A 144,179-nucleotide genomic window follows, 5' to 3' on the forward strand; every position below is an offset into this window, starting at 1 on the left:
TTCTACATAGTATTCAAACAATTATATATTATTATGTGTGCGTATTACGTAATAAATGAGTTAAATAGCAGAACTATAAAACAAAGCGAACGGATTATCTTTATCATTATGTGGTTTATACGCCATCTATGTACGAAAACCATGTAATTTTTCAATATAAACATCGGCGTGTTTCTAAACGAAAAACTAGATAGCAGCACAAAATTATAGTCGTTCGTAAAAATATGTTGTGCTATAAAGTCGGCACCGTGGTACGTTACCGTCAAAACTCGTTGTAATGATTTAAAAATTCCTACTCACTTTGTGCTCGCTTACTCAATACGAAAAATTCCATTCCAACTCTTTAGCCCTAGTCTACTCAAATTTACCCGCTTTCTTAATTTTAAATATCTCACTCTTCCAGGTCACCCTCCAGGCCGCTTACTATCCACGCGATCTTAAATATACTATAATTGGGAAGAATAAAACATGATAAAAATCCTCTTTCAAGCTGAAGTAGCATTACTGGGCGTTTTCTTTATTCATGTCGTCAGACCCTGTAAATCGTATTATATTTATTACACATTGTATTTTTTCATACAGATTGTAATTAATATTCGTATCAAAAACGAATAAAATATTTATAGCTGTTTGCATAAAAAAAAGTAAGTGGATTACAAATTCTTCAGGTTTATAATTGTACACGTCATAATTTTTAACGTCTGTATTTTTCTGTAGGATACGATTGTATGTATAACAATGTGATCATACATTCTTAAATCTTAATTGTAAATTATATCTAATGTATCAATGGAAATTAGTAATAATTTCTGTAATATGTGTGACGAAAGATTTGTACTAGGTATATATAAAAAAAAAAAATGCATATTTTAAAATATTTAAGCACTATAGACAATATAGTATTATAGTAGCATGTTTGAAATATAAGATCAGTATTGCTAATATTATGTTAGAAATCTGTGAAAGATATAATAAGTCACAATTTAAAAATTACATGTTCTCGTGGAGTGGTCATTATAGAAGGTAATTTTATTGAAATTATATCTTAGTTTTTTCAGATACTTTAAAATAAGAAAAATATAAAATCTAATATTTTTATGATAAATTCTATGTCGAAAATTTTCTTTTACTAGGTATGTAGGTACCTAGTGTAATAATTGGAAACCGTTGACAAATCTATTCCCTTATAAACAATCCATCGTTAAGTTGTTACGCCAATAAACTGTTTAATAAAATTAGTAAATAACGGAATTTAAATTGCATCTATGTCTGACATGCCTGTTGGTAGGCAGGTAAGTGTACTTCTAAAGAAACTACTTGTCAATTATTTTAGCAGGGAAGTGTTTAAACGGAACGTGACTTATCAGACTTCTTCAGTTGCAATCTATACTATTTCATCAGGGCGACAGTTTTACGTAAACCCGTCAATTATAATAATTTTATTATATTTATTAGTCACCAGTTATTATTTAAGTAAACAATAGGCACATGATTTCAAATTCAAATTATAAGTTATCAGGTTTATAGTGGTACGTATTTAACAGAGTTTTGTCAATTTTCAATATCGTATTGAACATTTTTTTCTTCATAGAAAGAAGAAATTATGAGTACCTTGTTCGCCTTACTTTTGTTTGTTGCTTAGCAAAACTTCCTTATTTAATTAATGATATCAATATATTAAATTGTATCGTATTATATATAGGTATTTTATACCTGCAGGTCGTTTAAGAATATTCAACAGGTTTGTTACTAATTTAATTATTAAAACATTTATAATTATGAAACTTTAAAAGTTAACTGTCGGGTTCTTTGAGTGCATTTACCATAAAATTATATAATATATTATATATATATAGCGTGGAAAATAACCGACAAGCATTCATACACACGTTATTATCGAGTGCTAACATGTTTCGTGTAATTTATTGATTATAAAGTATATTGAGAATATTTATAATTTATTATGTATTGCAACATTTTAAAACTAGATACAACCTTCTAACAATCGCGATGTAGAACAATAATTAGTCGGTTGGTAAACTGAGAGTTGTGAGTTGTGACCTCGGTGTTTTAACATAATTTAATTAGCTCAAGTAAGCTTCACAGTGTGAAGTATTATACTTGTATACCCTACATATTACATATATGTTAAATTAAAAAAATAGTATACAGACAATTGTAAATAGTATACCGATACAATGTAGGTATTGATTATTAAATATTTGTTTTCAAGCTTTTCTTTACTTATTTATTATAGTTCAATAGTCAATATATTTTGTACATTTAAATTGTATAAAATAAATAATGTAATGAAAAACAAATTTATAGTTTAAATGTATATATTTTGTATAGTATTATATGTTACAAATGTAATTATAATAATATTAATTCGTAGGTACCTTATTAATTATAATACATGGCCACGATATCTTAATTCTTCAACTAAAATTGTTGTGTATGTAATGTACTTACAATAATGTACATATTCACAGGACATAGGTAGTAGCTAAAGTATATCAGACATTATAATATATCAATAATCTGAGTATTATAGTGTACCAATTTGTTACGAGTTGAAATATACTTTAATACACAACTGCAGTATATTATATTCACGGAGATACTATATAGATTTGATTATAATTTATTAAATTGATTTCTCATACAAAATATAAAGTGTACTCAAAAGAACTTTACTCGATATGAATTTATATTTTAACCATATATACCTACTGCCAATATCACGTTATAACCGGTACCGAGCCGGTTAATGTTGAATTTTAATCATAACGTTTTAGCAGTGGTTGTGGCGATTTCAACGTTCGAGAAAACAATTTGATTTAAGAGGGTGATTTTAATATCACGAGTATATATAATACAAGCGATAAGCACACATACACACACACACACGACGGTACACGAGCTCAGAAAATGCGTTGGAAGCGCATTTCCCGCGCGTCAACTGCATAATATGCAACAGCGCCGAGCACTGCAGCATGGTTTATGACAGTGCATAATACTACACGATCCGATGTTGTATTGATTATTTTCAATTTCAATACAACACCCAACAGGTCGTTAAAATAACACTCGCGCGGAGACTGTGTGTTCTCACGCAGTCAGACACCTGTACGAGTATACCTGGGTCTCCGTGTACACTATTATAATATGTATTCCTATACATATATATATGTATATTATATATTATATACATGACCAATTAACCAGCGGACTGGTTTCGTTTGGTTATTTTAAATTACAACTAATATCTACACTCCATAGCGATGATTTATCGGCTACGCGGTCGCCGTACGTTGTACATAATATGCACTCTAGTTGAGAAAAATAAACGATAGGTGCCTGAGAGGCCGAGAACCGCGCACGAGTAATTGGGGGAAAACGTCATTACGAACGATCGAGTGTGCGAAAATATAAAACTCGGACACCGTAAAACGGGGTCGTTATTGGAGCGATTTTAAAATTTTAATTAAAAATATCGTTATACGGAAATACAAAATTTGGGTTATATTATAAAACCCGTACAAGAATCATATTAGATCATACGATTAAATATTATGTGTATTGCCGTACTTTTTATTTTATTTTTATCACCCATATATACCCTGGACGTAGTCGTGGGCAATCGTCTAACTCGGGCGGTGGTCTCGAGATTACTATATTTATTATGAGATCATTTAAATCTGATCATCCACTATGACACTTTTTTTAATATTATTATACTTCACGAACGGAATGTACTCACTTGAAATGAAGAATCTACAAAATTATTTTATTCTGTTGACGACTTTATAGAGAAAATATTCGAATGCGAACGATAACGAAAGAATTAAATATTATGGTAATAAGATACGTCGCAGTTAAGTCACGTGATAAACAAAATCAGTTGTTGTTATTGCTCCGAGTAAAATTATAATAATAAATCGCAAATGATAACTTGTGAGGATTAGTATTGTCGTCTGCGATGTTTTATTACAAATAAATTGTATTCTATTATCGAGTATCTCTTATGCGCGTGGTTCGAAAAATCCATAACGGCGCGTGAACAGAACTATTCATATTATAATGTTTAGTGGTTATAGTGCTGTAAAAAATTAACTCATAAATATTTAGACATGTTAATAGATAACGTTAAAAATATTCATCTAAATAATAGATAATAAATAATTATAATCATAATTATTCGAGTTAAAGTGATACGTATATTTGTATCTAAATAATGTACAACACTGATGAAGCTCAAATTCAAATCGGCGGCGATTTTTCACAAAGCGAATTATTATGATGCCAGACGGAATATAATATATTATTGTGTTGCACACACTTGTATGTATTATATAATATGATTTCGCGTCGCTTTTTATTTTATTTATGCCGACTTATTGGCCGAGCACTCGCGTTACATATTTTATTGTTTATTGCGCGGAGATAATGAACATATTATTTCCGAACGCCTGTTTACGCGTGGACCATGCGGTGTCAGTGCAACTTTTCACACCGGAAATGATCTCTCATATTATGTACCTACATCGTTACCGGACAGGTATAACCGTGGCATTTTCTTGCAGCGTTGTTGTATTACATATGATATACGATTATAATTTATCAGACGCTGCGGTCCGAAGATATAGTTCGTGCCTATATTATATTTTAATATTCGCACACACAGGCGTGACGTGTGCAGTGCAGTGCTTGTCGTCCGGTCGCACTATATTATAATACGATATTATATACGATGATGTACCCACCTGTATAATATATTATTGTTATATGTACTTGGTTTGCGGTGGTTTGCTGCGGTGTGTCCGCTCGCATAAAAATGTATTTTAATGTTATAAACACCAATATAGGTATGCGGAAATATACCCGAGGCCAAAATATCGAAATTCAGCTAGTTGATTAATAATAATTGCAATATTATAATGTTGCGAAAATCAGACGTTGTCGAGAGTCGATATGAAATGTTTAAAAGTTGCATTATACACCTACAACTATATTATATTACCAGAACTCTGCTAGAAATGCATCTTGCACGCCAATACGACACAAGTAGTCTGTACTCTGTAAGTAGGTACACTATAATCAGATTCGTCAGATATAAATAAGTGTAAATAATAAAAAAATTAATTGTACCTATATAGTTTAAATCGACGAAAAGGCAATGTAGGGATATAAACGTCATAGAGGAAAATAAATGCTTGTGTAGGTCATATTATAATATTATTATGATTTATGAGTTGTTAAGTATAATTATATTTTTTATTATCCTAATTATAATTTTAAATTTAATTTTTAGTTGATAAAATAATACGTTGGTATACTAAATAATAAATTATTAATTAAAATTAGAAATATTCACATGGTTGGATAACTATTAACAAACTTTCTTGATCTTGATAACCAGGTTATTTTTTTATGAATATTTTTTATTGAGTAACATTAATCTGGTTGTTTAAGTTAATTTCAGAGCATTATAACTTATGAGTTACTTATTTCTGTAAAAATATAATTTTTCACTATAAGACTTTAACATTAGTAAAATGATTTGTGATCTATTCATTATATCATAGAAGATATTCAAAACAAATTTTAAATAAAATTCACTATCGGGGTTTGTTAAAATTTTCTTTTTATTACAAATGAATAATAAATAGGTACTAAATATTATAATAATAATTTAATTAATTTGTATATTATTTGAAATAACAATAAATCTATCTAAGATTAAAGTATGCATGTCTAGTATACTTACTTACGTAAATTAGTTTTTAGCAGTATGCAAAGGTCACATTTGAAATGTGTTTAGTTTTGTGATACAAATTTATCATAATTAATGAAATGTTAAGGTTATCTACCTAACAAATCTACTATATAAACACTATAATATATACTTTCTATTTCCTAAAATATAATTTATTAATACAAAATATACGGGATAAATTTGATACATATTTCAAGTAGATACGTAGGTATATTGTTCAATGATTATAAAATAAATAAGTAATACGAATTGAGTATTAATAGAAACTAATGAATACATTTTGAAATATATTTTTTATTTATTTTATTTTAAAATGTTGAACTAATTAAAGAAATGATATTTGTATTTGGATAAACAATTTGAATCTTTGGATAAATCTTTTCACTATGTATAGATTTGGAAACCACATTTAATAAAAAAAACACTGTCCTTAACTGCAGTTACTTAGTATGCTGCGCTAATCAACTGTAATACCATTGATTGTAAGTTATCAGTACATTGTATATTTTAGCGCACATACATTGTAGTGTTGGAGGTGTGAATTAATTACACATGTCGGGGGCGTTCGTTTTCTATTCTCGTTCATCAATTAACTACGGACCCATATGGTGTTTTAAATACAGTGTTAATTTTCAAACGTAGTTAGGTACATATTATTTTGTTATTATGATTTTTTTTTTTACAACTACAGATTTAACAATAAATTATTTTAATTGGCACATAAAAGTAAAGTTCATCAAATCCGAATTATAATGACCGCGGTTTAAGAAACAATGTGACCACTGATCATAATACATGATTTGTGTGATTGCTGTAATGATTATTATTCATAATAATATATAGTATATTTAACTAATATATTTGTTCAACAAATTTATGAGACGGTTTACATTATGTAATTAAATGAAGTGATTATTTTCTTTTTCCAACTCGATATCATGCATCATCTTTCTGTAGCTGTTTCGTTATGCAATTATAATAATATGTAGGTACAGAATTAAAATCGTTTCACTAATAAATATATTATGTTTAGTCATTATTAATTTTGTTTAATTAACTTAAATAATAATTAATTTTTCCCCGAGTTTCAAAAAATATTCCGACATTTAATTACATTATATGTATAGGTATCTAAATCTTACAGAATTAATAATAATAATATTATTATTATTGATATATAAATATAGTTTTAATAATAAGGTATTCATTTTTATACTTACACTGCTACAAAACATATTTCTTTACTTATTTTTCAAAAATTATTACCTAGTTTTTGAAAATATTTTGTCATATGAGATGAAGTTAATAAAAATCTGCAATATTTTTGAAAAACAAATTATTATTATTATTATTCATATTACATTATTTTAAACATTTTACCTTTTTGATTTTCCACACGTTGTAATATTCTTGATCTGAATATTTTTTCGACAATATCAACATATTCAACATATAATATAAAACTTACAGAAGTAGTTAGATTAAGTATATTAACTAATTATTTATGCAACAGAAGACTTAAGTATGTGGCTATAGCTCAAAAAAACAATTATGCATAAAAAAATTTCCTAATATGTATGCAGCAGAACGAAACAATTTTAATAAAATTATTGCTTCTTTTATTTTATAATTATTAATTACATTATTTTTATAATTTATTAAAGTATACTCTAAAAACACATGCTACTATTAAAATTCTCTAAACCTTATAGTTATAAGTATTGAAATTTAAAAGTTTAGATGAGTGGAGTGGATTGGTGTCCTGTAAAATGTTGATCCATTACTCCGTTTATTTGTATTTTAAATACTTATATACTCGTATTTAGCTATAACTGATTAACTAGCGGAGATGTTTATCTTTTAAAAGAATCACCTATAATTTTATTTTATAGCGTAAATGTTTTTAGGAAAAATAATTATGAGTACCTTGTATCTACCTATATGCTATTGTACTTGTATGAAAATATTATTTTTGGTTTTCAAAGACAGTCGATCTATGGATAGTAGTAACTGAAATAGTTAAAACACGTTACTTCAAATACGGTGGATGTGTGAAATGCACGCACCTACTGCACTTATCACAACAATGTCCAGAATCCAGGTATTAATACATGTCCAGCGCGTATGCGCGTAATTGAGTACATTTTTTTTCAATGTTTTCGTTGGGAATAATATCACGTTCACGTACCTAAATAAAAGCAGTACGCACATTATAAACTGCACCTCGTCCCCGGGCTATTGGCTGTAATAAATAATCACGTGGTAAATTGTAAAGGCCGAGCACGATGCTATATTATCCTCGTCCCGAATATTCACTGAGCAAAATATTTACACATTATACAGGTGGTGGCGCGAGAAATATTGGTCAATTAATTATTCCATCAAATTTTGTGTGTTTTTTTGCCGGTCTAATCTCACTGTGGTATAACACTATACCTATTACCTAAATTAAATGTATGTTATTTCACTGTTTTACACTGGAATACGATGGTATAAACAGTTTAAAAAATATATATTTCAAAGAGCTGATTAATCATTCAGCTTCAGAGTGGAATTCCTTTTTTTCGCAAAGTGGTATAAATCGTTTAGTCGTTTATTTATGAGGAATATAATATAATAATGTGCGTATTATGTTTGATTTAATCGTTTTTTTTTTTATAAATTATTCATATATTGCTAGGTAGTATGAGAATTTATTTTTGTACATATCAAAGTTATACGGTTTTGTTCAAAATGTGAAATGTATTTGTAATATTAAGTGTACAAAACAGTGATTAATAGTTTAGAGTTCCAAATTGATACTTTGTTTGGTTATTTATTTAATTAAGTGATATTAAGTTGCATACATTTTACAATATTAAAAGTTCTTAAAAATATACTTTGTTTTATAATATGGAAAAGTCATGCTTAAACAACAATACATAAAAATTGTATTATTCTTTTTATTTTTAGTTCGAAGGACATGGTTATTTTTAAAGGTATACAACTTTTTGTATTGCTGACCTGTGTGAACGATTGTGAGTCTATTTCTATTTTCTAGTGATATATTACCTATAGACAAAATGTGTTATGTAATGTTTGATGAATATCGACATTCGTTTGCAAATGGTCCTTAGTGTTAAGTGTCGTCAAAGATTTGATTTAATTTTTTATGTGTTGTAAATAATATCAGATTTAATATACGTGCATCCCTACACGCGTATTTCCGTATGTGGTGTGTGTGTATGTTTGAGTGTGTGGGCTAATGTTTATCAAAATCTCCGCTTTGCCGTGTGTCAATTCAAGTTTTGATTAATGTGCCGCCGCTGTCGTTGATGGGTATACAAACGAATTACAAACGAAAAAAGTCACTAATTCGATAGGTCAATCCGATCCGTCCCCTTAGGTCAATGTCTTTATATTGAATCGTACACGCGCGCGTTCTGGACGTATATGTTTACAATTGCGCATTTGTTTCATGAATTCATCGTCCCAAAAAGCACGTATGCACAATGTATCTACACGCATAACCTCGACGAGCTTCGTAGGCGCGGCCTTCTGCCGTCCGAATCCTGCAGTCGACATCAATAATAATAAGTAATAACCGATAATTATTTCACGAACAAATTTTATTACGCTCAATCTTCGTAATCATTAATATTGTTTACTGCACAGAGCATAGCTATACATTTTCAACTACAACGATTAATGATTCATAAACACGATACCTTATAAAATATTATAATAGTAACGATTTAATATTTTAGTTTTAGCAATCTGCATTTATATGCACATTATCATTACGTGAATCTTAAACAATGATGTGCTGCAATTCAGAAAATGTAATTTACAAATCCATCTATATAGTAGCAGATACCTCTATAATACCTAGGTATATGTATTTTTACTAAAAATAACACGTGACGGTACCAACTCAGAGGTCATCGCTGTAAACGTCATCAATTACAAGAGTTTATAAAAAAGGTTAAAATTAAAATAAACCAATAAATAATCGTGCACCGTGTCGGCAAGTATTAAGTGGACGTGGGTGGGCAGAGGATATTGCCACTTACAACCATATATATATACAATATACACATAATATACAGTCCATGACCAGCTTAAACCAACAATATGTTCCTGCTTGAGGTATCTATATAGTATATACGAACAAATACACACAGGGTGCTTATTATAATATTTTAATAATAAGTATTTTCGTTTTACGTTAGTGAAGAAATAAGAAAGTAATTTTTGAAAATTATTACAAAGACAACTTACTGTTTAGGTATGTACAATGAGCAAGTAAACGCAATGTATTTGGAATTATAATATAGACTTTTTATTTTAAACATTTTATACAATTTTTGAATAATAAAGTTTAAATGATATTAGAATCAACTATGATATTAACTAACTTTGATTTTTTTGCAGATCCCAAATTTGCATGCAATAAATCCAAATTGGTTTTATAATTTAAATATTTAGTTTCGAGATCGTTTGGTGTACTTAGTGATGAAGACATTTAAGAAATCCGGAAGTTTATTTATATGTAAGTAGTCCAGTAAGTTGGGTCGGAATGAGAGAGGTGGATTTGGTATAGTTTAAATTTAAAAGATATAAATATGGGATTAAATGTATATATAATTATACATAGAGTTTATAAGATCATGTGCTTTGACAGAAGTTTGGAGATTTTGAAAATTTACATCGGCATTGTTCACTATTTTTATTTTGTAGAATAGGTAATCGATCTTTTATATGATAAATTTTTGATTTTGTAAAAGTATACTAACAGTCAATATAGTATGCGCGTTGAATAATGGGTAATGTACCTGTTAACTGTTTGTATTTTAAACTTTAATTACTGAAAAATAAATTATTGTGAAACATAAATAATATGACGTAATGTAGGTAACTGCGATAGTCACTACAATTACAGGATTTGATTTACTATCGTATAAATTCTTATTTTAAAATAACATTGATTGTTTCTTGCAAACAAAAACTATTTTTTTTTTTTTTTTTTTATTACAATTATAGACAACAAAATACAAGGTTTCTAGATCATACAGTATTAAGTCTTCGTTTATAATACAACTATCTTATTTCAACTTAATTTATAACTAATCTTAATACATTACGACATTACGTCGAGAGTATATATTTTAACATCATAAATTCATAATACTATATCTACTTATAAATTTAGGTATCAATATCGTGGTTTCAAAAATATATTACCTACGTACAAAGAGGGTGCTGTTTATTCCCAGAGTACTTCTTCGTGCACTATATGTACAGGTTGTGTGCGACGCATCTCAATGGCGCGAAAGAAAATTTCGAACAGTGTAAAATACCGTGTTCGTCGCATTTAGACGCAGTTTGGTTTTATTTCGTGATTTGACAGATGGACGTGCATAATTAGATTGATGTATCCGATTCTTTATGTAGTGGCGTGAAAGACTGAACAGCGAGGAATGTCGGCGAAAGAATGCCATTTGTTTATACTGTTTTGGGTATACGTTTTGAATTTGTAGCTAGTTCTTCTCGTGTCACGGTTGGTCCGTGTCTCAAATGCTACAGAATTTTCATTTTCCATTTGTCGACAATTAAACGTACTCACGTCGTCAGACTCCACCCGCCACCAAGTTTCGGCGTTGGTCGGTGTTACCGATGCACAAGTCGAGAGGCGTCACGGACGTTTCGCTTTGTCGCAGCGATCGTAACTTGGCGGTCTTCCATGCAGTTGTCTCATTGTTGTTATCGTTGATCGTTGACTGACGAACGGTGAGATCTACTGGCCGGTCGTCTTCGTCTATGGATCCAAAAACGGCGATCTCTCGAAAGGCCGACCATTCGGACCGTGGTAACGGAGCCCGACCGTTCGGAGCGAAACCGAAAAATTGGAGTAACGGTGATGCCCATTGCTGCTGCGGTACCGGTAACGAGAGCAATGCGGTACGTGGGTGATGTGACCGTGGTAACAGTGGTAGCGGTAGAGGGTCGACTTTACCCTTACCACTGTGGTCATCGTTGTCGTCGCCGGGTAGAAGTGACCGTTCACGGAGTAGGCAGTGCACCTTAAACCAGTTAGATCGACGGCCGTACCTCGAACCGCTCTTCGACATGCCTACGGCTAAACACTTCTTCAGCCGGCATGCTTTGCACGACGTTCGGTTCTTCTTGTCGATCACGCATTGGCCCCCGCCCGACTTGCACTTAGCCGACACCACTGCTGCGGGGTTGGTTTGTGCCCGGCCGAAAAATGACTGGAAAAATTCGAATTTCGATCAAAAATTGATTTTGCAGTTATAAGCTATTCGTTTTATATGTAAGCATTGTAAATATTGACTATATGTACGTAAATATATAATGGTACACACAATTTTTAAGTAATTAAAAATATGGCCCTTAATATTAATATACTTGAACATTTCAAAAATCAAAATTTGAATAATCAATAAATCCATTATTTAAGGAAATATATGGTGGTATGTATTAATCATCTTATATACGTATAATATTGTAACAATAATGATTTTATGAAACACTTTGTTTTGTGTAATGCTACAGAAAAACAGGATAAGCATGGATATTTGCTCCGTGTTAGAACACTTATAAGTATATCAGTATATGTATAAGCAGATGTTCAAACGAGTAAATATGTTGATTAAAAAATTACAATTGGATAAATCCTGCTTATTGTATATAATAATAAATTATTAATCCAGATCACTTGTCTTTATTATATAACATCATAATCAAATCGCTATGATTTTATGTGCATATATAATATATGTGTGTAAGCACGAATTATTAAATATTAATGTGATGGACGTATTTCGGGTATATGTTAACGTATGCAAGTACCAAACACCAATATCGGTGTACCTAAGTGTAGGTACGTTACGAAATATCTATTTTAGTTACACAAATAAACTGCGGCACTTGTGCTGTCGTTAATTACGAGAAATTATTTATATTATATTAAATAAAACAATGATTAACGATATACAAGTGTGGTTAATGATACTTAATGCAACAAGATGTTATTAAATTTACCATCATTAAACTCAATTAATAATACCATATTATACCTACGTTTCATATGCGAGTGCAAACCAAACGAAAAAATATTATTAAGTTCTAAAATTTGGTTGTGGACGAAATATTTTGTAAACGGTTTTATTGTACTGGAAAAAAAAATATCTTCAATGAAACCGAAATTAAATGAATATTTATATTTACGCGGTAGTGGAAATGCAAAATGTTAACGATTTCTTTCAAAAAGTTGCTTGAATAATTACAAAGGTATAATGATTATTATAATATAGGTAAAATAAAAAAATAATAGCAACGGCGAAGTAACACAATGGAAGAAATAAATAATATTTGTAAATTCACTTTAGATGCAAATAGAAATCAAAACAATGGACTTTTCTGTAACTGCAGTGAAGATAATATGCAATTGCAGTAACTATATATAATATCTTAGAACTTAGAAGGTCACTCCATATTATATAGTTGAACAATTGAGTTATTTATCGTGTTTTATAAATGATTATATAGAATGTATAACATTTGAATGAGTTAAAACGAATGAATCTATCGTGATTTTATTTAAATGTTAATTTATTCGAAACAAATAAAATTTTTCGTAAATTAAAATATAAAATTTATTCATCACGCAGGCTTATAATAAATGTATAAATATTGTTCATAAAAATAAATTATTATACTATCTATAATTATACAGTAAATAAAAAATCAGTTAAAATACAAATAACCAAAACTTTTTTCGCAGAAATAAAAACAATTATAATATACCTATAGTTACTAAAAACTCGAGATTTTATATGTTTTGATACATTATTGATAAAAAAAAATTATTATAAGCTTGCTTACAGACGTTAAAACAATAACAAAAATCGTATAATATTTATCTTACCTTACACCCTTCGCATGTAAAAGCTCCAAAATGAAAGCCAGCTGCCGGTTCCTCACATACCTTACACCGTTGATGGTTCATCTAAATATAACGATAATACACTATTATTGACTATTTATGTACATGAATGTTTAAGTTATGTTTTTAGATGGTTATTATTTATCATTATATAATGTGTTAGTAAAGAAAACACAAAATATTTCACGAGTTTTTACTGCACTAATGAACAAAATATTACTATTGTTTTTGAAAAATTCAAATATTTAATTATATTGTTTTCCTTCACATCCACCGCAAAACAATTTTTTTTTGCGATTTGGAAATTGACTGGTTTGGAGTGAGTTGAAGTTTAAAAAAATTATATGAAATCACTTGGACTTTTGTAAAACTATTGCTATAGATTGTTAAATTATTGAACTGGCGATAAATAGATTTGAGCATATAGATTTCAAATTAAACCTACTCTCAATCAGCCAATTTTTAAGGTAGGAAAAAATATAAGTCCACTTACACAATATATTATACACTATAATAGTGAATTAATAATTTTTAAGCATTTACCCCTGGTTCCCGTTTTTTTACTTTAAACGTTAAACATTTGTAAATTTTTAACCATCGGTAGCGATGTTCGATGTTGATGTAAAAAATTATTAAAAAATGAACGAGTATACCAATATTATACCTTAAATAGAATCGCGTACTGTGTATTTATGTAGCTTTTATGTATATAAGCAAATTATAATGCCGATAACTGGATGTTTGGTAATATAAATGTATGCAAATTATTTTTCAGTATTTCTTTATACGCATGCACGACATGCGCTACTGTCGTCGTAGCAGTAGTAGCAGCGGCAGCACACATCTAACTGTACCAATACCAATCCTCGCAGTTGACGTGTCAAAGTGTAAAAATTTATATTTTATAGTTTATATACTATACAGGTATGATGTACAAAAAAGTAATGGTGGTCGTGTTCGAAAAAAAAAATTAGCGGTCGTGTTTTTATTATTTATTGCTATTATTATCGCATCGCCTATTGGTAATAGGGTAATTGGGTACCGGCGTACCCAATTTTCCGACGTGTCTCTTGTGCGTACTACGGTTATAGATATACGAATAATAATAATAATAATATGGAAGACGACGTACTTTTCGCCCGTCGTAGCCGCGCTCGGGCCGGTTACTGCGACCGAGACAGCGGTCGGACGACTGCTGCAACAACACCGTACGCACATCACGAGGTTAGCGTTAAAAATCGTAACGAGTTGTGCTCCGTCAGAGTCACGATCTCGATCTCGTTGCTGCAGCAGTATATAATGATTAGTTTTGTTTTTAGAGTTTTTTTTTTTTCCGGGCATTCCTATCCGCTCGCGCTCGTAGCACCGACACTTACCGACGCAGCTCTATAGGTGACGTTTTAAATAATAGTCCAAATTGATTTTGGCCTTTCGACCGCAAACTCGAGCGTTCGTGTCCGACCGTTCGACGTCCGTGGCGGCTCCTCCTCGTCGACGCCGCCACGCCGACGTGCACCACATCGTCCTATTTATATTATATATATACCTGTATAATAAATATGATCTAGATGATGATGATGGACAGGTTTCGTTTCGTTTTATCTCTCTCTCTCTCTCTCTCTCTCACACACACACACACACTCTGCTTAACTTGGTCTTTATTCTTATTTTTTTTTCGGGGAGAGAAGGCGTCCGCGACGGGTTTTATTAGTATGATTATCATCGCCGTGTCCATATAGATGTACAATATATAATATTATTCTTTTTCCTCCGCTTTTCGCTATGGCTAAATATGATTATTAACGCGCGTGCGGCCGAGGATATATATATATATATACTGCCAGAGACATGATCGATAGGATCGTGATCCGATCTAATTTTAGGGCGGCCGATTATATATATGTGTGTTTGTGTGTGTGTATGTATATAGTTTTCGTCATCGCCGCCGTCTTCGCGTCTCACGCGTAGGATATACGTATATATTATATATTATATTATACTAACTAGTATAGCTATTATATATTATGCGCGAAGAAGAGGAAGAAAAAAATACGCAGCTATACTTCAAACACCACCAGAGTTTTCTATACAAGTATATGTGTGTGTACGAAATACGAGAGCGGACGAATAAATCACCCGTCGTGACGACCTAATACGATTCCTCCTCCGCGGCCTATATATTATTATAATATGATGTATAATATTATAATATATACGTATACAATGTGCACGCGCGCGCCGAGAACGAAAAACGCGCTAATAGATTCCGTCGGCGTTCTGTATATTATATGCACAATATTTACGGCAATAATTGAATAATATTACATATATATATAGGTACGATATACGCGTATCACGCACAGCAGCGACCTTATCGTTGTAGATAACGTCAGTGCTGCTTGCTCGTCCGGGACCTCGACGTTTGGGGACGAATTCATGAATAGTCCCGACAAAAGCCCGTCCTGCTACGCTACGATTATTGTTTTGTTTTTTAAATACCCACTCGTAAGCGCATCGACGCCAACACGTTTCGATCGTTTTCTCGACTGGAGGTGTTAGATTTTCAACTATAAAAATATTGTACCTATAATTTATTAGGGCCATGATCTAAATTGGCTAAATTCGATACCATCGCGATATTATTTCAAAACAGATATTTGATCTGATATAGTAATAAAACAATAAAAATTCACCAGCATATCATAAAATACAAACAATTATTGATAACGCTTACAATATTTTATATTAACGGTATTATTGGTAATTAGTAATTACCCATAATTTATACTCGTATATACATATTGTAAAAAGTGGTATCAGTTCATCTTTGTCCAATATCATCGATTGAAATCTCCTACATAATATTAATTATATCATGTAATTTTGAAGTGAACAAATTATATTAATCAATTATTACTGTACTTGCATGTACAATTCTATGTACCTTCGATATTTGTATATCGAGTACAGTCGACTATAGCGAGAGGACGTTAACTTATTCCAACACGTCCAAGAAGGATAATATAGTGCGTGATAAAGCAGCAGGGAGTAGTCGATTCAATTTCTTGAAAACGTTTAGAATTATTGCTAAATCTAAAAAAAAAAAATTATTTAACTAAAACTGTACATAAACATTTTATATTTTTGTAACTGAAATTAAGTTTTCGATTGATTATACAATAAATATCCAATGCATAATTCTAAATAAATTATGTACTATACTATTTTTATAACAATATATTCGCTATAAAATAATTACAATAAATATTAAGCTTGTCAGGTAGAGGTGATAAAGTGTATTGATTGATGTAGGAATAAAAAAAAAATTGGTATTTTGTATGGAAATTATAATTTAGGTATAGTATAAAAAAATAGACAAAAAAACATTTTGTTAATAAAAATTTCGTTGTTTACAAACTATTTTTCCAATGGATGAAATAATATTACAGTAATATACTAAGTATTAAATTAAACAAGACAACTCGGACGCTTTAAACAAACATAATATATATAGTGCTAATCAATATGATGAGAAATAGTACATTTCCGTTGAAAATCGATAAAATATTTCAATCGCGGTCGTGCAGTACTCGACGAGTACATTATTATTATATGTTTGCAATAAATAAATTATATAACTTCGATGGTTATTGGGGGAGGGGTAGGGACATTTCAATAAAACCTTCTTGATTTATAGTTAAACGGTTTATTTTTTTCAATCATTTTTCATGTTATGCTATAAATATAATATTTCCAAAGCAAATTTGTACTCTGAAGAATATTAATTTCAGCACAACACCGTAATAATAGAGTAAACCACCTATAATCGAACACGAGTCATTATATTTTCGACACTAAACATAGGTAATATGTTCAGTTTTCTAGGTCATGTACTTCGTCTTCCGATAGTCTATGATGGCGTCTACTCCACAGTATTATTAATCTATTTTGCTAATAGTGCGATAGGATGATAAACAATATAATGAATACCGTTCAATTATTTTAAAGCGAAGAGAATGGGCATATAATATAAATCTGTAATAACAACAGTCCGGAGCACAATATCGTTTTGTTCTTTAATATTATTATCATACGAATACAGAAACCGATTATATTCTAATATTTTAAATCGTTTTTGTGATACAAGCTTCGTTTCGAATTCGATTTAAGTTTTGTACATCGACTTTCACGCATGTACAGTACCTACGTATGTTTGCACAGGTATTAAGTAGGTACCTATAACTTACAACAGAAATCACGCTTTGAACCGGCTTATAATTATGTTGGCATATTATCTTGACGATTATTATTGCTTTAGCTGCGCAAAGCGATTTTTCTCCGGTGCCCGCTTATTTACACGTAATATATAATAAAAGACATGCATCGGTGATTTAATAAACGCGTTTTTAATAATATAGGTACTTTGCAGTTTGCATAGGATGCACCGCACCTGGACGGCGATAGAAATAAGAAATATAATACCGTCAACTCGCGGTAACTCGGAAGTTCACGAACGAGGAAAAAAGATTGATTTACTTGCGAAAATGTCGATAAATAAAAAAATCATACAGAAAATTATGTATTTTATTGTATATTGAATATTTTAAAAGTTTACACTTTATTTTACTCGAAGAATTATCTAGTCTAAGGTCATTGTTTTTGTTTATTTAATACATTCGTAACAATTATATTCTCTGAACAATCGAGTGGTTTAAAGAAATCTACCATACGTACATACACCTTAATCGCTTTTAATAAATTTACGTAATGTTTCTATACAAAGCAAGTTTCGCTTCTCATTTACTGGGGTTGAATGTGTAGGTTTTCGACTTCTTCTTCGCGATATCGTACGAACTCTACTGAAACCGACAAGGTTGTACGAATCAGAAATCGAGTCGTAAGTGACAAATAATCGCGGTCCAATTAATATTCGAATTTCGAATTGACAAGATTGTTTGAACATTAAGACGTGTAGTATAGAAATTTGAATGGAATCTTACCTATTCGTCGGATGTATTGAACATTTCGAGTATCAAGGTTTGAGTTACGTGGAGTACTATGTACATCGATGATATGCTACTGAATAGTAGCGGATCCAGAAGTCACCCAAGGGGGGGGGGAGAGGGAATGGGCGAATTTTCAAAAGTTAAATTACCTAAAAGAAAAGCAACGAGTATCGGCAATAGCGTGTTATATTTGTCGTTAGTCGATATGAATAAGACGTATAATCAAATAAAAAACTAATAAAAATAGTATAATATATTAGTACTATAATCGGTATAATCGACACAATCAATTTAAGTTTGTGATAAACAGATGAAAACAACGACGGTGGCGATCTTAGATCATAATCGGTTAGGTTTCTATGTTATGAATTACCAGGAGAAATTATAGGTATCTAAATAATGCTCCATATGTAATTATTAGCATTGAGCAGTATCATAAAAATAAAAATATCAGCCTTAAGTCCAATATTATTATACCAAAATAACGTGATAAACACAATCCTAAGGAGGGGATGGTCGTATCTACTCCCCCCCCCCTTGTATCCGCCAATGCGAGTATTACACGCGTTCATCAACATTTAGATATAATACAAACGACCCTGTGAGGATCGTATTTTATACTATAATTATAATATCACTCGTCGTCCGTCGTCACTCGTATATACCTTGTCCGCGGGCGAATTTTTATTAGGCGTATACACACGTCTCTCGCGGCGCTAATAGGACTCGCGTACAATATTATACCGCGGTAATATTATAATATTATATAGATTAGGCATCGTATCCGCCTGGTACGCGCATTTATATAGTTCATACCGTTAATGAGATTTCGTGTGCTGGTTGAGCATACACTTCCAGCTAGATCATCTCGCTGACAAATCATTTTGGTTGCCAAGGTCGCGCGGGGCGATGCGCGTGTTCTCACTCTCTCTCGTCGTCGTCTCTGTAATCACTGTAATTTGACGCTCGTGTGCGCTTTTCGTACACATTAGCTATTACACACACATACACACACACAATCAGCGCCACTGCAGCGGCGCGCGCGCTGTATCGGCCGTGTTACAATTAACGCATTTGGTAAATAGGACTCGTGATGATTGCGGCCTTGTCGTTACAAGACGAACAATAACTCATGTCCGACTCCGGCGGACCCCCTCCCCACGCGTCAGAGAGTCCCCGAGGCTTCTTCCTCGTTTTAGATTGCGAAAAATAACAATAACACGCACACAAACATAATACAGGTATATTCATACGTACGGTGAAATAATATTATAACGTTTGGCTGACGACCAAAATAGAGTATCGTCGTTCAAGGTGTCTCGAGATGATTTTGACGAATACTAAAATCATTTATGCCGCACTCGCATAATGTAACAGTGTCATGTACGGGTTATGCAGGAGGGATGTATACATAGGTTCGCGTAATGTGTGCGTATACATAACGCCGATCCCGAAACGGACGATAAAAAGAGCGGCGGCGGTGGCCGACAAAAGGTTTGTTAAGTCCGATGGTCCGCGACCGTCGTCGGAAGAACGTCGTCGTTGAATGACAAGTACACGCGAGCGGCCCGCAGAGATTGTGTCACATGTTTTTATTTATTTTTTTCGCACGATTGGCCAACATCGTAACGTAGTTGATTTCCTTTTTTAATTTTTTAATTTTTTTTTTCGTTACGGACGTTTGCCGACAGCACTTACTGCGTTTGCAAAACATTATAAAAACAGTTTCCTAATTATTAATATTATTACCAGAGACCTTGAAATACTGCAAGAGCCCTATTGAACTATATAATATAACATTATGCATTCGCCGTACTTATTCAAGTATTAAGAGTACCAATAGCCGATAAATAGTATTCTATATACTAAATTATATATTTTCGAATTAAGAGTAAAATTATTGTTCTATTTCAATTTCATAATCGATTAGCGTATTTAATCATCAGCGTTATTACGAGCATTATAATTTATACCTTAACCTTTCCTAATAATATAATACAATACATACCGATCTGTATGAAAAAAAAATATCATGATCATTTTATATTGATTATTTTGTACGTGTTCTTAAAACAATAATGAAACGATGGCGCTTCCTCTTAGATTACAAGAAGTTTTCGTTTATTAATTTTTCTTATTAAATTGTTGGATATTTCGAATTTTCTGCTTAGATATATTTTTCAACAAATTATTTAAAAAGGAAAAGATGAAATAATCTTGTAAAATTATGTTCTGTTGAAATAGATTGTTAATAATTTATTATAAATCAGATAGGTTATATACTATATAGTATATAGGTACTGATGTATGGAACTGTGTATGTTTTTTTAAGGACGTGTTACCTCCTAACCATAAATATTTAATATAACTAATACTCGTAAATTATAAAAAATAAATAAGTAAAGATGAATTATTCATTGTAATTTGTATTTTGCATAGCGCTAATAGAATTGTATATTATTACAATTTATCACATAGTATTATTTATAATGTGTAACAGGGAAAAAAATGTAGTAATAAATAGTTAGTTTTTTTTAAAAGTTTCAAAATTATATTGGGAAAATTAAAAATATGAACTAAATATTATTTACTGTTATAAATTATATTTGAAACATATTATAAAAATATAACGCTGATCATAAGAATAAAAAGCCACATCACTAGCATGTAACAACAAAAAATATGATGATGTTAAATGTTGAGTTTTTGAATTAATTAATCATAATAAATTTTAAGTTAAGTTAAACAATTTTATTGTCTATCATTTATAAATTTATTGTATGAGTATTAGATAATAAGTTAAATTTATTCATGCAACTTTAAACAATTTTTTTTGGTTAAAATATTATAGGACTTGTAGAATTAGAATATTTTAAATTTAGTTTCAATTATAGGTACCTTATAAAAATAGCATTTTTCGTTTTTAATATTATTAATTATTATTGTGTTATCGTTATAAAATGTGATTTAAATTTTAAATTTTTCAATTGAATTGATATACCTATTTGAATGGATATGAATTATATAGTTTAAGAATCATAATAACATTGACGCACTGCACCCGGCTAGAAACACGTGTATCATAGTAATATTCGTATAATATATATTATATTCAAGAATCACAATATATTGTATTCAACTCATCAAGTACTCTAAAATCGAGAATGTTGGCAGTGTTTTAACCATTGTTTTTTTAGAACATTAATCAGCACGAAAATCGAATATTATCGAACAAGTTTTAATTTGGATTATGTATTGAATGTCAAAAAGTGTTTTATGTCGTACATATTAATCACTTTCGAGCGTTAACTAAATAATTCATTTTCTAAATAATGTGATGCTCGCCGAACGCATTAAGAATGCTGATGTATCGTTATATTTAGCGTGTATTGTCGAGTATGTTACCGTAGGTTGCAATGTTTTAATATCGGACGATTAAAATTATACGAAAATAATAATACTATCATTATCAGTTACCTACCTATCTGCACTATTAAACATGTTTGACAAATAAAATATTCCGATGACAGAAATTTCAATTCAAAAGTCATTTGAATTAATCGCAACTTCAAGCAAAATAACGATTGAAAAACGCACAATATTTTGAAAACGATATATTTCTAACGATCACTTACCTCGTTGACGGTATTTTCTGTTTTTCAATTTTAATTTTGGTGCCGTGCGTGTGATTTCTCTACGGACAGCGGTGTAGTCGTTTTACATACCAACCAGGGGCGGCGGCTGGGATGTGTTCTTCTGACAACAAAACCAATGACCAGTCCTGGTATAGTTGTTCGAAAACGTATTTATTTTAATATTACGACGTATTAGTAGGTGAATAGTGACGCGGAGAGGAAACGATACGGAAAAGCGCTACGGCGAGCCGATAGATATGCGGTGACGGCGGAGTGAGTTTAGCCAGACGTCTAAGTGGGAGCGAGTGATATTCGCGTCTGTCATTGCTGACTGTTCAAGTCACCGGCGACGACGTAATATTCTAATAAAAATAATATAGCGGTAGAGAGCCGTTGCGCCGGTAGCTACCGTCAAGGGCATCCGTATAAAAAATGTCCGATACTGATTTACCGAAGTGTATTCTAAACGTACCTATACATTATATTTGTACTACAGTAATATACACTCATACAAGTGTGTACATAGAAAACAGAGCAAGATAAATGAAATCTTCTGCATAACTAACGAAGTTGATGCCAAACCATATATTATATATTATTATTATTAACGAACCGAATACGAACGATTCGTAATAAAATCACGCGCACGGTATCGTGCTGCGGTGTTATAAGACAAATGAAAAATCGATACATTATGTTATCGTCCATTTATGGTGTTGGCAAATATAAGCAAATTTATATGGTTTGTCAAATTCTCGTGTTATTAACGAACAATATTTTGAAAGAATAGCTGATTGCCGCATTTACGTTATAGATATAGGCGCACTATATATAGTATATTTATCGTCAATTGTCGAACGATTATATATAGTTTGAACACGATAAGGTGCATTACTTTTTATATTATATTACTGTACATAGTCAGTGTATTAAATGACATGTCGTATAGCTTATGTAAATTTCGACTTCAAATTCACACCGAGTCAAGTCTTGCGTAAATGTTAAAGAGAATATCATATAATATTATGTAATATTACTATATTAGACCATCAATTATATACAATATAGCACGCGTTTAGATACATTTTGATTTTTAATATTATGATACAATAACTGCGATTTTTCATATTTATTTTATCATATGGAGTATTTTTTTTAGTATTTTGAGTAAACAAAAAAACATATTATTCAAAAAATAGTACGCCTTCGTTTAATTATCAGAAAGAGAAATTATTCGATATAAGTAACCTTGATAGTTTTCGTTGCATGCATAGGTGGAACGAAAAATGTAATTTGTTTAATTTAAGTAAATGAATTCTGCGGTAAAATTAATAACTGTGAACCGATTACACTATTTTCTAATCCATTTGAACTATTGTCTATTGCGATATTATTGTATTGCCTAATTGGAAATCGGTTAATCAAAATGTAAGAAACTTCTGTTTAACACACTTGCGTGTATTTGTATACACTATTCAGTATTCACCTATAATCTATATTTTATGCATTTTAAGTTTAAAACCAATTAAATGCAGCTGGCGTACTAAAACTTATACTGTCGTTAGCCGTTATTTAACCTTACCTAACGGCGCGTCTACTGTTATGATTGGTCAAAAGACTTCGAAATCGTGACAAAATTCTACAGAATATAAATTATATATAGATACACTACTTAAAAGCAAATTTTTCGCATATTAATTTAATTTTAGTTGCATTTCACTTTTTTTGTTGCCTACATTATGACATTTTAATGTACCTATTGTTGAAATGTATGTTTTAATTTTTCGATGAAATTCAATTTGATAATTTTTGTATGGTTGTACCTACCTATTAACCTAAATAACCTATGCGCGTATGATATTAGTTGACATCCCTGGAATAGGTTCGCTTAAAAGTGAATGTTTGCACCGAACAGATAACGGACTGCACGAGCGTTATATGCCTATAATAATATGTATGTTTTACTTATGCGTATAGGAGAAAAGCCGTGATGTAAAATGGTGTTTTACGCGATACGGAATGGACTATATGAGCATTGGATAAAATACCTAAGTACTTCTTTACGTTGGGATAATGTACGTTTGTAATAAACCTGTGTCGAGGGAAAAAAATGGTAATAAAATATGCGAACGATCGTATTGTATAATCGTCGTCGTCTATATTTGTACAACTACTACAGCTACCACTATACTACTGTCTACCACTACAAATACTACTATTACTACTACAACTACTATTACTACTACTTCTACTACTACACCTGCAACATATACACAATGTCTTCGGTGAAAAACGTCAGCCGGACGACCCTTTTAAATAAAACACGATACCTCCGGCGCGGTCGATCGCGGATATTCCGGTTCGGCCCACGCGGTCGCTATAGATTCTATATATTATGTGTGTGCGTATTCGTATTGTACTCGTGTTGGCGGCCAGATATAGTCGCGATGCGAAACAAACGAACAACAAAAAAAAAAAAAGTAATAAATAAATAATACGTATTGCGAGTATAAATAATAATAATATATGTATACGGGTATACATATATATATGGTGCAAGATCGCGACGTAGAGAGAGAGTGAGAGGAGAGAACAAACGGACGACCAAAGGATGATGGCGAGGAAGCGACTGCGGAGGAAGGAAGGAAGCTATATACATGTATATGCGACATATACCTTTACGGAAAAGGGTTTATGTGCGGCGGAGGTCCCGCGACGTGGCCAATAAACATGACACGGAGATATCATCTGTTAAACGGGAAGCGGCACGAGAGATATTTGGATTGCGTGCGCGAATAACACATACACACACTCACACACACTTGCGCGCGCGCGCCGGAGTTGTTACCCTGCATTGTGAAAACAGTACAAATTCAATACGTCACAACTGTGTATTTCACTCATCCGCCGCCGGAGCTCCGAGAGATCAGTTCATGCGTGCAGACGACATATACAGGGTGTTCGGTATTTACATCCAACACTACAGTCTCGAAAATCCTTAAGGAAATAGGTATACAGAAATCGTAAAAACCTTAATGAGATTAGGTTTAGACAATCACTCAACACCATATCTTCCACCTTGAAAAAAAAAGAAATGTGTGTTTTAGTAATGCCTATTATATATTGCTACACCAAATATTATATATACGTCCACGCGAACGCAGATTCGCAAACGACTTCGATAATATTCGCTTTTCACCAACCCTCTTGTTATGTATTATGTTTCGATTGTTATAGAATTTACTCCTAAACGGATAACTCGAAACGCCACTCTAGACGTTAGCTTGAAAAAACGAAAGACAAAATTTAAAAAAATGAAATGAGGCTTAAGTCGAAAAAATATAAACATCGTTTTATCGCGTTAGAATGTATAGGTTGTAAGTGTACGTCTACTAGTCGTTTACCCTGTACATGACACGGTAGTGTACACAATATTATTATCGTGCACGCGCGTAGGCAACAACAGCAATAATATAATATTATGTGTCATACGAACAAACGTCGCTGTCGTCGTCCGGACTCCAGATCATACCTCCTTTGCCGGGAAGCTGACGTTATCATACAAACCGATCGTCAATTGTCGACGAAGACCACAACGCTCGACTCGACGGCCGACTTGCATATTATTATGCGTGCGTATATTATTATATATGCGTATATGCATATAAGACAAACGGTCGACAACAACGATGACGTAAAAATCGTTGCGATGAACTCGCGGACTTTACCGGTGGAATGTCGTAGGACAATTTTCCACAATCGTGCCAACCATTTCCGTGCGAAACGCGATTAAAATGGAATCCATACGTTTTAAATTTATAACGCATGGCGCCCAGATTTCAATGGAAAGCGTGTTATTATTTTTTATTTTTTGATGATCTAGGATGATGTACTCCAAGTATATAATTAATTTTATATAACAGGCACATCGAGTATGAGTAGTATGACACATTTATTTTGCATTTTTTTTTCAAATCATTTACTTATAAATATTTAAGCAGTGCATAAATGATAAATGTATCAATACTTTGTTCGAGCTTTTAGTAGTAGTTAAATAAATTATATTAAGAATATTAATTGTTCTTGTAACATTTGTTTTAATAGTTTTTAGAAATTTTTTGTTCTTCGCATCAACAGAATAAAATATTAATTGTTCAGTTGAGAGATAGGTACCTCCATAGAAATTATATTTATTTTTGTAAGTTTATTCTGTTTATTTATTGTGCGTGCGTAGTTTAGTTAAGATGAAGTGTTAAAAATGTCAAAAGTTAAATCATAATTTTTCTATCATGGCTTGCTTAATAGCATGCCTAAAAAAATGTTACCATTTTATGGGTATTATTACGTTTAAAAGACATTTTTTAAGGCACTTTTCAATATTTTTAGAGCATTTTTTGGTAGTTTAAGAACATTTAAAGTCAGGTCCTAGTACTCCAGACTCCTAGTATAAATAACATAATAATAATATAGCCATATTACCCATAGTAGTTAACGTACCTTTAAGCGTATTCGGTATTTCGGTCTTCGGAAATCGTTGTTGAAACGAAAATCCTCCATATGTGCTATTACGATTTTGAGATTTTGATGACCCTGAATTAAAAAAAAAAAGCTATAATTTGATAATACCTTATAGTATAGTTAATAAATAATATTAATTAATTGTATAGTTAATGAAAAATTATAAAGAAAACTTTCTATATCGCAATAAAACATTTATGAAATATTTTTGATTAGGTAAGTGATTAATAATTTATAAAATGACATAAACTAGCATTCAAAAAGCCACCAATGTAATTTTGGAAAAAAACATAAATCATAATAAAATTTTCCACGGGGCAAAATACATTGACAATGTATATTGTATACAATATTTCCACAAATATTGAATTTGACTCGAGTTTTTATTAAAATAGGTTTTAATATAGGTAACTTAAAAGTTTTAAAATTTGTTTCTGTAGATTGTTAAAAAATATTTTTTCAAACATTTTTCGTGAGTTCTTGAAAAATCGACTTTTAAAACATCTAATGAATCGTGTCGATTAAACATCATTATTAAAGTGTGTGCGAAAATTGAAACTAATTAAAACTATGTGATACTATGAGGTACATCCTTAAGGATTAACGGTAAGACAAATGGTCTGCAATAATATCTTTGTATTTCAGTTATTTAAAATTCTTTAAGACACTCTCTTCATTAAGGGATTTTATACTCACGTAACTTTAAAAATACTATAACTATGGTAAATGAATAACAATAAAAAGTTATTGCAAAAGGTTATTGTTTATTTAAAACACTCCCACATGCATCGTGCGGAAATTCATGTCGAGGTTTAAGGGATCTTGAGAGGTATGAAGATTGAAGACTGTTTCTATACGATTAAAATTTTACCACTATATAGGTATGTACACAGTTTTTAGAAACATAAATGACAAAGTATAAAATGTCTAAATTTTAAACGAGTTAGCTTTAAATCTTACCACATTTTCATATATAATATAATATGTATGTATAACAACGTTGAGTTAAACATAAACCAGTTATAGAAGACTTCAAAGAATTTGGCGGTAATCGTTTAAACAGTTTGTTCAACTTGAGTTAACAGTGATGGATTATATCTGAGTTTATACTTTATATTATATTTCTAATTTCGTGTGATTTTATTATGACTATATACGATTTAAGACTATTTTATATTGTACGTGCGGTAATGAATCCTGTGACCGCGAGTAATAATATAAGAGCCTTTATTAAATTTCATTTATTTATATAAAATGTATACGCCTACATACCAATTAACACGATATATGGATGTGCCCCACTTCAGTTGGCTTCGGGTTGTTAGCTCTTAGGTTTTGATGTCAGATGCGGTGTTGTTATAATAAAACATATTATTCAAACGTGAAACGGTATAATTAAACTGCTAATTGTGAAATGTTATAGTACTGTATAGCGCAATACACCAGTGCACGTGTGTTTATAATTTATATTATCATTGAAGTATAATAATATATACTGAAATTCAAATTTAAAGTGATGATTATTATTTAAAAAATTACGTCGATAATATTGCAATAATATTATTGAAGTAACGAGGAGTGTTTAAAAATAAACGTTTTATTTTTTTACAGAAATGTCACCGTATAGGCATAAGTTAATACTATTAATTTAATATTATAACAGTTATCCGGTGCATATTGACAAATGACAATAAGCTTAAATTAATTTATACACTTTAATACATACCTATTATCTACTATAAGGCCAGAGTATACACTATTCAAATAAATATTAATCAGACATACGATGAGTATATAGTAAACTAAACCATACAAATATCAACTACAACTTAAAATTTTAATGCGTTTAAATTAAATGTTATATATTATATATAATAAAACTTGGCACAATATTATGATCATGCCATATTTCATCACATTATTTGTATATGAATATGTTAACTTATAATTTTTTCTCAATATAATAAAATAACGACATGAGATAATAATATTACAAAATAGCTATACGTTAACTCAACAACACACAGAAATATTCTTTTTTTCATAAACATTTGTAAACAGACTGCAACTAAGAATAATTATTTAAGCTAACGTAATATACATATATATCAGTATTTTAGTTTTTGGGAATCCAAAATGTTTTTTTTTATTAATACTTATATTTTTTGTTGACAAATTAATATTTCATTATCCGTACATGACGTAGGTATATCATAGTGAAGGTTATGGGAGCATAAACAAAAAAATATTACGACCTATATATTTATACTTCAAGATATGAAAAAGAAAAGTAACGAAATTATAATTTTAGAGTAGGTACACGAAATGTTCACATTATAATAGAAATGGTTTTTTTTGCTAGATCTCAGAGTGTTATACTATGATGGGTAAACACGCAATGCAGTAATATTTTAAATCTCACTTGTTTTATTTTTACTAGATACATATTATACTTTTGTCCTGAACTATTATAAGTAAGAATTATTGTAAATCCTTGAAATGTGACCAAAGCTGAATAGTAATAATCGTATAAATTTGTTATCATTTAATATATGGTTGACTGTGTACTAATTTTACTGAATAATAATGCTGTAACATACAAGTACAATTTATGGGGTAATCAAGAGTCAATTTGAAGAATATCGATTTTAGAAATTTTTTTGTTTGTAAACATTTGAACAACTAACTGAAACCTACTTTATTTTTCTCATCATTTTTTCTTCAGTAAAAGTTTCTTTTAATATAATTATCTTTTTTTTTTATCAGAACATCTCATTTGTTTTTATATAGGTAAACGCATACTTTAAAACGTTTTACGAATTTAAATAACTTAGAATTATTAGCGCTGTAAAATTTCGAACGAAACGGACATAAAAACGGTTCACAGACAAATTAATGAGGAGATAGTTAGGTACATGTGTATACATTTCTTATCTATTTTCAAATTACCCTACTATGAATTTTCGTGTTTCACAAATTTAAGCTTTAAATTATTATTATTAATATTAAACTTTAAACTATAAAACTATCAACTATTAGTCCGAAAATATTAAACATACACATGTCGATATAGTATATGCAGTAACATTCATTTTTTAATGAATATTATAAAAGTTACCATAACAAATAAGCAAAATTTAAATATTAAATACCGTATAGCAATTTATTTCTTCAGAGTAGATATGTGAAAAAAAACGTTCTGAGTAGTATATACAATAATATACATAATATTATGATTAAATAAAATATTCATAGGTAAATAATATTTGCATATGATATTTATATATTATATATTTGTATATTTATGTTGATTATTTTATCCAAGTAGATATATCGTTATAATTTACACGAACACATTAGTCTTTTGTAATTGTGAAATAAATTATCACTATTTTATCAATACATCAATTGTTTATAAATTATAACTTAATATTAATAAGGTTACTATTATTGCGTTATTTCAATTTTCGCGGTTAATAATATTGTGTGTATCTGTATGTATAATATGTGTGTGATTATGATTGTATAATTCATTCAGTTAACCGTGGGAATATTACACTAGCGATATTTTTCTATTAATATGCATAATTGGGTATATGATTTTTCTTAGTTAACAGTTTGTAAATTACTTTAAAACTATCTATACGTATAATTCATATTGAATGAGTTAGATTTTTAATAACTACAAGCAAGGTTTAACGTTTTATTTATTTTTTTGTAAATTTGATATACCTATATATTATAATATATATTAACATTAGTGCAATCTGATAAATAAGTACTTAATTTTATCGGAAAAAAACTAAACCAGTTTATCCTATATATTTTATTGAATTATATTACAGATATATAGTTGTACAGAAATTTAAGATTTGTTTAAGTATACATCGGTATACGTATACTTATCGATTCAATATCAGAAGGAGTTATTTGGCAATATATGTTATTTTATATATTTTTGGAACTTGTGAATATTATATGTATATACTAACAATATTTTCTTCATGTTTAATTTTGTTGTCCAGATTCAATCAATTCGTTTATTGCTAGTATTATTTTGTGTACAAACCTATATAGGAACGTGATAAATGATAATACACGAGTCTTAAATGTTTCAAAGAATAAATTACAAAATAACAAATTGTTGGCTAAAAATATATATTTTGTGAGATACCGTTCAAATAAATAAACGAATCGCCTTTAGGCTTCATGCAACAACACGTTAAATAATCTACATGGCGATTTCCATACATACGTTATGCATGTATATAATAATAATATTATCTCACAATAGTTTAATAGTTATATCACTGATCGTGTACTTATCTGCATCGCTGCGCACCGCGAAGAATAATAAAAAAATTGTTTCTAAAAATGCTCATAAATGTAGGTTGTTATAAATTTATAATTTATATTGTACCACACGACCCGACCCGCATCTATTATTTTATAAATTATAGGTAGGTATATAATATTATTATAGTATTATAATATGACATGTAACTCTATTTAAAATATCCACGACTTATTAATTTATACAATATTTTGTATATCTATTCGATGTACACGTATGTCGTATAGTCGAGTATTCGTGTTAATTATTTTTTTATTATTATTCAATTACACGCCGCACTGTACGATATATATATTCGATAGGTTTTAATTGGTAACATTGGACTGTAGAAGAACTTTTGATAATGTTGTTTAAATTAAACTCGATGACTGTTGTCCGTTTGTAATGAGTAGAAAAACGATAGTACCCACCTTTATTAATTTTCAGACAGGAACGCTGCGAGAAGATTTAACACGAAATCAGAAATGACCACCCAGTTTATTTCAAGCGCATATAATAATAATACGATTTTTTTTTTTTTTAATAAACGTCTATATAACGCTTTTAATAATGGTCGATGTAATTTGTCTATAAAATTTTCGGACACGATATTGGATATCCGGTCGAAAGATTATTGGTACATTATTAGTTATTAGTTATTATTATTATTATTATATATATACACGCCGCACGTCGTACACAATATAGCCCATGGCCCGGTGGGAGTTTCCGAAGGTGTACGAGACCGTTCAGCCAGTAATTAATATTAATAAATATATGTATATACGTTTATATTATATTTGTCATTATCTGATATGAATGGAAACATATACCCGGGGAAAACAAACAAAACTCGAATTGATATCATCTCGATTTGCGTTTTGTTTTACGACTCGGACACACCTCTTCCACGTTCTGCGTGCTCGAAATATATATTATATACATATGTATATCGAGTCCGCCCAAACACGTAGCATCAGAACGTTTATTATTATTGCTATTATTATAATTATTATTAAAACAGCGATGACGAAATGTGTACTTATTATTATCATTATTATTATTATTTTTTATTTCACATTGATAATAATAATATATTACCTGTACAATCTAATACATATAGCGAGACTTATTTGTTTGTATAATATTATTATAATTTGAGTGCGCAATCGTTTAATGTCTCGGGCCGCGGTCACGCGTTCGTACATAATAATATTATTAAATTAAATTGTACGTCGCGCAAGGCTCGTAGAAATCAATTTGATTGGAAAAATTATAAGCCTATATACGAGTGAGCGAGCAAAGTTGGTGTGGTGCAGTCAGTGTGTGTGTGTGTGTGGTGAGCGGAATGAACAGAAAACTACTACAACAGCACATTTCGAGTCTACGTTATTTATTAAATTTTACTCATAAATAAATAATGGAACATCCATCAATTAATCCGATAGGTAATTACTAATGTAAAAATTAGATTTTTTTATTGTGGTTGGGTCCGAGTTTAATTACAAACGATAACTATATACATACAGTAACATAATGATTAAGCGATTATATATATTATTACAGCTATTGATATTAGTAGTACGTGGCTACACTAAATTGTAGGACCCCTATGTTATAATTTTTTATGGCATTCGTAAATATTATTTTTTCATAACTAAAAAAGTAAAAAATACCCATCTCTAAATATCTTATTATTTTATTGTCAGACTTGTCTTGGAAGCATACCCGCTGTTAACAGGTTATAAAAGAAATATAATATATGCCATAACTTATGTGACAAAACGTTTTTTTTCTTAAAGAAGGCAATTTTTAGCATTCCAAAATCCTCTAACAAAAAAACCATTTGCATATTAATATAATAATGTATAGTCTTAATAAATGAAATAAATTTAATATACTTATATGTTTAATTTTTTTGGGATTCGTTATATACGTATACAATAACATACCTCATAAAAAATATTGCACATGTGACATTAATACTTTTTGGTTCGAAATATAATAATATTATGATATCTTAACATAATCATATTATATTATATTATGACCTTAAATAAGTAAGCAAAGTAGTTTCTTAATTAAAATGTTGTAAAATAAGAAATAACTGCCCATAATAAAAATCATTATAAAATATTTATACAATTATGAATTAAATGTATTAAACTAATAATGATTATAGTAGGGAGACCTAATGATAAATAGGTAGAATGTAATCGTTTTTCTGGAGAATACTCAATTAAAAAAAAAAAAGAACCAAAATAAATGTTTATTTTGATTATAATATAACTATAGTTAACTATTTAATAACGTAGCAAATTAATTATAATCAAGTATTTTAAAGTAAAAAATGGAAAATATTATAATTTAAAACTCAGTAAAATTCTATACTTGACATTTTTATAAATAATCTATATAAAAATAAAAATGGTTATGGATTTTAGTATAAAATAATTCAAACGAAAAATGCGTAAATATTAGTTTACAAAAATGCAGTAGTTTAAAATTCGGTGTGATGATGCATGTAATCATTACCGCATTTACCAATTATTGGCGATTGATAATTCACATTAAAAAACGTATAGTATTATCAATTATCATTGTTTTATAATATTATAAAATCAATGGTATTATATAGGTACCTGTCGATGAAAATAAATGCAACAAAAAATTAAAAATCAAGGTTGTGTTTGAGTTAACAAAAAATGGTGAATTAGGTTTGAGTAAAAATAAAATTGATCATTATTAACTTACCTACTCTAGATTCTATAGAAAAATTATGAGGTATTTTTGTAAAATAATGCCATTTGATTTCATAAATTATGATTATACCAGTCGAAATTTAATATGAGATAATTAAATTAAATTAATATTAGAAAATCGTGTAAATTGATTTTTATTGGTGCATATACGTAACGTACTTATACACGAATAATCAAGAAAAATATCTTTATTCATTTTTGATGTTCGAAAATAGCTAATAAGAAAACAAATTAGTAGTATAATGTATTAAACGTGACCCCTGCATGTAACCGAAGGGTCAAAGGTGTTTCAAAATTATTTGTTTTTTATGTTTAAAGTTATAACATAGGTACTTTTACTAACCAGTATTCGATGAGTTCGTTAAAAATGGAAACCACTGAAAAAAATAAGTGTTATCGAATGCTTGGCAAGTAAAAGTTGATCGAAAACAGTTAATTTATCGTTAAATTTAATTATACATTGGTTACTCTGGTTTAAATAATTTTGCTCATTATTGAAATAAAAACTCTCGTACAGAAATGAAATAACTAAATGTTTGCGAAAAATAAGTTGCCGTGTTTAGTTTACTTCGCCTTCAGCTAAAATTTTGTTACTAATAATAATTCCATTCGCTTTCATGTAGTGCATTATTATTATTTATTTTAGGGGATATACGAATAATTAATAAATCATTCTTAATGAAAATAAAAATCATTGAGTTTATATAATAATTCGTATAAAAGTAAATTGCATACATAAACATGTATATATTATATTTACTTATAATGTAGCATTACTTTTAAGTTTTAACGGATATCATTAAATGAGTGACCTATTAAATTGTAAATATACATATTTTTTCTTACTGAATGTTCAAATATCAAAAATAAATTAATAACGATCATGATCAACCACGAATTATTTTATATAGGATTACATATCAATAGTTGTTGTGTATATTGAAATAAACATTACAAATTAACTTAACAGTACTTATTTCTTTATGCCTATGATAGTTAATGATTATATTATGTATCGTAAAGTAGGTATATAGTTGAAGTTTTCTGATTCTAAAAAACTTGTTGAATCTATAATGTATTATGTACATAGGATATAGGTACTATATTACATTATGATTTGTGTTACCGTGTAGGTTAGGTTGCCATCACTACAAATGATTTACCAGCTAGTTCAAATTAAACCGGATTAAAAATAAAACGGAGGGCGTAAAATCAATAATTCCGTATCTTTTATAACGAATCTAATATTTCAGTAATTACACGTATATAGTTATTACATATAATGTCGTAATTTAATTATTATTTTTTTTTATATATACGCTTCAAGTGTTAAGGTTAAGCAGTTAAGCACATAAACTTTATTGTAACGTATTCTAATATACATATATTTTTTGATTAGTGCGTTAAATATATGAAGATTGTGAATAATTTTCAAGCAATTAACTATTCTTATATACATAAAACAAATTCCAATACTTACGAGTATATATTTTACAAACCTAGAAATATTGTAAAATACTCGTAGGTAAGTATATTACAACTAATATTTAATAATTTCAGAGAGAATTATATGTGGACACCTTTTTTTTTTTTATATATAGGTAGTAGGTACTAGGCATTATGTACAACGGGTAATTTAAACAATCAGACATGGAGCTTTTCGGCAAATTTGATTTTAAAATTTCTCGTGCTTTGAAAAAAATACAACGTTTGTGGCTTTGTAAGAGTATAAAAAATAAATATTGAATATTATAATAATATTTTAGTGTAATTGTGTATTAAAATCGTGGAAATCCTGGATGGTTATAGATATATGTGGTATGCAAAATTGGAAAAAACACCATTAGAGTTAAAAAAAAAATATCTTACCTCTACAGGGCGCGTACAGGCTAATTGAAAGCACCATGCTGGGAATTATTATTATTATCCGGTCAACGTTCATATAAAATATACCATTCCTACCTATATCGTCTCTGTATGTAGATGTTCGCGAGTGAACCACGAACGGTCATTCAGTGACATTCCGTTATCACATATTATATGCGTTCAATGGATCGAATTTTAATTGACTTCCCATTCATATAACCTTATGCGCGTAAAATATAATTACTGTCATGCATATCGAAACGGAACTTAACGCACGTACTGTAGCACCGTATATAGTCTCTTTATAAACATTTTAATAAACACGCAAGTCTCATGCCGTGGTTACGGGGAAAATGGATTTAGGTTTCGAGCCGTAAAAAAAACGATTTTAAAAACTTATATATTAAAGACATCTATATTATATACTTTTGTACACGGTGATCGATGGATATGTATCGATTTGAAAACATTATTTACAACAAAATTAAAATATACGTTTAAGTTATATATTACTTTTTTCGTTAAATTATACACACATAATGTTCAAACACGATAAGAAACACGCAGACCAGAGATCTTTAAAGTGATTTTAGCAGTGATTCTTTTTATTTTTTGACGATACATGTATCATCCCTTTTCCAATTCATAACCGACATTAAGCTTCTGCAGAATAATGATGTTTAAAATATGATCTAGTTTTCTGTCGGATGGCGCCGACCCACGACCCACCACCAGACCAATAATAATATCGTTGTTACCAACGTAGTCGGTCTGCACGCTTACGGGATTTTCGCGCACAACTTGGCCGTCGTCGAGTCCAATCGGCCCGCGGGCCACGATGTCCGTATGCCGGATGTATATTATTGCGCGATCGGTGGTATTTTTTATTTTTTTAACATTTCGTTTTCGTCGTATAGTACGCGTATTATTACACACCGGGAGGACTGGTTTCTCGCGTGGGTTTCACAGTGCGCCGCAATAATAATATAATATTATTCTAATTTGTAATAACGGGCGAAATATGAAAATGAGTCAAAAAGGAAAAAAAAATAATAATAATAATAAACATCACGTGGCTACCAGAACGCATATTAACATTGTGTATAATATAATATAATATGACTAATGACTGCTATTAAAAACACCGGAGCGCGGTCCGGCTACATTACACATATTATACGCGCACATACGTCATTAATGCTTAATTTAACGGCAACGAATAAATCACGGACGGATTTACATACACGACACACGGTATTATCCCGTACAAATTGCTCTAGTGCGCCGAGCCGCCTTACCTATATATACCGCGGTATAAGGCCGATACGATATTATTATATACCTGGAGCGCGCTGCCATGTATATATATTATAAACGCACAACTGTGTGATATACAGAGTGTGTTTTCTGTTCTGCAGGAACGGCCGATGCAAAGACACTATAATAACGTAATATATGACAATTTTTGATAAAAATCGATAAGGCTTTAAAAAAATAAATAATTCGATTCGATTAACTTTTAAAATACTCGGTGACTGTCGTGCAGATGATGACGATTGGAACACTAAGTTGTAAGTTGCAGTGTAGGTACTGCATAGAGTCGTTACGCTCCGATCGATGTTGGGGCAGTGTGTGTTAAAATACTTAATCTACTACCCAATGTTCGTGAGTTCTTACCCTGCAACACGCTGTATAATATATACATCCGTCGTCGTGCTGAGACTAAACTTTTCGGGCCGCGCGGATCGTCCGACCGTGCCGAATTACAATAATATGTTAAATTATTTTTGTCGGCTAAGGTTAGTATCATTATTATATATTATATTATATTCGACCGTGGTGTACATTATATTATATGTATATGCGTATAGGTGCACATCATGCGTAAGTCGTTTCGTGGTGGTTATGACGTGGATACGCTGGCGAAGGGGAAATTTGTCGGTAAGATTTTGAAACGAACACGAAACAAAAAACAAAAAAAAAAGACGTATAACCTAACCTAACTATGTATAATATTTATGCTTAATATAATATTTGAGTACACGAGCGCGTTTCATCATTATAATATTATTTACAGTTGCTGACCGTCACTGCTACAGTTGACGATCGATCATTGTCATTTCATATGTATTTGTAAAATATGTATATATATATACAATTATCATAATATGGAAACCAAAAAAATTACAATAACATTATATTCTAAAGAAGCTTCCTTGATCTTAGTTTATATTTATGTTGCATGGTTTTTACGTGTATTTTGAGTATTTTTTTTCCAGCCCACCATAGTTCGCATAGCGTAATATTCTTACACGTGTTAGGCATTATCATATTATCGTCATCACATGTTTTATACGCTCGGGATAAGACTGCGAAGGTTTTTAATTAGGGCAAAAGTGATTGGCTCGCAGCGTCCATTTGATACGGACGTCACATTTAAATACTATATAGGTACATTATATATATTACACGCGGGCGCGCTTATGTAAACGTCAAAACGTATTATTTTGGTCTCAAAACATTGACGATATATTATATTATACACTACGTTACGTTAAATTGGCCGAATAACCTTACCGGCTTTCGGTATTGCCCGTAATGTCGGCGTTGTCGTATTCGTGATCGGTGATTAATGGTTATACGCTTATAATCTATCCCTTCAAAAGTTAATCATAATTTATTGGAACGAATTTGTTGGCCGTGTATATTAACGAAGATTTTTTTGTACGGATAAACCGCACCGTTCTATAATTTATATACCTTCGTTCATTACTGGTTTCGATATTGTGAGGTTGATGAGAACGTCGCCTTAATATTTTTCTGAACGTAGAGAACTATTATAATATTATTATATTCTGTAATAGATTCGAATTTTAGTCTGCTAATATTCTATTAACTCGGTGGTTTATACTTCGGATTAGATTATGTTATATTATGTGGTTATTTTACTACAACTATATAAAATACGAACCCGCATAATACATTGGAAGCCCATACTATATCGTGCTACATTTAATTGCATTTTTTTTAAACATACTTATACATCACTTAAGTCAACGACATTAATCATAATAAGATAATTATTGTAAAAAATAAGTAACACCTACTTGGTACCTTTGTTAATCGTGGTCCCAATTTTACAATACTTTAGAAGTTTTACGTTTGAATTCTAATTTGACTTGGTAATATTGAATTATTTTAATATCATATATATTTACTAACATTTATTACAATATTCAATGCCATAATAATTTAATTTTAATCAATTTAAAATTTTAAACATATCAAGTGCGTCTATGATTAATTTGAATTTTAGTCACTGCTATATCGATAATATACTCTAATCCAAATGTTAAACGCATATTAATTATACTTTATATACTCCATAGTATTATGTATATCATTATATGTTAGTTGATATGATATTATTATATTATATTAATTATTATGAATTATACTTAACATGAATTAATAGTAAAAAGAGAAGGTTTAATTTTTAAAATACGTGATGATGATGATAATGTGGTTCCTATAATTATTATGATGTGATGTTTTACTTAATATATAAGTAATGTTTTAAATGGGTAATCGGTAATTTATAATGGTTTTGATTCGTATTACATAATAATATATACCAACTTCCAATGTTTATTAATAATTTATATTGAATTAAAAATTGAGTAATGTTTTGAAATGTCGATAAATTATGTCAACAACTGGTGTCATAGTCATACACTACACATGTCAATTAATATGCGATTAAAGTATTAAACACTTTAAAATTGTTATTAATAATATTTTCTCTCACCGTAATACATTGCAGTAAATGACCAATTGACCAAAGTATATACATACATATATAATATAGCGATCAAACATTCAAATCAGTAGTATTCATTTTTTATATCAAGAAAGTAATCGTCACAAGAAATCTAGACATAGATAATTTGAACATTGCATAAACATGTGTAACAATAAACCTAAATAGTAAATACTGCGCATGTAGGTATGTTCAGTTTTTTTTATAATAAACGTATTTAACGTATATACATTATACAACTATAACTATTTCAAAACAGTAACATTTGACTAATTATATTTTTTTGCTCTGACGACATCTTGGATTGTGTATCTGTAATAGGTTATATGTAGGTATTTTTAAAATTTGTTTTTCAAATTAAACAAATGGTTTTCTAAACTTTCTAATAATGTACAATAACACGATGAATGGTGATATTTTTTAATAGTAACCTAACCTATGGGTAAAAATGTCAATAAACGCGACCGATAACCGTTTATGATAATAATTGTTATATACTTGTCGAGATGCTAAAGTACGATACTTCACAAGTCCACACCTTTCGAGCACACAATACCACCTATTGGATCGCCAAACATGACGTACACATAATATTATGTGTCCATCGCGTCGTTGTTGTCGTCGTCACCGACCCGCATAATATAATATTATAATGAGTTATAACTTGTATAATGTATATGTATATACGGGAGACTTTAACGATGGGAGTATTTTTTAAACGCTAGCGGCCGTTGTTACGGTTTGTTTTGATTTTTTTTTTTGTTTATACGTACCATAATATACATTATACACTGAATTTTTTTTCATTTATTTTAACCAACGAATATAGAAAAGACCGCACACACACATGATATTATACTTAAAAAAATGTTATATATGTGTACCTGTAGTGTATAATGTGTATTACACACAATAGATCCAGTTTATTTTTAAGGCACTTCACACCGCGCTTACACACACAAGCATACACTGTCACACCGAAGTCTATTCATTACCACATGCGTGTTCCATAAATTTTAAGTGGCGCGCGCAACAATGTACTCGAGAGTTTATAATACAACATTATTATTATATGCATGCGCCGCGACATCTCAATAATATTATAATTGTTCCCTCTTCTGTAGGGGTTGAAAAATACGCGTACCGTGTGCGTATGTATACCTATGTAATATGTATTTTTAAGACATGAGAAAAAATTTAGACCCTATATAAATATGGGCAACGACCACTTACCATATCAATTCGACGACACCTTTCGCCCTTTACCACCAGCGATTTATTGCCATTTTATTGCCGGGCACAAAGGCATAGTCTTTTGTCGACCAATACATACGTTTATATTTTTTAATTTTAAGCTACCTAAACCTTTAACCTTACCCCGAACGGTAGCGGTGCAAAAATGCCGTCGCCGTCGCTCGGCGGGGGGTGGGCGTTGGGGGTAAGGGGAACGAGGTCAAACCTCAATGGAAACCGCCGAACAAACACGTCGCCAAGAGATTCGTTTTGTTCGATACGGTTTTTTTTTGCTCCTTATGATGTATACACGGTTTATATTATTCACATTTACGCGTGCAGTACTTATATATAGGTATATGCGTTGTTTATCTGCAACGTGAATTATTATATACATATTATATTATCGCACCCGTTGGTATTATTTTATCCAACCACGCCAAGACGACAGACTATTATATATAATATGACCGTTGCCACCGTTGCGATTTATCCGAGAGTACATATTATATATGATATTTTATAAATTTATAAATTCCCACTGCTCTGTAGAGGCATAATATAGGGTGCATATTACGAGTAATAGTAATAAGTGAATAAATGTGTTTTGCGATCAAATCTGTTGTTATATTGTGGTGTATTGCAGCGATGACGATAGGGTTTTCGTCCGAAAACAATCGGACGTCTAATAAGTGTGATGTGTAGTATATATATAATGTAATGCATAATAGAGAGCTGATCGCGTGCAGCGTTTACGCGGTTCTCACTCGACGCGACGGCGCACGTCGTTATAAATCATCATCTCGTCGGTCGTCATCGAACGGTCCACAACGCGCCGCTGACAGGGGCCCAATTTACAGTTTTCCCAACCCGATCCACAAAATATATTTTATAACAATCGTTGGTGTGACAAATCAATAGGCGTTTGTATGTCGTGCGTGCCGTTAAAAAAAAATCTCACAATATTTGTACACAGTCATCGTTGCAGCAGTTCGCGGGGTCGACCGCAGCGTTCTCGTTATACATCCTCCCGGGTCCTATATTATGTACATACATATATATGTTGTGTTATATTATTCAGTGTGTTGAATATTATACGTATATAATATCGTTTAGAAATTAGCTGGATACATATAATGTCGTTATATTGGAATTTCTTCGACGGACGATAGGGAGGAGCGGAGCGATGCCTGTATTATAATACTGTACAGGGGCCCGTCTGCTGCACTGCAGTTAATACGGATAATAATGTAAAAAGGCAAAAGGAACAACGTCGACGACGACAATAATAATTGTAAAAAAATAATCATATATACATCGGATCGTATAGTAAAGCATATATATATATATATACATACGTAAATAGATTGTAAGTACGAGTGTATTATATATATATATATAAACATATATAATATACATAAAAAACATAACTATATATGTGTGTGCCCACGCGCTCGCGCTCTACAATATACGCGCTGGGAGCGGACTATATAGCGAACACGGAGAGCATAATACACAATCTGCGGCGTGCTACACGAGAAACGGTCACGAAATTGGCTCCGTGTATTATTTGCCCCCGCCGTTACTCGTGAAGGACATATGTCGTGCAACTGCGCGTATCGTCTGCCTTTTGCACAAATCGTACGTATATAAATATATATATAGACGCACGCGGCTCCTCGTGAAAACAAGCCGCAACCGACGATCCTTGCTCCAGTTCCGTGTCTACACGAATTCTCTATACGCGGGTACAAATATATACAACGTGTGTATACAGTGTTCTGTTTAAGTATAAGTATATATTGCCACTGCTGTTGTCGTCGTCGTCGTCGTCGTTGTTTTTTGTAACTATCCCATAGACCGTAAAAGGCATCACACCGCACCAGTACAACTGCGATGTATTTATGCTGCGCGTGTGTATGTGTGTGTGTACGTTATATGTAACTGCGCGATTTTTTTTTTTTTATTTTGTCCATCTTCACATGTCGTTTATGTATACACACACACAATATAAAATAATATATATTGTAGAGAAACCGTTCGATGAAATCGTTTAGAAAATTGGTTCGTGACTTTTGGTCTTAATAAAATACATATACCTATATACACGCATTACAATATTATATGTAATATGTATGTATAGCATTTCGATTAGCTTTTTTCCTTTCTTCTTTGAACAGCGGCGGTGGCGGCGGCGCGGTAGGTAGGCATATGTACTTATAAACGCATATTTATAATATATAGTGCGTGGCGTTTCTTTTCGTCGTTTTCATACTGTGTACTACCTACATACGCATATCATTATTTTCATTTTATTATTACCTACTGCAACGTTATTATTATACGCCTGTATAGCGACGTTTTAAATATCTAATATAAGTATCGTAATACCTAGTGGACAGCTGTTTTATCAATACTTCAAAGGATTAGAGGGATATATGAGGGGATTTAGTATGAAGCACAAAAAAATTACGAACAAAATTTGTTTTCTTGCTGAAAATTGTACATTATACATGTGTTATATTTTTATCGTTTACATTGCCGCCCTCAAACTGCCAACATACAGGTTTATTTAACTGCACGACTCAGTTAGTATAACATTATATGCTGTAATCTCGAAAATAAGAAACAATTCTAAGAACGGATTAGGAACTTAGTACCTACCTTGATTTTTTTACAATAATTATTATAAAATCCTGCGGTTAAGAGTCAGGAAAACGTATTAAATAGGTTTACGTATACAAACGTGTATTGTCTGAGGTTGCAACAGAGGCCGCAAAGCCTCATCCCTATTCACGTCAGTGATTATTTGGCTGGCCGCGGTATTATTCATTAATTCGAAGATGCGTATCGTCTGGTGATTTCATTACAAAATTATCGATTTTTAAGTACATGTGCGTGTATATTATATTTTAAGAGTAATAGATTATGTAATAACTTAGCGCAATCATCGCACAGTGGTATTATACATAATTAATATAATATATTTTCCGTTCATTGAAGTTGTACCAATATCATGATATATATTTTCATTATTATATGAACGCAACACGCATACAATAGTTCCCATAAATTTTAATAATGTATTTTTTTGATTTTTGAATGTAGTTATTAATATATCTTATGATGTCAAACCTATGATGGGTGGATATTTTGCAGGTTTTCATTCCAAGTTTTCGTGTCTTCTCGTTTTCTCATTTTCAACTTTTATATCTATGTTTTAAAGGGATTTTGTGTGCAAACGTGAATTTTTTTGAAGTTTTTTATAACTTGTAAGGGGTAGGTAGTGATATAATATATAAATGTCGAGAGTCATTGTTCAAACATTGTACGTGACTTTAATTACTATTTTAGAGTCGATGTCACAGATTTTCGAATAGACTTATTATCGCTTAACCGTACAATAATCGTAAAATTATTATGTAGTATCTCGATAATACAGATCTATTAAACTATATTAATATTATTATTAATATTTTAAGTTTTCTAAATAATGATATTTTTTTCATGGAACCATGTAATTTTCATTTAAAAAAATTTCTATTTAATGAATTAATTTATTGGTATAATAATAATAGTAATAATAATAGAATATATTCTGTAGACATTTTTAAATATATTTTAAATTATTGTTACTTATAAGTATACATTAATCGTCAAACCAACATTTACGAGTATACGTACGATCGTAGATCGTATGTCTAATTATACTTAGTTAAATTTGATTTAAAGAATATTATAACTTACATTTTATACATAATACTAAACATACTATAATTCTATACATATTATTATAACATATATAGGTAAGTTACAAGTATTGAGGTAGGCGTAAGTATATAGTATAAGCAATACGCATAATTCGATATTATTACGAAGATCAGTGTGGCGGGTTGGTCCCGCGCATCATCGCGATGTGATATTATGTAATATTTTATAGCCCGTAGAGTAATACGGCGCGTGAATCGATTTTGAATATTTTAATATAGAAGGTCCGCCCGGAACTAATGATCGATATACTACACACTTGCACACAATGTAATATATTTACTGCATATACCTACATATACTCGAGTATGGATCGAATTACGTGCAGGTTTAACGTTTTTATACCCATATATACCTAGAGGTATATACATACAGAGTGATTTAGCGGTTCTTTAAAATCTAATTTTTGTAATTCTTAAATATACTTAAAGAAATTTTTTTTACAATTCTTAAGAATCTTTGTGCTACTTAAAGAGAGTTCTATGAAGATACAAACTTATATGTTTTTCTAATGAGAACTCCCATTATTTTTATAGTAACTTATTTAGTGTACCTATAATCAAAATCAAAATTCAAACCAACAATTATCTAACTTTAAATATTAAGTATTACGGGTTTAGCAGATATGGTGTTTTGAATGTTTTAGTAATTATTAATTCATGAATTTTTACAATTTGTAAAATTAACATTTTAATAACTAAGTAGAAATAATTCAAAAATTAGATTAGGTAAGCACATCAACATTTTCATAAAGACTATCCATTAAATAATTTACAGTAAAAAGGAGTTTTCTCATTCGGAAAATAGGAGAGTTGGTATCGCCATAAGACAATTGTTAAGTAGTGAAAAAGGATCGTAAGAATTTGCGATTTACGGTCTTTCAGTGTATCATTTAAAAATTCCAAAAATCAGGATTTGAATAATAAATTCATTATTACCTAAATGAAAAGATCGAGATGAGCACGCTTGCGTTGAACCACTCTGTACATATGGTACCTCTCATATATTATACGCGAATACCTAAGTTTTCGTGAATTATTTTATTTTATAATACGTAATCCATGATATCATAATATCATACTTATGTTATAGAATATTATTATGCACAGGCTTGCACCGCACGGTGAGCGTACCTATATTATATCGCGTGTACAATCGCGCTCGCGCTCGCTGGCCATTCGCGTATACATAAATGACCCCCTCGAGAGGCCAACACACACGCGGGAACGTCCCCGAATCGCGCGCGATGGGTAGGTATACTTTGTATATTATAATACAATATATATATATATATCACAGGTGTATATATTGGTATATATATATATATATATATATATAATGTCTATTATACACCGCGGGTACTACCATCGCTCTGAGTGAAAGGTGGACCAGATATCTTATATACGCGCACGGATTATTATAAATTATTCAAACGATCGAAATGTTATAGATTTCGTAGCTTCGACCACACCCCCCGGGTCACGATCTTTGTGTATTAAAAAAAAAAATCTATACACAAAATATTATTAGATGTGTTTAAGTGCGCGTACCGTACTTATACGTCGTGGTGTATTACAATATTGAAATCGTCTCTCGCGCGTTTTACCTGGAACGATCGACTGTGCAGCATTTCTATGTCAGATCTATAATATGCATAATATAAAATACTATATATAGTGGGTATACGATACGCCATTCCGATATTATAGTGTATAGTAAAATAGTAATAAAATATTACGCCGTAGTCGGTAACGAATATAAAAATATGTCGTACCTACAGTAAAATTAAGTCTTCCGAATCGCCGGTAACACGCCAATCATAATGTGATGCCCGAGTGGAAGGTCATCAAATGGTTTAAAAAAAAAAAATTCAATCGTACAAATATACCGACGGTTATACGTATATTACGGTTAAAGCATTGAGTATAGTCATTTATGAGTTTCAGGAACTTAAATATTGAAAACCATTATATTTTTAAATTATTTAAACTATATGCGTGAATGAAATGAAATAAGACTGTACCTAACCTAACCTAACTTAAAATGATGTGTGCTTTACCAACGTCTCACAGAGTACTAACAGCACTCACACTGCAGTACTAAAGTAATCCAAAAAATATTTTGTTTAAAAATTTGAAATAAAAAAAAAAAAAATGGTAGGCAAGTGAGTTTTGCTGTATAGTGTATATAATATATATTAAGTGTTTAGCGTGTCACTATTATAGATGTATTAAATTTGAATTCAATGATGTATCATTGAATTTATAATCCGGAGAATATCAAACCTAACCTAAATTGCAAAATACTTTGGTTATTGGTTTTTGATTTATAAAAAAAAATTGTTTGTTTTCCTCGATTACAAAAAAAAAACATACTTGGAATTTTTAATTTTTGTTAAAAGTATAAAAACAAAATCCAATTTTATATCTAAAACCCTCAGAGTTTAAAATTAATGTATTTTATCGACAACTTATCATGTAACCATACAAAAAAAAACCAATTCATTGTGAAATTAATACATTCATCGTTCTTTTTAAAATCTAAAATATTATTGTCAAAATAGAATACAAAACTAATAATTAAGTTAAAACTTTTTGAAATAATGAATGTTGACACTTCGATGAAACAACTTTTATAGTTACGCATATAAAAATAATTTAAGTTAACCAAATTATATTAGTACAGTGAAGTAACACCAGAATTTTGCTTTTTTGGGGGTGAGGGCAGAGCATTGTTTATAAAAGTGTATTTCTATATGTATTACTTTGGTCTTTTTCAATAACCTTCATAATCTTACAAGTACTCGTATTACCGATTTAATGCATAGCATATATGCGATTACATTTTATACAGTACTTTCATAAAACACTAAAAATGTTTTTAAATTTTTTCAAAATCTTTGTAAGGAATGCAATAAGCAACTTCAGCCACCCTTGTAGCCACACTACCAAAGTTGTAACCTACAAACTCAATTTAACTTATATATTTTTAAAGAACATTTTTAGTTATATCATGTAAGCACCTAATGTTAAATTTTACAAAACACACCATTGCCTAAAATAATTTAAAACTAAAACTAAAGGGGTTCTGAACTTTATTTGGTGCGAAGCTACGGTTAATATTATATTGCTGGAAACCGGAAACGAGTATCACCCATTAATAAATAGGTACGTGTGATTATGGCGTCACAGGTGTAGTTCTTTCGGTGTATGCAATGTATGATATTGCTATATAAATGTGTATTATGTATTTATGTATATTATTTTATATACTATATTATATAATAGTACTATAATACTATAATATAATACATATAGTATTACAGTACATTATATAGTAGTCCGGGTCTTATATACATAATATCCGTTAAGTCGATCGTCGTTCTGGATTTTTTTCACTCAATTTTATTATTGCGTTTTTATTACTATATACCTCTACTAAATGCTGCATATACAATAATATAATTTGTGTAAATCGTCGTTTACGTACACCACGAGACGTATAGTATAGTATATATAATAATGAATCTCGTCGCTGCAACTACTATAATATAATATAGTATATTATGTACACCGACCTATCGGATTCGACCAATATGTAATAGTGGTTTATTATAGGTATTCATAATCATTTTTAAAAAGTTATCGTTTTATATATATTTTATGGAAAACCACTGTTACCTACCGCTGTCGCGGTTAATAAATATCGTCTATAAAACTGTATATTTACGCTGGAAATTAAGTTTTACAATTTTTAATTTATATCATATAGTATTATTGCTGATGTACTCATATATCTATTTCGATCCATTTCTTGGGATCATTTATAAAATTAATAAACGTCGGACGCCTATGAAAGTATAACTTACGACTCCATACTACGTAGTTTCATCCTCTGCACATAAACATTAACCCACATAAACCCTGCACCGAGTAATATTACATATTAGTCGACTGTCACTATTTTTTGTTATTAAAATCGAATATTTATTTTTTAGCCAACAACGGAAAATGTTGTTTAGTTACTGTATATAATATTTGGGTAGTATAATGATATAATTATTATATTTAAAATTTTTAAACATCTATTTACGGATTGATATTATCATTTTTATAACAAAACGACATATTATAAGTATAGTACTGTTTACGAAATTTTATTAAAAGTTATGTTTAGCCTGTTCACTTAATCATTATTTGGACGTAAAAAATATTACAGTATTTTTTAAAGTTATCAAATCAACGGTTTTTCATAATCGTCAGTGTATACGACTGTACCTAAGCATTTAATGAAAACTCTTTCAATATTGAGAATTAAATTTGAAAAGTTATACTAAATATTTTATATAGCATCCTATATTTACTTTAATGTTGGATTTTCCAGACATTATTATTAATATTTTTAAAAAAAACATCTGCACGTAGTTCATTAATAAAATTCCTTTTTTCAAAAGACCATCTGGATAGGTATGGCGATCCCTATGGGCGTATCACTATATTTAGGCCAGCTGCTATATAAATTTATATCCCCAAATATTTCTGGTATTTGGTGTTTTCGAATTACAAATCTTTAGATAGGTACATTTCGTATTACAGCAAAAAATATATTTTGCAATATGGATCCAGGATAATCGTTTGCCTGTATGTGCGTTTTTGTTAGATCTCAATTCCTTCATCAAACAGGCAAAACCTAACCTTAAATTTTGGGGATGCTAAAATTATACATGTTTACGATACAAATTAATTTATAGCCTTATTCGTAATATTTTTAATAATGATAATAATAATAAATTACTTAAATAAAAGATTAGTAACAACTAATAAGCGAATATCTATATTTAAACAATTCATCTGTTCGAGGTTTCGATCATACCATTGTAATTTCGATTGTCTCGCGTTCATTCAAACTATCAAACTAGAAATCCATTGTATTTCGATGTCTACCATTTTCCAGTACAGTTACCGGTAGATTGGAACCAGTTCGATATTCTCGATTAGGTACACGTCTCTAATGCGTATATAATATATTAATATGGGCACCTATAAACCAAAATAGTTACGGTTTTTATAGGGGTTTTTTTTTTGTTGTCTTACGATTACTTATTCATTATTGTCTTTCGGTTAGCCATAAAGTATATCTCGATCTGGAACAAGAGTATTGTTTTAACTTGTTTATGCCATAAACGTCAATTATAGCTGTAATGTATTACACTCGAATACAATCATACGAAATTACGAAAGCTGTAATAATGACGTAATCATAAAAATAAATAAAATCGAAAGATTAAATCAAATGATCGAGACATCATATTATAACACGTGAAAAAAATCAATTTTACTGTAGAAGTATTGAACTATATGTATTATATACAGTACAAGAAAGACGACATACGTTGTACGATTAACAACATACCTACTAGCAATTATCATTGATATTACGCGATGTTTGGGATTAATAAGTGTCGGGAAATCACCAAAGCATTCGAGGACGTCGAGACTTTTGGTCCGGCACGAAACGGATGTTACAGCGCTGCTTTAATAGCCCCGTACAGACGATGACGACGACGACGACGATGATGGAAACGAATCGTGTGATCGGGGAGCCGATGGCGAAGGGCGACGGTATATTTTGGTTTCGCAATAAATAGGGTCGCGTCATCGTATACATAATATTATTATTGTATACACACAATATCATTACGCACCGTAAACAACGGTGAAGTATATATACCGCGGTCTGGCCACGTACCCATACATATAATATATATATATACTATACGTTATGTACACACAGACATGCATGTATACATCATAGATAACTACCTATGTGTACTTACAGCTATGTATATACATTATATACAATTATGTGCATATATAATATTATAATGCACCGCGTATATAGGTGGTGTAGACTGCACGTCCGAATCCATCGAACGGGTTGATTTATCGCGACTAGTGGGCGGAGGTGTTAAATAAATATGGTTCACAGTCGTGACCCGGTGCGTGTTCGTGCAGAGCGGCGGCTGAATTTATACACGCGTATTATACGTATAGTATTCTATATACGTGTGTGTGGGTACGCCGAGAAACCTATAGGTATGGCGAGAAGGGTATATTAAATGTATTATTATATGGGCTAACGCGTGGAAAAGACGAAAAACTACGAACCGTACGGCACTGGTGCGCGGCGGACGGTATAAGCGAAGCGCGTGCATGGTATAAAAACAAACATCGCGGGGGGATCGCGATTGTTATAATAACACGGTCTGCGTGTGTGTGTGTAGCAGCGATATATATATACTTACCTATGATGTATACATATAATAGTTGAATCAATAATACGTAACGAATATTATAATGCGCGCGCGATGTAGGAGAGCTGTGGCGCGCGACTAGGGCCGTGGGGGCCATTAGTTGTGTGAGTGTGTGCGAGGTCGAAAGATTTTCCCACTGATACGATATGCTTTATATGTGTGTATATATTACGCTTGCGTGGTGTAGTATATATACCTAAAACTTGCTGCAGTACATAATATAGTATACATCGCAGATATAATGATATATAGGTAGCTATTATAATGTGTACGACGCATAATATCACATAATGTGTGTATAAAATAAATAGGGGTTTGTTGTCGTTTTATTATGAATCAACGGCGGTCATCAGAAGTCACCGATTACCGGAGATTTTAATTACGTTTTATTTAGATTTTGATATTTTTGGACAGAATCCCGAAGTCGTTCAGCTATTCAACAAATCTATTCATTTTGAAAATTCAAATAATATTTGTCTCGCTTACCAAAATTCAATCATATTCAAAATATCTTCAAGTAATAACCGTTTTGGCTCAAGACGAAAAATTCACGATCAGCCCAATTCGTATTATGCATAATTAATAATAATTATTATTACGGATAATGCTATTATCATGTAATGAATATTTAAATCACACGCTCCAAAGTCGCTTATTCATAGTATTGGACCAGTTGATGTTTAACTCGACGTAGTACAAAATATATTTTATATAGCATTGCATCGAGTTTGAATTTAATGTCGGTAAATACCACGTATAATGGGCAAAAGCCACACGTTCCTCGTTTGATTATTACTATTATTACTGTTTATGGTATAATACACGTAGTTATAGTCGTACATTGTAGTACAGATAGACGTGTAACACACATTAGCGAATGTGTATGCCACCGAAATATGGTCATATTATATGTATTACTAATATTCGTATACGCTATTATACGCATAGACGACCGATTGAGAGAGTATTAAGGCGGTCTCATAGCAGACAAAAAGGGTTAAATCTTCTTTTCATGTACATATGCACACTCCGCAGCGGCGTGTCGCTATTGTTGTGTGGCGGCGTACACACACCGTGCATTAAATTGCTATTTTCCTGTATGTATTTATTATATAGATACACTGCAACACGGGTCTTATTGCCAAACCATGGACATGTAACTTATTTATCGTTTTGTTACATATTATATACAAGACGGAAGTCATAGTTTGTAGCTTTTCATCGATTTTCACATTCCACCGTGAAAATTTAATCTAGGCAGTTTTCACAGGCCCAATGACGGACATCTTTGTGATTTTGTTTTTCTTCAATCTTCATTATCTGGTCGCTTTTAGGATTTGCTAGGCACGGGAAAAAATATTATTTTTAGGCCCTTGTGCAGTTTTTCCCTAACATAACGTTATAATTATGAACATGTGCAAGGTTCGGAGCGTGGGCCTTCAGACTGATCCACCTTACCATTGAGCGGTCCTACCCATGCGTTGAAATTATATTTGATAAAAAAAAAGCAAGCTAGATTGTTTAAAATGTATAATTAACAATACATATCCGATAACCCATATAACGCTACATATACATCTATACATGTCATTCCAAGACAAAATGTTATGAATTACTTTGAAGTTATAGACGATACAATAATCTTAGGTTTATAGATTTATTAATGTGTCTTAAAATACAATTTATCATCATTTTTCATAAAACCATAATTTAGTTTTTTTTATTTATTCAAAAAAAAAAAAAAATTATAATAAATGATTTCTTAAGTTATATTTATTATTATTCAAACATATATGTTTAGTTAAATAGATATTTTACAACCATAAATTAAAAACCTATTGATTGTAATTTCGATTAGAACTATTATACATTCATTAATTATGTGCGAAATGGGGTTACAGTCTCTAAATCAATGTGTAAAAAATGGACGTTTTAAATAGCTGAACATAATTTATTTCTATTATAGCATTAATTATTTTTAATATATATTGTCTTTTTATTGTGTATGAATTGAATTTTTGTTTTCATTTAATTCATAATGGCTATAATATTAAATTATTTCAGGTCAGCCGTACTAAAATAATATAATGTTTATATTGTTGTACCTGTGGTATTTCTATTCATCCGTTCTATATCCTGTATACGTTTTAGATATAGTAACATAAAATTAGTAACAAACGTGATATTTAATTTTGAATTGAATACCATTCATGCGTAGAAAAATCCCCGAGGCAATGGGAAATATTTTTTTTTCTTAGAAACCGATCTTGGGAAATTTACATACACGCCGACGCTTATATTATATGATACAACATGCTATAAAATATAATATTATCAAAATTATAGTTTTATATTACACTTATATTCACACTTATCATAAAGGTTTTTACTCGGTAAGGTACAGAATTGTTATTTTTCACATTACGAATATTATTTTTGAGTACACTATAACAATGATTCTTTTTTAAGTTTATGTAATGTAAATACTCTGCAGTATACAATTAATATCGCTAAGGAAAAGTATTGTGGTTTTATTAAAGGAATAATATTATTTTCACCAACACACCGTTATAATATACCTATAATACGTTGCAGTTAATATAATACATAAATCAGACCTGAACATACATGTCACATGTGTATTTATCGACTGACTTTGTAGCTCGATGTAATAAATATCGAACGGACGTTATCTAATAGAATATTAAGTGTTAAGCTACGTTTTAAAAAATATTATAAGGAACCAATGTTTGTCATATTATGCGGGTTTATCTGCGCAGCGCGTATACATAGAAGAAACGACTATAAATTAAAAAAAAGGGTTTTGAATGGTTCTTTGCAAAGTTATGTTTGTAATATATTACACCATGCATTATTTATGAATATATTACTAGGTAGTTTACAACCCCGTTTAAAATTTTCTGGATGAATCGTTTTGAATAACTTATTTCAAGCAATTTCATTCCTATATATATTGTCCGTGCGAAACAATTGTATATGAAAACCAGAAAACGACCGGAGACGGACAAATTATAATAGAAAAGTAATATGTGGTATTGGATAGAATATTATAATACACTCACACACACACATAATATAGTAGATATAATAATATAATATGCATAAATATAGTAACATACAGATGTTTAAATCTTATATAATTCATTCCGTTATAATTTGGTCGTTACAAATATGATTGCATTCTTTATTTTGCACGAATAAAACGGTATGTCATTGAGGTAAACAAAATCGAAAAAATCTGAATAATTAGATATAACTGATAAAAATATTAAATTATGTGTTGAAGCTTACAAATTGAAAATAAAAATCATATTGATATCGATTATTGATAATGATAAAAAAATTGTTTATGCCTAAAATTTGAAAATAAGGTAATCCTTAATATTTCAAAGTTATTAGTTTTGGAGGTTATTAATAATAAAATTATAATTTATTTTCCAAGGATAGAAAAATCTAAGATAACTGATAAGAGAGTATTGAGTAACAATAAAATGTATAATTTAATATTAGGTCATTTATAAAAATTGCTTTACAATGAATATGTTAATACCTTCAATTATGTAGTGTTATAAAACATGTTTAATTCATATTTCTACAATTGTATTTATAGTTAAAACATTTTTAATTTTGGCGTTTAAACATTTTTATTATCGAGTAGGTGTTTAAATTTTAATAATTTCGAAGAATTACTTTCACCATGTCAAGTTTTTATGGAATTTGAATGGGCTTTTTTTTATCAAAAACGAGTAAACTATTTCTCCTATATTATGAAATAAGGAAAAATATGCTTTTGATGGTTTTTAATTTTAATTTTACTTTACTTAAACTATTTGCGATGTACAAATATTAAATAAATCTAATATTTCATCCTTCTCTAATATATTTTTATTTTATCTACACAATATTCGGATTTTTATAGATACTATTATAGATATATGACATTGAAGTATAATGTATATTATATACAAATAATCATAAAATACAATTATGTCAAAGTAATAGCTATCTCTTACATGTAATGAATAGAGCTAGAATTTTAAAGCATATTATGCCTTTTTTTTATATACGAGATAGTAATCTAATTTTTATACATGAATTCATTTCATGTTATTCTGATTCCAAATTAATCAATTTATTTTTGCTTTTTTAGTTATTTCAGCTGAAGAATTTTTATATGTTTATTATGCTACTATAGTAATAATAAAAAATTGAATTAATAAGAAACGTAAAAACCCAGAATGCGTTACAGGTATTGGATTGTTATTGTTTTCGTTATCGGCTTGTTTATTAAATATATAGATTATCGATCTATATACTATAGGAAGCGGTACCTATACAGTCTGCAGTATACCTAAACATCGATATCGACTATTTCAAAATTTAAGGTTTAATGTTGTAATTTGAAACCTTTAGTTGGAAATATGCAAAGATCAATTCAGTGGATGTAGAGAGTCGTTTTATATATATAAAAAAAGTCAGTTTCACTATTGCAAATCTAGAGAAATACATGGTAATTAATTCTTTTTATTCATTTTTATAAGTAGCCTGTGTTAATTTATAGTTATGTTTTTTTGCATTTTTAAAAATAAATATACTTCTTTTTGCTTTTTTAAAACAATCGTATGTTTCTTTTTTAGTTGCTTATTATGCTTTAAAATCCGAGCCTTAGTAATGAAGAATTATATCTAAGAATCTAAGAATTATATTTATAAAGTCGAAAAAAATAATATTGTTATTCAGTTTTATTTTACTTTTGAAGCAACAAAATAAGTATAAACTCGATATTATCTTGTATACGACTAAATTTTAAAGCCATATAGTAATTTAATTAGATCATGTATTCATAAAAGAAGAGTTCGATAACATTTATTTACAATGAATATTGTAGTGGTATTCGGACCAAATTTGTACGTTGGCTGAAAAAAACACTTAGTCGAGCGTATTCGTATTTATTATTCAAGTGTCACAGAGCCCAAGTCATAAAAATTCTATTCCTTTTATGAATACATATATATGTGAACACACGCATTGCGATTGTTTGGCTCTAAATGTTGTTTTAAAGATGTAAAACCACTCCCACGCCCGCAACACATATATCTGTTCCGAGTATAAATGTTCTTTTTATCGTAATTACCGGAATACTTTTTAATGAAAATATGTGTTGTTTAACGATGTTTATTTCCTTAAACCCTTTAATAACAGGTTTAATGTGTTACACTAAAAGTATAAAACCTTAACGCGCGCATTTACAACTAATATAGTATAATACATATACGTATATTATATACCATACAGACAAAAAAAAAACAAAACTTGATTAGTTCAATCCGAGTTTTTGTCGATTATTTTATGTTACACCCAATAACGCTATGTAAAAATCGTTGTTTCATTATCGCCAGAACGTGGAATACATTGCTGTAAAACTAAATACTGTTGTTTCAAATACGTACGTATACATAACCTGCATCTATAGTGTCCATAAATTAGCTTACGCCAGTGGTTCGTTTTGGATTTCGTTAAAGTCACACACGCGCGGCCATCGTCGTATGGACGATGACAATAAACCTTGTATATTATAATAATATACAATGTCACACTGTAAATAGGTGGTATATATATAATATTATGTATACACGGACGTTAGCGTTCCCGGTTCGGGATAACGATTCAATCGTGTAGATATTTGTGTGTGTGTGTGTACGATTTTCAATTTACCATACATAGATTTCATATTCAATCCAAATATGCGGACGTGTGTCGACTGCGTTAATATACGTTTCCGCCGACGACTGCAGCACGAGATACAATATAACATTATAACGCGTAGGTATCTATATTACATTATTATATTATATACAAATATTATAAACCGATTTTCACTCATTGCTACAGTACTACCACTACGGACTATATTATAATAGGATAGTGCGGCTTTCTACAAATTTTGGAAAAAAACACACACACACGAAAACGTGTCGCGATACAAATGCCGTTTTTCTCTTTTACGCGCGCATATACATATATTATATTGTGCTGCAGTCTGGTAGACGATTTATTGCGCGCGATGGGTTATATATTGTACATATCATTGTTGTAAACCTATATACCTATCGCGGCGATGATCTCGTGTTTTCGCTCGTTTTATTATTACTATTATTATTATTATTATTATTATTATTTGCATGCACGTATAGATGCGCATCGGTGATATTGAAGTCATCGATATAACGTAACGTTACATCGACCATCGACGGCAGCGACGGTTAAAAAACCTAAAAAATGACGTCAGCGCGCGGCGGAAAAAGCGCGAGGGTTGGACGCGTGGTGTTCGAGCGTGCGCGCGTATATTATTAGCGGTTCGGTCGCAATAAATCAGCGCAAATAACGTATTATGACGTCAACTCGACTGTATTATATACGTAAGTATAACATAATATATTACGAAGCGTATATTATACCAATACTAGTTAAGCACGGACATATCACATACCCGGGCGCTGCGTGCTGTACATGAGGCCATTTCGACGGAAAACCATTCTCTATCGTGTACAGGCACTAATCCCGCGATAGGTAACATCGTACGGGTAAGGTCGAATTGCACGTGTTTTTGTCGAGTTGCACAGATATCGAGACAGATAAATGCAATGGTCGAATATTGCACTAACTGGGGCTTAAAATCGTAGATAATGTCAGAAATACACTCTCTACGACCACTCGCGGTGTACCTACTACGACGCAGCTTATTAACGCCTCATTTATACATGTTTTATTTATAAAATGTATAATTTTCAAATTAAATGAAATCAACCCATAGTCACGTTCACTTTTAACGATTTGTAAATTATAATATAAATTACGATAATATAATGACCACACAGAGATGAAAGAAAGTATAGCTGTTATATTATATATTATATCCACTCTTAAGTTAAACAAGATGATAATACACGTATTTTTATCATTTTACATATCAATATCGTTGTAAAAAATTATCGGTAAAATACAAGATTTTATGTTCGTCGTAGATAATCAGGGGCGGCTCTCCGCATGTGGTAAACGTTAATTTCAAAATCGGTTACATCGTGTATTATACTATAAATTGATCGACTTTCAACTCACAATTGCAATTGTCAATTAAAATTAATATTTATTAATTAGGTTAAGAGTGCAATTCGACTATACCGCGTACACCCAACACCTACTGTAGCCGTATGTATAAGATAACAGCGGACAGGTGATGCCGTGATACATACGATACATCAACTTACGACCTATACTCGATATTTTAATATTTAATTCTAATATATGTTATATTGAAACGCGTGCGCCGTACCGGTCAAGCCTGTAGTGGTTTCTGACGTTTCTGTAGCCGTTTTCCGAATACCATTACAATAACAATAATAATAACGACGTAAGCTACGAACGCGTGCATTTTCGTAATATTGTCCGGGGACGAATAATGTTGTTTGTATAATATCATCTATATAATATGATAATAATACCTACTATGTACGTGCAGTGTGTCGACGACGACGTTAGAGATATATACACTGCAGCACATACAAACGCACGCATATACGTCGTGATGGCCAGTAACGACGTGTTATAGTGCTGCACGCGTCCTGTGCGCTCTTCTATTCTATAATACAATATATATTTTAATGTAATATCGTATCCTCCTCGGTCCCCACGCCGACGAAATATATAAGAGCAATGCGATCCGAGAAAAACGAGATCACTCACGGTCGCCGTAAGTAGGAAATTACTATTATTATATATTATGTTATATATTACGCAGGTTTGAATATTATACATATACACGCGAGTATATTATATTAATATCTCGGCTGTTCGTTAAATTACCAAAAAATAACAATAAACAATCTGAGCACGTTTGCCTCGGTGTTAAAAAAAAAAAAAAAAAAAAAATGTAAAATAAAATTTGAATTTGCGTCCCGCTGTGTGTGCAAGCTATAAGGCTTACAAATCACGCCGGCGCGTTCACTTACTATACACACGATAATGAACCCAATCGGAAATTTATGACTTATGCCGACAATCACAAAGGGCGCTGTACTGCGACTGTACTGGCACCCCACAGTTGGCTGGCCCTTACGGGTACAGTACTGGCCATAATTTTATCAAGTACTACACCAGTACTGAAATCTAGTACTGGTAACCAGTGTGCAGCCAGTGTTGACACAATACTGGCATACTACGGGCACTAAATGAATTTCGAGCGTGGGCCAGCCAGTGTAAGTTATAGTTGTTCCAACGTTGGCGGAGTACTGGCATATTACGGTCTATGTTTCAATTGCGAGAAAGGGCCATCCAGTGTTTGTCGTAGTTGTGCCAACGTTGGCGATACATGGGCAAGTTTCCCCTCCTCCTTTTTTTGAGTTAAGTATTTGTCGGCCGGGTTTTAACTTAGGAGGATCGTTTCTTCACCAAAAATGTTGGTTTAAACCCATCTAAAACGTACTCCTGGAGTCGAGGGTCCTCGGACCCCCTCCCCTGGTGTATTTTGGAAGACGTTTAGTTTTTGTACGACGTTTCTGATATTCGATGTTTGGGTAGTTTGGTAGTCGGTGATCAAATTCAGCGTCTTGTGTCGAGACCATAGGAGCCGTTTTCCCTCGTCTTTTGGGGCTTCGAAATAGTTCAAAATGCATGTTATTATTTTTTTTTGACATTGAAACTTAGATTTAGAGTGCGGTGAGCCATTTAGTAGTCGGATGTTATAGTGGATTTTGCGCTGGATCGATAGGTACCAATATCGAGGTTATCCGACTTTTTATTCGGATGTTATGATTTTTCGTGTGTTTTTTAATTAGAAAATTACATAATTACGTGGTTTTTTTAATATTGGGTTTTCGTTCGATCACTACGAAAATCGAGATTGGTATATTTTGGCGTACGATGATTTAAAAAGGATCTACGGTTGAAGTGCGTACGACTATTATTTCACCCGTAATCGGAGTTACAAAAAGTTAAAAAAACGCATTACGTGATTTTTCGTTAACCATACGTTTCCTTGTATAGTATACGTCCGTTTAACGTTTTAAGTAAAAATTATTTTGAACTTTTTTTGGTATAAGAAGCCGTGTAGCTCATTATTTATTAATGTATATCGATAGGTATATCAGAATAAAATATTAAAAACAAAAACTATATAAATAGGTATATAAAATTAGGTCAATTCGCTCTATAATAGTCTAATATAATATTTAAGCTAACAACATAAAACTGGAACGGCTTGACATAAATTATGATAACATAATATTGTTATGTACTATGTAGCCACAATAACATTTTACTCTAAATTTTGTAACATAATAATATATAATTATTTTGGATGTCTGATATATAGGTTATAGGTATACCTATACAATGAGTTATGTTATTGTTATACTGTTATGTGGATACGAATTACAATACGATTGGTAGGTATTATTAGGATATATAGCCTTATATTGGACTAATTATTCATACTTCTCCGGTAAGTATTATTTATATCATTAAGTGTTGACTTTTGATATTATTTAAAGTCAAAATCGATGTCGGAAAAATGAATGCACATACTATAACTTGCAAATTATGTTGCCATATTGGTTAAATTGTGCACATAATATTATATTATATTATACTGTAGTGACTGTTTATTTAAATATTTTTGTGTGTATGCTGCAAAATCTGAAAAATACACCTATTTCATCAAAACCAATCAATTTACAACTGCATTTAAAGTCAAGTGAAGTAAATTTTTTTTCAAATTTTGGTAAGTGTAGATATTATTGTTATTCATAATAAATTATTCTAAAATCAATGGTTGTATTATAAATTATAAGCATTATATTACTCGTTAAAAGTTGTATGATTTGTATTTTGTATTTTGTATTTAATTATATATATTATTATATTATATATATATATTATTATAATATAATATTTTTACAGTAATGATATTATATTATTATCGTATAGCTGGTAAATAAACATCATTTTGTTATTTTATTACGATTTATCAGTTGGGAAAACCGTATAACGGCTATACCCGCGAACAACGAGTCATTAGTCATTGTGAACGACCGCCGCCGCTCCATTATATCGCACACTATCACATGGTTTCTATAAACAGTCTTATGTGTGAGTGACAACTGACAGACGACAGTGCCAAACCAATGTGACCATGTTACTTGAAAGTTGAAAGTTAAAACTGTGAAAGTGTGACTATTTTAAGTATTAACTACTTACATACCTACTTCAATCGAATTTAATTATTATTTTTTGTTTATAATTGCATCTCTTAGACGTTTTCGGTAAGTACTTATTGTTTTTACTAAAAATATACGTAGTAGTAGTATTAGTAGTAATGCTTAAAAGATAATCTCGTGGTAAATACTAAATACATTTGGGTAAGTAGGTAGTTAATTAGAGACTAACCGGGGAGACAATTTAAATAGGTATTCAATATTGTTTGAGCAAAATATAGGATATATATATAATATATGATAAAATTGGTATTAGCTAACCGTACATAATTTATTAATTATTTAATATTGCTAGGTAGGTATTGCAACAAATTAAATTATAGGTGGGTAGGTACTTATATTATAAACCCATAAATGTATTATAATTTATAATATTATACAATTACCTATAAGTTCTATAGTTAGATATTCTAATATTTGTAATTTATTCCTAACCACAAGGTAGTATTATGGGTTCAATTATTTTTTATTATATATACCTATTAATGAAATCTATGATGTCTACTTTTTTTCATAAGTCCTGTGATGGACTACAGAGGTTTTAGTCAAATCTTAAATAGTTAAAATGATAGAAATCTATAGTTTTAGATGTGGATAAATTTAAATTAACAAATATGTAGTTCATTATTATAATACTATTTCATTTCATTCTTTGACATTATCAAAATCTGTAGTTCACAAACCTGTACAATTATTAATAAAGTGAAAAGAATTTGATACTTAGGAGTAATAGATATTTGATATTAATTTAAGCTGAAATTGATATTTAACAACTTATTAGGGAAGCTTCGCTTCATAACTTACAAGTTACTCTAAGTTATATTGTTATATTATTATATTGTACAAAAATATACAATGAGAAAAATAAATTACTATGCACTTTATCAATCTAATTTTCAATATAGTATATTAGTATGGGTTGGTCTTCGTGATAACTAAATGCACTAATAATTAACCAAAATAACATTGTTAGAATTTGTCTAAATAAATGTACCTAATGTTAGAGGATCTATAAATCAAAACAACAGGGAATTTATTTATTACAGGGTACTTATACTAAAAAATAGTTATTATGCATTTATTTAAAAATGTTAAATTAGACAATCACTATATAAACTTATGCAATAAAAGAGAATTAAGAAATATTATGATTTTCCTGTTAACTATCCCAATTAATCTTTTGATCAGTCTTATTATTATTATTTGAGACTAATATTTTTTAATTCTATTTGAATTGTGATTGTGATTGTAATGAAATAAAAGAACTATCAAGTATAAAACACCTAGGATTGATCTATGACAATAATTTAAATTGGAAATACCATATTGAGCATTTAACTAAACTAGTGAGAACATTTTTTAATATTTTTAAAACACTCAGACTATTCTTAGATACTAAAGTATTAAGAATAGTTTATTATTCATTAGTAAATTCAATAATTTCTTATGGCATAAGTATATGGGGTAGTACTCTGGTAGTACCTTCAAAACTAATCTTACTCTACATAATACTACTGTAAATTTCTTAATTAAATATATCTTAAAAAAAAAACCATACCTAACCCCAACTAACGAGATATACACAATATTCAATGTTAATAATATCGAATAACTGCATAGAAATCATTTACTTTTATTACTTTACACATATAAGCATCTTATTAGAAAACCAACACATAATTTTGGTACCAGATTAAAAGAAAAGTCTAATGTAAATACTCCTATATGCAAGAAACTTTTTGGTACGATGTCACCTTTAAATACTGGTATAAATTTACTCCGTAGTAAAAATATTAATATTGATTCGTTCCAAACTTTTATTACATTTTAAATGTACATTAAACATTTAGATTAACTAGTTAAAATATTAGTTCATAATTTCAATTTATATTATTCATTGTATCTATTTTATATTACATACTATTATTATAAAGACTCACCCAACCTAAAACAAGTTTATACTCATAGGATGGGTCAGAAAAAATATTATATTTAAAATTTAAATTGTATCTTGTGTTTCTGAAATAAAGTTATTAATATTATTATTATATATTAAGATTATATTAAGCTCATACATTTTGCTTAAGCATATTACATTTGGTGAGTAACTTTCATAATTTCTCATAACTATTATACCTAGGTACTATCTAATAACATTAAAAAAAAAACAACAAATTTCATAAACATGATAATACTCAGTTGAAAATTGTTAAAAAATTAAAAATTAAATGATGTCTTAGGTATATAGTATGCATGTGATAGGTTTAGTATAATTATTAACCTTGTTATTAATCAAACATTTGAAAATAACTAAGTATCTACCTTAACCATTTTAATATTTTTAACAATTGGGTAATACCTACCAAACGAATAATAATAAAAAAAATATTTTCATCAATTTTGTTATATTTTTCTTCCAAGTTATGAATAATACCTATTTAATATTGAAATAGGTCTTAGCAAAAATAGAAATTGTTGTTTGAAAATGTATGTAAATAATTAGAATTTTTTTTTTTAAATTTTTATTGGATGGTTGCAGCTGTTATAGGTCGTAGGTATGCAATAAATAACTGTGCTTCATAAATCAGGTAAAAATTATATTCATTAGCTAGCTAAGAAGAATAAGAAAATGTCTACATATAATAGAGTAAAAAAACATCGTCAATTGAAACGTTCCGCTGTTGAAGAATCAGTAGTATCAAGTAATGAATCAGACATTGTTGAACCATATCCAAATATGCCAATAGAAAATCCAGATTCGTCGACATGTGTATTTTTTAAAGACGATGTTGATGATCACTTGACCGATTCCTCTTTTGAGAATACTAACCAATCACCAAATTATGACGAATGTCCTATGTCTTCTCTGTCATTAGAAGAATCATCTAACTCAGATGAAGCCTCTTGTCAAGGAGGTGACAGTCAAAATATCAATGCTACAGTCACTACTTTCCGTGACAGATTGCAAGGTTGGGCTGTGAAGTTTAGAAATAACCTTACAGTTGAAGCAATAGATGGATTATTAGAGGTGTTACGGACTGATCATTTTTATAGTTTACCAAAATCATCAGTTGGTTTATTAAAAACAAAATCAAATGAAAACATTAAGATTATGATTAGTTCAAAGAACACTAACTGCTCTTATGTGTACTTTGGTGTTGAAGAAAGTTTGAAAGAAATAATAACTGATGAATATCTAGATGACAGTATACGTTTATTGTTTAACGTGGATGGTTTGCCATTGTTTAATAATTCAAATGAACAGTTCTGGCCTATTTTGGGTCTTATCATACATAGTGAATACGAATCAAAACCATTCATTGTATCTGTTTACAGTGGTGATGCTAAACCAAAAAGTGTAAATGAGTTTTTTGAAGATTTTGTTGAGGAAATTAAAATTTTAGTTCAGAATGGAGTGACGATTGAAAATCGTATATTCAAAGTAGACATTATTGGATTTACGTGTGATACACCTGCAAGATCGTTTCTTAAGCAGTGTAAAGGTCATGGAGGCTTTTATGCTTGCGAGCGGTGTGAAATTAAAGGCAAGACTAAAAACAAAAGAAGAGTATATCCCAGTGTAAATTCTAAACGACGCACTAAAAAAAGTTTTATTAAACAACGACAAGCTGAACACCATCTGGGAGAAAGATCACCTTTATTAAGTATACCACACTTTGACCCTGTCAAATCAGTATTCTTAGATTCGATGCATTTGCTATACTTGGGAGTAATGAAATGGATATTACATAAACTGCTCGGGACAAAAAGAGTTGATCGTAGATGCAAAATTTCTCGTCCAAAAAAAATTCTTTTAAATTCTACCTTAAAAATATTTACTAAATTTGTGCCTAAAGAGTTTCAAAGAAAAAAGTTTGAATTAGATGCGCTTAGTAACTGGAAGGCAACACAGTTTCGTTTCTTTTTGCATTACTGTGGTGCTTTGGTGCTACGTAAATGCCTTTCTAAAAATATGTATCATCATTTTCTACTATTAGTAGTTGCGTGTAGAATACTTTGTGATCCTGAACTATGCACTACCAAAGTCAACTATGCAAGAGAATTATTGAAGAAGTTTTTTGAGCTTCTTCCTTCGTGTTATGGAACAGATTCACAAGTGATGAATAATCACAACCTAATTCACTTGGCAGACGATGTGGAACACTCAAAAATTAATTTATCTGAAATTTCAGCATTTCCGTTTGAAAATTGTCTCGGTAAAATCAAACGACAGATTGTTGGAAAAAATAATCCTTTGGCTCAGTTGATAAGAAGAATGTCTGAACAGAAAATGTGTCCACTAACAGCTAAGAAGAATGCTATACATAAAAAAAATTATCTTACTGTTAACCCTGACATTTTACATACAAATAAGAACAATGTTAAAAGTGTTATTTTAAATGGAGTTAAATTAAGTAATTGTAGACCTAATAATGTTGTTTTACTCAAGTCAGGTGAAATTTTTAATATATTTAGAATAAAAAAAAAACGGGAAAGTATTTGTTTGTATGGGTTTACATTCAGTACGATCTCTGATGTTTTCAAATATCCATGTAATTCATCAGAAGTTGGGATCATGAAATTGGGTAAATTATCGAGAAGGAAAAAAATTATTCCTTTAGAAAATGTACACAAAAAATGTGTCTTTTTTGAAAATGGCCATAGCAGTTTTGTAGTTACTTTTCTTCATAGTTCATAAACATTACTTTTACAACAATTATTTTTGTTACTTGCTATAAATTACTACTTATTCTATTAAAAATTAGTGTTAAGTCAATAATGTTTTACAATATATATTAATACCTTATATTGTTAAATATTTGTTTATTTTTTTGTTCTTTAATTAAATTTTTGTATTATATAAATGTTAAATTTACGTTTTCAGTTTTATAATTTTTAATTGATCTGACAAATTGTCAAAAAATTATTAAAAATATGGATTATAAGGAAGATGTAACACATTTCATAATTAAATTTATGGAAAACAACAAATATGGCAAAGCAAATATTGACCTAGTACCAATATCGTGGACCTATTATGTGGAAGGCAAATTGTATTGCAAATATCCGACAAAAAAAGATTACCATAAAATAGATAAAATGAGCAAAGTTTCATCTATTTATGGGCCTTTGTGGAAAGGTTATGAAGTGAATGTGATTAAAGAAGTTCGTGAGTATTAAATTTTGATTTTAATTTTAGATTCTGAACGGAGTTGTATCAATGTATAATATAAGCACATATTTTCTCATTAATAGTTTTATCTCCAATATGGTATTTTAGGAAATTACGATCAGGGTCTTAGAAGAATGAACAGGGCATTCTCAGACACATTAGTTCACAGCAGCAATGTCGATGATCAATATAGCAGTCAAGAAGAAGACGACCCTATTAATCTAAGTGGAGTTGAGCTAAAAAATTATCTAAAAGATATACCTCCTTTTAATGCTGCAGAAGAAAAAATAAATGGTAATTGGCCTTCATGTATAAACATAAATAAAGAATAATTGTACTGAATTTATACTTCAAAACCCATGTCTAAAATAGATAACGGTAGTGTGCAGTCTGGGATGTCAACATCATTCGATTCATTTTCAAAAAAAACCAAGCAAAAAAAACCTAAGAACAAGTCCTTGAGTAGCATTGCTTTTTCTAGTAAAAATGACGATGCCATAGTTGTAGAGGACAGTGATATAAATGGTAATTAATTTTATTTATAATATAATAACCTAATGAATTTATAGTTAAATAATTATATTTAAAATAGATGATGATGTGCAGTCTGAGATGTCAACATCATCCGATTCATTTTCAATGACTTCCAAGCAAAAAAACCCTAAGAACAAGTCCTTGAGAAGCATTGCTTTTTCTGGTGTAAAAAATGTTGCCACAGTTGCAGGACAAAAAAAAAGAAAAGGTAATTAATTTAAATTGTATATCACTTAATGAATTGATAATTCAATAATTACATTTAAAATAGATGATGATGTGCAGTCTGAGATGTCAACATCATCCGATTCATTTTCAATGGAGAGTGATATAAACGGTAATTTATTTTAATTATGGGCAAATCTTTTGAATATGTGCGATTTCTTTGGATATCAATATTTTTGAATTTATGTCTATCTAACAGATAATGATAGTAAGATACAGTTCAATCTTGCTCAGTCATCTCAAAAGTCTAAAACCAAAAAGAAATCTATGCCAATTACCAAACCAAATCACAATAAACGTAAGATTTTTAACTTAAAATGTTTCAACATAACAAAACTATCACCTTATATCATTTTCTTACAGTTATAATTATAATTTTGTTTATAATGTTTTTAAAAATGTAGCTTTAAACATTAAAAAGAAGAAACAGTGCCCAACATGTGGTTGTACATGTGCAACAGGTATATTTTCAGTCAAGTTTTTAAGGCATTCTTATAAAATAGATATTAAATATTCTTAGTTTCAACTATGGATATTCTAAGACTTTCCTAAAAAGTATACGATAACTGCTACATGTATTTTAAAATTCTATCATGCTTAAATAGTTTAAATAAAAATTAGAATGATATTACATACAGTGCTTGAATTAGGTCAAAGTACCTCATATTTTTTAAAAATATGTTAGCATACTACTTTTAATTATATTTTAAATAATAAGATTAAGTATCATTGCATGCGTATGGTCATTATTTTTTCACTTTAATATCTCTTCAATTTTTTACAATACCAAGCACATTATAATATTACTTTATAAGTATACTTTTTAGTGATTATCTACAAAAAAAAAATTATTTGTTATGCCACTTACCAATTTCACCTAATGTATTTTTTTTAAATTAGGTATGCCACCTTCAGAAACTTATGTTTCAAGAGCAAATTTAGAATCAGTCAAAAGAAGCTTAGAATATAAAATCACAGAAGAGGCCAAACAAACAAGGCACTTATTTGCATCCCACAATAATATAGGAGATATTAACAAAATCATGCTGGAAGAAAACTTAGATGACATGCCCAAATTAAACTTAGAAGATTTCCAACAATTCGATAATGAATTAAAAACTAATTTGGAGTTAGTTAAAAAGCTGGTAAAATTATTACTAAAACTGCACAGTTTTATTTGATTTGTAAATCTATTTTTTATTTTTTAGAAATGTTTTATGTTGATCTCCATTAAAAGTGGAGATAAATTATCTGAAAGTTTAAAAGCAGTTATTCCAAGAATAATTTCGAAGGAAGTACAATTATTATATAGTGCTTTTGGAAGAGAAACAAATGGAAGCAAGAAATTGAACTTTTCTGGGACACAATCATACAAATATTTATTAGGTATACAATATTGTTCATATTTTGTATTTCATTTTTTCAATTGATTTATTTTTAATTTCAGAAACCATTACTACCAAAGACCCTAATTTAAAATTAAAGGATATTTCAAGCCAACTAAGCCGTTGGTTTTCGGGTGCTAAAGATCGTGAGGGTGGGAAGAAAGATAGGATTTTTAAGAAAATGAAACACAGCCTTAGTAGAGAAGATAAAAGTGATTAAAATATATTAATTGTATTTTAAAAAGGTGTTGTTTAATAAAGATTATGAAAAAACAAAATTGAATTATACTTTATAAATTATTTATATCCTAGAAACACTAAAGATTGATCTCTAAGAACATTTTATTTTTTGAACTAGGCATAAACATGCTAAGTTATATATTAATTTGGAAATTGTATTCAACTTTTTTATAGTTACCTACTTACCTACTATATATTCTACCCATTTTATAACATATTTTTTTATAATTATACATACATAGGAATAGATATTAATATATTTATCATTGTTACATTGCATGTTGACACAATACATAAACTGACAATTATAGATCACTAAAAATATATTATAAAATATTTATATAAGTTGTATTATTAAGGGCATGCCAGCACAGAACCAGCAATGGTAGACCAGTCACCAGTACAGAATATCTTGGTACTGTACCAGTAATATTACTTGTTCTGCACCAATAATGTTATTCAGTAATGGTCTAAATCTGCCTGCCAGTAATATGCCAGCATTAGCCAGTACTGGCACAATGATTTACCAGTTGCTAGTCAGTACTATTCCGGTACTAAAAGTCAGTACTGAATACTGTTATCATCCCAGACATATGCCAGTACTGCTAGCCAGTAATATGCCAGCATTAACCAGTACTGGCGCAAAGATTCGCCAGTTGCTAGTCAGTACTATTCCGGTACTAAATGTCGGTACTGGTCCAGCACTGAAAGTCAGTACTGATATTCAGTACTGAATACCGTTATCATCCCAGACATACACCAGCACTGGGCCGACACTGACTGCCAGTAATGTGCCAGTATTAGTCAGTAGTGGCGCAATGTTGCGCCCGTTGTCGATTTCCGATTGGGAAGTTACCACGTTTTTATTTGGCTCATATGTTATAAATGTGTGAGTGCGTGTGTGTGTACGTACGTGTGTATCGGGAACGTATTATAATGCTCGAGATGTCACGACCGGGCGATATTAATGGGAATATCTGTTAGAAACCCTCCTGGAAAATATTTGTCAGGACTGTGGGGGTGGGGAAGGAGAGGAAAATAAGAAAGAATGATGAAAAAAACTGGACCCATTAGAACTCACGAAAATATACACACACACACACACGCAATTGTATAATTTTTTCCACTCTTTCTCGATATACACACTAACACACAAACACACACGCGTATTATTGTATATATAATATAGTGTTGGCGTTGATTCTTTATTTTTTTTTTAATAATATACATACATATATAATAAACCAGTTTGCGCGCGACACGCGGTCCGTTTTCCCTTCGTTAGTGTAAGACATTTTCGTGCAAGACCGTGAAAAAAAATAAATACCGTTTTTCGACGTAATACACATAACATTATTATGGTACATAAACAATATAAATAAGTAATTTAATGTGTATTGTGCGCGCGTATCGGCTATTATATGTTCAAAGTTATAAACAATGAATATTATATAAAAAGTGTTTTTTCGAGCGTCTTCGGCTATGACCTCGTGAAAATTCACCACTTTTTGTGCATATCGATGAACGCGTTGTTTTTACAATATTATAATGCTCCACAGTGACCTAACATAAGTGCGCGCCGTACATTGCAGCGTGAAGTCGTGCACCCATCCTATCGCGGACCATCCTATATCACGTATACGCGTTTGTATACGGTGGCGTAGACATTGCAAAATAAATAATTTGTCGAAATTCTGTGTCAAACAATATAATTAGGCATTATTATTAAACTCAATAAGTATATTGTGTACAATACGATATGTGATTTCCCAATGGTATAGAAGGACATGCGCGGTTCTATCTCATTTTTAAATCACGTGAGACGGTCAAAAAAATTCAATAATGTATAAGCATATACCTATTAGATATTGTATTTGTACACGCGCGTGTATTATGCAAATTTTAATAGGTAAACACTGATCTCAAAGACGGCTGAGATATTCTTTTTAATACATTACAAACTTACGAAACAACATTCAGAATCATGCGTGTATATTATATTGTATATGTTATAAGTACCTATATGTATATTATGAACTACGCGGTAATCGCTTTTTTATCTCTTAAAACGTTGTTCTCGGAATTATTACTACTACCATACGTAATATTAATAATGAGTACCTATGCTGCAGAAGAAGATTTACTTTTTAGAATAGAAAAGACTATTGCGTTGACCTGTGTTCGTGTTTGTTTTGCACGTATAATATTTTTTTTAATATTAACAAAAATTCGATCAACGCGCGTAAGCTATAATATCGTATTATAATCATACGTTTAATGTTTAAAAACGATTTAGTTGATGTATATTATTATTATTACGCATATATGCACAAGGAAATCAAAACGGTTTTATTTAATAAAACGTGATCAAGACGTTAAGAACGCTGTAAATGAAGTTAAATGTCACAACATTGAAAGTTTTGACTACGAGATGATAGTAGTCCCAATTTTCATTTCCAGTTGTTGTATTTTGTATACTAATAAAACATTAAGTTATCATTGACTTTAAACATATTTGTGGGAACGCTTCTTTGCATTTACATAAATAGCGTTTTGTAGAATACTACTTCACGAGAAATAGATACTGCGTGTACGATGCGGTAATAATAATAACATTCATCGGAAATAGCCTGTCAGGAGTGAAATTATTAATAATTATTTACGGTTAAATTTAAGTAGAAGATTTGAAAAAAAAATCGTACAGCAATAAAACGATTATTATTTTTAATTCAGTGTTTCGGTTGTCCAGAGACAAAAACCACTCAAGTCTGATCATGAGTATATCTATTATAGGTATATCACTATTAAACTATATGTATGCAGTAAAGTGTAAAACGTGCATATTTTTAATTAAAATTTAATTGATTAATGTTTTTTTTTTAATTATTTTATTTTTTCAGATGAACGTACTCACAATCAATCCTTACAGTTTTTGTTTTCAATCGGATTTTCAAACTACGGTATTTTTGGTTATGTATTATCTCATTCAATAGTTCGACCGTATAGTCTAATGATTAGACTCTAATTGATAATTTTAATTATACAATGCGATTCAATTAAAATATTTATACATATCATTTCGAAAAATTTTAATTTTTTTTTTTTACATAATTTTATGATAAAACAATTTTTTTTAAAATAAATGATGATACATTTTCAAAATATTCTGGTGTTTTGGAATTATTTATAGACAACTGCATTTTTCGATTTTTCTAAGTATTTTTTTTTTTTTTGAAATGTCAATATAATAATTTTGCGAATTTCTAAAAAAAATTGAAAATTGAATGTAAGGTTTTTCAACATTTTGCTTTTTTTAAGACTATTTATAATAGGTATTTGCATTTGAAATATTAGGTTTTTTTTATGAATATCGATAAGATTTTTAGTTAAGTCAAAATACTTGAAAATGGGCTACAAAGTTCTTCATGAGTTTGTCAATGAGTGGTTCAAAAATTATAAGAATACATAATCACTTTTTTTATTAGCTTATAGCCAGTTGAAGTTGAAATGTCGAGAAAATCATGAATATTTGCAAATTATTTCGTAGTTAAAAATGTATAAAAAGTTTTATATACATAGCTAAGAATTGAAAATTTAACACAAGAATTTCTATAAGTTTGGCTTATAATATATAATTATACAAAAGAAGTTGAGCGTTGGCCAATTAAAAAAAATTTATCTGAAGTTCAAATTTTTACGAAATAAAAAATTCACGAGTAACATAACGATTTACTATCGAATAATTTAAAATTGTTGTTATAGTTAAAAATTCTAGTCATAAAAACTTGAAACATACACCAATAGTTTAAATTACCATTTTCTGTACATGATTTAATTTTGGGATATTCAGGTCATTTAGGTAGTCATTAAAACATAAACCACCTTTTTTACTATTCACTGGAAAATATATTCTAAGCTGACAAATCATCTCCGTTCAGAATCGTTTTTCGTATATAATAATACCTATCATTGCATTCAAATGTAACACTTAACCTACTCAATGTTCACTTGACCACCCCTTTTTTTGTTTTTTACTAATACCTACATGGTTGCTATTTTAAGTTATAGAAAAAAATTTATAGGTAAGTTAGAGGTGACATATGGTTTGCTCGAGTAAAAATCAAAAAAATTTTTGGACAGATTTTGTTTCTGAGGTTTTGCTTGTTATATATTTTGTATAATATATTACCAATATTTCTGTATATTAATAAATCGAAACTAAGCATAATTAAAATTTAAGCACTTCATTAACGCTGCATAGTTTTGTATACAGTGATCACTGATCACTGCTGAAGAACCAACTCTTGCCCGCTGCTATTCTTATATAATATTATAGCTTAACCTAGTTTTATATTTCGCTACATAATTGTTTTTAGTCTACTTAAACTTACTGACTAAGACTTAATGATAATATTGTTGTCACATATTATGTTACATAAATGTTTTATTAACCTAGTTCTTAATTCCAATAATGTTTGTGTAGAAACCTACTGATAGTAACATTATTATGTGTACCGGTGTACCCCGACTTCGTGTTAACACTTGTAATTTATACATATTATGTATTATATAATATTATGCCTAATACCATAATAATATAATCTATTACATTATATAACCGTGTAAGTCCGAGTTAACTAATAGAATGGGAGTTAGGTCTTATGTATTGAAGAAAAATAACAAAACAGAAACAAAAATATGACGACGACGATGACGACGTTGTTGACAGTACGATATTGTTTCGGAAGATTGTGTAATCTGAGGCGTCTACAACAGATAGGTAACTCTGAAGCTGGGCTCGACGAACACACGGACGACCGTTTCGGCGACGCTCAAGACTCGGTCATTAATAATAAGTAATAACATTATTATAAAATGTATGTTATCGTCGCAACAACGACGACGTCGATCTCGATGGGATGTAATGTATAATCGTATACACGGGCGGGCGCGCGTAAATTACACTTAACAGCGGTAGACCGTCGTTTTGATTATTTTCCGTTGCACGGGTTGGGTGTGCGAAAACGAAAGACGAAATGAAAAAAAAAAAACTCGCGGTTTAACGGTGAATTATTGTTGTTTATCGCGCGCGCGACAGCGAGGCCCGACGGAAATATACGATAATAATAAAAGCAAATTACAATGTTATTATATATTATTATATTATATTATATTATTATTATACGTGTACAGGCACCTCTATATTGTGTATTGTCGTGCAGGCGGCGTTCATTCATCCGAGGGGATATACGCGATAGATTCCCGTGGCGCGAGCAGACTAATCGAAGAACGCGCCGTCGATATAATAATAATAATAATAATATATTTATCTGTATATATATAACAATAATATAAGTTGTATAGGTAGGTAGATACGTAGGTTGGTATATATCGGTTCGTATATATATATATATTTATAATATAGGTATACCTATGCTGGTGCTTAAACCGTACGAGCGGTCGCGCGCGCGAAAACAATAATATTGCGTTATATTATGCGCTCTCCTAGACGGCGGCGTACACCGGTGTGGTGCGCTCCCGTGGCGGAGGTTTCACTCGGCGTGACGCCGGCGACCGAGTTGTGTTATATTTATACACGCGCACGCATAATAATAATAATAATATCGTAGAAATCGACGACGTTTCGGGATCAACGAGAAATATTATAATACAACAATATAATAATAATATAATGCACACCTCTGCGCCACGCCGCGCCGGTGCCGATTTGTACAACAGTAACGACGACGACGACGACGACGATGATTTGGGTCATAAATTATATAGTGTATCTATATATGCCTAATATAATATTATATTGTTTCGACGGGAATAGTTTCGAAATTATTTGTCAATCGACAATCGTCGACATGACCACATATCGTCTGAGCCACATTTAGAGGCGACGAAGGTATGTGTATATAGGTAGGTACTAATAATGATATGTAAAGACGTTTAAACACATTTTTTAGTATTTAACATTTACATGGTATAATACATGACGTACAACTCAACGGAAGTGGTCGGAAATGTGGTCTACATAACACAAATATTCGTGTGATTCTGTGATGGTGTGATCTATTATCACGTATTGATGTGTACAATGTTTTTATAGTTTGCTTAAAGTATTATTGCTATTTTAAAATATGAAAAGAACAAAAATCAAGATAAATATACTAAGTAAATCACAAATTTTAATTTATCGATTAGGAAATATTAACAATATGTAATATGTTGGATGATTACTGTTTTTGAGTTTCGAGTACTTATTATTTTGTTTTAAAATGTTTTTATTTTTATTATTGTGATTTAATATAACAAAAGCTCATTCATGCTCTTTGACCCGGAGATAACTTATAGTAAATATTACTAAATCGTGATGTGTTTTATAGAGTGTAAATTGCATATTTGACAAATCTTTTTTTGGTAGTTCACGTTGGACTACCATATACAAGTACATACGTATATTATGTATTCAGAAGAAAAAATAGATTAAAAATATATTATAACAATATGTAATTTGTTCATAAAAATTTAGGTCTTTCTCGCCGTGTACGGGAGGTAACTACGAAGATGCCTATGTGTGGATGCGCGGAAATGTCGTCACGATTGTTAAACTATTATAATATAGTTATCTGCAAGTATCAGAAACCCTTCATTATACAATAAATGATAAATCATCCAAAAAAAAACCGAAATGCTGCGGAGACTGTGCTCGAAAAACTCTCACGCACGTCCGATTGTTGTATGTTTGTATAATATTATGATACGGTGTTATCGATCGAGTCCGTCTAAATTAAAACCGTCGTCGCCCCGAAGCAGGGAAATACGATGCGAAATCGGATAATACCTAAGCACGTACATTTTAATTACGTCGAAATTATTATGTCGTGAACCGGATGGTTATGTGTATAATAACAATATCAATATATATATATAATATATACATAATATTATGTGTATCTGCATAGAAACAGAGAATATTGGGATCGAATTGCAATGCTTGCGGACTCGTCTGCCGCGTGTGTCCTACTGTTTTGCTGAACACACGTTTTTCGTGTTCCTCGACCACGCGCGGTACATAATATATATAAGTGTGTATGTATGTGTGTATACGTTTGTTCAATGTTTCCCAGAAGTCGTTTGATTTTTTTTTTACGTTTTATTTATATTTCCCTACACGATAACATCTAAATCATATAATTAAAACCGTTCATCGACAGGAAAAAAAAATACATAAAATTGTTTTTCTTACTTTTAGTACATTCATTACTATATGTTATAAATTCGTATTTTTTATAGTCGTGTAGCAGTGAATAAAAGGGTTTTTTTTCATTTTTTTACAATCACAAACGTCAGATCAAAACAAACGTATAATTTCATAGTGATATAGCGAAAATAATATTGCGTTATAAGTAGGTAACCGAATAATATTATTATAAACGAGTGTATTATACATAATGCTTAACAGTTAACAGTATAACTATATTCTACATAATAATATCTATAATATTTAACGTAAATGTTTTTAGGTAAAAAAGTCAATAATTTAACAATAAGTGACCATGATTATTCTCGACAACTACGCATCAAGACAAAACTTTGGTTGAATCAGTTTTCTTAACGATCGTTGCAGTATATTATATTGAACTGAACCACGTCGGAAAACTTCAGTATTGGGATATTATGACTTTATTATAGGTAGGTACAGCACTATATTTACAGAGTTTACCTATCACACTGTTTACTGCCACGAACGAACGAAAAAAATTGTACCATAAAACGTGCTCTTACACGTACATTTGTTCAATTGATATGAACTGTAATACCTTAACGCGTGGTTGTATAAAGTTAAGAGGTAGGTACCTACCTTTAATAATAATAATGATAATACTTTAAAACCTTAAGGTGTGTAATGTTATTACAGGGATATAGCTTTATTATTTTATTATTGATGTGGTGTGTATAAACTATAAAAGTGTAATATTTAGTCGGCTTTTTGGGTGGTCCGAAAGTATCGATCAAAGGGTTAGATTAAATAGATTGCAATCGAATAAGTGCTCAATATTTTTTCCTTATTCAAGCTGCAGTAGGCCTGCAGCACTCAGAGAAGAACTCGATTTAATATATAATTCGAAAATTGTCTGATCTATTTGTATCGGACGTGTCTATACATACCTATATTATAATTACTAAAACTCGAATAATTAACGACATAGGTATCAAAATATATACAGACAGGATTAGTAATATATTAAAATCCGATACATACTCGATCGAGACGAATTCAAAAAAAAGACATTAACAATTATCATTTTCCATTTTCGAAGGACTGTACACGTCTGATCGAGATAACTCAACATTTAAATCTCGTTCACGTTTTTTTTTTAAACACTTCCCCGAGTATCCAATCATATCTATACCTATATATTGCCGCTCGCCAGCTATCGTAATAACAACGAATTTCGATTTTATACACTCACACACGCGCGGTATGTTTGCTTTCCATTAACGTGCACTGTAATCTGTAATAACACGCTGTCGGATTCGTTTGAAAACAGTCTCTCCAGTTCGCCCTTAAATAATAAAAACGAACGCATAAATTATTATAATAACTATGAATTAATCGAAACGCACGCGCACGAGCGCACGCACACACACACACCGCTGGGACACTCGTCGTTCGTCCATTCCACTACGCCTCCGTCGTCGTATATCAATCTAATTAGCCTAAGTACTCTGGTTTGGTGCCGACGCGCGCGCTAGCAAGTCCAAACTCGCATATATATGTATATATATATATGTATGTATTGTAGACGACTTGGCTGTCTTGTACATTATTATTATTATTATTATATGGCGTTGTTATTGTTGGTCCGTCGATCGCGTCGTCTGTCTTGGGCATTTTCGTCTGTGGCGTACCGCCGTCGATATACGAATAATATTATTATTATACACACTAGTCGATCATGAATGACAATCCTATTAACCTTTCACACCTACAACACTTATCTTCCGAACGGGGACGCCGTATCTTATGCGTTATATGTATATATTTTTGATTGATTAATCGACCGCCGACGTATCATAATACCATATAGACAAAACGTACATATAATATAGTCCCGACCATATTATTATTGTACACAATGTATGATGGCGTTTAATACCGGCGGGCCGTGGTCTTTTGCAGCGCATGCGCGGCTTACATTTTATTATTATTTTTTTTTTTTCAGGAAAGGGTGGGTAATAAATGTATGAGGAAAAAATCATCAGATAAAAATTGAGATGTTGGCGTGTACAGTGTGCGACGTTTTCCGTACTTACAGGAATGACGAAACACGCGTACTGCAGCAGCAAACACCGAGACGCGTCCGCTCGATCGTCGCCGACCGGTTACGACTTATACGTGGCATATAATAATAATAATAATGCATAAGACGTGACCGGGTAAAAGCGACTTAGACGACATAGACGACGACGGTGACGACCGTCGCGAGAGACCTGCGGCAAGAAGACGGGCCCATTGTTATTGTTTTTCGAAATATATAAATCAAAGCATGAACCGATAACGGATATGTGCGCCGAATGGTAAACAGCGTATTTTGTAACAGATCACGCCTGGGCTAAGGCATCCGGCAACGTGTCGGACATCGTTGATACGTTCCGCGTACGTATATGCTCTATACATATATACCTGTATAATACTTATATCGTATTATATTATATAGGTACTTACGCATTGCAAAGACAATGACCACGACGAAAATAATAGGTATGTGTATATACATATTATTATTATATTATATCGATAGAAACCATTATTCGGTGTGTCAATGCTCGCCTATTGTACTTATAGGTATATACGAAGATAAATTTATATTATTATAATAATAAGGGTGAACTGCAGGACGTAGTGATTGCTACTTGATCGATAACGAGTGAAAATCGGTCAAAAATGCGTTATTATTGATTATGTCGACATAGCGGAACATTTCTGAAACGTAGTAATGAAATCGCATTACATTTTATAAGAAATATTATTTTACAACGTTGGGAGCATCAGAAATCGTTTTGCCACGAATATTATGCGAAATGAATGTAATTATGATTTATACCTGCGTATTATGATCAGTTAGTGCAGTAAATAGTTGATCCCACCCTTATTCTATAGTAAATCGCATGATATGTAAATGTATATACACACATTTTAGTTAAACATTTATTGCTCGTTAAAATATTTATTTATTTCAATGATAAAATAATATAGCTCATACGAGTCGTACGACGCCTGTAGCTCACTGTATTTTCAATTCAAAATTCAGAACTTTTCTTCCATTGCGGCGAATACTCTTTTGAATTCGTTTAGTTTTATTAGTCGCATACTATATATACGCGGTTAGGTATCGAAGAAATAACCATCCCCATCAGTTCCCCGTAAAAAGTGTTTGGCAACAGATCCTAATCCATTTTATTCTTTTGTGTCATTGTGCAGCTTATTTCTTCATTTTGGAATGACAGTAGTTAATTTTTTAACAAATACGATTCTTTGTCGGCTGATGCGTGTGCGCGCGCGTACACATTATTCAAAAAATATTATACATTCGGTTTGGACGTAAACGTTCCATTATACATAATCCGGTATATAGTACCTATCTTTATACTTATACGTATAGATTTATAATAATAACGTATTACGCGCGTTGTTTCAGACAACATTAAGATCACGGAATCGAAACGCTCCGAGTGATTAAATTATAATAAATATATTCAATAAGTATACAACAGCATGTCTTAATAATAATTTGGCTTTTATTCTATTTGATAATCTAATGGATTTTTTTTTTATTTTAGTTCTGAAGAATCTTCTCGCTAAACTCGTTTACAAAGTGACATAAATTTAATCGGGCTGTCCGTGTACGCACAAATACACACGCACATACACGCGCTCACAAAACTCAGAAAATTAATTTTGTCATTGTGCGTGTACGCGCGGGGAAGAAGGGGAAAAAGACGTGTATACGAGATTTCAATTTATTTTCGCGGAGTCGACAATGAATTATAATTTAAAAAAAACATTTCGAATAAAAAAAAACTTCAACAAAAAGCTGATCTGTGTAGCTAACCGCCGCCGATTAACATGAAATCGTCCAGTCGGCAATAACATGAACCGATTTATTTTGCTCGAATTTTTTCTAACGAAATTCGTTTTCTCACGAATATACGTGATAATATATTATATATATATATATTTATATGTACATATGATTATATACCATATAATGTAATAATATAATTGCCACGCGTGTTTGACAAAACGTGTGCGTATCGATATAATAATATTTTCAACCATGCCTCGTTCGAATCTGGTTGTAATATTATACACCATAATAATATGTGTAAAAAATAAATCATATTTCTAAATATGGGTATAATACTATAACGACTGAAATATAGGAGTGCTCTGGAGTGCTACGTATATATATTAATTCATATCAACTTAAACGACAGCGCATGGCTAGTGGTGGCAATAGATAGAAGACGAAGGGGATGTATCACTTACATTACTTTATTTTTATTTTATTATTTATACTTTATAGTAACGTATTTAATATCTAGGTATGCATTTTGTAAATAATAATCAATTATTTTATATAAGCTGATAAAACTATTAACATTTTTTGACATGGCGCGGTAGAAATCGTAAACTACTGAAATGGTTTATTGAAAATGAGGAAATTATATAGTTTAGAATTATTATTAACTGTAAAATATTTTATTGTTATTTTAAACTGTTTAAAAAAATTTGTTTTTGTTTTTCATTGTGACGTCTTGTGTTAGTGTTACTTACATCGTAGGTACATACAATTTCTACAATATTACCAACTATGACTTTTATTATTTAACAATATTAATATTGAGTAACTTTTTTAGTTACCTAACAATTTTAGTCGATATATAATTCATTTTATATTCTTTGTAATCGCGTTTTCGATGATCAAAAGAGATGCTAAAAAATCAATTTCGACTTTCCTCATTCTCCTCACGATGAAATCATTTATGACTTACACGGGACATATAGCAACAAATAAGCAGAAAACGTTTTTCCTCGCGTGTTCGGTTATACTTAAATATATAACGCGATGACGAGTATAACATAATAGACCTGGAGAGTCGCGGTCCATCTTCTCATATATTGTTTTATACCTACGCAAACGCGTTAAGTCAACCGATCACGTATGTGTATAATATGAAATATACAACTATACACACTTATATATAGGTATTTAATTGGCTCAAATCGATCAGACGGTGGTGGGCCAAACGGTAAGCGCGCGGTACACTGAAACACATATACACCTGCAGTGTAGAACACAATATTATGTATATACGTATATAATGTGTGTATAATAAGCGCGTATGCATGTACGTATGTGTACTAGTGTGTATATATTGAAACTAGCTTGGATGCGCGTTTGAACCTTGGAGCGGTGGGTCTGTGACCTTACAAACGTGGGAACCGTCCGCGGCGCAGGGCTCGATCGTCGTTATTATATAGAAATCTTTTAAACGGCTAATGATATGTGTGTTATCCTCTTTTAAAAAACCGTTTTCTTATTATTAAAAGAGCAACGGAGAAAAATAACTAGTTCATAGCGTGGTCGGTATGTCCGCCGCAGCCGCCGTAGCCGTCGCCGCATGTGCACGCGGTCTTTTCTAATTGCTTTTAATGGTCGTAATTATTCAATCGGGGGTCTTGCGCTGAAATGAAATGATCGAAAAATCTTATATTTTTTATTTTATTTTTGGCTTCTTTCTCGTCGTACTCGCCTTCCCCCCGCCCGTCACATCTACAAATATATTTATATTATTATGTGCCTATATACCTATGTATATATATGTGTGTATATACTTTTTTTTTCGTGTCCGCGACGGTTTGGAGGACCGGTCACGACGAGCGCAATATCGGTCCGCGCGCTAAACAACTTAATTAGACCAATTCGACCGTCAAGAGGAGAAAAAAAACCTCAAAAAATAAAACATACATCTGCATGAATAAAAACAAACGGTAAATAATGTCTTGTGCAGTGTATAACATACGCATATAGCCACATAGGTATAGTATATGTACCTAGATATAAATAAGATACTGTTCATGCGATGATAGAATAATATTATTATCAGTGGTGTACTCACGTTGCGTTTAACTCTCTTTTGAATTTTTTTCACTATCTTACTTTTTTTACAAAACATATTTGTTAATATTTTTTAATATACCCTCGTCAATAATTATTGCGCGCCTATGATTAATATATATATATAATATTATATATTATATACTAGTTGTATATCTTGACTTCGCCCGAAAAAAATTGAACAAATATAAAATAGTAAAATACATAGCTATATAGGTATAGCCATTAGTCATATAGATGTATCTCGGTTTTAATGTACCTCAGTTTATGGGAAAACTAGTATTGGTATACTTCGGTTAGTTTATACTAATTTACGAGACAGTCAACTGTATTTTGCGGATTACCTATAGCACTTGTTATATTTTTTAATATGGTTCAAATTGTTTTTTTTTTAATTTTTTGAAATCTAAGAATTATCTCTGAAACTTTCATTAAAATCAGTCAAGTAGTTTTAGAATATTACATAAACTTCTAACCTACATTTATTTATATTTAAAATATACAGATTTACAATTATAAAACTATAAGTCTTTTTTATATCTGATACCGATGACAAACATAAATGTAAAAAACTGCAATATTTGATTTTCATATTAATTCTTGTGTAAGTCATCCCGTAGTGACTTGTATAGTTTGAAAACGAAGTTATAAACACTTCCCGAGTCTCATTAAGGAGTATATGATATATAATATACATACAATATATTGCCAATTGGTTAATTTAGTGAGTACTGACACATAAGCGCAATATTTTTTTTTTATTTAAAGATAATATTATGAATCATGATATAATGTAAGATAATTTATTTGTAGCGTTAGTCTTTACGGTTTACGGACGAGTCTCGCGTATGTACGATAGCTGAACGCATCATCGTAGCCGTCACTGAAGCTAAACGAAAAAAAAAAAACGAAATTCGGCCCACACAAACAGGAAGTGTCAATATATTTGTCTGTACCGTTTATGGCCCCAAAGCAGTCACGTATCTTTGCGCGCGCGGCATCACTTGTGTATATTCTAGGCATATATATGCGGAGTGTGTATGTTTATATATATTATATACAATACAATACTAGACGGTAAGATTTTATTATTAGAATTATTATATTATTATATATTACACACTGTGCAGTGTTTTTTTTTTGTTTCTGAGTCGTAAACGGAAATCCTAAAAGCGCTAATGCTGAATAAATTATCCAGGTTAGACGTGGTTGCAGGTAACGTACACGTATAATATTAAAGCCCGATTCACACTGTTATGGCATGGCACGGACCCTAACTGCCCGTAACAGCATGACAAATTGTACATATATTATATTATTCTCACATTCGGCGTTCAGCAACACGTTTAATTATATTATTATTATATAGTAATATAGTACATATATTTGATGAAACTTCATAATATTTAATGCCAGATTTGGCTATTATTGTAATTTTATTAGACAAAGAATATTCGGCAAAAGTCTAAAGAAAAAAAAATGGATCCATAATATTTTATAAAATAGAAAAATTAAAAGTGAGTTCGCAATCTTATGTTGACACATATTAAATTGAAAATCATGAGGACAAGTTTTCTAAATATTTCTGATTGTTAACCTATGCATTGCTACTTTGATGTGGATTATGAATAATTAAAATTATGACCATATATTTTAAAAATTCATTAAAAGTCCTTAAAATAAGACAGAGAGCGATATCAAATGAGTTTTTGGAAATTTAGAATTTTCTCAATTGCATTAGTGCTTTGGACAGAAAGCATTTTGTCATTAAAGCCAAATGCCTGGCTTATTAGTTATTATAACTTTAATTATACCTACAATTGTTTATCAAGTTTACCTAGCTAGTGTTCATTAAAACTCAGCATAGTTTTTTCGTTATATATTATACACCTATTGGCTATTGGTGAAGTATTTTATCGTATTAAAATATATTCATATAACTTAATTCATATCAATATTATATTTAGCTTGGCATATATTATTTACAACAATTATACTTGAGGTCGTTTATCATTAAGAATGGAATAAATACAGTAGTAAATATTTATGATAAAATTGAGTATCGAATTCACGTATCCATCCACACTATTACGCTATATATACATCTAGTGTACTCAGAGAAGAGAGGAAACTGACCATCTAATTATATCACACTAAAAAAATTCTTTACCCATTGCCATAATCATGGTTATGCATTTTATACAATATTCGCTCCTTCCACACCCATATAAAAAATAGTTCCTGCGTCACCGTAAATATATCAACATCTGATCTAATGATCAGTTGCAAGCGTATATCATATGAGTAGACTCATACATAATACTATACCTATATAATATTTATACGTATCTCTTTATACATTATATAAAGATGGAATATATACGAAGCAGAACACATGATTTTCTTTCAAATACATATAATATGTATAATTAAATACTATATGAAAAAAAATGGCCCTCTACAAACCACTAGGGAAAAATTTAAGATTATCTGATTGGGTGCGATGAAAACCGTGTAACTGCATACATATAATATCTAAATTATTGTTCAAGTATCATTCAACTATTATTATATACATATACCTATCTTATCCTTTTTATTATACTGAATATCGTCATATGAGATAGCTAACACAAACATTTAACTTGAATGCCCCCCCCTGAAATTTTTTTTGCCCCCCTGACAAATACAACTTTCAACAAAATGCACCTATTTATTAAATTCACAATACTTGTTACGATTACCGCACATAATGGTGTTCAATAAAATATAATTTATCTATATCAATGTTTTTATACCATATATATAGCCAGTATAGGAACTATCTAATGACTGTACCACCATTTACCAATGAAAAAAAGTGAGCCCCCCCTAGAGAAATTGTCTGGATTCAACACTGCAGGTAGATAAACGGGACTGGAGTAGATAACATACAATATTTGTTGTCGTTGTCGTTTTATCAATAATCAAATAGGTATATTAAAACAACTTTACGCAAGGTGACAATTTAGTTTATGTGCAGAAAAGCTTATTACACTCAGTGATGTCCCAGATAAAGATATTTGTTGTTAAAAGGCATCCAAATCCCAATCACTAGGTAATAGTCAAGGGTTTTTCAAATACACAATGCACATGTGAACAAAAGTGCACCATAAAATACTGCATATATTTAAATAAAAGGTACTTTGTAACTCTATAAATGCCATCCAAAAAGTTTAATACTTATAAATAAATTATAATTTGTAATAATAATAATAATAAATTGATGTTGTACAAATTAAAATTGACTTTTTTTAAATGAGTATTAATTATATTTTATCTATAGATTCAAAATTAGTTTTAAATACATTAACTAAACCATTATTGTTAGTTTATAAAATATCTAGTTAATATGTCTAAAAACTAGTTGATGTACCAATGTGTTTATGGATTCATTCAATACATTAACTAAAAGTACCCATCATTCTATAAAATAACTAACTATTAATAACTAGTTATTTTATAGAATTACAGAATTTTATACATTAACACTAACAGTTACACACTTAGACTTATCTCAAATACATGTATTTCAGTTACTGCCCAGCCTTACTAAATATAATATATCTTGTATTTTTATATTCGAATATATATATACGATTTGCGAAACTGTCCACGACTTCCTCAGTCGTGTAAGCACTCCCGTGCGAGGAAATGTGGCGCTGATCGCACGTGGTGCGTTGCAATTATTACATTGCGTTAATAGAATAACGATTTCCTTCCGCTACGCCACGTCGATCAACGCGAAAATCTTCCCCGCGCGCGCGCTATAGTAGTAAATGTGTGCACGTTACTATTATACTTAGTCGGTAGTACGGGCACAATTTTTTTCTTTCTTAACGCGTTAGGAATATGAAAAATAAAAATAAAATATACTCATTATGAAATCACTATACGATTGTTGCAGTTGTCTTCTATAGCGAATACAAAAAAACATATGATATGTAACGCGTTTATTGTTTATATAATAGACAGTACACGTGGTATACCTATATAATGTATAATAATATAATATAATATAATCATTATTATTATTATAGCAAATGCGATACATGAAATCATTTCTAGTCCGTAATTTATAAAGCGTCTTCATTGTTATATAGATAGATAGATCATTATTATACTGTACGCGGCATTGTTCGCGCAGATAAAAATAAAAAGTTTTACCTTTATGACCCATGCAACAGTTTATAACAATATACATGATATAATAATAATAATAATAATATTAAACTCGTACTAATCGCATTGCGTTATAATTTTAACATATTATCCATACACATATAAAAGACACATAATATTATGGTATAAGATAAACACGAAAACTCGGGGATGCAATAACACGAAAGGCGATCTAATGATATCGGCAGTAATAATAATATGATATAACTGGTTTATGCGTAGTACTCTCGCAGACTGCAAAGTAATTAACATTTTATGAGAATTAAAATTCGTACAAAATTTACATTTTTTTTTACTTAGAGTGTAATTGATACATAATTTATAATTGCTCTTCGATATTAAGTTGTTTTTTCTTATTTAATTTTTTTATCGCAGACATTTACAAACGTTGGAATTTTTTAAATTACGGCGACTTCGTGATATAAAGTAGACTAAATTCACGTGATATTGCAATGCGGTTTTAAGTGCAGAACTACCACGATTGTTTTGCTTACCTATAATAAATGAATGTCAGAATCGTTAAAATATGTTTTTAACTCGTATAAAGTACATTCTTGACTTAGTTCATTATGCCATTGCTATAGAGTATAGATACTCAAGCGCTCAAGCCATAAGCGATCTTGTGAAGTTTTCACTTAAATATATTTTATTGATCATTGTTACTGATATTTTATCTTATTTATTATTAACATGGCTATATTATATTATATTGTACTGTATATAAACAATAAACATTTATAAAAATTCTGATAGATTATTATAATATAGGTTTATATTATTATACACGAACATTGAATATACATGTGCCTTATGGCAAATTGCATTTTGGATCTATCACTATTTATTTAAAAACAAAAAATAATTCATATTATTAAAGTTTCTTCTCCTTGGAATTTTTCATTAAAATATACGAGGAACACATTAAAGAAGAATGATGGTCATAGATAAAAAAAACACATTTAAAATGGAAAATATATAGTATATACTGTATACGTTTGAGTTTTGGCATGGTTATTTTAATAGTTTTTTATAGTTTAAAAAACATAATTTAGTGTGGGAGTACACCTCCACCTTATAGTACAAATGTTTCGAACCCTGATGGCGCCTAAATAACCAATGCCCTCGTTTAGCTCCCACATTACAACAATATATATTTCGTCGGTTACATATATGTAGCGCTCATAAATAATTTATCAGCAGATTAGTTATGACAAGTGTTTATATCTATATATATTTATGTTTTCAATGATTTATGTATCCTTCTGTTAAAATTTTGAAACATTGTCCATTTTAATATGCATTGTTATTAAAATATATATAACTAGTAACTACTACAGGTGTTTAATTTTATTAGTCTTATTATTATAGTAATTATAATTTAAAATTAAAATGTACCTACCAATATTCACTTTCAACCATATATTCAAAAACAAAAATTTAATTCATCATTCTATTTTTAGAATTAATAGGGTTAAAGTTTAATTATTACACAATCTGTTCAGTGTTTAGTGTTCATCAATTAGGTAGGTTATTGGTAGATAGATATGTTCTTATATACTAAAGAACGTACACGGTTTCATGGTTGCGTATTAAACTTTCAAAGCGATAGACAATATTATAGTAATTAATTCAATGATCTTTTTCATAATTTATAATAACTTGAAAATATATCTTTGCGCATCTGCACACCGTTATTATTTTTTTGCAATGCTAAAATTCTTATATTCTACTTATATATTGTATTCCTAACGGCAAATAAATTAATTCTCTTATATAAAATATAAACAGTAAAGTGTTATAATAATAATAAATAATAACAATAATAACTCCAACGCTATACTATATTAAATGGATGTATTGTATCTACGTAATCACAACAAAGCCAAAAAAGTACATAATCAATAAAATTTGTTTGGTTTTTTCCTCGTGTTATTGCAATTAAGGTGGGGTCTGCGTTAGCGTTACTTCTACCTTAGTCGTATAGTGTATACAAATCATATGTTTACTATATAAAATCAATTATTAACAATTTATTTTAAAATGTGTGGTAGACGAGACAAGTCTGCCATGTAACGACTGAAGAGTAGATATCTATACTATTATGTTTCATGCCTATATCGTGGATAATAAACGCGTTGTAATAGTAACGATTGATTACATTATATGATAATTAATTTGGTTATATTGTTTAAAAATTTTACTGGGTTGATACATGATATAAATTCCTTTTTTTTTTGCAATTGAGAACCATTCTTTTTTAATTTGAATTTGAATTTATAGAAAAATCAATATTTTCAAAAATATCATCTACCTACTTAATAGTTTACAAATTTAGGTTGTCATAAAAAAAAGAAGTTTCAATCTTATCCGGCATTTTTTTTTATGGCATAGGTATTGTAAGTAATTGAAATAGACAAGTGATAATATACTCATTTGGTATACTTACAAATCCCATAATTAGAATTTGAATAAATACATAATAAAAAAACAAAAATGAGATATGTGCGAGTTTGGTGAATCACTGTGTAATGTGTATATATAAAAAAATATAAATATCTACCTACTGTTAACTATAAAATATAAAATTATATATGAGTTAACTGTTTATTAAAACCCCCAAAAATTAATAATATGTATGGTAAACTAGTGTAAAGTATATAATTATAAATAATTATTATTGGATTTAATGATTTATAAAATATATAATATCTAACGAGTTTTCAAAAATGCAATACAACTTTTACGTAATAATAACAATTATAAATATTTTATAAAATTTTTATAATAATTATTTGATTTGAAATTCATAAATTTAATAAAATATTTATGGTTCTTAAAACAACAGTTTTTTCAATTTTATCGAAAGTTAGTAACAAATAACAGTATTTATTGAACTTACTAAATTAGAAACTTTGGAATTTCTTAAACGCATCTCATAAACAATAATAAAAAAAAAATAATTGAAATACGTATTCGCTATTTACTTTCTACATTTATGTGCGTTGATATTAGCTTGCAGGTAACATCGTTTGCATATTTTCTTATATATACTATATAGGCATTCCAGTTCTCTTCTATAGTCACGTGATAACTATAGTCGATACCATATCACACCTACGTCACATATTTATTTATTCTTGTTAATTTCATTAGCTGTATTTTACTTTTGCTAATACCGATTTATTGTAATGCGGAAGCTCAAAGCCCTCAAAGTTCTAATAAATTTGTATCAATTGTTGCCACCGCCCACGCCACCACTACCACGAGTTAAATGTGCCGATCTAATAAACAGGCAATTTCAAACGATTTGTATACATGCAGAGCGTTAGCCGACAAACATATATTGATATAATTGGAAGAGATAAAAAAAAACCCGCTGAATAGATGACGGGCATGGACAATACAATCGATTGACAAGGGAAAGAGTTGCGTTGTATGCGATCTAGGGAACGCAGGTGGATCTATATATAATTGCATTGACAATGAGTGATGATGACTATAAAATTGACTGGACTTATTATACATAATATATTATGTTAGATAATGTATAGTTTTGAACAAAGAAGGAACACAATAACATCATATTTTAGACCCTCGTATTACGTTTTGAAAACGTTCCTGATATACTATAAACTAATTTTTATTCAAAATTGTTAAACGTTTAGGTGATATAAAATATTTATACACAAGCACATGCCGATCGAAGAACTGTAGGAGGGCCAATGAGAGGGAATCTTGACAAAGAAGACGTGCACCCGTCGACTTAGAACTATATTCGAAAATCAAAGAAAAACACATGTCAAACAAATAGCTAGTTAGTATTATGATATGAGCGTATTACATTTTTATGAAATAATAAATTGTACCATAATTCATATTTTACACTCACAACTTCACATGATTCAGTTATCATTAAGTCTCAGTTTTCATTCAAAATATTCACAGTTATCAGTCAGATGAGCAGCATATTATATCAATTATTTATATGTGGGTAAAAAGTATATTAAACTATTGCAGATAGAGGAAACAATATATTTTGAATCCATATATTAAACCTATATGTTGAAATCATTTAAATCTGGGGAGCCGAAAGTATACACTATGGAAACCGAAAAATAAATAATAAGTCTAATTACAATAAATACATATTACAGCAGTCGTATATATCTATCTAGTCCCAATTACATGGATATTTATTATGAACGAAGTATATATATAATACACTATAGTGTATTTGTAACAGGTTATAATTTATTAATCAACACGTACCTATACGCAAAAAAAAACAGATTCAATATCAAACGTTTTCTAGGTATTGCGAAATTCTTAGACGCTCTACCATCACCGTATAAAATATATTATACTATATACCTATATAATATCTAATTAACGATTATTTATATTTATTTCTGATTTTTTTTTTTTTTGTTGATTTTTACGTGTTTTTGTAGTCCGAAAATTGTGTGCCCGAAGATGGTATCGGAGCGGTCGGTGGCGTATACATTTGGTCGGTTGCCAAATCTACAACGGGTTTACTTTCTACGAGACCAATGATAGCGAACCCGCTCATTCGCGCGCCACCGTAGCCGCCACGACTTTTGTATATTATACGTACGAGTATAGCGCGGACGACCGATCGGACATACGATGTGTGTGTGTGTGTGAGAGAGACAGAGATTATAATAATATAATACATATTATTATAATAATATACGGTGCGTTTTGCTATCGATTTCGGGCGACAAATCCAGTTTTTGGAACCAGATCCGTTTCCGAAAATATCGCGAGCTTGTGTGTGTGTGTGAGTATTTAGAAGAGGAAAATTATTCATGGACCGCGCGGTTCTCTGACGGTTTATAAATGAGTTTCGTCTGCACACACACTCACACAAACACAAAACCGACGCGTAATATCACATCTTCGAATATTCTTTTACATACCTATTATATGAGTGTGTGTGTGTGTCCTATATATTATATTGTACATATAAAGTCGCCCGCAGAGAGAAGAAGATCCAGTATACGCGTACACTCACACGCGCACACAAATACATACATGCCATTCGGTTTGGGTGTTGTCCACATTTATCAAGGCGCTCCCTTTCCCGAAAACCTAATGCGTTGTTTATAACGCCGCCGTGTAACCCATCGAGGTGGCGAATAATATAATAATAATCTGTGCTGCGTGTTAAACATTTTTTTTTCTTCCCCGATACTGTAGAAGACGTCCATCTTCTCATATATAATATTATTCTCGCCGTCGTCCGTTTTTTTTCCCACTATACATATTATATTCTTATATTATTGTTATTATATATTATCATACACCTGCGTAAAGACGTGTATAATAGTATATATATATATGTATTGTATGGTGTGTGTGCGGAGTTTTTTTTTTTTTTTTACAACACTGTGTTTTATTGTGCCGGGAGCCGGGCGCTAAATGACATACGACCGCAATAAAATATCATATTAGAACGGATTTATGTTTTACGACTCGTTGTGCGATTGTTCTACAAAGGCCACCCAGCGGCCTCGCGCGCGCGCGCGCGAGCTCGCGCCCATATCATAATAATAATATAAGCGTATATCAAACCACCGCATAATATTATATATTACTAATAACTATGTATATGTTATACACTGCTGTTATACGCAACACGCTGCTGCCGTTATATATGCCTGCACGACAAACGAGCAAGACACCTCTAATTATGCATATATTATATATTATTATACAACGACGTGTATAATATAGCCGATACGATAATAATTAATCGTCGTGTATACATACGCGGGATGTATATCGTCTATATATTATATCTTCGGAAACGAATAAAAGAATAAAATAAATAACATAATATGCGTGCATCATATATATGTACGTATACGAGTATAGGCACACTTTCTCCAATCATCGTCGGAACACCCACGCACTAGATCGTCTGATCGCGATGACGGCGACAAACGACGACGCGCACTTACAAAAATGATATCAGTTATACTATGCATAATGCATACCTGACTGCAATTGGAAGATTTCGACAAAGACTTGTATATTTGTACACAATAATATTATATGTAATTTATAATGACGTAGCTAGTAAAACATTCTTTTTTCGGGCGAAGTCTAGACATTTTCTATATAGTATACATTCTATACCAATACGGCAATACCTAAAATCTAAATAGTATCTACCACCCCACCACCCCCTTACGAACAAATCTTCGGCAATATTATTATTTTAATTTTATTAATTTATTTTCTTTTTTCTACTGAAAGTATCATTAAATTATGTTAATAAACAATCGATGACTGAATACTTTTGAATACTTTATAGGTCCACTTCAGTTGAATAATAATTCAATAGTTGTATACTAGTTTTAATACTCCGACGCACTCAGCCACTCTCATTCAGACTACAGAAATTGCATAATAAAAACGTCAAAAAATTATCATGCTTCCATTATAATTAGTCCTAGAACTAAGTCTATACTTAAATGTTATTGAGTTATCCATAAATATAAATAGTTACTCTTGAACTTAGAAACTAATAGTTATATTATCACTGTTTATTAGTTATATCATGGACGGTCATGGCTAGAGCCTAGAAGTATCAGCCATAATCTACATATACTTTAATAAATTGTATTGTTAAATTTCCACCCCGAACCCGCCCACCGATTTTCATTCAGGCACAACAGCTATAGGTTTCAAAAAATAGCCTTCACCAAGCCACTGAATTATAGTATATCATACATAATAAATAGGGCACATATAATGTGTGTATAGGCATGGCGATGTTGAAAACAACGACGAACGCTACGAAATAATATAGCCTGCATCGCTACTGTCACTGTCGGCGGGCTGAGTATATAGTTGGTATATATTATAATACTTATACTGAATATAGTATATGCTGAACATACTGTACGTAGAAACGATCGAGCGAATAATAATTATAATGGTATTATAAGGTAATACAGAAAGATAACGTACGTCTGAAATCCGAGTGTTTATTCGACGGAATCGGTGGCGACGACGACGTCGAACAGGTTGACTATTATTTATCGATCTCGATCCCGAAAAGAAGCTTTAGAGAAATCAGCTCTTACGAAATCCGGTTGTTAGGTGACAAATTTTCGGGTCACTCTTGTTTCACGGCCCACTCGCGGCGGCGGCGACCGGTTTTTCAATTAGGATCATCTTCAGGGTTTATCGCGATCTCGATTCGCCCCAAAATCCTGTTTTGTACTTTTGAAATTATTTCCAGTTCTAGTTTTTTTTCTTCTTATTCTCTCGTCTTCACCAAACAACCTGTCTTAATGCGACGAAAATTTCATATGAATAAAAAATATAAAATAAAATACTTACACGCAGACACATACATACACTCACACAAACACACGATCACATATTACAATGTGGAACTATTAAAAATCAGTCCGAAGACGCGTACAATTTAAAGTTCAATGACATCTATCGGCCGGCTGGCTGGCTGGCCGGCAAAACGCGTCGGCGCGACATGAATATGATATTTCACATTTTAATTATGTCTTACCAATACGGCAGCGTTGTGTGTCGTAATATAATTTGAGGAGTACCTATACCATAATAATGTTGTAAAAACGATTGTGTCCTATTATATATTATGCACTGCAGTTTCATGAAACAAATTACTGAATGTTCGACAAAAAAATTACAATAACATACTATAAAGTGATCTAAATGATTCGATTTTTTATTACATAATTCATACTATGATTGTAATCGCATTTACAGTAAAAATATTTCAACTAGGTACACTCATATAAATAATCAATTTTTATTTGGAATTTGGAAATTAAATTATACCTTCATTGTATATTTCCGAAACTCGACGCCACGAATAATCATCTATATAACTTACAAGTCAATAAAATTGTAATGGATATATGTATATTGTATGTACAATGCAAATACGTTTGTATCATATCATTAAATTGTAATTGGACTCACAAAAATTAGATGGCGCCAATACGTAGCCTGATAAGTATTTTGTTAAATTTTATTGGAGTTAAACACGAACAAATGAACATGTTTATTTTAGAGAATATATTCCGCCTAAAACGTTTTATGTAACAAATTAACATTTTAATATTTGTCGCACTCAGAATTATTTTTACGTTTTTTATTGTGCATATTGATTATAAGACGGCAGTTAAACGCCGAATCTACCTATAAAGTAATTTAGTGATGAAAAATGGTAATATTTTCAATTATTTTATTGGAAGAATACGTGTAGAATTAAAAATCAAAGAAATTGAAAATTCTGTTTAATTTGCCAGACAGTCGTAAAAATGAGAAAAAAAATTCGTAAATATTCAAGTTCCTGCGTTTAGTTATAAAATATAATATATTATGTTCTTTTATATAAACGGATCCTATTATTTCATCTTACTTTACCTACTATAGTGACTATTAGGTATTATACATTGTGCATCTCATTCAAACCAAGTCATAAAATTAATTTAATCGTAAAATCTTATCATCTATAACAAGCGTTATAATAAGTATGCATATTTTATTAATTTCGTCGGTTCTTTTTAAATGTTATGATTAATCAACCGAAAAGTATCGAAGATCACGAACGCCATTTCTGTATAATAATAATATTATAAAATTTTTGTCTCATTCTACGGCGAATAATTCCGAAATCCCGTGCTTCATAATAATATATTATAATGTGTTTACAAAGTTAATTTAATACTTTATACGATCGACAATCATGGAGCCGGCAAAAAGTTAATGCAAGTTTTCTGTGTGATATATTATTTATAATATAGATAATACACTTGGCTATCGTGTTTTTGCAAATTATACAATAACAAAAAACGTCCAGTTTTAAACAAACGAACGGAACATGTGAACCTGTATTATATATTATGTAGATGAACGCGCAAGCATATAATATAATAATATATGTAATACATTAAACGAGATGGACGGATTGCTTTTGGCAATTCGATATACGCTGAAAACTCGGTGTACCCATGTCCTATATAATATATATATATAAACTATATGAATATAATATATTATATTCGGAGAAGAAAAAACAAAAAGGATTTATACGGAATTGGACGTGACTGTGGCCTTATATTATAATATATATATATAAATAACGAGTCGCAATAATGATATATATATTCCGTCTCTCAGTCATCCGTTTTCTCACCAAATATCCCGCAGAAGATCGGCTGCGATACGTCTTCGTTATATTCTCGCGTGTTCGAATGTTTTTTTTCCTTTTTAGATTTATATTTTATACGAATATACAGGGTGATTCACCAAACAGAAGCATGCTCACCCCTTTTACTTCTTCAATATAAAATTATTCAAAACTTGAGTTTAAGAAATTTTCAAAATTCTTTAAGACCAAATTTTTAAATTGTTGAGATTTTTTTTTTTACTACTTTTAGAATATTCTATACTCTTGTGGAAATACAAGCTTTTGTTTTTCCAATTACAGCCCCTTTCTTGTACATTAAATCATTTAGTGGATAATTTGATGTTTTTTATTTATATATAACTTCGGACACTAAGGTTTATAGGTCTATGATAATGGGATTGGAAAATATAAAGGATATGATTGGAGCATGCTTGGTGAATCACACTGTACATCGTCCACGTCGTCATTTTCGATTTCGGGACGACCGTGATGCTGCACCTGCAACCAAACAGCGTCCGTATAGAACTGCATTTGGAGATTTTATCAACTAAATACGAATTCCATTTTGCGTATAAATATTGAATCGGAGCAATTTATACACGCATTATACGTTTGACGTTCGTATAAAACTTGTATTTTTCCATTATGTATTATTATGTATACAAATCGTCGAAACTATTATTGTTGTTCATATATCAAAAAACGCGTGATTGGATGACATGGTGGATGTGTGACGTTTAGTAAATTAACATACCGCTGGCGTAAGACTCGTTACAATTATATATATACCAATATACCTATTATACCTACTACCTAAGTACATACAACAGGCATATATGCGTATACGTATGCACGGATGTTATTGATACTTCGCTCATTATAGGTCATAAGGACGTTATTAAAAAGAGCCTTATCAACAGAAAAGGGTTATCAACGTGCCGTGGATGAATAAGAAAGTACACACGCGGACGGTGATTAAAAATAAAAACAAAAATAACTATAGAAATACGCATAGGTACGCCATTTTTCGTATTTAGGAGAAAGCCTTCTTGCGCGAGCTTATAAAATCAATATAATATTATACTCATCGCAGTCGATTTAGAAATCACACAGCATCCTTCGAGACACGAACGACGAACATATACATATATATATAAGTACTCACGGTTATACCTGGGCACTTACCTATAATACATATATATACCTACACATACAATATACATATACGTATATTTGTCTGGTATTTTAATATTATATATGTATATATAGATATACACCCATATAGATGCAGTGACTGAGACGCGACGATCAATATATATTATACATAGCTGATAATATTATAAGCGTATTCATCTCTTGACCGCTGCCGGCGGTATTATATTATTATATTAATCCCGAGGGGGCATTGGTGGACAGTGTGGTTGGGTGGGTGAGGGAGGTGAATCCGATGTAATGGAAAGATCGCGGGGAAATCGTGAGCGGGACGTTAAAACTGGACCCTGTGCCGGGCGGATAGGTGAAAAAGGTTAAGCGCCGCCGTTGTCGTCACCGGTCTTCGTCGTATTTTTATTTTTTTTTATTTTAATTATCATCCGCGAACATCGTTTGCCGTTTTTTTTTATTTCCCCGCCGGGTCATAATCCGAACGCGCGGGGCATGGCTATAACTGCCGGTAAGTCTATTGTACATATGTGTGTGTGTGTTGTATATATATATAAATGTACCTATACACAAGTCTATATGCTTGTATATATTAATATCTCGAAAAGTGTCATATATATATGTGTGTGTGTATATGTGTCTGGCTAGCAGAGTGTATATAATATTAATAATATTCTATAATGTGTATATATATATATATATACTTTCTTTCACGTGGTTAAGAATGTCACGACGTTTGGCCCGAGTTCGATTTTTATAGCCCCGTATTATTATTACATTATATAGTCGCTTCTTCGCGATAGCGCACCAACGGCGATGTCCGCCGCCGGCAAAGGTCATGTGAGCCAAGAAATCCGGCCGCTGTTTTAGCGATGCGCTTTTTTTCCGGTTATATATAAATAGTATGTACATAAGTGTATTGTAACTATCATCCCGGGGGCGTCACAAGTACCTATATATACACATATTATAATAATATGTCGGAATATACAGAGAAATCGCCGTTGAACGAACGAATCTTTATTCATCTATAGCTGGTACGTCACCGCCGTGCATCATCTTACGTTCCGGTCCACGATATAATATATACCCTTGGGTGAGAAATAAAGATCGATCTGAATTTTTCAATATTATATCACACTTTATCGGAGACTTGAACGCCCGCGTGAGCAATTAGTTTTTCTGTTCATGTATTCATGCGCGTTTTATATTTTCCATACTGCCGAACCGAATTGATATCGACAACAGAACAGTATAATAGTATATACTCGTACCTACTCGTGACCCATATATATACGTATATTATATTCATTGACGTTAAAATCTTTAATGATTTTCTCAACATTATAGCTCACAAAGATAATATTATATGACCCGGTTGATGACATGTACAATATATTACGCTGTATACGATTATATAGGTAATCATAATTTAAATGGCGAAGAAACCGATCTTCGTACTATACCTATATATGCGTAATATAATATAATAATACGGAATCATAATTATTTATATTCACTGTCATACCTACTAAAATCGTAATTGTACGAATTATTTTTAAATTGTAAATTATCGAAACCTTTTTTTATTTAAATACACCTACTACCGATTGTTTTAAAAATATATATTAAATTAATGAAATACTAAAAATTTTAGTTGTAGATACTCTTTTTACATGTGTAAACACAATCACGGTGTATACATGTGCCAAATACGCGTTAATCTAAATTGTCCTGTACATGTCAACACAAACGAACATACCTACACGGATTACTTCGTTATTATATTATTATTAGGTATTGCTGCAGTACGCTGATAATAAAAAAAACCATCGTTCAAATTTAGTTGTTTTCACCACACCTCTTTTGTATTTTTGGCTACGCTACAATGATACAAATATTACACACCGGTTTTTATTTTTTATTAACCAGAGGTCGATAATTATTATTTTTTGTTGCCAAAAAAAAACGTGATAGTATCAAATCCGCTGCGGTAAGAAAAATACATTCATATCATTAATTGAATACCTATAGGTAGTGAATTAAAAATAGAGTTGCATAATTAATTAATGTGTTACAGGGTCAATGTTACATAATAATCACAATGTGGAAAAATATAACAATACAATAAGCAAATAAGTTAAGTGCGCGTCACGCAAAATAGAAAATAATACCATGTGTCTTAGTTTTACTTCATATTATATTATGCATAAATATATAATACGTATATTACGTATTATGTGTATTTATTTTTTGTATAAATGCGCATATAATACATGAAACGTAAATTGTTTCATAATTTTTATTTGACATTTTCTGAATATATCAAAATACTAAGATTTTTGAATTACTGTAATTTACATAATCAATGCGCATCTTGCTATACGTCATTAACATTCAAACTGTAATTGTCGCTTGTTTTAATACGAACTCTACATGTTTAATGGATAATTACTATTTATTTATGACAATATTATAATCTGTTTCAGTGTAAAATTCATTTCCATAATATCAGATCCAAATAAACATATCAAGAACGACAACATTTTGGCAGACACCGTATAATAGTATATATCTATAAATTACAAATCGTTCAAACACTAAAACACGAATGTGTAAAAAATAATCTACGATATTCGAGCAAATCAATAAACTATTATGTTTATTTAGACTTCAAGAACATGTAATGTGTAAAAAAAAACGACAAAATACTTTGAAAAATATTTCATGCCTAGAAAATATTAGGTAATATAAATATTTAGTGAACATTTTCAGTCTTTGCAATTATTTATATAAATTTGAATTAACTGTACACCTACAAAAATATATATATATATAATACGTACAATTTTTCATAATTTTATGTTTTTCCTAATTATTTTGAAATATATTTGGAATTTTAAATTATATTTCTTATCCTCCCCCCCCCCATAATAGAACTACTTGGTTAGCCCAAAATTGCTATACTAAAATAAAATATCAAAATTAAAAATAAAGCATTTTTAAATATTAAAATAAATAATAAAAATAATAAATAAATAAATTTAAAACATATATTATTATATAAACCAATATACGTTCATCATTCTTCTCACAGAATCTTAAAAAGTATGAAATACGATACGCATTGCACAGAATCGTACTAATTAACTTGCCTCGAGTGAATTATGATAAAAACAAAGCGTTTTAAGTATCAAGGAAAACATAAATACTTAAGTTTTATTACCATATAAATTAACAAGAACATTAGGATAGTATTTTGCAGCACGCAACAATGTGATATCGTTCATGTTAGTAAAACATCGCTTATTAGTTAATACTCATTACCGTTAAAACGTGTATATAATACTGTATATACATGTGTATAAATATATACCTCAACGTACGACTATATACGTCTTTAACGTGCCAAATTATTGAAATTGTTATTATATTCTAAATCATTATTATTTTAATATAATTGGTAAGTCTCGTCTATTTAAAGTTCGATTTATCTACGACATCTGACAACTTAATATAGGTAAAACGAATTTAAAAAAAATCATTTTATCGTAATCACAAGCAACGCTTACTTATTTACTTATAATATAACGGACTTACGCATAAGTCATAGATGCAGCGTAGCATTAATTAGAAAGATTACAAAATTGGAAAATACACCTATATATATGTGTGTGTGTGTGTGTGTGAATAGTGCATTTAACAAAGCGCATATTTATTATAACACACGACGAACAAGAAATACAAATTATATTATTGAAAAATAAAAATAAGAGGGGTTCATTGCAGAATATATACATAAGACAAACTAACGGTTTGTTGCATTCATAATAACTTGCCGAGTATACGTATACAGAATATCTACTATTTATATTGTACTATAATATGTGATGTACAGCTGATATGTCTATATATTGTATGACACTAATTTGAAGAAAAATTGGACATCTGGGAAATAGTTTGAAATTTGATGACCATTATATAATATATATAATATGCAGGTCTTCTTCAAGTATTGAAAACCAATAATTATTATTTAATCGGGACTATATACCTAGCGATATACTCTTTAGGTACACATAGATGTGCTGGGAATACTTTTCAATTATTATAACTAAAATATGTTAACTTTCGCCTAAGATATAAAAAATATGTGATGTTTTTGAAAGAGTTCCAAGAATAAAGAGTATTATATAATGCGATATACATATCGTTGAACAATAATTTTTATACCTTGTATAAAAGTCCATTTTACGATGTATTTACGTATTAAGTGCAAGTATTAATCGTGGTCAAAGTATTATGTAACTTTTAGTTTTTTAAACATGAACTTTATAACTCCTTACACTTCCGTTGTGTTTGTTTGTCTGTGTTAGTTGTAGTTGGTATATATTAATATATTTTACAGAATACATACGAGTACACAATATGATCTGACACATTTAAAATATGTAATTTTATTTTAAAATTTTCATACTTCCATGATACACCGTGTATATTAACAATTGTTCACAGGGGAGGTTAAGAATATTGTATGTTCCCGGAAATTAAATTAAATTTAAGGGCCCAAAAGTCTTTTGCTCGCTTCGCTCGCAATACGTTTATAAAACAAATGTGTATTCTTATTCTCATACTATTTTATTTTTATATAAAATTATTCAGTCATAATTATTCATTAATACGTTTTATAAAATACTTTGTGCAGCCAGCTTATCGATAATATCATTGCGATTAATTTTAGTTAAGATTTCTTTTTCAATACTCAAGCAATAATTAAGCTTTAATAATCGACGGTATTCTCATTTTCTTACCAGTTACCACGATCATATTATAAAAATAATCGATATTACGATATAATTATAATAATGATTTTAAAGATAATAATTTATTCATAATTCATAATTTACATAGATACGGTAGAAACCGTAGTACAATGTAATGTAGTGTATTAACGTAAAGTCGTAAACGCATAAGTATTTATTTCATTATTAACTATAGCCAAATACCAAAAAAAATAAACTGTTCCCAAATTTTATATAGTTCGATATTATTATTAAATTATGAATTATAATAATTAAATTATTAATAACATTTAAAACAAAATACCGTGTTTTGACTGGGGGCCCCATAATTTTGTACGGACAGGAGCACACTGCAGGGAAAATTTCCTGATTTCCTAATGACCAATAGGGTTATCCATCCCTAATTGTTCGTGTACATTATTCCATTTAAACATTATTATACACATATATATTCACAACTCAAAACATGAAAACCATGATTATAAATGTTACTCTAATTTATTTTTAAGTTGTATACGAAATTATAATCTATAACTTTCCTAAATAAAATTGTTATAAATTATAATATTACTTATATAGTTATATATGTAATTAAACTATTATTATTATTATATAGACTTGCGTATTTTCTAAAATTATACATATCTATATGAGTATAGTGAATTGAATAACTAACTCAAGATAACTATAAATGCATGCAAAGATTGGTGACGAATTTGAATGTTTCCCACTGTATTATATAATGAAAACATGACAAAAGAAAATGTTTTAGTCACACTATTTATTATACTATTACGATGTACATCATAATAATACATGGATCCGCTGATTGCGGGTACATACCAGCTTGTTTAACATGTACCTCTCGAATCTCGATCCTCATACCTATTATGCATGTATAATAATATAATATATAAATACGTATGCATAATATATAGGTGCTATATATAAACGCGAATCCGTCAATTTAACATAATATTTAATATCGTGCCGTTATAATCTATACATACAAATACGTATTAAACTATAATATGTGTATAGGTATACATGTGTGTGTGTATAATATACATTATATACATATATTGTGTACTGTGCTTGTATATGAGATAACCAGTTGGCGTATGGCGTTAGTCAAAGCAAAACGACGTGTCGCCGAGCAAATTGATATCGTTCGTTATTTATCGGCGATGCGCGTTATTCCGAACGGGCAAAAAAAAATATGTGTATAAAAAGAAAAAAAAATCAATAAATAATATATATAAAGAAGAGTGACCCGCATCGACGGCGGCGCGAAGGAATTCGTATCGCGACGTTTACGCCAGGCAGATGGTTCTTTAATATCTCTCCGTCTCTCATAGGTTATTGCAATCACGTTATAAACGCGCGCGCGCGCGCTCACACACACTTATATTATTTCTTCTTCTTTTTCATCTTCTATTTCGCGTTATTATATTACACACACATATTATTATACTGTACTCGTATACAATATATACACAATACTCATATATGTATATATCGATCAAATCGATCCAGTTTTGGTATATATATGCGCACATAAAGAGATATTACCGTTGAGAGACGCGACCGTTCGCTGTGTCCGAGATTGATTTATGCCGTGTTTTATTTATTTTTTTATTTCATTTATTTATTATTACTATTATCATCATCATCATTATATATATATATTTTTTTTTTTTTTTTTTTGCCCCGCACTCCGCCGTCGGGTATCCGCTCACGTCGCCGTCGCCGTCGTTTTGCACGCGGACTATTTGTCTCCATCAACAAATTGCGCGTATGTCCACTATATATACTGCTGCTGCTGTTGTTGCTACACAGCAGCGCCGACTTTGAGGGAATGATCTAGTTTTGCACGGCTACCGTCGCCGTCTTTCTCAAACCAGTTCATAAATTATTATCGTTCGTACATAAAAAAAGAAGAAAACATCGACCAAGACGATACAAGCAGGAGAAAAAATACGGTTTTCTTATATAGTGACTGTTCTCACGAAGGTTTATTTTTACGCCCTACATATAGATACAATATTATGCATTCGTATCCATACCCATACTTCACAGTGTATTTGAGCTAAGAATTATGACTAGATACTCAGCTAGATGAAATTGGGGTTCGTGAGATATGAAAGGATGAGTATAAGGTTTAAATACAAAATATGTTGAGATAATTTAAAATCACTAATCCGTTCGGTGCATTCATATGCGCAATACAATTACAGTAAAACCTCATTAATTCGGACAACCTAGAGTCTGGATTGATGAAAGTTCGGATTACACAAAATAACCAAAAATCGTAAATTATAAATTTAAGAAAAATTTATTTTACATATTTTAATGTAATAAATAAATCTAACAACATTCAATCTAAAAAAATATTATATAGTTGTATTATAATCATTAACTATAATATTAAAGCACACTTTCTAGCACTTTTCTAGCACAAACTAGTGTAATTTATGTATCATAAACGGCTGTCCAAAATAAGCGAAGTTCGGACTAATGAGGTTTTACTGATTTTATTAAAAAGAACACAAATTGTTTTATACAATTTTACAGATTTTGTAATTTACCCTAATTTTTGATGAAATATAAAACAATTTAAGGTACATTTTATCTTGCATGTATTGAAAACTAACACATTACAAAAGTGTTAATTTAGATTCTTTAGCTCTCTGCACAAGTAGTCATTTTTAACAATATCGGGAATATTTCGAATAAAATAAGCATGATTACTTCTTAAAAAGCAGGGATTATTCATAAACTGAATTTTACTGTCAATTTTTTCATGATAGGAATAGTATAGAATAGTATATGTATTTGAATCTGTAGGTAAAAGTAATTGTTGCTACTAAAATAGCTGTTATTTTTATAAAGTACGAACGTACCTAAAGGGTTACAGACATTTGAAATTCTCTAAAAAGTGTATTTTGGTACTCCCTTTCACCTTTCGAAACCACATTTAATTTCAAGGTTATTCAAGAAAATAATTAGTTTTATCTATAACGTAAACATGCGTTAATATTGTGTGAATAAAAATATGTAGATAGTATATATATGTCCACAATTCGAGTAAATCATGAGAACGACTGCGTGAAATACTGAAATATAGTACTATATTATTTATAATGAGAACCGCAGTCCGCAGGTCATCTGTATATATCATAATATGTTTAATCATTGGTGCTCTACATGTAATCCAATAGAGCAATGTAGGAATTATAAGTGCAATAAGTATTAATTATAGTTAATCATACATTGCAAAAGATGTACGAGACGGTATAATTTAACGTCACTACGGATAATGTTGAGCACACCCGATTCGCTCGGTTGTCTGCTCGAATTATTGAAAATCGGTTAAGAAAAAAAAAATAGTCAAGTGATCAAACGAGTATTTGCAGTACCACTAACGAATATGGAAATCGTACACTACATATGGTCGAAAAGAGTATATTCTAGATTTGAGCACTTTGAAATTATCGTGCCCGAATATTATTTTTATTTATTTATTATTATTATAGCATTTTCAACCAAACATTTTGTAAGGCAGAAAAAATTATTATTTTTATAAGAAATAATTGTGTCCTGAAATCCGGGTTCAATACAGGTACGGCTCAACATTTTATTTTGATTGATCACGTAACAAATCATTGCCTATACCTATTTATTCATAAAAAAATTATAATATTGATTTTACTTTTTACATGTATGATGGTGTTATTATATAAACATGGTTGGTAATTTAATGTTATTGGTAAGGATCAACGGCTTACGGTACAGTTTATCCAACGAAATTGATTCTAATTGGTTTTCGACCGAACAAATAATAAAAATATTAAACGATTTGAATTCCGTTTTTTTTTTTTGTGATAGGTGCTTCAGAATTATATAAGTGTTTACGGAAATTTTTGAATAGGTATTTAGTCTCTCATTTCGTTTTTCTGTAGAAACCGCGTAAAACAATCTAATTTTACAATATCTATATGGAATTTAAATTATCATAATATTGAACTTTTAGATTTTAAGAAAATTGTAGTAAACGTTGGTTTTTGTATTTTAAGCCTGTGCAATTGTCGGTCAAGCCAAATCATAATCCTTTATATTATTCTTGCATTTCATTTCATATCGTATACATAAAATATACATTATTATATTTGTTCAAAACTCATTCTGTGTTTTTTTTTTAATCGGGTCATATTTGTAATTCTATTAGTCACCTGAGTTGCAAATTTAATGGCACTTAACATAATTGAACATTTTACACGGTGCCACGAAGAACAATTTATAATATATAGTATACATTTTATATATCTACATATACTCATCTTCAGAGTTGTCAACATTATACATTGTGATTAATTAATGTATTGATTTTTCTTTTTATTATTTATTCAAACGGCTTCGGTTCAATATCGGCTTGTGTAATTCTTACAATTGCGAAAATCCGTCAGTGTGTCTTTTCAGTAGTAATAAGTTATCGCATCAATAATTTCTTACTAAATGTTATTTTAAATCAAGTATGAAGGATATACAGAAACATTGTGTAACGCTTAATGAATAAACATTGAAACTATACACCGTAACACAATTAATTCAGACCATACACAAATTAGTTTAATATTTCTACACACATACACTGACACTCATACACACATAATATGTATACGTTCTGATTTAATTCAATTATATAGGCATAATATTTAATAAAAACAAAATGGAAATATAATTTATCGTAGCTGAAAATGTTACGGTAAATTTCGAAATATTCACGCGGATTTTATAAATAATAATAATCAGCCTGCAGGTAGCCTTTCTGGGTTGATACACGTTGGTATAATAATCATACTGTTTTCATCGCCATCGTGTGCAGCAGTATATTACGTATAATATAATGTATACAACAATTATAATATTATACACTATACACGGATATATGGAAATAATGATATTATTATTAATAGCATAATAACTCGTGTAGAGATTTTACAGATTTTAAACGGAAACGAATAGCGTGATGCGGTATATTAAATCACATACTAATGTTATAGAGCGTCGTAAAAAACCGTAAAATATTGAACATTTTAGCGAAAACGATTTATGAAAATTACAAGGAACGCGCGTGTGCAGTATGTTATAACTTATAATATAGCCGTGTGAATCAAATAGAAAAACCGATTAGATATGGCAAATGAAGTTTTGACGTCAAACTGTTTTGCCCACATGAATAACAAATTATAACGAACAAAAAAGACAATAATGATTTATTTGAAATACAAATAAAAACAAAATGATAAATGATAAATGATGAACAATGTTTCGCAGCTAATGAACGGCGTTAAAGGATAATGTGATTTTGTTACAAAATCAAATGTTTCAAGCATGTGATAAGCGTAAGTAACAATATTATCTATTTCTCGAATTAATTATATTTAGACCTCCGCATGATGCCTATACTATAAAGATTATTCATTGTTTTGCATGATTTTTCACATACACGTTTTTTAAAAAACAAAAAGTAATAATGAAACAGTTTTTTCGCTGAATACGGAAATCGTTCTTCGAACTTATGCAATAATTTATGAGAATATCATATCAAGTACGTTTAAACATCAATTGCATTGAATGTGAACGACTATTGTTAACCTTGCTTAACTGTTAAGAATTTAAATACAAATGAAATTCACAATCTGTAATGTCGTAATTCATAATATGTCTTTGTAACGTCAACAATTTTTTCCCAACTCATTATTTTCAAGTCAAAGTTTTAAAAATTATTTTTATTTTTTATTTTTTTGAGTGAACATATTTTTGTATTAACTTTTGTGTGCGTGTTATTAAAAACGTTGAGATATAATATACCTAGGTCCAAGAGCATGTTAATTATTTATTTTAATATATTTATATCTACAAGTAAACACTCACATGCATTTTTACTGCAAGGAGTATAATATAATATTATATTTAATGATTAGTTTCAACGAATAAAAAATAATGTTGTAACTTTAAATTTTTAAATTTAGCAATTAACTTACCAGCTTAAACTTAAAATAACAAAATATATCATTTAAAAAAAAATTATTTTTATAGTGGAAGACATTTACCTAAGATGGTATACGTATATCCTATTATAGCTGTTATTCGGAAATACAATTAATGTGATTTAATAACGCACACACATCTTACGCAATAGTGCGATATATCGATATATGGTACGATAATAATGGATAAAATGATTATAGATTCTTCGGTCACCACTATTTAGCATTTTACACGGATAATTATTAATATGCGCGCCGTTCAGAACAGTCATAATATAATATAATAGTGTAATGAGTAAATTATATTATAATTTATAATAATCGAATCAATCAATTCGGTTTGTCGTATAAGCCGAATATATAATAAGCCAAACGTTGCTGCAATTACTTCACGCGGAACGTGTGCGTAAATGTAATAGTATGTAAATCGGTGTAATTGTAGGTCTGTAGTGGTGATTACACATAATATATAGGTTTATGATAGAAAATTAATTCAAGCTGTAATGCGATCGAAGACGAAAAACGAACATCGAATTCGGCAGGTAGATGTCGTCGGACTGCTGTATGGGGGCGTATATGTATATGTAACTATATGGGGAAAACAATTATAATTAGGGAGATTTGACATCAAAACGCATGCACATATAAGTAGGTATAAAAATAATTGTAGTACATATTTAAATATTATATATGTATACACACTCACGTATAACGCATACTCGTATTATGTAATTTATAATATGTGTTCGAACATTGTTGCGGCGGCGTGGGTGATATTGAAAATAATATTGTGGGAAATGTCTGCGGAAATAATAATATCCGAAATCACAAAAAAATAAAACAAAATAAAAACCTGTTGATCTTTACGCACCGCAGGGACCCATCAGCGTCTGCGTGCCCGTGGTCTATAAAATGATGTAGCATTTATAATATCTGATCGATAACAACAAACATACTATAATGTGCGAGTATAGTATAATAAGTAGAAAAATCTCAAAAATTTGAAGATATAGTTTTCATGTAGGTATATTCAAAATATTCAAAAACAATAAAACAAAATCATAGCTATATAGTGTTGATACATGCAGTTATTTTTAAATTAAATTCAAAATATATTCATTTGATTTTGGAGTATATTGCAGCATATTTTTGATGCAGTTAGGACTTATAAAACATAATATGATATACATGGTATTTTTTCTTTCGGGGCTATAGAATACATGACGGATAGTAATGTAATTCGTGAAAAATGCAGTGTCCCTTTCAATGGTTAATCTAATCCAGAATCTATAAATACCCACGCCAGTATATTATATACGTATGGACAGTTTGGACACTCCGCGCTCCCGATGAATCCAACCACCACAACATCTCATCATAAAGGTATATATAGGAGAAAGGAAACGGTCATGCATACCAATGACATTTAAGTGTAAACATAAATACATGGGACGTAGATATGTACTGTCGTCGTCGACATTGGCCTTTGGCGTTTTGATCTCGTGTCCGCGTGTGACATGAGCTTATCCTACGATATGTGAACGTTTACAATATTATTATTATTGTTATTATATAGCATTCTCTGCATCTATTTTCTCTCAACAGTTGAACAGTCCATACCGTATATGCATTATATGCACATATAATGCATGTATAATATATATGTATAAATGTACGATGTGTGTATAGTTTACACATACATACATGCACTCATGTGTGTATACATAATCTAAGAGGCACACTGATTTAACGACGTACACGTCTGCGACGACGGATGAACGTCTGCACGGCGCATTTATATTATATTCTCGTATTTTCGCGGTTTGTTAGTCCAAGCGTGTGAAAGTATATATTATAGGTACGACGGTATTAGCTTGCGCGATTACGCTCCACTTACGACACCCTACAATCCCGAGATAATATGACATTATTATAATTTATACACAATTTGGATACCATTCGTGGATACCATCGATACAACAATATATCTGATGTATGTTGAATAATAATGCTGCAGTCGACTCGAAAATGAATATTAATCACGGTAGCAATATTATAGCTATTAATTGTTAATTTAGATGAATACCTAACTGTTACAATCGAAACTAAAACATAAAATACAATAAGCATCTATACACAGATTTAAAATTTATGTTACAGCCTTTTTTCGAAAAGCTTGTAAATATTCAAATTAGAGAAAAATGTTTGATACAATTTTTTTTTTATATAGAAATATCTAAAATTATTGTAAATTGTATGTTTTCTTACAATATTTTAGAGGAGTTTTTATTGCCACTACTTGGCAGAGTGCAATTAAAATTTTAAATAAAATATAATATACACATGACTTTAATGCATATTTTAATCAAATACAATATTTTTAATTAATTTATCTTTACATTACAGGTGCTCAATCAATCCACGCGATTTTTAGTTAATATCTGAAGCCTCTTTCTATCCACCTTATATTTTACTAAACAACTACCTACTATTGATTGTATGTATAGTAATTAATTGACAAAACTATTTTGTTTATTTGAAAAATACCTGATATAATTTTCCATACATTTTAATGTCTGACTATTGACTAACTTTATATTTTAACTATTATAAAATTGATCGTTGTTTTATTGTAAGTCTAACACTAATACCAAAACGATATCAACACTAAAATTCCTAACCCCAGAAAAACACATCAGTTAGATGTATGATAATTAGATTTAATTTTTGTATTCATAAGAAATTTATATTCCATCAATTTTGATTAGAGCTTTACAAAATAATAAATTATTTAAAACATGATTAGACATAATTGGATGTACCAAGTATAGTTATTTCGTAAACACCTGCAGATATTATAGGAATTTTAAATTAATTAGTTTATTTTCCCGAAATCAACACACATCGGAAATTTGAAAGTCACCGATACGATTAATTATAATATGTCTATAAATAAATTTTTACTTTGAATAATATACTAGTACCAAGAAGTCATTATGGCGAGTATCATTTGAATCATATGATTATACGTTTTTATTTCTGGCTACATTCGTTCGATTATATTAGGTACTATTTTAGTTTATTCTAGTATACCTAGTACAGTCTTACGTCTAATTTAAAGTTTAAAATGTTATCTGTGCATTAAAACTGTATATTTAACTTTAAAATGAGTTAAATATACTATCTTTAATAGTTAAATCTCTATAAACCTAACACATTAATCTAATTTCAACCGTATATAATTAAAATGTTCTGATGGTTATTAGTTATTACCAATATTTATTGTTTGGTTTAACAAAATATAAAATTACAAATTTTATTTAGAATATATAGATCGATTTTAAAAATACACAATACACATAGTATGTATACTTTAATTTAAAAAAAAATTCAAATTAAAAAATTCACTATTTACTTAAAAATGAGAACAATTCTACAAAATTCTAAGGAACATACGCAATATGCAATTGTAGTGTGTATTTTTTAATAAAGCAATAATGTACAAGTCTTGCATCAAAGTGCAGATTTTCATACTAGTCTTAGTATTGCAGGTATTGTTTTGCTCATTACTAACTTTGACGTATTTGGCATATGCAATTCTATACAATATTAGGTAGGTATATTATACAATACGCACTGACAGACATCATCAACGAAAAAACTTTTTTTTTTTATTTTTTTGAAATTCACTTAAATTTTAACACCAAGGGAACAGTCAATGACAGTTATAAGAAAATATCGTTGCTACATGTAGTGTGGTCTTTAAAGGTTACCACGTGGTAATAACGGTAATACACATCTTAATTCTAGTTACCACAACTCAGTGACGTGTTAAATATAGGTATATTTTATATGTAAGTAGGTACTTAATAATAGGTACTTAATAAAATGTCATAAAAACGTAGTCACTAACCTTTAAGTTGAATATTCGACCCAATTGCATGACTCTATGTAACGAAACCCCAGCTTCTAGTGGATCATAGATTTCGCCATCGACAAGTTTTACAGGTTTAACGACAACCGACGAAAATTGTTTGAGAAAACGTTTTGTCAGATCTGCGATTGGACGAAATTTCGTCGTTAAACAGCACAATAAACCATTATAAATCATAGATACCGGATAAACACACTCAAAATAACGAAGTGAAAACGATTAATCGCAAAATTAGACGAGACGGTAAGGTATGACGCCATATTCTTACAAAACTGTCCAAAAGAAATGTCGCGATTACTTTATCGCAAGATTCTCGGAATGTGGTATTTGAACCGCGGTATGTTTTGTACGAGTTTACTATGGATTTATAGCTTCACTGGAATTTACGCTGATAGCAAATAAATGCATTGATAATAGTAGATATTGGTGAATTAAAATATTAATTAGTTAAATAATATTTAATTACTCAAAAGCATAAATAATTTAAAAAAATGTAAACAATAATATGTATTTTTAATTTAAAATGATAAATTTTCAACATAAGTCTTAATGTAATAAAAAATGGTTATAACTAGTTAAAACTATAAGATTATTTTACGATTTAGTGAAATAGTTTTTCATTTCGCATAACGCAATACAAATTAATTATAATGTTTTTATATCGAATTATTACATAGAAATAAAACTTATTATTATTATATATATTTTATACTCTAGTTTTATCATCATGAACTCGAAAACCGACAAGCCGATGACAGCCACCTTAATCTTACAAATAACTGGTTAGTATTTATTTTTAAGTATTTAGCATATGTAATCAGTATGTATTTGTATGATTTTGGTTTTGACATTATATAAAAAATAAGGTGGAGAACTCTAGACACGTGTTATCATATGCTGACCACATATCAAAAATACTTCAATTAGCGTGTTTTTACACAACTAGTTCTCAAATTCTATCGTTATCCCTTGGTTCGAAAATTACATGCTAAACATTGGCACAAAAAAAGTTAAAAAATTAATGTTTTATAAGGGTCTATTCCAACCCCTAGTTTTTTATTTTCACGTCTAAACTAAAAGCACACAAACACACTATCGTTAGTATTTGAATACATACTAAGTATATTTGCTAAACAGATTTTTGAAAATGTCAATGTGGCATTGTGGCGAGCGAATAGGGGTTTTACTAAAACCGTTTTAGGGTCAGGTCAGATTCGGTTCGCTGTGTTATCATATTATGTTTTTCTTTCTCAGCGTACACAATATAATATATTTAAATTAAATAAATATAATTTTACCATAAAAGGAAGTTATTATTGTACTAATTTTCGAAAAAGTATACATATAAATATAATATACCTATATATTATACATTATATTCATATTATGTGATCGTCTTTCAAATTTCAATATCAATTCAAAAAATTCATTATACTATAAACTATTATAGGTAGGTACCATGTATCAGTCATATTGCGCATACCTGTAACTTATGTATAATACTATATAAACTAGTATGTATATTAATCTGGTTGCTGTTAATAATATTAGGTTTATTTAATGTGTTTGCATGTTGTGTGGTAGTGGTACCTATTTATATGAAATTACCGAGGCACCCACACTGCATCCGTTCCCGGCTGTATACACAGCATAATACTGTGTGTGTATGTGTGTTTAATATTTTAATGTATAATAATAATAATAATAATAATAATAATAATATGTACCGAAACGTCACGGCCAATCGCGCTTATAATAATAATTACCGTCGTTTAACCGTATTATAATAATGTATAATATTACACATTATATTGTTACACTGGGGCGCGATTACGATGACCCGCATAGCCGCATCATAAACAAAAATCGAAAAAAAAATCATGGCATTATTATAAAATCCACCCACAAATATCACGAAATTCGAACGTTGCGCAAAATTAATTAACGTCGTACGAGTGTACCGGACGGTTTTACTGCCAAATTTAAATGCACACGTGCGTATAGATATATATAATAGGTACCTAGCGTTTATGTGGAGGAATAAATTATGGTTTCACCGTTTGCGGTGGTTATTATATGGTTATATAAAACAAAAAGATTCAATATAGAAGTACACTCGTATATAAGTGTATATAAATATAATAATAATAAAACAATATAACACTCGTTCGAATTTTGCCACCACAATCTGCATTCTGCGTCCTGTAATATTTACTCATGTACACAATAATTATATTATATATGCATATACCTACACCTATGATATCGCGTACGGTTTCACAAGATTGTGCGAAAGATTTTATCACTAAACACTAAGCGTATTTATATAATATATACTGTACAGTGGGTAACACTATAGAAGTATAGGACTAATATGCACTGCAGTTTTATGGATAGGTACCTGGCTTTATTGTACGCTTATAAATAACATATATACATACGTATGTAATATATTGTGCGTCCTACGTCATCGTCGTCATCGCGTCTAGTATGGTCTATACCATAATATTTACCATATAATTCTATACACACGTGATAATATAAATTTATATGAAAAACTTTATATCCACCGTAAATATTCAAATAGTAATGACATTGAACGTGTTGTAATGATCGTTAAAACTGTCGATTGAAAGTTATGTTAGGCCGCGTCCGTCGTCGTCGTCGTGAGTGTAGGATAAACTTAATCCTACGGAAAGTATATTAAACGTACCTATACATATTGTAATAATATATAATATAATGTAAACTCTAATAACGACTGATAATATATATATTTGAGTAATAGCGTTGTGCGCGTCGTGCTGTAATATTATACATTTATCCCTACTCGCCCGCCAGCCAATCCATCTATTACTATTATTCTTTAGCTGTAATGGATAACACGTAAACGAGGTAAATAAAAAAAAAAAAACTTAAAGCTATTTATTAATCACGAGATTTAAATGATTTAATAAAATTGATTTTCAACTAACTGCAAAGTCCTTGTGTTATACTACTGACATTTATTACTGACAACGCAATAGAAATACAAACAGTTTGCTAATATCATTAAAATAAGTTTCGAATAAAAACTATGATAATATTACATAGATGGTTCACATGAAAAAAATCCAACAGCGTAATAAAAGCATTTGTAAAATTACGACCAACAAATTTATAAAAGTGGATTAAATGTATAAATAGATGTAATTTTTACTTTTGATGAATATTGTCGGATCTGTGTATAGTAAAACTTATGGCTATAATATACTATAAAATAATTACTTTAAATATCTAACTTTTAGTATTTACTATTAATTATAGACTATAGTTGAGTACGTCATACTTGCGTGTGTTGTCTACGGCTTACAACTGAACAACACAAAGTCTAACCGTCTCAATTCTTTGTTTTGATCTTTAAAATTAAATACTAGAGTGAATTGATCACCTATTAGTAATTTAATTTGATACTTACTATAAAAAAATAAAATTAAAAACAATGTGTGTGCTCTTCCGTTGATTTTTTATAATAATTTAGTTTTATATATATTTTATATCTTAGATCATACATTGTATATGATCTAAGATTTGTATTGTCTTGTCGTTACAATCAATAAGACAATACATAGATAATGTTCTTACACATCTTTGAGTTTGATAGAAGGATTCATTTTGATCATTCAAGTATTTGAGTTTTTTTATTAGAATTTTACTCGAATCTGTCAAATAGTCAATAACTTTTGAAAGTATTATAATTTTCTGTAGTTGAGCTTTTCACATACAATATTCTATAAATAAAATGTTTTTTTTTTTGCTATTGCAGATTTTGCAGACTTGCTTGAATATATTACATAAAATTTACGATAACTTTTCGTTTCTAAGTCAGAATAGTAGACGAAGAATAAGATTTATTTTTACATCCACTCACTATAATTGTGTGTGGAATATTATACCGTTGCACCCACGTCATGACATAAAGCGCGTAAGTAATAGTATTTAATTCGATTTATAATAAGTGACACATAATTTATTATTATATTAAATTTAAATAACGTTTTAAATTTCAAAACTTTTACTAAATCAAAAAACTGAAATAATGGTATAATTCGGTTCTTACTTCTTATGAAAAACTGAATCGAACACAAAATGATTTCAATAAATATCATTGGAGACGTCATTTATTAAATCAATTTGTGTACTCGATCAAGTCGCGGAGTATACCTAATTATATATAAAACAAAAGTGACTCGTTAAGCTGTAATACAAGTTAAAAATAACTCAACTTTAACTTATTAACTCGTCAATGCCCTTGGGCATATTACACACGTATTATACATATTAGTATAAAATTAGTGCCTATACGTGTACCTATACAAATGAGACTTCTCTTGCGGCATGTATTATATATAATATATATATTATATATTGGCAAACTGAGCGCCCGCCAATCGCGTTCTTAGTCTTTAAAGAGTTTACGGTTTTCAGTATATTGTAGGTTTACTATACGTGTATTAAATATATACGCAAGAGCACAAAGCGTTTCAAATAACACGCCTGTTAAGGGGCTCATCAATATTCTTTTTCAATATTTGTTTATAAATGGAAGGCCGCCGCCGCTGACTGCACCCATTAATATTAGGTATATATAAATGCGTTTAGGTAGTTTACCTACTTGTACTCACACACAATATTATGCATATATACGTATATTTATGTGTATAATGTGTAAGTATGATGTGTATGTGTGAGTGAGTGTATATGCTTGTATTTGCTCTTCGCTGCTCGTGCAGCGTTTAGTGTATACGGGCGCGCGTTTACGTGTGTTTTCCGCCGACCCATTACGCGCGTATTACTTATGTAGTATATATATTATATATATTATATATATATATATATATTATACACACGTAGGTAATTTATATATACGTATATAGTATAATATGACTATATTGTTTTCGACCGCCCACAACGGGCGACTTACCGCACACACGATATAATATACTCTATTATAATATACGTCATACAATATTATAATATATAATATTATTGCGTTATACAGCCATTCATTTCCTTGGATTTTTTTTTCAAATAATATGTTTTATTCTTTTCCTATTTATTATGATAATATAAGCACCAGAGTGTGTAAATATATTTTCTGTCATTTATTATTTTAAATATACGAGTACCGGAGTACGTCACCCTGCGTGCGATCCCGTCGATAGATCGAGCAAAATTTTTCTACGCCATCGATCTATAACTATATAATATAGGTAAGAAGTATACAAAAGCATTTCACGAGGTTATGTTAGTACCTATATGCTCTCAAATTAAATACTGTAAACATAACGATTCCTCTTTTCAGCACTCTCATAGAAAATTTGGAATAACTGTTTCGATTTATCAAGGTACTATAATACCTGTATAATACTTATTATCTATCTACCTATTGAGTATCACTTATAGAATACATTGGAACCGCTATCGATATTTTTCAGAGCAATAGTGATTGTGTCATGAAATAAATAAAAAAATAATTATAATAATTAGCTTGGCATCTGGATGCATGAAATTTTCCATTTGAACTTGAAATAAAATAAAAGTATTATTTCTAATTAAGTTAAAGATTTTCTTTAATATTATGTAATTTAGAAATAAAACCTTACACCTAAATTTAAAACTGTCAAGTACCTAGTTCAATTTTTAAAGATTTGATACTTTTACTTAGTTTAAGAAAGTTTTTATAATTTTACATACAGCATATTATATGTTTGCAAGCTGCTGCCGACTTAAAATTAATACATTTTTATACTTAAAAAAAAAAAAAAATATATTAAATTTATAGAATTTACATGATTATTATGGAATCTGAATCAGAATACTCGAAATAATTTATTTTATAAGATTGAATTTAAAATCAATAAAAATTACAACAAATTATAAATAATTTTTACGATCATGGTAGGTACCTCCAAAAAGTGGTGCTCGCGGTTTTCAGTTTGGTAATCACTGTAATTAAACAAATATATAATACGTTTATTTTATTATTACTAATAAATATGAAATAATGTTTTTATTGTACAATACATTTAAAAAAAAATCATAACCAACGAACGTTTCGTTATTTTTCCGGTAGTCGACATTATACACGAGTACAATAATAGAAGATTTATATGGTATTTAAGATTAATAAAATAATTAAAAAAATATAACGAAATAAGGTTCATAAACAACTACTGATTTATACAAAATCAAAGCTATTCCAGCATCACAAATTACATATAATGTGTTGTATTTATTATCCAATTTATAATATTATACAGTACATATAAGTACATATGGCTATAATATTATACTGTCAAAGATGCGTTTTTTTTTAATTCTGAGACACTTGTAAGTAAAAATAATAAATTATCACAAATTGTCATTTTATAAAGTAATAAAATAAAATTTATTAAATTTAAAATAAAAAATGATAAAGTAGACAACAGTATATAAATCTCAATAACAATTTGTTTTAGCAGATTATTTTTCACTTAATCATTCTTAAAGGGGTTGTAGTCGGTTGTGTTTTAAGGAAATTAATTGTGAAAAAACTGCTAAAGAATAGTGTACCTACCTTTAAACATAGTTACATTTCAATGCGCCAACATAGTTTTTAAAGAATACAATTTAATATATAATAATAGTATCATATGATATGTTTTTAACACTGTTATTTAATGCACCTGATTTATAAATTTTAATATGTGTTAACATATAACTTATTTTAAATTGTATTAGAATAATGTTTGATATTCAAATTTTTAAATAGAAACGAGTTTAAAAATGTATACAGCTAAAATATAATATTTTTGGTCGTTAACATAAATAAAACGACTTCTTATTTTGGTGTTTAGTACACGATATAAAAATGTGTATAGTACAAAACTGAACGTAAATGTACCTATACAAGTTTATGTATATGTGTATGAGTATAAATCGACTATAATATACATATTATTATGTACGTCTGTACTGTTGAATGTTAAAATGTGTTCTGTTTGCTTCATTATTAAGGGTAAATACCATTAGAGGAATACATATATATTATTATTATTGTATATACTTAATCTCAAAACAGAAGAGTTTTTGAAAAAAAAAAATACCAAAAACCGGAATTAAGTAGGTAGATGCATTGCTTTATAACATGTTCACACTTACATTGTATCGCATCAGTTAAAGTTACCAAAAATTGATTAAAATCCGTTGACCGCATTATAATAATATATATTTTATTATTATTATGTATACACTATACAAATACCATAGGTGTACATTGGTGCGCTTCTACTGCAGTATTTATACGCTAACACGACATGTATAATAATAAGTGTTGCAGTATCTTAAACACGTTCGACCTAATTAAATGTTGAACATCACGAAATAAATCAAAGACAGATTTTATCGTATTATAATATATATATAGGCACCTATCTATACAATTTTACTGCATTATACCTATATTCAGGATGATTTTATACGATATACCACTCAGTCGACTTTAGTGTAAGATTAATGGTTTTTTTTTTTGATTAACTGTTGTTTTTTATATTAGATATTGAATAAAATATTTATATTTTATTTATTTATTAACATTTCAACTTTAGATATTATTATATGTTAAGTATTAAGTGGCAAAGAATATCTTGTCAAATTTATAGTCTATCACCCCAATTATAAAATTTTAATACATAACTATTAATAAAAACTACTATTTGGATATTTTTTTTTTTTAGTATTCTGCTCCAGATTCTTAAATACAATTATTAATATTGCATAAACTTGAAAAATTAAGATATTTATTGAAAGTGTAGTTAAAATAACTTTAAATTATGTTTGTTAAAACTTTTTTTTTAACAAGATAACGAGTGCTTTGTGTAAAAAAACACTCCGTATATTATTGTATATATTGATATACTGCCAACGTACCTATCATATATAGCTATGCATATAAAATTCTCAATATATTTTTTGTCACAAATATGAAATAGGTACAATATATTCCCGATGACGATAAAACGGTTTATTATATATTATTTTATTATTTATGTTTATCCTAGTGATATGGACATTGGACATTTTAATACTAAAAATAATATATTACAAGTATGAAAAGATATTTTTCACTCGCTCCGATGTAATTTTTTTGTATTTATCTACTTATTATTATTGATATAGAATATGGATAATACGGAGGCCATATAGCCATATAGGTGAACGTACAATATTCATGTTGGTAAATAATATGTATATAGGACCTATAGGTAACTTTCATGACGAAAGACCGATATTAAGACTTGACTTAACAATGAAGCAACGTTATGTGCATATTATATATATATATATATTTACATAAAAAAAAGTTTGTGAGATGGGTGGGCCACGGTATTTTTCATAAATTTGAAAGCAGTGATAAATCGTTGTCGAAGTAAAAAAATAGTTCAAACGGCATTCAGTTTATATCCAAAAATGGTAAAGATTTTGATAAAAACAGGTTTATAGAAAACTATTTTAATATACAAAGTACAATCCTGTACAATCGATTTCCATTATATTTAGAGAAATGGTTTACTAAAAAACTCTTTTTGAAAACAATTACTTTTTGATATTAAACATTTGTTTAAGCATGATATATATATATATATATATATATGTCTTATGCGTGTATATAGCTTTTTACAATAAAAGTCAAAACAATGTACAAGGTTAAGTTTACTAAAATTAGGTATTTATCGTATAATACCTATAGATTTATATAGGAAATTGTATGTAGTTTTATTTTATACAATTTGCTACAGAAAATTTAATCGAGCATACTATTATACATCGATTTTGATTAAATAGTATATTAGACGATCGCTACAATGACTATAATATTGAACGTGTTTTTCAACGGACAAGGTCCGTGTTATGATCTTAATATAATTATGTTATTAGGTAGATATAAAGACGCTGCTAATCATAACGATCAATAAAATATAATATTGATTTTGTCCAAGGTTCTAATATAAGAGTAAATCGAATCGACGGCCATCGATGGACGATAGTAAAATTATATTTATCACAACGCACGCGTTCGACGTCATTATAACGTCAAAGAGTTATTGATTATATAAAAGCATTTTTCTAACCGTACATTTAAATTTATTGTCGACGGTGTTTTTTTTTTTTATTTAAACCAATATCGTATAAAGTATTTAAATAAGTCAACACCGATGTACAAACTAACATCGGAACCAGGTGTCGAGTGTACATATATTATATTATAATACTACATTACTGTGTAACATATATTATAATCGTATTTTAATTTATTCCTAACTAAACTTTTTGCTTTGAGTTGACCAACTACCGGCTATGACAAAGATCATTCTTCATTTGATATTTTAGCACAAAATGTTACTTTGGGTCATGTATTCTCAGGTAATAATATAATATAATAATTTACTTACTTATTCATTTTTAAATTTATTTATCTACACTTATAATAAATAACGAAATAATAGCCATTGCAGTTTTTATACATTATATAAATTAGGTGACTCTCGGTTGCAACTTTCTGCAGATTTGAATATTTATAAATGAACAGTATATTAGTGTATATTATAATATATACATGTATTTCAACTTCAAACAAGGATGAGAAAACGAATGACTACAATTATTATAACACATAATAATATATTATAGTGATTTGAATAATATTTTGTTGCAATATTATCCATGATATTCTAAAATTACGTGACTAATGGGAAGTGCATATATTTTACAATGCAAATGTACAACGGTTTTTATCACTAAAAATATAAGAACCAAAAATAGAAGAGGCTTTATAATTATTGGTCATATGTAACATAATATACGCTGACATTTGCTCAATGCAGCCGTCGCCATAAACTACATAATATCGTGTTTGTAATGATACGCCAGATTGCTTGAATCGCATTAACTATAGTTTTTATGTATTATAAATCTGAACTCATAGGTATCTACTTACGAAAAACTTACGAATATTAAATGTATATTAGAACGAAAATTATGATAAAAAGCGGTGGTATAATATATATGTATATATTGTATTAATTATTATGTACTATATGTAGGTATACCATATAGGTTTTAGTTGTCATCTAGTTTGTTCAAAATATAATGCGCGTCTATATGATTTTCACTAATTATTATGTGTACCTATTATTATTGTACAATAGGGAAAATATAGCCTTCTGAACATAATAAACTTATTATTTTCACCAGCTGTTCAGATATAAGTGAATTTTTGGAATATTGGACTGTACTAAGTACTTATCTAAGTATTAACAAGAAAACTTAAAAGTGGGAAAGTAGGTTTATAACTAACCACTCAGCTGCACAGTAAGAGTTGAGTACTTGAGTGTAAGTATCTCGTTATTGAATAGACACTGTGTGATGGATGTGTTAAAATTTAATTCAATGATATCGTAGTACCTATATTATGATGAAAAAGGATTCTGGGCAAGACGATACAACAATTATTTTAATAATTATATTAAAAGTACATATAAATATATAACAAATATTTATATATTTTGTTTTTAGTTTTTGCTGATTATTTTAAAAAATTCTGAGAATTTTTAATTTAAATTTTTAACTTTCTAAAAGTATCAACTTCATTACTCATTACTAGAAACAAATTGCTACAAGAATCCTCTATCGAAATTTATGATTTGAACGTTTTATCTACTAGAATAAGTTTTTCAAACTCACATACACACACAAATCAATTAAATTCAAAAACAATTATCATTGTAAAAGCATACATTTATTGTTACGTTAATAATATAAAAATAGATAATATAGTTAGTGAATCGATTTATTAATAAAAAATGATTAATAAAATCTACCAAATTTGGAAATCATGCAGATTATTTAAATATTTTGATTTTGACCAAACTATAATAAATTAATAAGTGTCAAACATTTCACATAGGATGAATTTTAATAAAATATTTTACATATTTTTTCTATAGTACATTGGAGTAAGCGCGCGTTTTCTTCGTATACCACGAGCTTATAATAAATCTATGTATGACGCTGCAGCTATATATAAATATTTATCATAAATAAGCGCGTCATCGACAATATACAAATTAAACGAGTGATTATAATAATTTATAACATTTATAACAAAAGTGCGGTTTTAATAATTACTATATTAGATAAGATTTATATACATTTTAACGCGATCCATAATAATATATATTAAAACATATATTATGAGGGCACTCCTTGGCTCTCGCAGTCTCACTGTAACAGTATAACATTAATACAGAAACAATAAGCCACACTCTAATGCATAAAACATAAACTTAACGTCTCGCATATGTATGTATAAACTACTTCAACCGTTGCAGACCGAATACGGTTGTATCACATACATCACGAGAAAAAAAGTAATGTATTATTTCAAAACGTTCACTTTTATCCCATCTGATGTGCGTGCAGACGCCATTTTACACGGTCCGAGTTCTCATTGTTTTACCCTTCATCCGACAAATCGAAAGCGGAAATGATACTCTTATTCCACGCGCACGAGTAAAAAATACTCATGTATTAGGCCAGAGTTGATTACCAGAAACCCGGGTTTTTAAACATTTGAGAACATTGAAAATATCTCGCGATTCGTTAACATTCCCGCGGTATAATATTATAGTTAGGTACCGAAAAAAAAATAATATTGTCAAAAACACTGTTTAGACCAATAGTAAAAATAGCCAATTGCCATTTATCGGATTCTGGTATTTCAATGTTTTAAATGGATACCGTCAAGCGCCAGCCTTAATACAATATATTAAGTTCAATCCAATTTGAACTCAACTAGATCAATTATTAATGTAATACCAACTTTATACAAAGTGACTTTAATGCCCAGCAATAATTAATCGTTACGAACTTACATTTCTGAATGTAGGTAAAATATTATTATCATTTGACGTAAACACCAGATTATAAAATATATTATGTTATTTATCGATAGTCCACAGTATAGGAATATATTTACGAGCTTAAATAATATTGTCCATGTAGGTGATTAAAAACCAAAAAAAAAAAGATATGAGATGATAAAAAATTAACGGCGGGCGCGCGCACATTTGTCACGTCGTTGACGTGCCTATATCATAATATATACAGAAAAACTAGTAGCCGACGTGCGTAAATACGTTGTAATCGGCGTATTAACGTCGTTGAGTGTGAAAATAGGATTTTGCGTGCGCGCAAGAGAGACGGTAAAAACTGCGCAATTATAAATTAAAATACGACGGTGATACATTTGAGCGATACAAGTGTCTAAAAAAAAAAAAACAAAAACAAAAAACCTGTTTATCGGGACCGTTTATCACACGACGATTGGTATCGCAAAAACCGGTGGCAATCCCCGTGCTCGGCTTACGAATAATATATATAATAACAATAAAAATATTCATAACATTACTATTGTACTTTTTGTCCGTATGTAATAATATAATTACAGGTTAGTTACCAAGATGCGTTATGAACGTTTATATACATATATATAATAATGCACATACAGAAAAAGATTTTGGAGGCTGCTTGAGGACCTCCAGTTGGGCCAATCACGGTATAATGAATTTATCTAATAATTCGTATCATTACTAAGTAAATATAGAATAATAAGGCAACGTGGCAAAGGAAAGAAAGTTGATTTTATATACCTATAAGTATATATGCCATATACAGTGCTTTAGTATAGTGCTGTAGACAGAATAAAATATAGATGTATAACAAATTACTAGTGTACTAGCGTCTAGCAGTACTCTGCGGTTATACTTCTTGTGTTACTGTATTAGATACAGGTTTTAATTGTTATTAAGTCATTACTCATTAATTTAATATCATAGAATCCAATCAGTTAAAAAAAATACATATGATATTTGATTGAACTTTAAACAACATTTTTAAATAAAAATAAATAGTTAAATATTATTTTGTCGTTTTATTCATGTGATAACTCTATGATATAATGCATTTATATAACTGCATGTGATGATAACAGTCTGATACATTTATTCAGATACTAAATTGTAATGCCAATATTATTTAGAATTTTATACTTCAAAATGCTACAATATGGATAAGAATAAGCGACTATTCGAAAACAAAATTTGTAGTAAATAACTTTACCGTCATGGAATTTAGACATGTTGAATGTATTATTTTTTTGAAGTCATCCGATAAATTCTCAAAATCGAGATATATTTAAAAATGTTCAATAATTCAGATACACATAATATAGGTACCTACGCGTGTCTATAACGTTAAACTGATCACTCAAAATGTTTCACGTAGCGATATTTTATGTCATACGCATATAGGTAGGTACTATGTAATGATGATTTTATTGTAATTAATCAACAAATTCTCCGTCTCGATTCACCGGACCTGGAAGCCTAATGGATTCAATGGGACTGTCGTGCCAATCGTTGTTTTTAATTTGGTAATCGCATACAATACGGCAAATTTTATAACCCTGTTTGCTCCGTCACGTATGTGTAGCTCGTGTTTTCTACTTGTACTATATAGGTGTAAGCACAACTATTTTCACCTACATGCGCTTGCAAGTAATGATATTCCCTCGACTCCGCCGCCGACCCATTATTGTGGTGTACGGTTTTAAAAAATCGTTTTCCAAATCGATTACCGTCGCCGGGGAGAGCGCGCGACCGACCGGTTGACCATCATCCATCAAAGGCGGCGGTTCAGGTGAGATATGTTGTTGTTGTTGTTGCTATTATTATAAATAGATTAGATTATATGCGAGCGAGGTAAGGATATAATAATAATATAAAACACTATTAAACACACACACACACACGAACCCGTGTTTCGAATTATGATTAATTATTGTCTTGGGAAAAAAAGGGTTTTTTTGTACATAGACGCGCGCGGAGAGAAAGACGCGACGCGAACGCTTCATTAATAATGATGATCGGAAAACGGATGTATAATAATATAATTATATTACACAGGTACATGCACAGTACGCGCGGGACGTCTTGGCGGCGGTTTTATTAATGCTCATCGCTAAAACTGTATATAATTATAATTATTATAATCGGACCGCGGCGCGAAGAGAGGCGTTCAAAAATAATAACATGCTAGACGTGTAAAAAAAAAAACGAGTCTCTTGCCACGTACCACGCGCGACGGCCGACGGACCGAATTTCCACCGTCGTTGCCGTCCCCTTAGCAGTAAACGAAATCCAAGACCACCGAAATAGCAGGTATGTCATTTGCAGATTACAAAATATAGATTTTGAACGATATTTACTACGTTACGTTATTATTGTGTACTTAATGTGAATTATTCTGAATTCTCACGCCCCAAAGTCGTTTATAGAGATTGGCAGTTGGCACACTCATTTTCGTAAATAATCAGGGTTAAATAATTAATTATATTATAGACATTGTATTTATAATATTGTTATAAGTTATAGGTTAGGTTATAACTTATAACTATAAACGTTGCAAATTTTTCAAGAATTATGTCCATTTTTTACGACAAACTTTGAACGGAACGCTTTTAGTATAGATAATCGTGTCATCTACATATTATTAATTATTATTTTACATAAAGAAATAGTGATAATAAAAAACTTGTACATAAAAAAAAGGATAAACAAATATTTTCACTGTTTAAAATTGAGTTGTTATCGAAACAAAAATTAATAGATATAGATAATTTTATAAAGATTTTATCGCATATAACAGGCAGATATTAGCTTTTATCATTAAAAACATAAAAAAAAATTATACAATTTTCAGAGATTTTTTTTTAAGAATTGAGCCAAAATCATTTGTCTCGTTTTGTTTTGTTTGTAAATTTAGTCAACCCATTCAAGGCCTTATTAGTGCGTCGCCAGATACATAAATTGCAAAGACACAGTTGGATCGATGACGTTCTCTTTGATGATTTAAGATTTTGAACTCCGAATGAAGTCCTCGAATACCCCCGAGGCTCCGACTCTCGTACTTACATAATACACGAAGTTCATATAATTGACACACAGCATACAATATTATTATGATACTAATACAATATAAGTACATCGATCTAACCGCACGTTCGCCAACTGCGTTCCCGCGCCACAACTATCTCTCTTATACTACGACGTATTTCCACGGTCCACGGCACGCACAATATTTTAATATACATATTATATGATATAATGTATGTATTATTAGATCTTCTATATTACAGTCTATCTCGTTGCACCTTACCGTTTTAATTTTCAATCGGTCGGATCATAATATATTATAGGCGTATACACGAACACGATAGTATACATGTGTATACCGACTTCGGTAGAACTGAACACGAGAACTATTAATGTAATATAATTAATAATTATAGACGTATAATATATTATAATAATACGTATAGCAATATTATATAATAATAATATTATTAAACGGTACGGGGCGGCGGCAATCGCGGTTTGTCTCGAAGTCGATGACGAAGACGAGTCTGTTCGTGCGCGGATAGCATATAAGCTCGATGGATAACCGGCGCTGTGAAGTCTCATATTTTACGTATTAATATCAGTCCCGCTGCAGCGTGCAGTAATCAAAAATTATAAGTAAGATAGCTATAGTGAGTATAATAGCTGTTACACTCGGCGGCACGGTGGCGCATCATATATACGTACCTCGCGTATAATAACGATCGAAATACTTCGACATTCCGTCGTGCCAGTCATGCGCATACGCACCACACTATCGTGTTAAAGCGATCATACCGAAATGTCGTCGTCGTTCAAAACGGCGACGTCGCATGACATAATAATTAAAATTTAAATAAAATATAGAAAAAGAAGAAAAAAATGAAGAAATTTAGTGGAAAAAAAAAATTAAAAAACGTACGTATGTATAATAAATCCGACGGCGCATAAATTACAAACATTGTGGAGGGGAGGGGAGGGGAACCGGTTTTAATTTCACCTATGCCGTGGCGGCAACGGATGATACAGATTGTTTTCGATATATATACGTTTTTCCTCCACACATCACACACCCCCCTTACACCACCTCGTGCGTAGTGTGTCAAAACGATTCTCACCACCGCCGCAGCATATTATAATAATATTCTCTTTTTCCGTGCCCGTACATACGCATATAGGAATGCTGCCGGCGAGAGCATGCGCGTGTGCGCGCGTACGTATAGATCGTGATCTAATTTACGACCCGGTCGAATCGACCGAAATGCCATATCCAATTATCTGGCGCGGTTTTGCGGTGTCTGTACGTAAGAAATTCGCCAACTGACACACACGCGTAGTATGTATAACAAGACCTCCTCCGCTCGAACGTGAACTCGTTACTCGCAGCATTGTAATAATCTGCCTCGAGTGTGTACCACCTATATGTACACACACGCTCGTGGCGTTTATTTATAAATTTATGCACAAATCGTTGTCGTCGCGAGTAGTCCGGCCGCGGATCGGCATAACACAATAATTGAAGAACGGTGCGAGTCGCGCGCTCTCCACCGCCGCGCGGGGCGGGCGCTCGCCGATGGAAATCTGAGAGATTTGGAATCGTAACGAATTTCGCACGACGCGTATCACCTCCCCGCCGCGCCGTCGCCCCCGAGAGACGCGATCCGTTTTATTTATTGATTTTTCGTAACGTTATCAGCGACCGTGTAGCGTATATACGCCATCACATCGCGTTGATCGGGACGATCGATAGCGATTTTACAAAACGCGTATTACTATTATATGCCTACGCGGCGTGCACCTATTATAGTGCTCGTACGAACGTAGCACTGTGTGCCTGCTATATCGATATCGTATACGACGTGTTACTTATAAATTACGGCCGTTGTTTCGCGCACACGATTCGTCTGCCGCGGACGAGCGTTTTCTTTTCGATCGACTGATGCTAAGCCGCCGTAACCTATACATCCTCGCGTGCTATATGGATTTCATTTTTTTAGCAAAACGTTATAACAATGTCTGTGTATATGAGATTGTGATCGGTCGTCGTCTGCAGAACACCGTCATAAAGATTTCGAACGGTTTTGATATCCATTTTATTGACAGACGCGAAGAACAGAAAGTATACCTACCCTTGCAGTTTGCACATATCGTGGATCCGTTAAAAAAGGAAGTCTCCAACAAATTTCAAACGATTTCCAACAAATCTATTCAAACGTTGTTTGTGCGTTCCTCGTACGTACCTACCGTCTATCAGTGTTATCGCCGGATTAAGACGCAGAATGTTTGATCTGTAAATTATCAATGACACCAGATTTCATCGCATAAATCTAAAATCATATATAGTTATATATTACTCCGCTTAAAGGTCTTTCCTATGCTGTACTCATATACATACTTTTCGATTTCGAGAATTCGAGAATTTGCGTTGTGTATATATTATACAGAACAACGGAGTATTTAGGAATGATGAAAAATCGGTATGGAAGTTGCGGTAATAATCTCCTAACCGGTAATTTGTTACCACGATGTTTATGACTACGAATATTTTTTCAGGTATTATCATAGAAACTATATTATCCTAAGTGAGATACAATGTCATATACAAGACGGCATACTAAATTGTACTTTGCATATTTTTACATAATATTCTAGACATTTCGGATAGATTTATTCACCTATTTGCGTATACCTATTCTTTTTTTAATAACCACTTGTACACGCGTTTTTCATGACATCGGTCATTACAGTTGTCATTGACAAAACGTACATTGAATTGATAGACATGGGCAGTTTTGAAATAATAATATACTGTTGGATGAAAAAAAAAGTAGATCGATGGTTGTTTTCCAATTACGAATCAATTGCATTTTGTTGTTTATTATAGAGTCCCAGATTATGGATAAATTTAATGTTTAGATATTACGCACAAAAAATATTCAGAAAATCTATAAAGACAGATTTTTAACAAAAAAATATTAAGTAGATACTAGTTATACTTAATATTGTACTTACGTTTAATGAGTCATTATAATTTTACAAACACGTTAAATATAATAAGCGCGTATCTACTATGCAAATTTGTAGTTTTTTATCTTGAATGGTTTTCATAACGTTTATACCAATAAAACATACATAATGTTCAGTTTACATTTAAGTATTTAACATTGTATAATATTGTAAAAATATAAAACTAATTAATGCATTACTTATATGCACTTTTATATTTCACGCTATTTGTCAAACATTATATTGAATTTATAAAAAATGAGTACATACAATGTTATTTAAAAAAAAAAAAGATTATAAACGCACATATTATATGTGCCATGTGTCATTATAGCAATAAAACGAACCGATATCTTACATAATGCAGCTGTGCATGATATATTATGTGATATACTTATACCTACCTATAACACTGTATTAGGTACTGTAGTCCGTAAAATTCGTGATTCTATTATTATATACAGCTGATATATCTAGGTGTATATTATATTTATATAAAAACACACAACACACATCTATAATATTATAACGATTAACGAAAATGTACGAGAAAAGTTCTTGAATAAATCATAATTTACTAACTTATTTTATTTATTTATTAAAATATTAAACGAGTACCGTCGAGTATTATTTAATTTTTTACTTAAATTGAATATAGAAACTGGACGAAAACCTTATTATAAAAATATACGAAGCGGCAATCCTTTCACCACGAGGTAATTTCATTTAAAAATCCTGATGAATTTATGTCTAGACACCGAGACGTCAACATTTTAACAAGTGGATCCTAATTATGTCTATTCACCTAAATAATACTAACGGTGATGTTTTACCAAAAACAAAAACCACATAATATACATCATATATATATATATATAAGAACCACACGTCTTTCAGCACACACACATCGTAACAACAATATTATAATAAAACAATAATAATGTAAACTACGCTTGGAGACTTTAATATTTAAAATTTGGTTTACCTATATGTACTACGATCGCGTTAGCAGACTTGTCGGGATGGAATCGTTTCAAAATTGCGGATGTACAAGAAATATACAAGAAATAAATTTCTGTTGCAATGAGATATCTATAAACGTAAGTAATAATTAGTAATAACCAATATAATGTTATGAATTGATGTTAGATACAAAAGAACACATTTAAAGAGAAAGAGGCAGTTTTTTTCACCATTTAACAAAGAAAAAATTGTTGACGTAAGCGTATTGTTAATAGTTCAAAACGGGTGTGAGTGTATTACTTATATAAATTACAGTACCTATACGTTAGGTTATACGTATACCTACACAAGCATGTTTATGAAGCGGATGTGTAACGTACACATCAAGACAAGAAGTAAAACAAAAGGTCGTTTGTGTATTATATTACGTATTTAGGCTGCAGGTATTTTGTGCCACGACAGGGATGAATGATGACGCAGAAAAAGGTACCTAATTAAGAAAGGATTAAATCGGTTCAAATATATAGGCAAGATGAGGGTATTAATCTACGTGCTTCTTGCAGTGGTATTGAACGGATCTTCGATTAAAAATGTTCAAAATAAAACAACCGTACGTAATGAGTTTCTGGGTGGTAATTAATTAATACGAAAAATTAAAAAAAAAGTTTGCCGGTCTTTTATTTTTTTTTTGAACGATTGGGTAACAATGTATTATTCACCTATCTGATACTTACTACGGGCATCATTATCCTTGTATAATTAAGACGTTTTACATGCGAGGCAGACAAGCGTATGTTACTTATCAATGCACTGAGCGCGAACTGTTACAACTGCACCTGCAGGTATAACATAATATAGTGTCTCGGTGTAATTTCTGGATTTATTAACATTTACCTATGTTAATGCTATAATAATATGTATTTATAAACACGGGCATCGATTAAATCTAATCTCGTTTTAATAATAATCGCGATTGAATAATTTGTTAATAGTAATAACGTTTTATTCTTATATTAATTTTCTTCTTAGATATAGCACTGAACGTTACATTTTTCAAGGTTAACCGGAGCAGCAAATGGGTAACAACTATATATATAGTACAGGTATTATAGAGGTACAAGTTTACATAATTCCGTCAATTCACCTCATTTTTTTATTCATATTATTTACGTTGTTACTGATACGCGCGTGCGGAAAGCTGTCTGCTAGAGACTATATTACATAGATGTAGTTATAATTGCAGTCGCTTATGAATAATTTCGATCAAGTGTCGAGATTACAGGCAGAGGACGAGTGGTCGACGGATAAAGTTTCCGTGTGTATATTATATTTTTAAAAAGCGTTTATTATATATAAAAACGTACGCCGTAACAATATAACATGTATATAAAATGTTACAAACGCAGTGGCACATTAAACCAATTAGGTATATTTAAATACAGGCCCCGGTCTAGAACAACACATTTTAGGGGCGTCGACAGTTAAGTGGTTCAAAATTAATATTTGACATGCTTTTTCGTGTCTGTTTATGTATAGTCCAATCTCGGGTTGATATTTAAATTTAATTAATTATAAATGATTTCCGAAAAGGAAAATTATTAAATATTATACCTATGTTTACATCCCGCATCAAAAATATGTGTTAAATGATGAATGCGCATATCACAAGACACAAGTATGTGGCAATGTTGTTGCTACACTGTTTCAGCTTTTCACACAGACGTATTATTCACACTATGTGAAGAAAATAGAGTAATTTTAACTGAATATCTAAATTATTGACGCTGAAGTTGATATCCTGCCCTACTACTCGTATGTAGAATTAACTTTAGTCAAAGATTTTAGTTCCCTAGACGTTTTACATTTTCCTGTTCCATATAGTAATTGTATTTCTTTGACCAATCACCCTAATTGTTATAATGATGAAATTGATAACCGCGAGGATTTATATTTTTTAATTTTGTGATTTCTGACTACCAATACAATAATGATTGTATTTTTTTTATAAATGCTATTCTATGCAATGTTATAATAACATACTCAAATTGTATAGGCTCATTGCATATTTAAATATAGATAAATAAATACAATTGATTAGTACAATTTTTATGAGTCGTGGAATAGTCTGGTTTTAATTTACCTAATGAATAATGTATGTTGTTGGCCTATATCATGCAGTACGAGTGTGACGCATAATACAATTACGGGATTTTTTCTTTATTTGGCTTATATATGTTTGTATGTATATAAACATAGAGTCATTACTTGTTAGTCAGCCCATTACTCATTAAATAAGTTGAACGAAATAATTTATTTCAAATAAAATATAGATGAATGATGATGTACATCTAATGTTATTATTATATTTTTATTTTATAAGTTTGTAGTTTACATTATTTTATTTATTAGTAAAATAATCCTTATAATTTTTAACTGTAATTTTTGTTTTTGAAAACTGAAAACTAATGATTAATTTGTATAAAAATAAAACTAAATAATAGAGTAACTAAGCATTTGTGGATACTAGACTAAATATACTTATCAGTCCGTATTAACACGTTTTCAATCATTTTACCTGTTATGTTTCGAAGAGTAGGAAGACAGAGTGACTGAGTGAAACGAAAGAAAATTTTTTTATATTATATTCTGTCGCATCTCAACTTTAAGAGTCTGTAACAGTGCAGATGGTATAAAATATATTATCGGCGTGTGTATGCAGAATTGCAGACGACAAGATTTGGGAGAAAGGTCTTTAAACTTATTATGATATATATTAATAATGTCTATATTATATTCGAGCGGGAAAAGAAGAAACAAATGAAAAGTCGAAATACCGAGAGCAAAGTATATTGTAACAATAATAATAGGTGTATATAGACGGATTTAGATTTTAGACAATCGATTACGAACACACACACACATGCACACACACGCAAAGATCAGGGAGCAGATGTTGCGCTTTTGTGCGTTATTGTTCGTCTACCGGCGGTACAAAGAAAGCATCACTTTGTGCGAGGGGGGTGGGGACACGAAATGCGTATAGATTCTGTATATACAGGTATAATATCTACACGTTTGGCTGACTGCGCGGCTCGCGCGTACGAAACGAGATCAAAAGATTGTGCAATGATAATAATTATAATAATAATAATAAAAATAAAAATAACCAGACGTGAATGAGAATCGACCGACCGACGTGTGTGTGTGTGAGTGTATTGTCGTCGTGTTAACACGATTATTGGATGTAAATTAGTTATCTGCGAGCGCGCGCAAGTATATTCCGACAAAACTATACCACCCGAGGCACCGATCTACATTTTATATAATATATTATAATGTATAAAAGCCGGTCGAGTCTCGCGCGCACAGCTCTCTTCTTTATTATTTTTTTGTATTATTATTATTATTATTATTTCTTTTATCGCGCCACGGGGGACGCGCGCTTCCACCCACACACGAGAGAGCCGGTGAGACAGTACGGCACGCCGAAATCGTGTGTAGTGTATATATAAATATATATGCATATACGAACTTAATATCATACCAGCTATACCATTATTATGTTATACCTGGTTACTCGGCCGGGACCAACGACCGCCCGTGAAAAAGTGAAGACTGACACTGAACCGCAGTTTGTGGATTTACTTATATACTTGTTATGAGCCGTTATGGATTTTGGACATCATCAACACCATCATTTGCGAAACCAGTGAAGTGTTTAAATGTGCAAGTACCTTTAAATTTAATTTAAGCAACTCCAAATGGTAAAAGTTAAGAAATGATTTTCTTTAATACATAACCATTCTCATTATTTTATTGGTTGTAATATTAAAATAGTACCTCAATAAATATCTACTATATGCAAATATACAATATTTATTAGTAATTATACATCAATATAAACTTTTAAGAATTGTTCGAGTCAATATAATAATAATAACATCAAACATTATTAATTATTATATTTCATGAAAAGGAATGTGATTTTTTAATTTCTGCCCCCTCCCTAAGTCCAGTCATTGCTACCCCTAAAAATATTAAAAATATTAGAAACACATTGTTTTATACATAATGACCCCTTCCAAAAGTTTACTTTGTTCCACCTAAAATTTTGATCTGGCTACGGACCTGATGTATTATTATTTTACAATGATGTGTGTGTGTGTAAACCAAAACTTATCGAAATAATGCATCAATTTAAAATTTTAGGGGTGGTTTCCTATGCCAAAAATTGAATATCCTTGATGCATTTATGTAGGTCAAAAGTAAAAAGTTTCCAGTAATTCTCAAAAAAATTGCGAAAAACAACAAAAAAATGACCGAAAATGGGATTTTATAAACAAAATTAGTTTTCGACAAAATCGATTTTTTTACATACCTATAGTTATAACTTTAAAACGAATCACTGTAAATACTTGACATTTTCACCAAAGATTTATATTAGTGTTATCTATATACAATAAAGTTTAAAAAATATAAAAATATTTTGAGCTATTTTTAGAAAAGCGAAATTTTCGATTTTACTGAGTATTTTTTTTGAAATGTCGATAAAAAATTTTGGGTGCCGAAAAAAACTAGAAAATTGAATACAATGTTTTTTATAAGTTGTTCTTATTGAAGTATTAATTTTAAAACAGAAGTTTAGAAAAACATACCCTTAAAATGTACTAATTACGATCATTAAAGAGTTTCCACCCCCCCCCCCCCCCCCCAAAAAAAAAAAAAACCAATCTTTTATGTATTTGTTAGAACAAAATAAAAATGATGCTTAGTTTAGCTAATAACTTATAAGTTGTATTATAAATATATTTAATCCCCCCCCCCCAGAAAAAAGTCGTGTCTACGCCATTGGACTAAAGACTTCATAAATATTTGACAAACAGCGAGCTTGTGTTTTGGTGCGAATGTTTTGCCAGAGTAAAAAAATAATTCCAGATGTACTTATCATCCACTATTATTTACACAAACACAGAATAGTGGCAAACTTGTCTCCTAAAACCCTTTAACCTTATCATATTAATTTAATAAAAAGTTTGTTGTAATACATATTGTATTATGCTTCTATAAAAAATAGTATGAATAATTATACAATGAATATTGAATAGGTATTATTTTTATTTATATATATATTAAATATATATACATGTTAATTATCATAATATAATACCGTCGCCCACAAAATATATTGTTGGGCTATCCTTAACGTGATTCCGGTGCGGAATTACCTTTTCTTAGAACTGTTTTACTTTATTCTGTTTGGTTCAAAACATTTTCAAGTTTTGGTACATTAGGAATGCCGAATGAGATCCTGTTTCATCTTTAACATTTGTGATTCAAAACGAAATATTCGGTAGTGATGTCGTGGGATTGTCGTGGTTGGCAATGCCATCACTAACTGCACCAATGCTACAGAATGTATTGGCCACTGGGCCGATGTTATTGTTCGTGTATAGTAAATAATTATTTTAAATGAAAAAAATAATAATATTTAAAAAAAAATAATTTTTCAACTGTCTTTGGCTGTTTCGTACGCCCTATGTACATAGATAAATCGATTGATTTATGGACTTCCATCGTATGTAATAAATGTTTGGAAATGTCAAGGTCGGTGACGATGAGATGCTGATGCATACCCGTTAAATTTAAAAAATTTAAATATCGGCTTATATACCTACTATGGTACGATGGTAACCATGGTATTATATTATTATTTATTATAACTATATATATTATTACAGTGGATAACGCGGTGTTATGTAGAGCACTTAAACAAATCGTGGGATCAGGACTCGGGGTATACCCCCCGGTGATTAAAACGAAAGCTATGGTTACGTGTAACGTACCCGGTCCGGTTGTAAAATTGTTATATCGATGCATACCTACTTATAATCCAATACTCATCATCGGTACTATACATATATGAAATATATTATATCTGTCTCAGCAGCGAAAAGAACACGAGAAATATTATGTAGGCACAAGAGATTTTTTTTCATTATAAAATGATTAAACGACTCTGACGTTTTTCGTAAGTCGTAAACAAAATGTTTGCTGAATACAATAATATCACACTCGAGCGTTCAAGAATATATTATATTATGTATATACATATAATAAGACTATACGTCTTGAATAAAAAAAAATAATAATAATATAATATCATTATATTATTATTATAAATATGATTATATATTGGTCGATTGAATTTATCGTTTTAATTCGATTTAATATTCAATTTCATACGTCATATCCATACGCGATAGCGGCGGATGGGTTATAATGTATAAATATATATACGACAGCGACCTTCGGGTGAACATCGTATATTTGAATAAATATTTACACGGCGTCTCTCGCACGTGTATGCAATATTGGGGGAAAAAAAATTAATTTATATTTTGAATCGATTTTACCGGGCTTGGAAATTAATTCATAATTTATTTCCGCCACGGCGGCGGCGGCGGCGGTGATAATAATATTAATAATAATATATAATATATATACACATTTTATTACGGGCGTATACAACACCCCCGTGGTGTTCGGGCATTGCACGAATGCGCACAGCTTTCGAAGCTAAATAATAATAACGTATTAATTTAAAAACGGAATATGATTTGTACGAAATTCGGACAGAAAGCGGAAGTCTACACTACGGGCATAGATTATGCGCGTATTAAAAAAAAAAAATAAATAAAAAACATAGAGAAAAAATTCCAACCGCCCGTCGTCGTCTCATCGTGTCATCGCAATAATATAATAATATATAGGTACACGTTATTATTATCATTATTATTAATGCCACGTAGGTATTTAATATTATATCGTATTGCGCGTATTGTACAAAACACAATATTATATATTATATATAGATGCCGTTTTCGCCGAGCGTCGTTTAATAAATACCCTCGTCACGGTGGCGGAGGCGGCAGACGAGAGATGATGTACACTGGACGGCATACCGCTGCAGTACAAATAACAAATATAGGTAATAATGCAGGTAATGTACCTGGCGAGTTACGCGTGTGTCGTTAACTATATCGCTCGACGGCCATCGTCTGCGCACACAGTATGTGTGTGATGATACTGTACGCGTATGCGTATATATAATATATTATACTTGTGTTAACTAGTTTGCTCTCGTATATATACTCGTTTTATGTGTTATTCTCGTACGTCTCAAACCCCTTTGCGGGCGTATGCACGTTCCGCGAGCTGCTAATTATTGCGATTTGTAGAATTAATAACCGTCGCGTACGTCCGCCGCGCGACATGTCGTACACAACGTAGGTAAAGCCGTTCGTATAGGTAAGTATATGGCGATATATATCAGTTAACAGTGAACGCGGCTAATCATTTATCCGGTTTTTCAGAGCGCATGTGACACGTCATGCTATACGTTTATTATGAAAAAAAAAATTTAAGTTATCCTATATGGGTACGGAAAAACGGTACACGGCGAGATATTATATAAGTCGTATAAGTGTATACCTATTTTTAAAGTGTTTGAATTTCGATGAAAAATGAAAATAAACGGGGAAAGTCAGTGTACACACAGCACTGCTCCTTGCAGGAGGTAAGTGTCGATAGTGTACCTTCCTCGTCGTCGAGGAATCGGCCATTGTAATGTATGCGTATTAAATTTGAATTCAATCGTTGCAAACGAAAACCGTATCTGACGGTCTGTCGTTCTGCAGCTATACGTCATTGCTGAGTATATTTTGTCCATAATGTCCACGTTATTTATATTGTAGGTATTTAAGTGATTTATTTTACGATTAGTATTTGGGTAGGCTGAATGGTATTGACTTATGTATTTGAAAAATTCATTCTGTGAATAAATTGCAATGAAATACGAGTACCTGCGTTAAGAGTTTCAAGTATCCATAAATAATACTTTTAAATTATAACAAATGATAATTCCATTGTTATTTTGAAAATTACTATTGATATTTTATTTTGACTTTATAAGTGCCTACTTATTTTTCTACCTAAAAGTTTAAAATTAAAGAATTTTTTCTACTTTAAAAACTAAAAAGTATTTTCTGAATCCTAACACAAAATAAAAACACACATACACATCATTGTAAAATCAATAAATTAATCGCTCCGTTCAGATTCTAAAATATACTAAAATAAATGCAGTTAACTCCATAAAATTATTCTAGATTATAATATTGTACTTTGGTTTATGTCGTCGCAATAGTACGCTCTAATTTAAATTTGTTTTGTGTTCTTTTTCATTGAATCAGTAATTAATATTTCGTTAGTTAAGTTTCCATTCTACACATCACATAACAATATGTTTTATCTAAGAGACGAGTTAGGTATAAAAAATAATTACTGTGTGTCTGCGTTTTGAAATAAATTTATGTTAGACAGTTAACTCGACTATATCACACAACCTTACACACTACACAATATACTCTGTACTAGTATTATTATTTGTAAACATTGTACACACAGTATACAATTGTATACACACAATATATATTACATATTATTTGTCATATATTACAAAGGGTAGTGGCAGAATCACCAATTTTTTTATATATTATACTCATATACAAACAGTATGACATGTACCGTGTTTGTGTCTTTACCTCAATATATTTACTAAAAAAAAAAAAAATTAATAATAATATTATTACCTTTGTTATATTATATAATATATATGATATATAATCAGCTGCAAAATATATAATAATAATATGTAGGCATGTAAAGTGGCACGTTGGCCGCCTACTTGAGAGTTAATGATAAATTAACACTATATGTCATACGTCTATGGCCTATATGGATTGTTTTCCTGAGTATCTCTGCTAGTGTTTTTAAAAATATTACAATAATATTATCAACCAAATACAAAGATATTTTATAGAATGGCTGAATAGCACCACAAATCGACAATGTTATTAAAATGTTGCATCTTACATCGGAACTTCTATAAAAAAAAATCGTGTCATCGTTTTCTCTGCATCAATTGGCAAACGTATCGTAATATTTTATTTATGTATGATAAAATTATAATTTACATTTTATACATGAATAATGCTCTAATAGTATTTTGTTACATAACATTGTACGCTAAATATCATGTTGAAATTTATTGAAATTTTGCCAACCCTGCGAAACAGGGTGGTGCAGAGTGGGTGGTAATTGTTTATCTTCGTTATTTTAATCGTATATATACGCTTATATACGTGTTCGGATATATCTGATGACTTCAGCGGTTCTGTACGTGGCGAGTCGTTTGGTATCTAATATAAATATACCGCCTTGCTATAATGTACATCAATACGAATTTTATGAAATCAGAACACTTCGGTATATTATCTGTACTGAGCAACGACTGCAACGGCTGTCGACGATGTTTCCACATATTTTTCAGGCCAGTGAATTTCAAAAGGTATTCACTATAAATATTCGATCGTCAGAGGAGTTGATAATAATATATTTACGAACACATTGTGTGAATATTATAATAATATGCAGTATTTTGGTATCCGGGAAGAGTTATATTATATATATTTAAGCGCTTGAATGGAAAGTTGTCTGTACGTTAATATTATAAAAGTTGTTCCTGATGTTATTATACGCCCGAGCGCTTGACTGATATGACCTGATATTGATGGCCGATACTTTGTGTGTTACGCGATTGATAGGTAGGCTTTTCCGCAATTCTATTTTTAAGTTTATAACCATCGAAAAACGGGGCACACACAATAATTTACCGTTTGAAAACGAAAAGTGGATTACCGGTAATACTCCAGTACAACGAGTGTATTTCAACATAATGACATATTATTAGATAATACGCATACGATAATATAACACAGACGTGGCCCGTGGGTCATAAAATAATATGGCAGAATGGACGATTTTGCTCGATCTATAATATATGTACTTAAAACGGCAGTCGGTATTATATATAATGGTATAGTTGCGTCGCATATTATATGTATGTGCATATTGTACGCATTTTCTTGGGAAATTCGACGGTACCGGAGCTCGAAGTCATCATCACCGAGTACTCACACAGAACTATATAATAATATTATATAAAACGACCGGCACGCACGACGTATATATTTAAGAAACGATCTCTCGCGCGCGCGCGCGCGCGCTCGCGCCCGCAAAAGCACTGCAGCAATATATATATATGGACGTGTATAGTGTACCCTGTAATTTGGTTTTGTTCGGCGAAAGAGTATAAAAAATAGAAACTATTACATTATATACATTTACATTTATATATATATATAGTATAAACGTCGCAGCAGGTCGTGTGTGTAGTGCAGTCGTCGCGTCCAGTTCACACGGTTCTACCGTCGCCGCCTCGGCAGACTCTATATATTGATACCGCCGTTGGACGTGTTAATTTTACGATTGCCCGGTAGTTCGTCAGTCGTATTATATATATATAGTTCACTGTGTATTATATATTATACAGCCGTAATAAGCCTTCTTCTTAAGCGCGGAGGCGGCTACGACAGCGGCGCTACCGTTTGCGCCCGAAGTACCGAAAATGTTTTAAACGACTATCATCGTTTTACCGCCGAATCGCGTTTTTCTTTCTATATGACTATTATTATTATTGTACGACGTGATATGTAGTGAATGTGAGTATGAGTGTAAATTACCTACTCTGTGTATGCTTCATAGCTCGATCGCCCACAAACACTTATACATACGTGTTTCTATTATGTATAATATAGAACACACTGGACAACAGCGGTGTATATTAAACATTATAATTAAAGAGCGGATTCTTAGGTTTTAAAAGAGCTTGAAATTCTAAGGTTTTTTTTTTTAAAGGAAACCCTTAAATTATGGTAAAATATGCTTAAAATATGTTTTTTTTTTTTCAAATAATTTAAAAACCTTTATACAAGTTACAATATGAAACACATATTATGTTTCTTACGATGTTACCATATTAATATACATAATGTTTACATTAAACTTAATAAATTTATAATATTTACATTTGCCATCCATAAATTGCACATAATGTAATAATATATTTATACGCTTAAGCTTAAAAATAATTATACTCAACACCTTTTTTGTGGTAAATTATTTAAATTCAATCATACTAAAAATAAAATTAAATAATTTCCAAATTAATAACAAACAAGTTATTAAATGATTTTTATCAAAAACATTGGATATATTAATAAACACATATTTTTGCAAGTTCTTTTCTCGATATCCAAGCCTGCAAAAGTGATACAATAACGTACAAACTGTGTAAATCAATGAATCATTTAAAATAAATATATAATTATTTAATTATTTAAAGAATATTGAATACAAGGTATTTCCAGTAACACAATACTATTATATTTAAACTGAAATTGGAATTTTATTTCGTAAAATAAAGATTATTTATTATTAACTATATACTTGATTTCCAAAATTCGTAAGTAGTTTTGTGCACATTGAACTATTTAGATATGTAATTGTAAGATAATTTTTTTTTAATAAATGTGTATATTACGTATGATGTATATACAATATTTTTCGTGACAAATGTTAAGTATATATTATATATTAATATAATATTATAGAACATTTTAATTTTACAAAATTATCAAGTTTTTACTTTCAATTGAATGTACCTACCTATGTATATATTATATGTAATGAGCAATACCAAATGGTATTTTATAGGTACATTCATATAATAATACATCTGAGAAAGAAATATTACCAAAAAACACAAAAATTGAAGATTAGAAAAGATATAGTATGTTTGGACGTGACCAATTTGTATGTATAATATACGAGTGTACCTTTGAAATATTATTTTTTCAAACGGAAGTGAAGTTGTGTGTCAAGATAACAATGCACGATTATCATAAAATATTAAAATTATAACAAACGAATCTTAAAACGTATTGTTAATATAATACAATAATTTAACTTACCTATTTAAGAATTATATTTATTACCGTATTATATTATATTATCGTATTTACAATTATCGTGCCGAAGGCATATTTTTTAAAAAATTGCGAGGAATGGATAGTGCAACCGAGACAGACTATATACGTATAATATACTCCACACATAAAAAAGTAACTCGTTTAATAATGTTACTAGAGTTAAAAAAAACACACTTGCTAAATTAAGTCAATATATTTTATAGCTATATATAGGCTTCATAGAATAAATAGGTAGATATATCATATCCGGTATTTCAATATATACTGCATTTATAATAAATAATAATATATTCATATTATATTAAATTTAGTTACAACTTGTGTAGTGCGACTATCACTAGGTATATTGTATTATTGCGTTTGTTTCTACGAATTCCATTTTATCTAACTCAATAGTCAATTTCTTGAAAAATATTAAACGAATGCCAAGAGTTTTACACGTTTTAACATTACATTATTCACACTTATTATTACATTCCTGTTGGAAGCTGCAGATTAATATACAGCATCGACACCCATATTTTATTCAGTAAGACCTACCAAAAATGCAATTCGCGTTAGCTCATTTAAACCATATACAATGTCGGTATGTATCTTATACTCCAGCCATAATATTATCATCTATATAATATGCACAATATTGTACTGTTAACCGGGTATCTGACACGCAACATTACAACATTTACAATGCATTACAATATATTTTATGCATTTCACGTATACGTACGTACATATTATATATACATAGTATTGTGATTACACGGAGAACGGGAAGTAGAGGGACTGCCGAAGGATATTCACGCCCCGACCTGGACCTGGGCCTCCGTCCGGCCGAGATATCGCGGGCGCGTCATTAAAACGAGTGGCGGAACACATAAATAAAACATAATATACACCGCACCTCGCGCGTATACCTTTATAATATATGTATACAGTATTGTTCTGTTTTATTTATTTTTTACTTTCCCCCCCATTCACACGACTAGCATTTGAATTTCTCTGTACACCCGTCGTATAATACAAGATTTCCCGAAAGTAACGCATAGCACCCGACTTAAAGACACGACCATGATAATATGTATACAGTGTGATCTAGTTAACGTAAGGTACATTATAATCATTATTTCTGAAAACTGACGATTTTTTAAAAAATATTTCTATTTAATAATTTTGAGTCTATATAAAACCACGTAATTGGAAAAAAAAATCAAACTATTTTTATCGTTTTTATTTTTTAAAATGACGTCTTGTATTTTTATTTCATATTCTAAAGAAAAATATTATTCGGTGTATTTCAATCTATAAAAATTAAATTTTAAACTTGTATAGTGTATAAGTTATATACTTATATGTATAATACCTAGCTTAGATTATATCATTGCATTCCGTTCAATAAAACTTTAAATATTTATAACGTTATAACTCGTACAATGGTCGTCGAAAATTCAAATTTTATGTACTTAAGTATTAAATAAAATATTCTAGGTACTTGAAAATAATGAATTGAAAATGCATGTAACCAATTAAAAAATTAATCATTAATAGTAAAAAATATATTTTATTGGAAAAATGTTGTATTTAACAATTTAAAATTATGTACAAAAAAAATTTTCAAAAACGTTAGTCGTGTTTTGTAAAATAACGAGTGTATGGATTACTCGATATTTGGTTGTCTATATCAATATCATAATATATAATACGAGTATATATAAAATACATAATAATATATAATATAATATATATACATAATATTTCGTCAGTTTTGTTTTATATATTATATTATATTATAATATAGGTACACATTATTTTATTGATCCAAATATCTAACGTCATC

The 144,179-nt window shown here is 30.3% G+C and overlaps 2 protein-coding genes across 3 annotated transcripts; one reads left to right on the forward strand and one right to left on the reverse strand.

Annotated features, from left to right (window-relative positions):
- Window positions 1–10,169: 10,169 nt before the first annotated feature.
- On the reverse strand, window positions 10,170–111,653 carry LOC114119409 (estrogen receptor-like). The gene is made up of 4 exons (XM_027980958.2): window positions 111,388–111,653; window positions 26,866–26,958; window positions 13,710–13,790; window positions 10,170–12,030 (listed from the first exon to the last, which is right to left on the reverse strand). Exons 1-4 carry the CDS (start codon window positions 111,583–111,585, stop codon window positions 11,389–11,391), a joined length of 1,014 nt encoding a protein of 337 aa, XP_027836759.2. The 5' UTR covers window positions 111,586–111,653; the 3' UTR covers window positions 10,170–11,388.
- LOC126550387 (uncharacterized) lies at window positions 66,033–68,857 on the forward strand. Of its 2 annotated transcripts, XM_050201820.1 has the most exons (10): window positions 66,035–66,443; window positions 66,555–66,740; window positions 66,819–66,971; window positions 67,039–67,188; window positions 67,252–67,317; window positions 67,405–67,503; window positions 67,610–67,666; window positions 68,106–68,350; window positions 68,414–68,591; window positions 68,653–68,857. In XM_050201820.1, the coding sequence occupies exons 1-10, from the start codon at window positions 66,209–66,211 to the stop codon at window positions 68,808–68,810; spliced, it is 1,527 nt and encodes a 508-aa protein (XP_050057777.1). In that variant the 5' UTR covers window positions 66,035–66,208; the 3' UTR covers window positions 68,811–68,857. The 2 variants fall into 2 exon arrangements, with proteins under 2 accessions (XP_050057778.1, XP_050057777.1); XM_050201821.1 differs by lacking the exon at window positions 67,039–67,188 and having other exon boundaries at window positions 66,033–66,443.
- Window positions 111,654–144,179: the final 32,526 nt, after the last annotated feature.

This window comes from Aphis gossypii, chromosome 2 (genome assembly GCF_020184175.1).
Source record: "Aphis gossypii isolate Hap1 chromosome 2, ASM2018417v2, whole genome shotgun sequence".
Classification (NCBI taxonomy): domain Eukaryota; kingdom Metazoa; phylum Arthropoda; class Insecta; order Hemiptera; family Aphididae; genus Aphis; species Aphis gossypii.

Bases quoted from the DNA above. Each gene is read 5' to 3' on its own strand.
- LOC114119409 (XM_027980958.2), bottom strand. From the start codon at position 111,585: ATGATTTATAATGGTTTATTGTGCTGTTTAACGACGAAATTTCGTCCA. The intron at 13,791-26,865 runs GTACGTTAACTA...CGTTATATTTAG, and splicing joins AATACCGAATACGCTTAAAG to ATGAACCATCAACGGTGTAA. The intron at 12,031-13,709 runs GTAAGATAAATA...GAATTTTTCCAG, and splicing joins TTACATGCGAAGGGTGTAAG to TCATTTTTCGGCCGGGCACA.
- LOC126550387 (XM_050201820.1), top strand. From the start codon at position 66,209: ATGGATTATAAGGAAGATGTAACACATTTCATAATTAAATTTATGGAA. The intron at 66,444-66,554 runs GTGAGTATTAAA...ATGGTATTTTAG, and splicing joins GAATGTGATTAAAGAAGTTC to GAAATTACGATCAGGGTCTT. The intron at 67,189-67,251 runs GTAATTAATTTA...CATTTAAAATAG, and splicing joins AGGACAAAAAAAAAGAAAAG to ATGATGATGTGCAGTCTGAG.